The following is a 141,227-nucleotide window of genomic DNA, read 5'->3' as shown; positions in this document are numbered from 1 at the left end:
TGGTTAAGGTGCTGAGGATCTAAACACACTCTTAAATTTCCATCCTTTTTCCTTACTACCACTAATGAATTCACGAATTCTGTTGGTTGGTTAACTTTCTTTATGATACCATCTTTTTCCATTCTTGCTAATTCCTTTTTTAATGGATTTAATAAGCTAAGTGGAATTTTCCTACAGGGTTCTATTTTACCAACAGCTCCTGGTTTTAATTTAATATGATATGTATATCCAGTTAAATTCCCAGTTCCTTTAAACAAATCTTGATATCCTTTTAAAAGTTCTGGTAACTTTTCATTAGAATCAGGATTTACTGTACAAATCCTTTGTATTAGGTTTAATTTTTGCAATGAAGGTAAACCTAAAATAGCTGGAACAGTTTTATCACATGCTACAACTTGAAATTCTATTTCATCCTTGTCCCCTTTCGATGTTTCACATAATAATTTACATTTTCCAACTACATCAATTGTAGTACCATTGTAATTATTTAAAGTGACTTTTGATTTAGTCAAACATTTCTCTCTTAAATTTAATTGTTTAAATTTAGGCAATGGTAGCACATTACACTGAGCTCCAGTATCCAACTTAACAAATAAATATTTAGATATGTTTACTTTTAGTTTTTCAAACCATTCGGTTTTATTTTTAGAAAATGGATTTATATCTTCTACTGACCCTAAAATATATTCATTACCATTATTATGTAACTCATGCTCTAAATTAGTCTGTACAACATTAACATTTTTAAAAGTGCACATTTTAGAAAAGTGATTTTTCTTTTTACAGTACAAGCAAATTTTATTATAAGCAGGACAGTTGTATAACTTATGAAAAGTTCCACATTTTCTACATGGTTTTGGATTATTGTACTTATTTCCTTGATAGTTTGAAGAAGATTTAGTACTTTGTTGCTTTTGTTTTACATGAAAGTCTTTCTTACAAGGCTGACTTTTTTCCTCTGAAGGTCGAAATTTATTACGTTTGATAGCTTCTATTTTATTTTCTTCAGTTAAAGTTTTCAGCTGAAGTTCTGCTAATTCAGAAGCTTTACACATTTTAATACATTTCTCCAATGTTAACTGATCTTCCCTTAATAATCTATCTTTGAGATTTTTATTTAGAATTCCACTTACTATTCTATCCCTTATTAAACTATCTTTTAATTCTGCAAATCCACAGTTGCTACTTAATTTCTTTAAATCGGTTAAGAAATCATCAAACGATTCACCTACATGTTGTGTTCGACAGAAAAATATATGTCTATCAACACTTTCGTTTGCTTTCGGTATGCAAAAATTTTCGAAAGCTTCAATTACTTTGTCAACATCCTTCTTATCTTCTTCACTTAAATTAAAAGTATTAAATTTTTCAAGTGCTTCTTCACCAATAATATGCAATAAAATAGCTACTTTAATTTCAGGTGATTTAGTAATACCACCAGACGCTAACATATAAATTTGGAATTTTTGTTTCCATTTCTTCCAATTTTCGCTTAAATTTCCTTCGAAACTTAAGATTACTTGGTGGCTTTAATCCATCCATATTTAATTTATTTAAATAGTTTATATATACGTATTTTTAGACACTTCCAATAAAAATAAACAACTCACTTACCAACGATATAAGTTTCGATTTCACAGTAAACAACTTCCCATGATGTTTTTGTTTAGAACATCTGTACCGAGGCTGCATGGTTCTTCAAAAAAGATTTTCTTTTTTAATCAACGACGGGCTGCGCCATGTGTTGTATTTTATATGTGTTGGTTACGTGCTCAGTGATGATTACAAGATGTACACAAACATCTTTTATTCTACATTGCTCATCTACTATTCAGTTATGGTTAAAGATAATAATAGATACAGTTACAGTTACATATATAACAGTATTCATACATGTGTCCCCAATAATACTTGTGTAATTAAAAACTTGCTCAATGCTTATTATGCAAAGTATTCAGTTTAAAAGTGTACCCTTCATAAAAATCATAATTGTACACATTCATGAAACATACCTTGTAGATATCATACATTCAGGTTTCAGCCTTAGAAGGCCAGTGAGTGATGTTGTTCCATTTAGAAAGATTGATTGGAATGAGCCTGTATGTGAAAACTTCATAACAAGATAGATACTTCATTTACTGAAGAATACTACTGAATTATATAGATATTGAAACTATCAAAGTGGTAGTACAAGAATTGGATCAGAGTATGTAATCATTAATGAAGGGATACTATGTATGGCTCGACAAATCTACTCCATAGATTGATCTTTGCATAAATTCACCTTTGAAAACTGCCAAAACTATATATATATATATATATATATATAAAAAAAAAAAAAAAAAAAGGAAGAAGTCTTAATGTTATGCAATGAAAGGAATGGGTTTTTATTTCTATAGCATGCTACACTTCCTGACAATAGATAAATTAAGTACACAAAGTAATAAAATCTTGCATCTTAAAAGGAAACCAGGTACTTTTCTGGTAGTAATGAAGAAAATCTGAAGGTATTTCTAAAGGTTTTCTAAAATTGCCAGAAGAAAACTTCTAAAAAATGCTACTAAATATGTAACTAGTAAAAAAAATGTTGTCATCTTGATTCATCTAAACCCCAAGATAGCAGTCAGCCTCCTACAAGTAACCCAGATAATCCTAATAGTCAAACAGAATTTGTCACCTCAACCTACTTCAGTTTCATGTATCAAATCTCAGAGAAGGCTTGAATGTCATATTCTTTCTGGCATATAGGCATTTGAATTCTGATGAAGCAAAAGTTTCCTAGAGCAGCCGATTATAGAAAAAGATAAATACAAGATCATTAGCTAATAAGTTGCACTTTATTTTGCATACACAATCTTATGCTTTCAAATATATTTTCATTTCACAGCACGTTTGCCAAAATGGGGCCTTCCTTTATTACTTACTTAATTATTACTTAATTATCATTTATTATTTTAAAAAATTGTATTTATTACAGAATTTCAAAATTTTAGGAATCAGTTTATTAATTAAAATTACTTAATTTTTACAAAAGTAATTATTGTGATATTTCAGGTTATTATAAATCTCAGTATATCATAAATTTTAAGGTATGTATATATCTGAAACTGTTAATAAGAAATTAGGCACATTCACATTATGTAACTAAATTCATTTCATAAACTTGGTATATTTTTAATATATTAGAGGTATTTTGAACTGTGAGACAGAATTGGTTTGGTTTAGTTGATTATTGCAAAGCAAACTAGGGTTCTCTTTCTAAGGGGAGGATGCCTTCGTGGAGGACTTTGTCGGGGAAACTAGGTCATGTACATGGTACAGGTAGGGAAAACGATGAAAACAACCATGCAGCCAACCCAATTCTTCTGAAATCGAATAGGAACTGCCCGTATTCAGTGATTTTTTACCACTCAGCCACTGGTAAAATAAATTCTGCTTTATCATAATTGATGACACTTTTGTATGTCTTGCATTAAACTCGCATTTAAAATTCTTTTACCGTAAATGCAAAATTCAAGGAGGGGGAAAAACTATCTCTTTCAAAAACTTTGAGATTAATAGTTTTAGAAATTTTTATGATACCAAGAGTAATTTATTGTAAATAGTTATTCAGAATAAAAAGAGTAGTAAATTACAAAGTTATATAGAGAAGGGAATGAAATTTTAAAATAAAATGTGTTATAGATAGAACCATTGTATAGTATAGATTATCTTGTACTATAAATAAAGCAACAAGAAGAAGAAAGTTCACAAGGCTTTCAACTTTACATGTCAGTATTGAAAAACATTCTACAAAAGGATGAGAAGTTTTACACTGAATTTTGACCATGTGGTTTAATGTTTTATTAATCCTAAGCATATGCATTTCAAGTGCTATCTGCCTAGAACAAGATGCTTCTTAGCACCAAAACCATGGCAGCAGTTCAATTGAAAGCATCCTTAAATCTTCCATAGATTTAAAGATGAAATTATGTAACTTTTTCTAAAATTACTTACATGCACAGTATGTAAAATTTAAAACAATTTAATGCCTTACTTTCAGATTTATAGGCATTATTATCAAGAACTGCAAAAGAGGTTAATTTGATTGTCCTATCAATGCAAAACTGAAGTGTTATAGCAAATAAGAAAAATACTGCAAATAATATTTATTACAAAAAGAAGATAGAATTTATAAAGTATTTTTCATAAACAGCTGAAGGACACTGAAAAAAGGATCTGTCTGAATATGGGAGAAATTGCACTTGTATCTCTGGTATTTAATGAATAATAAGAGAAAAGTTAAGCATTTAGGTAGTGAAGGAATTATTTAATGTAGGAAAAACCAATTCATTAAACATTATTCTAACATTATTTTGATTAAATTTATGAAATCAGTCTGTGAAAATGATCTATTCTAGCTATAAGATATATAGCAGTCTATGTAAGATTTTATTAGAAAGACACACAAATAAAGGCCATTATTGGTTTCCGTGGTTTCTCCATGCGTAACGTAAATATGAGCCAGTTTATCTTAATAAGTCCTCCATGAAAGCATCGTTGCTCTTAAGCAGATACTCCTTGTAAACATCGCCATATTGAATTAATTTAACCTACAATTTCAGTTGCATTTCTGTAACATATAAAACGACACACCAAAAAGGAGTTTTCTGAATGAGACGAAAATCTGTAGATGGATTGAAAACGAAACTAGTATGATAGGAATTTAATTTTTTATTTAGGAAATACAGCTAAGGTAACTATAAAGCAAAATAAATAATGCAATGGCCCACCTTTAGCCCTAATGCAAGCTCTAATCCGGTTAGGCATTGACTCGTAGAGTTGGCGGATGTGCTCCTGGAGGATTCTTTGGCATATACTTTCAAACCGGCAAGTTATATCGGCGCCATCCAGGGAGGGTCGGACATGGCTCCTCAGAGCCCAAATGTCCTCAGTTGGGGAGAGATCTGGTGATCGCGCCGGCCAGGGAAGTGTTGGAGACACACGAAAACAATTAGTAGAAAGGCATGCCGTGTGCGTCCGAGCATTAGCCTGCTGAAATATAAGCCCAGAGATCCGTGAAAGGAAGGGCTAGAATCTCATCGAAGTGCTGCCGTGCTATAAGGGTGCCATACCAAACGAGGCCTGCTGTCAAATGAAATGTCACCCCATACCATAGCTCCTGGTTGTCTCGTTGACAGTATCCAGATGAGTATGCATTGCTGTTCGGAACGTCTCCAGACGTCTTCGCTAGTCGTCGGAACTCACTTCGAAGCCGGACTCATCGCTGAAAGCAATTATATTGCAGTCTGTTAGATCCCAGGTCGAATACCTCCGGCACCGCTGCAAACATGCTTAACGGTGTGCAATGACGATGGGTAACCAGCGCAATGCCTTCTGTGACTTCAGCCCCCGGTCCGAGAGTCTCATTATAACTTGTCATTGCACTGATGTTCCGGCTACACGTCGGATTAAAGCATCAGAGGCTGAGGTTGTGAGCGTGTTCGGACGATCCTTGCGTTCTGCCGTCGCTTTTGCTCGACCGTTACACTCTTGACGCTCTCTACAACCTTGGTTCACCCATTCCTGTCAACATCATAGAATGGTTGCATCGTTCGGATCCAAATATCTAGCTATCTTGCGGCCACCTTCATTCCTTAATAGTGACAACTGCTCATACTTTTGACGAACCCGTCTACGAGACGTTGGTACAGTCCACCTAGATCGACGGACCCATACTCGCATGGAAGTTATGCATTATCAGTGGAATATCTTCCGTTTTATGTACCATCCGTCCATAGCTTAGTTGGCAGAGCAGTGGAGTGTAGAGGTGTTGACGCAGCTATCCATTTCATCTGGATGCTCCGCTGGAGCTCCATAGCTTGTCAATCATTCAACACTAAATGTCAATCATTTCCATATTTCGTCGTAAGGTATAGCCATACGCAATTTCTACCTATTTGGATAACTTCTCAATGAGTCGATTTCTTTGTTATAGGCTGTATGTATACCTGTGTGTACGTACGATAGATTTCAATTTATTTGCAACAGTACTTATTTGTCAGCTGATAACATTACGCTACTGCCTATTAAAATTGCAACATCACGAAGGAGACATGCAAAAAATGTCAAATTTGCATGAACCCCAAGCACTGCATCCTGGATATAAGAACATTTAGCATTCCAGCGAATGCGCGCAAAGCATGTATGAGTGATGCTAAAGCAAAGTTTAAAGAAATTAAACATTTAGCAGTAGTAGCAATAAAAGCTCCCTGAGATAATATGTTTGTGCAAACATTGAAGACAATAAACAGGTTTTAAACTTAACCAATTTATTAACAATATAATAAAGAATAAAAACACAGAAAATAAATTTCAACAATATCAGAGTCTTAGGAAAAATATAATATAACCATCATTCATCAAATAATATTTTTACCTGGTCTCCAAAACACTGGCATTCAGTACAAACAAAAATGTCCTAAACATTAATTATGCGGCCTAAAAATGAAGTTGGCTACACATTCAATAAGTCCACGATCAATGGTTGAGAAAACATCTGAAAATTTAAATCAAGTTCTTGAAAACACTTAAAACAGGCCTAACTCCGTTTGCAGGAGGAATCGCCGCTCACGTATTTTAAATGCTGCCTTTATTGAAGAACATGGATGCCGCCCACGGCAGTCACTCACATGGTAGCGTCTGGAACCAAGGAATTTATTCCGGAACAATAATCTTGTGGACATGAACCAAGGAACCCCATTCCGGAACAACCATCCCGCGGACAGGCACCAAGGAACTTTATCCAGGAACAGCCATCCCGGAAACCGGAACCAAGGCACTTTATTCACCGGACTGCATGCATCCTTCTGGAGGGGCTGGAAACCGCCCACTCAAGTGCCAGGAAAGCAGGAACTAGAAGGGTTGAGCCAGAGCGACGTGAGATGCTTATAGCAGAAGTAGGAATGACGTCATCTCACGGCAACCAATCAGCTATCGGCACGAATAGGCTTTTCAGATGACGTAACATCACGTTTCGTTTTTGCATTTCAATTAGGTTGAAACAGTCCGTTCTCAATGCAAACAGTGGCAGCAAGAAAAAGAAGTAGAAGTAACTACTGTGTTACATTAAAATAAGAACCAAACTAAAACATCTCAAGGAGGAGAGATGATGCAGTAAAAGGTTTAAAAATAAGCTATATTTTTCAACAAATGCCCTCCACATCATCATCTCCGACCTGAAATAAAAACTGAATGCCAGTATCTTTACAAAATTCAAAACAAGAATAAATAAATCACAGTTTCATTTAATTAAAAAATTTTTAAGAAAAAATTTTCCCTTTGGGAACATCTTATCCTATTATTCAAAAATTTACCATAACAAAAAGTCCAACATGTTACAAAACAATACAAAGACATATATATGATCCCACACTCAATACTTTTACCCAGGGCCCTCGTCACTCATACAACATTCTACACTATACAGTTTTACATTTACCTAATATTCATCATAATATGACTTATAACATATTATTTTCAACTAAACAAAACTCTTAATTTAAATACACACAAAAACAAATTTCATAAGAAAATTGTTTCACAAAATCTTATCAGGTTATGCTTAGTCAGCGGTTTTGTCATGGGATCAGCCAGATTATCTTTACTTGGAACATATTTTAAATCAAAAATTCCCCTGTTCAATAGATCACGAATGAAAAATAGTTTCACATCTATATGTTTTGTACTCGAGTTTTCAATGGGTGATTTTGTAAAACATATAGCAGCCATATTATCAGCAAACAATATTGGCCTCGAAACATAGTTACTTGCAATTTTAAACTGAATGCATTCATCCAAAATGTTTTTAAACCAAACTAATTCTTTTGCTGATTCAGTCATGGAGATAAATTCAGCCTCCATAGTAGATAAACTCACTCCCCTTTCTTTAAATGTACGCCAAGATACAGGTGATTCTCCCAACAAAGCTATTTGTCTACCAATAGATACCATATCATCCCTGCTTGAAGCAAAATCCGAATCTGAATATATATTGAGCTTCAGTTCCTTGCATACCAGTTTAAGTTTTTGCTGTCTGGTATTGGAAACGTACCCTAAAAATTTAAGTAATCCTTTCCAGTGAAACTTAACAGGATTGCTTTGGAACTGAGAAAATATATTAACAGCACAAGCTATATCCGGACGAGTACGATAGCAAAGAAACGAGAGACATCCCAAAACATTTCTATAGGGATAATTCATCATTTCAGTCGTTTCTTCTTGTGTACTGGGACTTTGAGACTTTGAATATTTCACACCTTTAACTATTGGAAGGGAAGTAATTTGTATTTTAAAAGACTTAAATCGATCAACTATGTCTTCTGTATATAATTGCTGATGAATTAAAACACTATTGTTCTCATATTCAAACTCCACACCCAGAAGCTTTCTTGTTTTACCTAAAATTTTTAAATCAAAATGTGAACTCAGGACTTTTAATATCCTTTTGGCCTGAACTTCACTTTTTCCAAACACAACTATATCATCAACATAAACCAACAGAATGACAAAATCTTTAAAACGATAGACACAATTAAACCACTCAAACTTGATAAACCCTAGGTTACATAGTGTTCTATCCAACTCGTAGTACCATAATTGCCCACTCTGATGCAAACCATACAAGGCTCTATCTAAACGACACACAAAAGTTTCTTTATCTCGCTCTACAAAACCCTGAGGTTGGGACATGTAAATTTCCTCTGATAAAGGAGCGTAGAGATAGGCACTTTTTACGTCGCATTGTATATTTGCCCATCCAAGGTGTGCAACTAAAAAGGAGAAAAAGAGCCTTATTACTGAAAAGTTGACTGCAGAAGAGTAGGTTTCATCATAGGTATCGTATTTAATTTGCCGATAACCCTGAGCCACTAAACGAGCTTTAAAACGAACAATGTTTCCAAATTCGTCACGTTTAATGTTGAAAATCCACCTGCAACCTAGTGGAGTCTTGTCTTTAGGAAGTGGAACAAGATGCCATACTTTATGCTTTCGCATGTTGGCCATTTCCTCTTCCATTGCCTCTATCCATTTAAGCTTTTCTGTGGATTTCATTGCCTGGTTATAAGTGTTTGGAATTGAAACCTCTAGTCAGCTATCTCGGGTATATGACAGTGAAGGAGTGCCAGTGCGGTCGATTTCACCACTATAAGTATTGCTTCCCTTGAAATCAATACAAGGTAGGATCATATTGAATATTATGTTCAGTACAATACCTTTCTACATCATATGGTGATCGTAGTCTTTGATTAGACCCCCTCTCAAATTAATACACATCCGTACGAGTGCCGTCTGGCCTTGGAACAGGTTTACGAAGCGAAGTTACTTGTCTCAATGTAGATTGAGTGTCAGTGCCAATTGTAGAAGAAGGTACATTGGTATCGGTTCTTTCCTCTATTTCAGGAAAATAGCCAACTGGAGTGTCAGTAGATTGGAACTCTACCCTTTCTTCAGATTCCAAATCAGGAAGGGTGCCCAGTACAGCTCCACTGCCACTTTTCTGCATTCCAATTGACTCTTTAAAAGTAGCATTTAGGGTTTCTACTACCTTTTGCTCATTTTGCAACCAAATCTCGTACCCTTTTGTTCGTACACTGTACCCAATCAATCGGCCCTTCGTTGCCTTTGGATCAAGCTTAGAATTTCTTTTAGCCTTTGGAATTCCCACATAGGCAATCGTTCCAAATGCCTTAAGGTGACGTACTGATGGTTTCCGCTTCGTGTACAATTCGAATAGAGTTTTATCTTGGCCCTTATGACAAATTCTATTAAATGAATATGCAAAATACATTACTGCATCTGACCAAAATTCGGAACTCATTCCACTATCATGTAAGATTGCACGTACATTGTTGAGAGCTGTCTGATTAAATCTCTCACAAACTCCATTCTGTTCTGGAGTGTATACATCTGTAAATTCGTGCTTTACACCATTTTTATTACTATATGACCTGAATTGATCATTATCATATTCTCGCCCATTGTCAGTCCTAAAGTATTTCAACTTAAGGTTCAAAGATCTTTCCGCACGTGGTATATGCCTTTCAAATACTTCAAACACCTGACTTTTCTCCACAATGGGGTACACTACCACGTAACGAGAATATTCGTCAATAAAGGAAACGAAATAACGTTCACCATTCCTACCTGGAATGTTAATAGGTCCCCATACATCAGAAAAAACCCTTTCAAGCGGCCTCTTTACTTGAATACCTTCTAAGGGTCTATAGGAGATTCGTCTTTGCTTATTGATTTGGCAATGTTCACAAAACAAATTAGGTGAGTGCTTTAACACAGGAAGACCTCGAACTGAATGTCTCTTACTAGTCCTGACAATAGTATCATAATTTATATGACCAAACCGACCATGCCATAATTCACTATTGTTATGCTGAACTGTGGATGCCTCAAATTTTACAGATTTTCCCCCTTTTTCACTACTTTCGGGAATACATGATAGTTACTTCCTATCAACTTAGCTTTGTACAAAGTTTCATTTTCATCATCAGTAACTTTAATTTGCCCATTTTTACCATAAAATCTTGCTCCATTGATATCCACCCTAGGTCCAGATATTAAATTTCGTCTCAGTTCAGGTGAGTATAACACATCTTTAAGCAAAATAACCGTATCCCCAAATTTCATTTTAACAGTACCCTTCCCATGAATTGGAAAAGTTACCCCATCAATAGCTACTAGCATATTCTCATTTTTCACAGGAGAAAAAGTATCAAACACTTCACGATTTTTACAAAAATGATGAGATGCTGCAATATCAAAAATTAAACTATCACCGTTTTCCTCCAAATTGTTATCATTAGCTTGAGCTATAAAATGGGACTGGGCATGGGAATTATTTTTATCTTTACTCAACTTGGGTTTATTCTTACACTTAAGAGATGCTTTATTACTACTAGATACAGCTGAGGAAACAGAGGAAGCAGGTGAGGGTGATCTGGAAAAATTACCTTTCATTCTACAGTATTTTTGAATATGACCTGGACGGCCACATTTATAACACTTGAGCCCTTTAATCTTCTTAAATTCGGGTTCACAGTGAGTACTTTGGACTTCTATAGTCTTATTAGAATTTTCCTTATCTATCTCTCTTAAACCAAGACGCGTTTCCTCTGCTAGTATTTCAAGTTCAACATTTTTAAATATGAACTTTTCATCTGGCCACCTCAAAACATTCTGAACTACTTGATCAAATTTATCTGGAAGGAAACTAAGAAACTGGAAACATATATATACGTAATTCAGAAGTCAAACAACAAAAATCAGCGTTATATTCACAAAATTTTCACAGGACTAGTTTCGATGGTTTTACCGAACCATCATCTTCAGCTGCAAAACCGCAAATGAACAAGATAGGAAATAATGATTATATAAGATAAGAAAGCCTGGACAAGAATAAGCAAGTGGCGCCATCTGTTGGCGAAACCAGAACTAAAACATAATTTCTCTAAAAGCCGAAGGCAAATTTGGATTGGAATTAGGATCGTTAACTAGAACAGAAAGATTTTTATGAATGTGAAATGCCTCTAGAAAATCCAGTTCTCCAATGGAAGATGTTTTTTGAATAATTTTGGCAGCAGAAAAATTGAAAGTGTGATTTTCGGACCAACAATGTTGAGCAACAGAAGACTTCTGTGTTTCCTTTTTTCTAACATATGCCTCATGTTCTTTGACGCGAAATTTTAAGGCTCTCTTAGTTTGACCAATGTAAATTAAACCACACTGGCAAGGAATCCTATAAATACCCCAGGAATTCATATCCGGAATGGGGTCCTTGAGTATAGAAGTTGGAATTTTATTGATGGGAGAATAAACAACCCGAAAGTTAAATTTCTGCAAAATATGTGCAACTTTATAGCTAATTGATGGAAAGAAGGGAATGACAACAGAATTTTTATAATCTCCTAAAATAAGAGTGTGGCTTTTAGTGTGTTGAGATGACAATTTTTTAACTGCTTGATTAATAATGTTGGGTGGAAAGCCCCTGTCAATAGCTATTGCTTTTAAATAATTTAGTTCTTCATCAAGGGCTAGTTTGGAGGAACAAACTTGAAGAGCACGGAAAACATAGGAATAAAATTAAGCTAACTTTTGTTTAGTCGGATGACATGATTTAAAGTGTGGTGGAAGGCAAACCGATGAAGGTTTACGGTAAACCGTAGTACTGAAGTTGGATGTGTTACGTGTGACCAGAATGTCGAGAAACGGAAGAGAATTGCAAGTCTCAAGTTCAAAAGTGAACTGAATAGCAGGACCAATAGAATTCATTGTTGAAAGAACTTTATTTAAATCATCTTTATTACCTTCAAACAGAGTAAAAGTATCGTCTACGTAGCGGAACCATGCCGGGAAGTTTAAAGTTTCAAACAATTTTGATTCATAATAATGCATGTAGATATCAGCCAGGATGGGACTGAGGGGGCTTCCCATGGCTAATCCCTCAGTTTGCTTGTAATATTTATTTTGGAAAACAAAATGTGTTTGTTTCAAACAGAGTTGAGTGAGAGAAATTAGCTCATCAATTTCGATGCAAGAAATGAAATTCGCGAAGTCTGGTTTCTAGACATCTTAATGCACCCTCCACTGGGACATTGGTGAATAATGATTTTACATCAAAAGAAACCATGAGTAAATTACTAGGAGAAATGTTTTTAACCTTTTTTACAAACTCTACTGAATTTTTTATGGTGTAAATGTTATTGTCTAATAGAGTGGAAAATCTAGAAACTAAATATTTATGGCTAATGGATACGAGGCAGTACCTAAATTTGATACAATAGGGCGGAAAGGAATACCACTTTTATGAATTTTGGGAAGAGCATATAATCTGGCACAATTCGCAACAGATGGGATAAGCGAATGTTTTAAGTTGCTTGAAATGATTTGCGAAGATTTGATCGCAGTTTTTATTTTGGATAAGTCCGAAGGTGAAGGATCTTTAGGGATCGGATTATATGGTCCTTCGTTTAAGAGTTTAGTGACACCATCGATGTAAGTGTTCTTATCCATGACGACTATCTGGCCACCTTTGTCGGCCTTTGAAATGATAATACCCGGGTTAGAATGAATTTCGCGCATTGTAGCTCTTTCTCTCGCAGTTAGATTTGGTTTCAAAGGTTTATTATTGAATTTCACATTATGAGCGATAAGATGCCTAATCATTTCTTTCTGTGAATCTGAAACTTTACTGAACTTGAAAGCTTTTTCGATAGGAGCCAAAATCTTTGGAATCGAGGGTTTACAGGTTTGTGAGAAGTTAAAATTATATTTTAGAATTCTCTCTTGTTCTTCTGAAAGACTAACATTAGAAATATTAACTACTGGCTTGATGTTTACAATGGGAAGATTTTTTGAGCTACTTGAACTGGAAGACTGTAAAAGTTTTTCGAATTTAACTGCAAGGGTGTTTTTATGACGGATAACTGCATTCTCCGTTCTAGACCAAGACTTTTGTTCAAGGGCAGTGAATTTTGGATAGGATTTAGCGAGTTCCAGATGAAGCTTATAGAGTTCATGTTCAATTTTGGACAATTGTTGACGTGTATCCCTTATCACGGACCAAAGTAAGGCAAGCTTGCAATTTAACAGAATTCTTGAAACGCGACTCAAAGGTTTTTGATTAGATTTGATTTGAATAAAATTGGGGATCAATTTTTTACATTTACATTTAAGTAAAAAGTCAAGATGATTCAGGAATTTTTGCCGTTTCAGGCGTAATTTAGTGAAACGATTAACGGATGAAGGCATGATAAACAATGTAGAAAATCAAACTAAATTAACTGAGCATAAACTAATAGCATAAACATAATTAAATTAACTTAAATAATAAAGTACACACAATACAGCAGAAAAATCACTCACTGAAATGAATAGAAAACAAAACGTTTGTAAGAAAAATGCATGAAGTCAGACAAGCAAAGCACAATATCCAAATGTACAAAACATAAACATAACTTGAAAGTTGCAAAAATGTACTCACGGAAACTCCTACAATCACAAAATGGCGGCCACACCACGTGCAAAAAAGAAAGCAAAATGTAAGCCTGTTTGGGGCTTCTATAATTAAGACACAATAACACGCCGAATAAATACTAATTCAGAAGTCAAACAACAAAAATCAGCGTTATATTCACAAAATTTTCACAGGACTAGTTTCGATGGTTTTACCGAACCATCATCTTCAGCTGCAAAACCGCAAATGAACAAGATAGGAAATAATGATTATATAAGATAAGAAAGCCTGGACAAGAATAAGCAAGTGGCGCCATCTGTTGGTGAAACCAGAACTAAAACATAATTTCTCTAAAAGCCGAAGGCAAATTTGGATTGGAATTAGGATCGTTAACTAGAACAGAATTGATCCTGTTATTCAGTTCACTTTTGAACTTTAGACTTGCAATTCTCTTCCGTTTCTCGATATTCTGGTCACACGTAACACATCCAACTTCAGTACTACAGTTTACCGTAAACCTTCATCGGTTTGCCTTCCACCACACTTTAAATCATGTCATCCGACTAAACAAAAGTTAGCTTCATTTTATTCCTATGTTTTCCGTGCTCTTCAAGTTTGCTCCTCCAAACTAGCCCTTGATGAAGAACTAAATTATTTAAAAGCAATAGCTATTGACAGGGGCTTTTCACCCAACATTATTAATCAAGCAGTTAAAAAATTGTCATCTCAACACACTAAAAGCCACACTCTTATTTTAGGAGATTATAAAAATTCTGTTGTCATTCCCTTCTTTCCATCAATTAGCTATAAAGTTGCACATATTTTGTTACAGATGTTACTGGCTGCCAGATGTGTTAGCTGTATGTATTGAATTGAATGTTATTAACCCCATACCCCTTGTTAATTTAATCATACCTTCCTCTCATTACATTAATAAGTACGACGTCTGCAGCACAACGGACAGTGACCACTGTTGCTGCTTCCCATGACGCTACAACAGAAACAAGTGTACCTACAATGGACGTCATCCACGACACTGGGCACAAGAGTGCACCATATCGTGATTCAAACGAAACCTATTCTGCATACATCATGAGAACGAATGCATCCGTGTGTGGAGGCATAGAGGAGAATGAACGTTGCCAGCTTGCATTCGTGAAAGTCATACGGGCTAAGCACCTGGCGTGTTGGCATGAGATGCCATTCCACCTTCATCCTGGTCACCTCTTGTTCCCATAACCGGTAATGTGGGCAAATGTCGTTACATTTGTGATGTCCTAATGCCCGTGCCCTGTCTTCAAGGCCTGCTTGACGCTATCTTTCAGCAAGATGATGCACGAACTTAGGCTGCCCTGAAGTTCTTTGAGACGGAATGTTTCTGAGTGTTACCCTGATCAGCACATTCTCCAGGCCTCTCACTCATTGAGAACATCTTATCATGGGTTGCCTGGAGATTGCCATGCCATCACTCGCCAGAAAATAGAACTAAAGCTGCATGGAATGAAGTACCTGTATCAGCTTAGTTCAATTAGATGTTTAACCGGATTACAGATGTTACTGGCTGCCAGATGTGTCAGCTTTGTGTACTGAATTCCGCATGTTATGAACGCCAAACCCCTTGTTAATTTAACCCTATCTTGCTCTCATTATATTAATAAATACAATACATACGATAAATATGATTCTGTTATTTGCTTTGCTTCCTGGTATAGAAATTTTAATGAACAGCACCGTATTTTTTATCTTCTTATGAATCTGTACTACAATTTAATTTTTTGAATCGTCGATATTTGCATCGTTATATCAGAATCTATCTCATATTCAGGTCCAGTTCTGTTAAGTGCGCAGTGCGTGCATGCAAAAAGGCCACCAGATCCCTAGTTCGACGTATAGCGTATTTTAAGGAATAAAATCCAAACACTTGGTTATGTATGAATTTGGTGTTTCTATGCTGTTGGTATGTGTAGTGTTGCCCAGGCGGTATAATGGTTAATGACGCTGAATGCCGTAGTGAAGGGTCTGGGTTCGAATCCCAAAGAAGGCGTAGCTATTGGTAAACTTATAATATCTTCATATTATAAGCCATCATGTTGCTCTCTCTCCATGGATGTTTGTCAGCTTATAATGTGAAGCTATTATAAATTTACAATCATCCATGCTTTCTTCATGCGTGAAGCAAGCAAGCACTCAAAATACAAGGCCAGCCGAAATTCTCTCGAGAAGCTGATAGTAGAGGAATAAAATTTGAGAGACCCCCGGAACACCCGCAGGGCCAACTTCCATTAAAAACTGAGATGCAGCTTACTTGTCAACAAGACTCAGCAATACACAATGTACGTTCGGGAATGGGCGGTTGCTTACCAATTAACTTAACCTACAACTGCCTTTTCCAGTTGGGATGTTATGAATGAAACTTCTATATGATAGAATATGTGAAAAGATTTATTTCCATAAAATTAAAGAGTTTTTAAACTTAATAATCCTCAAATAATATGAAAAATGATTATTTACGGAAACATAGTGAGATATACCTAAATTTATTTACAACCTCTACTGTATTCTCGAAAATTCTTATAAATGCTGTTAGTACAGGAAGTTTTCAAAGCTAAAAATTAAGAGCAACATAAATAAATGTACTGTGGGGGGGGGAGGGAAGAATCCAAAATGATTTATATAGTTTTTTTGTGGTCAGTACAAAATCTTAATTCAGAGTGAATTAGTTTCGACGTTGTTTGACTGATTGATAAATAGCTCTTTAAAATAATATTAGCTGGTTAAGTTTCGAATTACAAAACATCACCAGCACTATGTAGACAGACTAGACAGACATTACTAGAAATGTGTATGTAGGAAGTCACTTGACATGGATTAATAGAGGAATGACGCAGTGCAGAGAGGTTTATTATAAGCAGTTACTATTTTTAGTACAGAAACTGAAAATACCTAAATTAAAATGATGAGTTAAGGGCAAAACAAATTTAAATTAGAATCTTGATTTACATAGTTTTTATTTATCAATCTCTAGATATACACTTAACAATATACAAGAAACATTAAAAAAATTAATATTCTATTTTCTGAGGTATTTTTTAAATATATATGCGGAAAATGACTTTAATATCTATAGTTCAGATTTCAGACAAAACTGTCTGCCTAAAGAGATTTGGATTTATTAAGTTATGGAAAAGTATGCTAGTGTTATATTCCTTGATGGAATAATGCTGTTAAAGAGGGCTTCAGTGGCGTAGCTAGGGTGGGGCAAGGGGGGACATCTGTCCCCGGGCGCAGCATCCAAGGGGCGCCAAATTGATGCTACGAAATTTTTTAATGAAATGTTTTCCATTCTTCGCACACAGAAAGGGGCGCAAATTCTTCAGTTGTCCCCGGGCGCTGGAAACTCTAGCTACGCCCCTGGAGGGCTTTTTGACGGAAACTGTCTTGTACTCATGTTATGCAAGGGAGAATCTATGAAAACATGCATGCAGCCAATTTCTTTCCTGAGAATTGAACTTGGACTGAGCTATCAGTGCTCAGCTGTCTTACCTGCTGGGCTGTGAAGGAAAAAAGATGCCTTCATGGATAACTTTCTACGAAGAACTGCCTCTGTTTATGTTATATATAGGGAAAACTAAGGAAGCATCCACAGAGCGAATTGCTTCACCATAATTTGGAGTTTGTCAAGCTATCAATGTTCAGCAGTCTTACCCACCAGATTCCATGGTAGGCTGTATATATTACAGATACAGTTGTTAATCACATTTATGGATTTTATGCCATCTCAGTGTGTTCCCTATGTTCCATTCCTTTCCAGTGTGTATGATTTCAAACATGAAAGCAATATTTCAATATGGAAGCAATAAAAATTGTTTAATACATAGCACTAATGCTGTTATATGAGAAAATAAAGCAGATTATACAAAATTCAAAAAAAAAAAATTCATATGGCAGTAAACTATGTAACACCACATTTCACAAGTGACAATGTATTGTTTTCAGAGGTTGTTTAAAGAATCTACCTGGTAATAACAAAAATTTTTCAATTTGTGTAAAAACTGTCACTAAATTTAGTTTGGTAATGACACAAGATTTTCAATGTATTTTGATAATATTAAAGAACTTTGTTGTTCTGCATGTGATAGGATACAAAATCAAAATGTTCATGTTATGTCTGAAGGCATGACACACACACACACACACACACACACACATATATATACAGGCAATTGTTAAATATAGACAGAATAGTTTTAATTCTAAAAAGTTTAATAGAATAGTTTTAATTCTAAAAAAAAAGTGATAATTCCTTATTAATACCATAGACTTGAGCCACAGTTATATGGCAAAACTGTTGTTAATAAATATTTTTTTACTACATTAGGTTAGAGTATTTATATTGCACAGCACATGAGGGTTATCTGCAGAAGGTGGGTACTTTTGTGGAGAACGTTCTTAAGGTGAGCTGGCTTGTATTACGTTAAACATGTCCAAAACCACAAAAACTCAAATTAGATCGAATTAGATCGGATTACAGATGTTACTGGCTGCCAGATGTGTTAGCTTTATGTACTGAATTGAATGTTATTAACCCTATACCACTTGTTAATTTAATCATATCTTCCTCTCATTACATTAATAAATGCAGCCAGCCTATTTACAAGGATTTGAAGCATCCATATTTAAGGATTTCACCACTGGTAGATGTTTGTTTATAGTATGGAAGACACAAACATCTACAGAATTCAGGTATGCTTGAGATTTCAGTCTCTATAGGGGTATACTGATAATCAGAGTTAGGTCAGATTAATTTATTAAAGCAAAGCACATGAGAATATCTGCTCAAGGAGACATATATCTTCATGGAGGACTTTCTAGAGGAAACTGGTTTGTATTTATGTTTCATATGGAAAGCTATCCAAACACTCATGCAGTCAGCCTGCTCATTGGAATTTGAACACGAGTCAAACTAACAATATTCAGCTTTCTTATTCACTTGGTCGCTGGTGGGCTACTTAGAAAAACTACAAGGAGTAGGTATGAAATGTCAAAATTTGTATTTCAGCTTTTTATCAGAATCTGTATTTTTATGTAGTACTCTTGCAGGGCAGGATATTTTTGAATAAAGACTAATGTCTCTTTTTCAATTGACCATTTTTGTTAAAATATTCTACTCAATTAAGCATTTTTTTAAATTTTAATTGATGACTATTTAATTATAGAGATATAAAATATAAAAAGAACTGCCATCTTATTCATTTAAACTTTTACTTGTATATAATAAATTATGAAAAGAAAAATAATATGATTTCTTAAACAATTCAAAATTAATTTTTAAGATGGTTTTAATATATAAATACCAAAGGAAGATCCATTAGACAAAATTATTTCTTTCACAGTTGAAAAAAAAAGTTTTTAATTTTATATTTTATTCATAGACTTCATTGTTGAATTGACAAACAAATTAATTGCATTAAACTGTCACATATCTGTAACTCGATAAAAGTTTAGCACAAATTCAGTATGTATTTTAAAGTACTTCACATTTTCCGTTTCTTTCAGATAAAAAAAAAACAGTGTTAAAAATGTGTAAGTTTATATTTAATATAGTAGATAATAAACTGAAACCATAAAAACAAAACATTCAAAAAGGTGACATATTTTTTTCTTTAAATAACGACAAATTAAAATTGTTAAATAATATAAGGCTATTTCAAAAAATACTTTATATGCGAATATACTGTTTATTAGTGCATTAATGACATCTGCTACATTCAAAACATCAGATGGCCTCCAATATTTTAAATCGAGTCCTTTATAACGGTACCAACATCATTATACTTAGAAAATAGAGCTGTTTAATTTTAACACCATTAAATGCTACAATGTATTACATGTCACAAATATAGATTACTGATTTCAAGAGAAGTTAAAATTTACTGTATTAGCATGATTGTTATTAGTGATACTTTGATCCAGTATTTATGGTGTCACATACACTGAATGTGTACTCATAATTAAACAAGTTAATAATCATTACTGAATATCCAGTAATATAATTTCATCACTGTATATAACAGGTAACAACTGCTCATGCCTAATTGAAACATTCTAAAAATTTTTTGAAACTGATCTCCATTAGCTAAAATATTTTTCAAAATATACTTCACTTGATAAAACATTCACTTCCCAGTAGCGAAAAAATTAACATACATACATATTAATAATCCTTAGAAAAAACCCTTTAGCCAGATATATATTTCATAGCAGCCATCCCTTGAATGCTTTTGTGAGGTAAACACTCAACTTGACTTGAAAAATATGTTACTTTTTAAAAAATTTTCCTTCCTCTCCTATCTTGATATATCTTCTACAACAGGGATTTTCAACCAAGGGGGCTTCACGGGGGAAGAACATGGTCAGCCTTTTATTTATATGTTAAGTATTTAGTTTTAGTTCATGAATATCAAAATCTACTTTTGTTCAAGTTTTGGCACTTATCAACATTTTCTATACTTTTGTTGTTTAATTTATAAAACAAGTTGAAACATAGTCTGAATCTAAATAAATGTATATGCATTTTTCAAGAGTTGGAGAGGGGGGAAGGATTTTCTAGCAATGGCGAAAGAGGTGAATGGGCAGAATAGGCTGTTTTATTATTTTTAATACATCTATGTTATAGTATTTATTATACTAATTAAAGCCATGCCTTTCACATACTTTTATAATTGATGAATCAAAGTAATATACTTTTAATCTTCATTCAAAAACATTCATCTAAAATGTGTACGTAGGAAGTATTTTTGTGAAAGGGAAGGCCATAAAGTACTGTACTTCCTTTGTAATCTCAGATTAGTCATGCTACTGTAACATTTATGTTCTCAAAACCTGTGTACTGTATTATCATTTTTCAGGTTACAACTTTAGTTTGACTAAAAAGAAAAATAAATTCACAAATGTTTTATTGCACAGAACTTATAAGTTCACAAAATGTTGAGTATTTACTAAAAATTAAGAAGAGTTGAAAACAGTAAAAATCATACTATGTAACCAACTCCAGAAACCACCTGTTGGTGTTTAATGATCTTTTGCACATGTTGGTTCATAAAGACTGGACAAGTTTCACAAAGGTTCAATAATATTTGCATAGGCAGTTATATTCCTGTATTAGTTAATTCTGTTTCAAAGTCATCAGACATCATGTCAGTAAGAACTGCATGTTTACAATTCAGAAATATTCAAGAAACACAATTAGGTGTTTATCATGTTTCAAAATTAGCAAAGCTTTTCAATAAAAAAGAAATATTTTAAGTAAATTGCCAAGGGTTTCTTATTTCAACAATAATGCTTACTTACACGAATAAAGAAATAGCGGTACTGTTCTGTTATCGGGATCAAGTTCAGAAATGTATGAATGCGTTTATGTGTTCATTGTATGCATAAGTACAAATATAAGTGTGCATACAAATACACATATAAGCACATACATACCAACACACATCCATACATTTCTGAATCCAGTCCCTTGATAATAGAACAGTACCAAAATAAGTGTTACTGCTTTTGCTCAGTATCCGAGGAAGCATATTCTTTGGATGTACAAATTGTAAACTTTTCTATACTTTACTTTTTATAGCTAATAATTAAAGCTTTTCCTTCAGATTTTCAATTTTTCTTTTTCGGTTATAATTAAAAACAGATTTCAATAGCAGTAAACTGAAAATAAAAGAAGTGACGTAGTGCTGTTTACAATAATGTAAAAATAAAGCAGTAATTTGAAAATACAGAACTATGGATTTTTACTTGACTCTTAATCTATACAACCTCCTCATGGTAATGGTAAAAAGCATGGAAAAAAAAAAGAGGGGAATGAGACTGTAAGCTGTCAAACTATTGGGGTTATAGAAAAGTATAGTTAGTTTTTTGCTATTGCTTGGGCCTTCAGCCCATTTTAGGATCAATATAGAGATCAAACCTCACTACTGCATCACATAACAACTAATTCGTTGGAAATTTGAATCATTAGATATGTTTTGTATTTCTAATGCAAATCACAGTACAGATATTTATAGGACATTCAGTACGATTTGAGGTACATTATGAATGCAGGTGCTACCAGGATAAAAAATATTTATCTTTTCTGCTATGCTGATGACCACTACACATTTTAAGAATAATATCAACATGGTAGTTACAGATATGACACTGTTTGACTTTTGTTTTTACGTATCAGAGATTAGCAAATAAGGCATAGTTTGAAATTATTATACACACAATGTGATTTCAAAAAATTAAATTAGTAATTATTAAAAAGACACACAAATTCTGTTCAGATGACAATTATGTTTCAAAAGCAAAACAAAGTGAGTTGCTTATTACGTGAGTAAATTATGAATTCCGAGTCTCATTTTGGGCATGCTTGATCTGTACATAAAGTATATGGCATATAATTATAAAAAAATAACTTCTAAGAAAGAGTATATTTTTAATTTGTTTTAAGAATATGTTCTGAAAATTATTCAGATTTTTGAAGTTTTCAAAAAACAACACTTTTTTTTCACTTTCATACAACATATAAATTGCTATTTCAGTGTCTATGAAGTATCAGACTTTCAATACTCAGCTACATAAATTTCTATCCATAAAAATTGTTTTCTTACTTTTTTATTAGCAACTAATAACAGATTTTATTTTAGATATAAAAAATGCACTCAGAAATATATGTTCTGCTTTACCACTCAGAAATAATACTTGAGCGAATTTTGTGGCACGGGCTATACTTTCACATTATTTTTAGTTTGTTAACTTTCTTTAGAATATGGTCACTTTTATCTGGTTGCATGTGTAGTTTCCCTTTTATTTTTTGTTTATTATCTCTGTCTTTAAAATATATTGAACTCGTATTCTCTACATTGATTATATATTCTTTATGAAAATGAATATTTAGACAAAATAATGCTTAAGACAATTAACATTATATAACATTACAGAACTAATTCTAGAATGGCTACTATGCGGAAGGCTATCAAACGCTGCATTTTTAAAGTAAATAATAAAAGCATATTTCTATCGTAGTTATATGAGAACTGAATAATATGAGATTATAGTATAGTTAGTTATACGAGAATATCTGAAATAATATTTTCACAAGTATACACATAATGTTTCAATACTTGGGTTTTCAAGGCAGAAAAAGTTATAAAATAATACACATTCAGAAATAAGTGTCAAAAGTAGCTAGTTATCTGATACATATGTAGATCATATGAGCAGGAATGTGATATATTAATACATATATAAAATCGTATAGAAAAGTAATTGCCCTGCGTTTTCGCAATAGACGCACATTACTCGACTTTTTATGCTAATTTAGCAACATAACAGAACAAAATTAGGAATCAGATACTAATCAAATATAAACACACCTTCATCCCGTTTTTCCCCATCTATTTTCCTTTTCTCCTTAGCACCTACTCCCCACATGATACAGTCAAAAGTCGTTAATCCGGACTCGTCGGGACTTCGGCGATTCCGGATTATCGATTTTTCCGGATTATAGATCATAAGTTTAAATCTCATAAGATGGCATGCAGAAATTCTAAAATTAAAAATATGAAACCGTAATTTATGAAATAAAGAACAATTATGATCTAAAGGGTATCAAAATTTACAAAAAGAAAAAGCTTAATATTTATTTGTTTACTTTATTAAACATTTCTTTCAATGTAAGTTGTTTAAGTTTTGCTTCGTTTCATGTGATAATACTTTCTCTTTAATTCTATTAGATATAATTTCTTGTTCAATTACAAAGTTCCGCTGTTCAAGTCCTATAATTGCTATGTCGAGAATACTGACAAATTTGTCAATCGAAATTTTTTCGTTTTCAATAACCTCTGTCACTTTCTTCGCTCTCGGAGGCGAATTATAATGACGAGGAACTTGTTTTAAATCATATCAAAGATGGAGCACATCGAGATGAAATACTACATTTGATAAGGAATTATAAGCCAAATAAAATAAAAACATCTGCTCTGAAGATAAGGATAGTACTGACAGATCAACTTCCAATTCATTACGCGCCCGCCGCGGCGTTCCCCCCGCCGAGCAGTGTGAAATTGATAAACAGATTTCGGATTTCAAAACATACTTTCGCTTTAGATCCTTTACATATTAACAAATATATATCGGAAATTCTATTTGATATAATCGAAAGTTTAAGCTTACTTTTATAAAATTGCTCTTGCTTAAAATTGCTAAAAATAATAAACCGGATCCAATTCGAAAATTAAGGAACAACGCAATCATCAACATTAACTGAAATAGATAATTATTTAGCTTATACGTCCATTATACATAAAACGCGCACGCGAAAACGTATTCTGCACTTGCGCACACTCATATGCGCAGTCGTAAAATGTCTTACGCGCACGCGTAAACGCCTGTGCGCATGTGTCAACGCGGCGCATGCGCAGAAAGTTTTTAGTTTTGAGGTCCGTATTATAGATCATTCCGAATTATGGGTGTCCGAATTAACGACTTTTGACTGTATTTACTTCCGTTGGCATAATGAAATGTCGCCCATATCCTTAAAGGAGCCAAGTTGGCGCAACCAAGGCTGTTCTCTGAACCTTATCCAAGATTTTTACTATCATTTTATTTAATTTCTTAAAAAACAAACATCACACAAAAATTCAATCTAGGAATTTTATCACACATTTCACGCGAAAATCCACCGAATTTTTCATATTGACTCCGTTGTCAGAAAATTATCATAAATCTAAGCGAAAAAGACATCATCAAAATGTTCGAAAACAGGAAAGTAAATCCAAAACAAAACCTTCAATTACTGGCGTAAAAATTGGTCGCCAAAAACACTCTCCGGTAGTAACTAAGGCTCCTATATACATACAATTTTTGTATAGTGACTTCAGATGTGGATAAGTTTTGCGAACACTCGTTTGTTTTACTGGCTTCGCTGAATTTTGCGATGAATGCATCACATTTATTGCCGAGTCTTCCAAATTTTTCATACTGTTAATGCATCAGCAGTGAATTATTCTCCTCTTTCCTCAAGTACACTACGGCGATAAACAACTATTCACTAAAGATTTTGCTTAAATTTCCACTCATAATAATTTAAATTGCGAAAATCTCACAATTAGCACCCAAACACACTAATCAACACCACAATTCTTCCGAAAACGCGCCGTAGTAGTCAAAAGTGGGGTACGCCGTCTTGCCAGGTGAAACTAGTCGATATTTCCGTTACGTCAAAAATTCGAAAAGTGGGGTAGGGTTTGGAAATACTAAGGCTCCTCTAATATATAGGAGCCTTAGGAAATACTCTGGGGCGGTTTAAGGCTCCTATATATTTGGAGGAGCCTTAGGAAATACTCTGGGGCGGTTTAAGGCTCCTATATATTTGGAGGAGCCTTAGTAGTAACTTATTCTGATTGGTTGAATTTGTTCAGTTCCCCGTTGACTGACTGACACAAGTATATGAGAGGAGTTTATCCCTTGTTTTTGTCCTTTTTACTGTTAAAATAAAATTGCCGTTTTTCCATACCCTTCTAGAATTAATTTTCGCCCTGTGGGCAAAAAGACTTAGTATGTGGAAAAGAAGACACATAGTCCTTGCACATAGTCCACTTTGTCTGCGGGCAGAAAGACTGAATGTTTCGATAAAGTGGTTAATATTGGCTGTTTGTTTGCTTTTTGACATTTAAACATTTCTGAATATTGACATTGCCGTCGCTAAATAAATAATTTGGATAAGCATCCCACTCACTCTTGTGTGACTTTTAATCGGAAATATATATATATATTTTAATTATTTATTGCATCCTACCGAATATTTTTTAGAAATAATATGAGTTATAAAAAACAAGTAACTGTTTGTTTATTTAATCGGATTTTGAGATTGCATAGAACTAAAGTTTTTGTAGCGTGCATCTTTTTGTGAAAATTATAGAGTTAGAAATATAAATTATATGTTATGAACTTAATATAAATTATACGTTATGAAAAATCTACTAAGGTCAATTTCAAAGAGCCATAGAGTTCGAAAAATGCTGTTTAAATCCCAGTCCACGAAAGATTATGACATTCTAAAAGATGCTTTATTAAAGATAAAAGAGAAAGGGCTGAAAGAAGGTTTGGATGTAAATGAGATTCAGGCATTAATTGAATCAAAAATTAGCTGTTATACCTCAGGAAAAAAATCTCTGTCTTACTTTAGAATATTTCTGAATCTAAACTTTATTTTGTGTGTGCTAATTGCAATAACTATATCTACTGTGATACTGAATGACAAAGAATTTTCATTAAATCGTTGCATTCTTGAAAATAACTACTTTGTAATGGAAGTAACTAGACCAGTTACAGATTGTAATATATGCAAAGGTGTTACCAGTTTTGTTATATTAGAAAATGTAACTAAAGAAGAATTTGCTAAATATGCCTATCTAGGACACCCTTTATTAGTAAAAGGTGGCTGCTCAAAGTGGAATGCATTAAATGTATTTAATTATAGTTTTTTTAAGGAGCTATATAATTCCACTGAAGGGGCTTACAGAAGTGTTGAAGAGGAATGTCAATTTTTCCCATTTCGTACAAAGTTCTTGAGTCTTCGAGAAGTTTTTAATATGCCTGAAGAAAGAGCATATATGACTTCTCCTGATGCAGAAACATGGTACATTGGCTGGTAAGCATAAATCAATGAAATTCTAAAAAACTTATATTCTTACTCATCACTTGTATTGTGTAGTGTTATTAAGTTTGGAAAAATATTAAAAAAAGAAAGTATTCATGAAGGACTTACTTTGAAAAATATGACATTTCTGTGTAATATCTATTGGGACTTAATAGAATTGCCAGTGTCTAGCAGTGTTAATTATTCAGCTAATGTCAGTATCTTATTTGTCAGCTATTAATACTTAATCCTCTAAGTGGCATGACTTCTCTTATCTGGTTATGGAAATTTTTACCTCTTTTAATACTACTTTATTCCTTTAATATACCTTCCTTACTTTATTCTTTTTTACATATAACTTTATTTCCTTCATTTTCTTTCCTCTTTTTCCTTAACTATCTATATATTACTGTAATGATCTTGAAATTTTGCAAGCAAATGATAATGTAAATAATTTCTATACAATGAATGAATATAAATATAGAAGATCGTACGTAAATCTAAAAGGAGAATAATTCTTAATGTACCAAGTGTACAGGGTATTTGTAAAAGGGGACATACAAATTTTGTTATCTGAAATCTCTATCCTAGTTGTATAACAAATTCTAAAAAAAGAATATGCATATAGTCGAAAAATACTACATGAAATCAAAGTCATTATAAATAAACTAGCAGGCTGCATCCAAAGCAAAATTTATAAGTCCTATATACCCTTGAAAAGCCAATACAGTCAAAAGTCGTTAATCCGGACTCGTCGGGACTTCGGCGATTACGGATTATCGATTTTTCCGGATTATAGATGATCAGTTTAAATCTGGTAAGATGACATGCAGAAATTATAAAATTAAAAATATGAAATCGTAATTTATGAAATAAAGAACAATTATGATCTAAAGGGTATCAAAATTTACAAAAAAAAAAAAAGCTTAATATTTATTTGTTTACTTTATCAAACATTTCAGTTAATCTTTGGATTATGGTAACTTGGTGATTTTTTGGCGAAAATTTGGCGACAAACTCTGCTACAGCAACCCTCTATTTTTCTTTTTTCGCCGCATTTTTGTCTTCACGAAGTAAATACGTGTTTCTTTTCTTTTCATTTACTCAACACTTTTTCCAACAATCTGTTAGCCGAATTACACTTATGCTAGAAATTTTATGGAACAAAACTGCTTAATCATGGTAAATATTAACTGAAAATTGGGATAAAGTGCAGAATCGCAAACTCCTTGCCGCGTTTTTCAGAATTGCACATACACAGTAACCATGTACACGTCGACTTATTTTTACTTAAAAAAACATTCCAGAATAGCACAAAAAATGGCATTGCGCACACTCTTAACTTTATCCATCTACACTGCTATTTTCTCATAAATTACAAAAATTTGCACAAAAATGCAGGAAAATTTTGTGAATCTTTAAACTCGGTAAAAAGCACATATATGAAAATACCTGATCGCGAAAAAGTATATACCCTTTCCAAGGATGAACATTTCCACGTATAATATAAATAAAATATCCAAAAACTTTTACCTAAATTATCTATTATAAACGTCACCAACGAATTTATAACGCAAACATTAAAAATGGTTACAAATACTTAGTGTCAAATATTTAAATTATTTCCATGCACGTTTACTTCCACTGAAACATATACCAAATTGCTACAAACATATAATTCAAAAAATAACTATCATTTAATTAAAATATAATTAAACCATGTACATGTCAACTTATTTTTGCTTAAAAAAACATCCCAGAATTGCACAAAAATGGCATTGCGCACACTCTTCACTATATCCATCCATGTACACTGCTTTTTTCTCATAAATTAGAAAAATTTCACGAAAATGCATGAAAATTTTGTGAATCTTTCAATGTGGTAAAAAGGACATATATGAAATTACCTGATCGTGAAAAAGTATATACCCTTTCCAAGGATGAACATTTGCACGTATAAAATAAATAAAATATCCAAAAACTTTTACCTCTAAATTATCTATTATAAACGTCACCAACCAATTTATAACGCAAACATTAAAAATGGTTGCAAATACTTAGTGTCAAATATTTAAATTATTTCCATGCACGGTTACTTCCACTGAAACGTATACCAAATTGCTACAAACATATAATTCAAAAAATAACTATAATTTAATCAAAATAAAATTAAATTAAAAAACACTACTTAAAATATAAATAAGCACATACATTAAATTAATAAAAATTAGCTTACAATCCTAATTACTTTAAACTAAATCATTGCTAATAACAATTTTCCAATAATACCATATTAATTCATTTACTCCTTACATTTAGAACAATGCATAAAAATAATATCCTCAAATAATTAAAAATACTAACTTTCCTAATCTTCTTCAGAATCTTGATTACGTGGCGGATAAACTTTTCTTATTTCCTCCGCTAAATAAAAAGCAATCGTATGTGCGCCTGTTTCAGGATTAAAATCATACTGATAGTTCACAGCAAGATGTTGAAAACCTTCATCCTCCAAACAGACATATGACATCCAGCAATCAGATATTATTATTGTACCAGGTAGAATAAATAACTTAATAAAACTTAATAAGCAATCTTTACTTCTATCTCGCACAACCTTAAAAATACACTTATTACTACCCCTTTCAATCCCACTAAATACCCATTTCGAATTCACTTTAGATAGTGCCATGGGATCCAAAAATTAATCAACACTGTTTCACACAACACAGAATAAAGCTAAATACAAAATTTCCAGATTTCCCCCATTTTCCGATTAAAGAACTGTAATTCGTCCATTAATGTCACATGACATATATCATGATCTCTCATTTCCCTCACACAAAATATTGCGTAATCGGAACTGAGTACTTCTCACATTATTCCCAAAGTCCTAGGTAGTAACCTTTATCGCCTACCAAAATGTAGCTAAACTACCTGTTACCATATTCCAAAGATTAGCCAACATTTCTTTCAATGTAAGTTGTTTAAGTTGCTTCGTTTTTTATGTGATAATACATTCTCTTTAATTCTATAAACAGACATAATTTCTTGTTCAGTTACAAAGTTCCGCTGTTCAAGTCAAAATTTTTTTGTTTTCAATAACCTCTGTGTCACTTTCTTCACTATCGGAAGCGAATTATAATGACGAGGAATTTGATTTAAATCATATCAAAGACGGAGTACATTAAGATGAAATACTACATTTAGTAAGGAATTATAAGCCAAATAAAATACAGTCAAAAGTCGTTAATTCGGACACCCATAATCCGGAATGATCTATATAATCCGGACCTCAAAGCTAAAATCTTTCTGCGCATGCGCCACGTTGACGCTTGCGCATAGGCGTTTACGCATGCGCGCAAGACCTTTACGACTGCGCATATGCGTCTGCGCAAGTGCAGAATACAAATGCGTGCGCATTTGATGTATAACGGATGGTATAAGCTAAAATTATCTAATTATCTATTTCAGTTAATGTTGATGATTGTATTGTTCCTTAATCTTCGAATTGGATCCGGCTTATTATCTTTTGCAGATTGTAAGAGCAATTTTATAAAAGTAAGCTTGACTTTTCGATTATGTCAAATAGAATTTCCGATGCTGGAGCTCCCAAAGGATCTAGAAAACGAAAGTATGTTTCGATGTCCATCAAACAAAAAACAAATTGCTACAAAAAATGGATAAAGGCATATCCTTTGTTTATCTAACCGTTCCGAAATCTGTTTATCAATTTCACGCTGCTCTGCGGGGGGGGGGGGACGTCGCGGCGCGCTACGAACTGGAAGTTGATCTGTCAGAACTATCGTTATCTTCAGGGCAGATGTTTTTATTTTATTCGGCTTATAATTCCTTACTAAATGTAGTATTTAATCTCGATGTGCTCCGTCTTTGATATGATTTAAATCAAATTCCTCATCATTATAAATATCACAAATACAAATCAAATAGTTTTCTGGTTGCAATTTTCTCATTTCGGCTATGCGTAAGCGGCTATGCTCATTATTTTATAAATTACAGTTTCATATTTTTAATTTTATAATTTCTGCATGGCATCTTACCAGATTTAAACTGATGATCTATAATCCGGAAAAATCGATAATCCGGAATCGCCGAAGTCCCGACGAGTCCGGATTAAAGACTTTTGACTGTAAAAACATCTGCCCTGAAGATAAGGATAGTGCTGACAGATCAACTTCCACTTCATTGCGCCGCAACGTCCCCCCCCACACACGCAGAGCAGCGCAAAATTGATAAACAGATTTCGGAATGGTTAGATAAACAAATCCCTTATCCTTTATCCATTTTTTGCAGCTTATTCCACTTTTTGTTTAATGGACTTCGAAACCTACTTTCGCTTTGTAGATCCTTCACATATTAGTAAATATATATCAGAAATTCTATTTGACATAATCGAAAGTTCAAGCTTACTTTTATAAAGTTGCTCTAACAGTCTGCAAAAAATAATAAGCCGGATCCAATTCGAAGATTAAGGAACAACACAATCTGCAACATTAACTGAATTAGTTAATTTTAGCTTAGCTTATACCGTCCGTTTTGACGCATGCACAGAAAGTTTGTAGCTTTGAGGTCCGGATTATACGAGGGCTATCCAGAAAGTAGATTACGTTTTGGAATAAAAAAATAAACAAAGTATAGGAAACAAATTTTATTATATACAGATGAAAGCCACACTCAAATACTACTTTTCTACATAGTCACCATACAAATTAAGGCATTTATCGTAGCGATGTATGAGCTTGGAAATTCCTTCGTCGAAAAATTCGGCCGCCTGCGCCTTCAACCACTTCGTTACCTCTTCTTGCCTTCCATCTTGCACAAAACTTGTGGTAACCAAGCTTTTCGCTGATGATTTCGTGCAACAAACTTCGCGAAATTTGTGGAAAACTCAAAGAAAGTTCCGTTATTGTGAAATTTCGATTTTCACGGACTTTAGCATCGACTTTTTCGAGAAGTTCGGCAGTCACTATGCTGGGTCTCCCACTTCGATCTTCGTCGTGAACATTGGTTCGGCCATTTTGAAATCTTATGACCCACTGACGCACTCCACCTTCAGTGATAATGTTGTCCCCATACACTTCACGAAGCTGCCGATAGATTTCTATCGGTTTACAGTTTTTTGCAGTCAGAAACCTTATTACTGAGCGCACCTCGCAGCTCGCGGGATTTTCAATTAACGCAGACATTTCAAACCGTCACAGTATCTGAACGGAGCACAGCACGAACCTCTCACTAGCACGGCTAGATGCAGACTGAGCTGCGCAACGCTCTGACCCCAAGATGGCCGCGCTAGCCCCGCCCCTAGCGGACACAGACGGAAACGTAATCTACTTCCTGGATGGCCCTCGTAGATCATTCCGGATTATGGGTGTCCGAATTAACGACTTTTGACTGTATATATAAACACTTCAGTATGAAAGAATCATTCATTCCAAGCAACAACCAATTCATAAATAATTTTTTTATTGCCGAACCAGGAAACAAAAGCTTTCGACATTTCAGGTTAATATGTATGATGCCATTATTTAAATTTAATGCAATATAACAACATTTTCTCAGTATTAATAAAATAATTAACTTGTCAATACAGTAAGACCCCGCTTAACGCTGTTTCGTTTAGCGCTGTTTCGGTTTAGCGCTCTTTTATTTCAACCCGGGGATTCCACGAAATCGCTCGCAGCATGCGGGGATTCCCCGAAATATTATGCAGTGATAGGTTTTAAATACATATCCGAAAGAGTGTACTTGTATTTCTTGTTTGGTGCGGTATTGTACAGACATATTTTTATTATTGGAAACATTTGTTGACATTATTGTAAGTAGGTATTAATTTACATATTTAATACTATATTACAGTGTCAAATATTTTGATCTTTAGTTTTGACAGGAGCTCAAAAGTAAGGCGTGGTGTTAGAGATGCTCTATCCGTTTATGAAGAACTTTTAAGAGAACAACGCAAAAGAAAAAGGCAAACAACATTAGATGCTTTTGTCATAAAAAGGCAGAACACTGAAAACGCAGAAGGCTAACTAAATATGACTGAGAATTTTATTTGTTTTTTTTAAGAATATTCGTTTTGTTATTTATATTTTGTTTTTATTTTTGCAAGAAATAATAATGTGGTATTAATTTGGGCTTTAAGAAATAAATGTTTGGTTTTATTTTTATTAAAAAAACATACTTTTTAAATTTAATACCTAACCAATTTCCTAGCCATCTTCCCCTAACCCCAATATTTACATGTAAACATAGCCTCGTTTAGCGCTGTTTCGCATTACGCTCTACTTTGATGGAATATATCCCCTGTGTTAAGCGGGGTCTTACTGTAATATACTGTGTCAGTTGTACAAACCTGAAACAAAAGAGTTGCCAACAGTAGCTATTTATTTAAAGTGCTGATATTAATGAAACATTTTCATTCGTTGATATGACGTGCAATTGTGTGCTTTCTTCAACATCCGAACATGACCTTATATGATAATAATATGTTTAATGTTTGGCAATACTATTTTTATTTTCAACAGTTTTATATTAATACTTTTTATTACCCTTTATTATTATTATTATTATTTATTTTATTTTATTATTTATTTATTATTATATTATTTTTTATTACCAAAATTCGGACTCATCGGGACTTCTGCGATTCTGGATTTGGGATTTTTCTAGATATTAGATCATCAGTTAAATCTAGTAAAATGGCATGTAGAAATTATAAAACTGAAAATATGAAATCATGATGTATGAAATAATTAAGCATTTATGATCTAAAAGGTATCAAAATTTAACCAAAAAAAAAAAAAAAAAAAAAAAAAAGCTTGTAGCTCTCTTGTTCAATTACAAAGTTCCTCTGTTCAAGTCCTGTTGTTGCTATTTTGATAATTCCGACTAACTTTTCAATCAAATTTTTTTTGTTTTCAATAACTTCTCAGTCACTTTCTTCACTATCGGTAGTGGTATTTTCTGGATTTAGAACCATACTACAGATTTGGCCATCTGTTAATTGATTGATGATTGGAGCTCTGTGGTCGCAATGAAAAACTTTGTAATATCTTCATTTATTACAGCTTCTCCACATTCTTTACAAAATCCATCAATTGGAAAATTTCACCTGTGGTTTGTGATATCAGAAAGCCTTCAAATTCGTGGCTGTCATCTTCATTATCCTCACCATGAAATGTAGTAGCTGGCCTTGAATTATGCCAAGCATTGTTTAAAGTATCTGGAGACACATCCGGCTAATCTTTGGAATATGGTAACAGGTAGTTTGGCGACATTTTGGTGAGGCAATAAAAGTTACTAGCTAGGACTTTAACAGTGTACATGGATAAAGTCAAGAGTGTGTGCAATGCCATTTTTGTGCAATTCTGGGATGTTTTTTAAGTGGAAATAAGTCGACGTGTACATGGATGATACCGTATATGTGTCATTCTTAAAAATGCGGCAAGCAGTGGGCGATTCTGCACTTTCTCCCAATTTTGCACCTAATCTTCGTCATGATTAAGCTCTTTTGTTCCATAAAAGTTCTAGCATAAGCGTAATTCGGCTAGCAGATTGTTGGAAAAAAATGTTGAGTAAAAAAAAAACATGCCTTTACTTCGTGAAAACAAAATGGCGTCCAAACAAAAACTAGCAGATTGCTGTAGCAGGGTTGGTCGCTAAAAAATCGCCAAGTTACCATAATCCAAAGATTAACCAAAGTCTGTTTTCTAACTGTTTAAGTAAGCAAATTCATTAATTACAAGGTTGCCAAACTACCTGAAAAACTGGAAAAAGTCGGGGAATTTGAAAATTGACCTGGGAAATTTAAATATTTTAGTCAAAATCTGGAAAAGTCAGAATTTGATACAGTGATCAGAAAAAAAAAAAGGCGATTTTTATATCAACGTTGGAAGTGTATGTGCAGTTCTTAAAAATGCGGCAAGCAGTTTGCGATTCTGCACTTTCTCCCAATTTCGCACCAAATCTTCGTCATGATTAAGCATTTTTATTCCATAAAAGTTCTAGTATAAGCGTAATTCGGCTAGCAGATTGTTGGATAAAATGTTGAGTTAAAAAAAAAAAAAAAAAGCCTCTACTTCGTGGAAACAAAATCGTCAAGTTACCATAATCCAAAGATTAACCACTTATCCTCCTACAATATTACGATGCTCCATGCAGCCGATTTTATGCTAAAATATTTTTTAAATTCTTGAAACGTCTTGCAAATATTCAAGAAACTTAACATGGATTTTAAAAACACGACTTTGTACTATTTGAAATTTTGAGAAATATTTCTCACTATGAGGTGAACAGTTATCTGCAATCAGAATAATTTTTGTGTCATCAGGTAAACCAGCAAAATTCAAATTTTGCCGACTCTCAGTTATGAAATGATTTTAAACCAATCATACATTAATACTTGTGTCATCCATGCTCTTTTATCTGCATGATATATAACGGAGTAATCTTTACTCCTTTAAATGCTCGTGGTCATGTATTTTTTTCTGATTACGAGAATTTTGCACTTGTGCATTCCTGCAGCATTTGCCCCTGCTAAAGTTGCTAGTCTAGCTCTGGAATCTTTGATACCAGTTGAAGCCTTTTGTGTGGAGGTTGCCAGTATATTTCATGGTACATATTGGCAGAAAAGACCAGTTTCATCAGCATTGTAAATTTGTCCTGGAGAGAACATTTCACTATTAGTTAGTTCAATGAACTCATTTGCAACTAGTTCAGCAGCTTCAGTACCAGCTGAAACATTTTCAACTGAATTTTTAATTGCGTTATACCACAGCGATTTTAAAATTTGGTTAACCAGTCTATTGAATATGTTCACTGAGTCTCATTTTTTCATGAAATATTTTGGCTTGAACCACTAGCTTTGGACTTTCAATCAGGGCTGTGGAGTCGGTAGGGAAAATGACCGACTCTGACTCTTGGAATTTTAATGACTCCGACTCCAATTCGACTCCCTCATATATATATATGTAAACATATACACATGGGTTACAGCTTATTTTTTAATATAAAAGATGTAATAGATAATACAGAAAAAAAAATGATGGCATAGCAAATTATTTATATTAATTAGCATTTATTATGAAATGGAAAAACTGGCATTAGTTATTTCTAAGAAACAGTATAGCTGCGGCAAGATTTTCTTTGTTGGAGGGCTATAGATCCGATTTGATAAACTTCAGAGCTGAGAAAATTCTTTTCACATTAACTTGAGTAGGAGGAAGAGCTGTTACTGTTAGGGCTACTTCTTTTCACTTTTCAGGATAGATTTTTTATAAGTTCTAAAAAAGGTGTCTTGCAAGAGCAATCATATTTCTCTATTTTTTCAAAGGCCGTATAGATATCTTTTTTGTATTTTTTCATTTTTATATCTAAAGGCTCTTGTATTTTATTTTTATTTGCTTTGCCTTTGCTTTTCAATATTATCCAAAAATATTTCTCAAAATCTAATTCATCAATGGAAAAGAATGATAGAGACTCAATTGCAATGTCTGCAGTTTGACTCTCCTGATTCGAATTCTGCAATTGTTCTGAGAATAATTTCATTCTTAATGGAAGTTCATAGATGACTTTCTTTGTTTTTTTAATTTGTTTGTCATCCAAGAAATTTTGGTGTTTTGGATCTCCATATATTGAACGCAGCAAGATCTCACTGCCTAGCAAACTAGTTTCTCTTTTCTTCATTGAAGAAATGATTCCTTCTGCAATAAGCCCTCCATTTCAGAAAGAACAAACATCCCATTCTCGCCTTCTGTCACTTCTTCAGATTGCAGCTTTTTTGTGGCTTTTTTTTTTTTTTTTTTTTTTTTTTGTGGACATCAAAGCATGCTTTCACTTTATAGATCCTGTTGCAGCTCCAGAATTAGAAACTCTTTTCAAATAATCAAAAGTTCAAACTTTAGTTTTCATAAAATTGCTATAATAGCACCCTACAAAAAATAATAAGCTGGATCAAATCAGAAAGTTAAGGAACAGCGCAATCTGCTATATTACCTGAAATTCTGTGGAATCAGTCAAGTATAATTTTAGTCTAGCTTCGCAGTGTCCACTATATGTGATTGGCTATGTAGCATGGTGACAAAATGGTCTGTTAAATTTTGCCTTGCTCCTATCGCAACAAACTGAGACAATTATGCCTTAATTGTATTAATTTAGTTATTTATTATACTTACGCCTAATTCTTGCACATGCTTAAAACTTAGCTGAGTCCTGACTAAATAAATTTCTTCATATACTTAGGCTTACTGAGGGCCGGTGCTAGATATTTTGCTTCCTGATGATTTGCTGTCTTATTTCGCTGCTCTGCAGGTCCTAAATTCTCCTACCAAGTGCCTCCCTAAGTTCTAAATTTTTACCATCCCTTAATTTTAGATCCCAGTGCTTTCCCTAAATTCTAAAAATTTTATCATCCCTTAATTTTGTCACTCGATGCTTCTCTATTGTCTCTCGATTCTTCTCTTCATGTCTTTCCTAAATTCTGCTGCCCAGTGCAGCCATGTGAGCTCTGGCACCAGTTATGGGTTTATGTGAATAAAATAAACAGTTATTCTTAATTCAAAAAGCAGTAAATGTAATCTTTTGGCCTATAAGTTAATCTTTTAACCTATGAGTATCATTAACAAAATCTATTTTTAGCATATGGAAAAAATTTGACCTTGTCAACATTTAGCACATTTAATTTAAATCTGTAATCATTGCCAAGCATAATGTCAACATAAAAAGTTTCCATACTCTTTGTTATTCAATTACTAATAAAAAAAAAAAAATTTTTTAGGGATCACTGCATGACTCGTCATATGTTGTTAAACATACAGTGATGAAAAAGCAAAATATAATAAATAATATGAAAGCAAAATATAGTAATAAATAATAATTCTCTAGGTTGTGGCATCAGGGATATAAAATATTAGATAATATATTTGAAATGTATGCCAAGCAGATATGCAGCTGAGCCAATTTATTGATCACACAAATTTATTCTAAAATGATTGTTTCTTCAATAAGAAGGGATTTTATTTAGTGCTGAAGTGAAATTAAGAACCAGGATTTTAAGTTTTCTTACGGGAAAAAAAAATGAAATGCACATGCCTAAAGCATAAAAAAAAAATTCCTGAAAACACTTTTGTTGGTGGGTTTAAGGCCCAGATTTTAGATCATTCCAGATATTGGACTTCCAGATCTCAGATTTTGCTATTTTCTTTTAATGGTTCTGGAGTTTACCAGGTAATGAAGTAAATAAAATCGGTTAAAATGTCATTACATTAAACAACTGGAAAATTAAGCATAACATGGGGAAAGGGAATTTTTGGTTTAAAACCACAAGAAATCTAATTAGCTGAAAAAGAAATTTTGACTATATTAAAAAAAAGTAGTATTCTTTTATAATGTGGACACCCAACTCAATGAGGACTTTCTGAACTCACAAAAAACATTTCTTGGGCTATCTATAGCTCACAGATAATATTCTGATCATAAGCAATTATAAAAAGAAGCATTTTATGTTATAAAAAAAAAAGAAAAATTCTGTGAGAAAAAATAAAGGTTAGTGTTATTGTTGCAACTTATCTCACTTGTCTGACAGTTATTTTAGATTAAATCTATGAATTTTATTGTAACCAAAAAGCTCCATTAAACAAAAAATGGAATTGCTGCAAAAAAATGAATAAATGCATGAAAAGTGACATAGAGGTGATTTGTTTCTCTAACCATTCCGAAATCTGTTTATCAATTTTACGCTGCTCTGCGAGGGGGGGGGACATCCCGCCGCCCATTGAACTGGAAGTCAGCACTATCCTCATCTTCAGGGCGGATGTTTTTATTTTATTCGGCTTATAATTCTTTACTAAATGTAGTGTTTCATCTCGATGTACTCCGATATGCTTTAAATCAATTTCCTCATCATTATAAATATCACGAATACATATCAAATAGTTTTCTGGTTGCAATTTTCTAATTTCGACTATGCATAATGTATGCTTTACGCATGCGCGTGTTGAAAGAAATGTTTAATAACGTAAACAAATAAATATTAAGCTTTTTTTTTTTTTTTTTTTTTTTGTAAATTTTGATACCCTTTGGATCATAATTGTTCTTTATTTCATAAATTACGGTTTCATATTTTTAGTTGTATAATTTCTGCATGCCATCTTACCAGATTTAAATTGATGATCTATAATCTGGTTTTGGTTCTTTTTACAATGCTCCTCATAATTTTGCTAGTTTTAACAGCACACTCATCATTCACATTTTCACATGCAATTTCCATGCTATCTTTTCTGAATTTTGTAACAATGAATAGATGAAATTATTTTTATTCAATTAATGAAGTTGTCTGCAGTGGTGTGCCTTAGAAAGATTATTGCCTTCATCAGAAACATGTTCTCAGAAAACAACAGAACTGCTGATTAAGAAGCTCATGGCAAAGGGAACAGCTATTATGATTGATGAATGGCAGACATGCTCATTTTTAAGCAGGGATCGGTAATATGTGCATCAGACTGTTAATGACGCTTCAAATTTCATTAATCTTGTAACTGGTGCACAGATGCAATCCAAAGAATCAAACAAGCAGTCTCTCTAAGTAAAATTGCAAAGAAAAAAATTTTCGTCATAATGGCAAGATCCATTCACTGAATTTTTAAAACTATTAAAGGTTGAATACCTTTTAGGGTAATAAGTTTCACACAGTATATTTAATGTTATAGGCTTTTGTAAAAAAAAGGGGGGGTTTCCCCCCAGGGCCATAAAAATCTGAAATAAGAAATTGAGTATTACTAGATAAAAATATGTAAGTTTTTTAAAACTCTTTTATAATAATCGGAATTAATCCGAAGGATATTTCAATAATACTACTCACATTTTACTTTTGCTGATCTTACATATGCTTGACATCATGCTTTTCTACCAACTTGAATTTAATTGTATTAAATAGCATTTTAATTAGTTAATTTTTAATTGCATATGCTTAATATCAGGCTTCTCTACAAACTGAATTTAATTGTACTAATTATTAAGTTTAACTAGCTAAAATTGAGTTGCACGTTCTTAATATGTTTATTAACCTAATTTTTAGCTAAATTTAACTTGCATATGCTTAAATCATGCAGTGTAATAAATATGTTTGAAATGCTAAATCTGACTTGTGTATGCTTTTATATCATGCCACAGTCTTTAACCCATTCTTGAATGATATCTTTGGAATCATCATCGCCACTGTAACATGAGCCATGTGACTGATGTTTAAATTTTTTAAATAATAAGAAATCACTTGGGGTACGGTCATATCGATTCAGTCATTGTAAGAGAAATTGATATCTTCATTGTTGAATAGCAGTCTTAGAAATTGTGCATTGTGTGCTGGAGTGCTATTGTGCAAAATCAATATTTTTCTGTTGAGTTTGCCATGGTATGTTAAAGTTGAGTTTAAAAATTAACATAATAAGCACTACTTATAGGGGTATTATGTGGCCAATAATCCATAAGCAATGGTCCTTTCCTATCCCTGAAAATGATGTCTGGTATCAATATTTTCAGTACCATTTTTTGAAGACCTTTGACATTCTCAGCTTTTTATCTAAGACTTTTCTACTGTTCCAGGTCTGATGCCCATTTCTGTAACAATCTGATAAACTGTTGCTGGTCTATTTTCCATCCATCTATTCCTTCAGTACTGATTTCTCCAGTATTCATATCCACACATTGGTCATGGATTTATCTTTGAATAATTTTCTTCCTTGTCTGAACATAACAACTCATCATTTCTAAGTCAGATAAGAAGATGCTTGTCACCATAAACTGTCGCCATAAATAGATATTCATGAAAGTTTGTTTGTGACATGCTTTCTTTTGTCAAGAACTCAGATATTGTTTGTTGTTTTCAATTAACAAACACCACTGATTGACAACATTTTAAAACCTCTTAAAAATTAAATAGCATCTGTTGTGTGTGGTTTCCTGATTATTTTTCCTAAGATGATCAATCATTGCATGATGTTCCATCATTCCACAAGTATTACATTATATTTAACTTATTGAATCCCTTCATAGCTTTCTTGATATAACCCTATTTTATAAATTTATTTTTATTAATTTTTATTTTTAGGAGCAACTGTAATCCAGATATATCATCTGTCTTGAGGCAGCATTATACAAGACCTTATTTTTTGCCTGATGATTCTGAATTAAGTGCTATTGACTGGATTTTTATGGGATATAAAGGGACAGGTGCAAGTATGCATCTGGATTATGTCCGCAGACCTTCATGGCAAGCACAGATTAAAGGGAAAAAAACATGGTATCTTCTGCCACCTCCTGAATGTGAAAGCTTGTGTGTACCAATAAATATAACAGTTTACCAAGGAGACATAATTTTAGTTGACACAAATCAGTGGTACCATACAACTGTTATAGAAGGAGATGAAATGAGTCTCACACTTGGTTCAGAATATGATTAATAGTTCCTAATCTTTCAGTGCCTTATGATATTTATTTTTCTTTTTGGATGGTATTTATGAATGAGTAGAAACTACAGTCAATTATGAACTGGGAAATGTTATAACAATAATGTTTCGAGCAAGGTAAATATGTCACAAATGCCTGAAGTTTGATTTTCTAAAATACAATTAAATTAAAGGGCCAGTCTAGCAGTTTATAAGATGCAAATTCATTTGAATTTTTTGATAATGAAGAATAATGCATACATATTACAGAGAAAACAAACTGTACTCTCCACTGTACAACTCCACTTTTTTTACAGCTCAAAAATTTGCTTTTGTTTTGTGTGTATAGGTCTTGGTCATCAGAAGACTAATGCATTCTTCCTAAAAGAGAATAATGATTTAGACAAATGACACTAATTTAATTTTTATAACAAGCATGTGTAATCTTGTTCCCAAGCATTTTTGGTACTTTCTGAAGATCTGCATTTCACACTCAAAAATCGTGAACTTGTTCATGACTTTTGAGAGCGTTCGCAAATTTGTTAGTGACTGCTTTTTTACAGAGCTGATGTACAACCATTTCAAAATGGCAACACACTCAAAATTTGATATAAGAGCAACCAATAATTAATTTTAAAAAAATCAAGAAACATTGATAATAAAATACTTACCTTTTTCCAAGAAATCTTTTTTTGTGTATGTGCTGCTGTTGTTCTCATGCACACAGCAGTTTGTTGTCACTTGATAAAAGTATCATCAAATTTCACAAACTCAGCTAACTACAACTTGCACAATGTTTTTTTTTTTTTCTTTTCACTGGTCAAAACTTTCATGTGGTGCATGCAAACCTGGGTTGTCACATTGATAATTTTTGCCAACATCGTGGGTTGTTACATAATTATTTTGGGAACAAAGAGCTTTGCCTTATGAGTACCATTTCATGACTTTTTGGGTGGTATGCAGATAAACAGAAAGTACAATTTTTTCTTTAGAATCATTGCATCCTAATCTGTTATGCACTAGTGCTTGTTAAGGCACAAAATAAGTACATAGCAATATATTGCAGGAAGTAAGTTGCCATCATTGGTTTTCCTCCTGAAATATAATGTAAGAGGATGAATATATTTCCTGACATCTTTTAAATTTATTTGTTCAATTTCAAATGTGTCATTATGATGTTCTAATTAAGTGCAAATGAGAGATTATTAGGAAATATATAATAAAAAATATAAATAATAATAATAATAATAAAACACATTAAATCTGTATGAATATACTTGAGTATTGGTGGAGGTGCAGAAAATATCAAATGCCTAGAACAGTGCTTTAGCATTTCATTTATCATTAAAATTTATTAATTATAAAATGAAACTATATTGACCTATGTTTGAATCCTATTGACGAGAAGTGACTTTGCTAAACAGCTAATATGCTAAGCATACTTTGAAAGTTCATAATGCCATATATATTTTAATATATTCAATTTATATGCATGGTTAAAAAATAGTTGTTAGAGGTAGAAAATATTTAAGTATTTAATCATAACATTGTGTAATTGTGAATATATAATAACTAACATATAGGCTATACAATTTGTTATACTAATTCATTTTGTGTAATGACTATAGAAAATTGTATTTATTATATTTTTGTGGGGGGGGGGAGTAAGGCATTAAAGATATCGAGAAGTAAAAATAAATGCACAAATTTTAAAATACATTTCTTTTTTTAAAACAAATATTAATAAAAGTAAGAGCTTTTTTAGATAGAAGTGAGAAGAGAGTTAAAATTGTCTTCAGCATTAAAGGCAGTTTCTCTCAGTGCTTTATATTATCACTCTGTATAACTTAACAATGACAGATTTTAAAGTTCAACTATTCTGCTCTAATTTAAGGTGATACAGTCAAAAGTCGTTAATTCGGACACCCATAATCTGGAATGATCTATGATCCGGACCTCAAAGCTGCAAACTTTCTGCGCATGCCTCGCATTGACGCATGCTGGTAAGACCTTTACGGCTGTGAACATGCGTGTGCGCATGCGCATAATACATTTACGCATGCGTGTTTAATGTTTAACGGACGGTATAAGCTAAGCTAAAATTATCTAATTCAGTTAATGTTGCAGATTACGTTGTTCCTTAATCTTCGAATTCGATCTGGCTTATTATTTTTTGCAGACTGTTAGAACAATTTTATAAAAGTAAACTTGAACTTTCGATTACATCAAACAGAATTTCCGATATATATTTACTAATATGTAAAGGATCTACAAAGCGAAAGTATGTTTCGAAGTCCATTAAACAAAAAGTGGAATTGCTGCAAAAAATGGATAAAGGTATAATTCTTTGTTTATCTAACCATTCCGAAATCTGTTTATCAATTTCACGCTGCTCTGCGGTGGGGGGGAACATTGCAGTGCGCAATGAATTGGAAGTTGATCTGTCAGCACTAACCTTATCTTCAAGGCAGATGTTTTTATTTTATTTGGCTTATAATTCCTTACTAAATGTAGTATTTCATCTTGATGTACTCGGTCTTTGATATGATTTAAATCAAATTCCTCGTCATTATAATTCACATTTGATAGTGAAGAAAGTGACACAGAGGTTATTGAAAACGAAAAAATTTCGATTGACAAATTAGTCGGTATTCTCGACACAGCAATTATAGGACTTGAACAGCGGAACTTTGTAACTGAACAAGAAATTATGTCTGTTTATAGAATTAAAGAGAAAGTATTATCACATAAAACGAAGCAATTTAAACAACTTACATTGAAAGAAATGTTTAATAATGTAAGCAAATAAATATTAAGCTTTTTTTTTTTTGTAAATTTTGATACCCTTTAAATCATAATTTTTCTTTATTTCGTAAATTACGGTTTCATATTTTTAATTTTATAATTTCTGCATGCCATCTTACCAGAATTAAACTGATGATCTATAATCCGGAATCGCTGAAGTCCCGACGAGTCCGGATTAACGACTTTTGACTGTAATACCATCCTCTTCTGAAAACAGACATAAATTTTAGATTTGTTAGAAAAGTATCGCTCTGAAGCTGAAAAAGTTTTTAACCTGGCATTACTAGTGCTAATTGAACGTATGCAAGTGCTTGTGCCGGACCTCTGAGGCCCGTTTATAGATTTATATTTTATACACCACGTTAAGCATTTATTAACAACATAATTTAAGACATTTCATCATTTCAGTCTTAAGGGGTAGGGTTCACAGAGCTTTAACAAACTGATCGGGCCTCAGAAGCCTGGAAAGAGTAACATCGGGTTAATTCTTGTATTCCTAACGGTTAATTTCAAAGTTCAGTAAATGAAGAATGTTTTATCAAACTATAGTAGACTGAAGATTGATCAAAGAGTAATGAGACAAATGCTTTCAGCTGAAGAACAAGAGGTGGAGTTAAGAGGAAAATTGTAATTGCTGAAATGAAAAAAAAAAAAAAAAATAATAATAATAATAATAATAATTGCCCCCACCTCCCTTCCATGAAACCTTTAACCCTGTGAGGTATGACCAAGTTAAGGTTGTTTCTCATTACAAACACCTTCCTAAAAACAGGTTAATGAGTTTTTAGAAGTAGTTGAAAATAAATGATAATTGTGGTTATACATTTAAACCTGATTAACTGAGGATAGATTAACCCAGCCCTATTTTAGAAAAAAAAAGTTTAATTTGTTTATTGTGAAATGATAGAAAATTTACAATCATGAAGCACCAATAAGCTGTGTATAGAAAATAACAAAAAGGAAAAGAAGCCTGCTTGTGATAACAGAGTGATAGCAGTTGATGTCTTAATATCTGTTTTTTTTTTTTTATTTACAACAGTCTATAATTTAATTATACATAGCCCAAAATATATAAACAATGTATAATAAAAAACAGAAAATGCTCATTTTTTATGGGAGTTTGAACTCAGTTACATTATTCCAGCACTATTGTAAATATTGTTCTTTAATGACATTTAGAATTTTGTTTCTCCATTTCTGGTAATATTTATTCTTCTATTATTTAGACTGATTATTAAACTGATGATCTATAATCCGGAAAAATCGGTAATCCGGTATCGCCGAAGTCCCGACGAGTCCGGATTAACGACTTTTAACTGTACTTCTACATGATATAGCCTAAATTTTTTTTTTTTTTTAAAAAAGGCTTTATTTTAATATTCTAAAAATGGATATGTTAAGCAGATATATTAGATATAGATCAGAATATATAAAAAAGAAGCATGTTGCTAATGCACACTTGTCTGACTTATAGTCAGCCCAAGCCCACGAAATTCCTTGTGGCAAGGAATACAAGTTTGCACCTATTATTGGCAACAGCCTTGAGCTCCTTACAGGTGACAGTGTGATTTACCTCAATTCCAACCCCAGCATTGATGGAGAGCAACCTGGGGGGTAATGGGTCCGATGATCTCCCACCCCTTTTCCCCTAACTACCAACCTCTCGAGAGGACTTTCGGCTCACCACATATTTAGAAAAAATGATGATATACACAATTGCTCACAAATGATCATAGAATAACATATGCAAATTACATATACAGTCAAAAGTCGTTAATTCGGAAACCCATAATCCGGACCTCAAAGCTACAAACTTTCTGCGCATGCTTCGCGTTGACGCATGCGCGTAAGACCTTTACGACTACGCATATGCGTGTGCGCAAGCGCATAATACGTCGACGCATGTGCGTTTAATGCATCACGGATGGTATAAGCTAAAATTATCTAATTATCTATTTCAGTTAATGTTGCAGATTGCGTTGTTACTTAATCTTCGAATTGGAATTACTATTTTTTGCAGACTGTCAGAGCAATTTTATAAAAGCAAGCTTGAACTTTCGATTATGTCAAATAGAATTTCTGATGCTGGAGCTCCCAAAGGATCTACAAAGCGAAAGTATGTTTCAATGTCTATCAAACAAAAAGTGGAATTGCTGCAAAAAATGGATAAAGGCATGAAGAAAGTGACAGAGGGGTTAGTGAAAACGAAAAAAAATTTCAATTGACAAGTTAGTCAGTATTCTCGGCACAGCAATTACAGGACTTGAACAGCAGAACTTTGTAACTGAACAAGAAATTATGTCTGTTTATATAAAATTAAAGAGAAAGTATTAGCACATAAAACAAAGCAACTTAAACAACTTACATTTAAAGAAATGTTTAATAAAGTAAACAAATAAATATTAAGCTTTTTTTTTTTTGGTAAATTTTGATACCCTTTAGATCATAATTGTTCTTTATTTCATAAATTACGGTTTCATATTTTTAATTTTAGAATTTCTGCATGCCATCTTACCAGATTTAAACTGATGATCTATAATCCGGAAAAATCGGTAATCCGGTGTCGCCGAAGCCCCGACGAGTCCGGATTAACGACTTTTAACTGTACTTCTAAATTATATAGCCTAAAAAATTAAAAAAAAAAGGCTTTATTTTAATATTCTAAAAATGGATATGTTAAGCAGATATATTAGATATAGATCAGAATATATAAAAAAGAAGCATGTTGCTAATGCTCACTTGTCTGACTTATAGTCAGCCCAAGCCCACGAAATTCCTTGCGGCAAGGAGTGCAAGTTTACACCTATTATTGGCAACAGCCTTGAGCTCCTTACAGGTGACAGTGTGATTTACCTCAGTTCCAACCCCAGCAACAGCTGAGAGCAACTTGGGGCGGGGTAATGGGTCCGATGATCTCCCACCCCTTTCCCCCTAACCACGAACCTCTCGAGAGGACTTTCGGCTCACCACATATTTAGAGTGCTCCCATGCGGCACGGACACTATACATTTACAAACGTCCATGCCTTTTCCAAGATTCGAAGCCAGGGCTCTTTGGCATGGTAGTCAGGGACGATAACCACTATACTGTTGAGCAGCGAAGAAGCATGTGGATGATGTTAATTGTATTTATTGTCTCATTACTTTTTGACCAGCATTTTATTAACAGAGAATGGGTATTTTTTTTTTTTATCATTTCAGAGTAGTTTGTATAAGATAGTGCCTTCTGTACTTCTTCAACAATACATAAAATGACTCTTGCCTTATTCAGAATTAATGCAGCATTAGCTATTTAGATGTTTTATATCCATCTTTAATCATGCAAATGTTTTATGTTCTATGAAATATGCCACCCAGAATAAGAGTTTGGAATTGATTAGTTTAATTCTTTTATACTTTGTTTCAATTTACAAATCAGTAATCCATCAGTACATTTTAAATGTTTGATAATTTTCTAGTCTTTAGTTGTACATAACTATTGTTAAAAGTGCTTTTGTTAAGAGATTTAACTCAGTATTATAGTTTCTACTAGAAGATTTAGTGCATTAGCATGGGTAATTGGACAATCTGATGGACAGTTCAAGAATGAGGACCATGAAATAATATTATAGATTTCTCTAAGATATGATTGGCTGTGATAAGATATTTTGAATACTGTTGTAGTTTATTATTTGTATACTATTATAATGGTAACTGAAAACTATGTTCTATTTGTACATGGCTAAAATCATTGTGCTGTATTTCTTAAATTAGAATTAAAAAATAAAAAATTACATGTAATAGAATTTGAATTTGCCAATGTTGTAAATCATTTGGCTAGTGCTTCATCAAGATGTTTTCCTTTACAAGTAAAAAAAAAAGGGGGGGAGCACATTATGAATAGAAAATTTATTTATTTATTTATTTTTTCTTTGCAGCTGTGTACTGTTTTAAATAAACTAAATATAATATATGTTGTTGGATTTTTTTTGTTTGTTTTCTTTTTAATAAGATACATACATACACGCAGGCATACACAAATGCGTTAATATTTCTTTTGATATTTAAATTTTTTTTCAAACAAATTATTCTTATAAAACTCTTCCTTTTGAATTCAAAGTAATAATCTTTGTAATATCTGTAATGATACCTTTTGCCGTCATCAATGGCAAGAAAGATTATTTAATGTACATGGCATTAATTATGAATTCTACTTTGACAATGCAGTTAAATTATTCAATTTCGTCATTTAGATCCCATACTTTTATTATTCGTGATATAAAACCGTAGATAAATTTTGTAAAGAAAATTATGGATCTCTTGTTCCCATTAAACTATGATACATTATTTTTCTCCTTTTAAGTTGTTAATGATTTTACGAGTTTTAAATAAAAGCTTATTTTATAAAAACTTCTATTATTATTTCTTTCATCTTTTTAGTCAGAGAGACACATTATCAATCATATTATTGAAATATAAAATTATTTTTTAAGAATGAATAATTACTTTTGTACTTCAAACAATTCTGTTACATCAAAAAATCCACTAATTTTGACAAAAAATCAAATTTTGTGAAAATCTCATATAAACTTCATTTAAAGATTTTTTTCGTTCTATTCGATGATGCAAACAGTAACATTTTGTTTGTTAGATATGTGTAAAAAAACGTTTCAAAACTAAATTGTAAATTATCTCGATCAAATTTTGAAAAACTCTCTTTCTCACCTTATATTATCATCTACAATGAGCACATGAGCAAAATTTAAGCTCGATACCTTATCAGATAGTAGTTTAAAAATGAATGGCAAAGTTTTGTTCGTAGTGACTAATACCATTATTAAGTTAAATAAAAGCTTATAAAGCAGGGTTAATTTTTAAAAAAATTCTAGAAAGTTGTTGGGTTAATAATTTTTAATCATTCTTGTTTCAAAAGAAGGCAAGAAGTTTAATTCATAAACTGTGAATTTCAAAACTTTATAACATACATTTCTAAAGGTTATTCTTAAGTCAAATAGTAAATAAAATTGAGGAATTTTCAAAAATCAGAAATTGCATTAAAAATTTGAAAGATTTTTTTTCAGCTCTGTGCTGCAAAACAAATACAGTAGAAAGTCTCTAATCCGGACGTCTATTATCCGGAATGATCTTTAATCTGGACCTCAAAGCTACAAACTTACGCATGCACGTTTGATGTGCGCCTTAGCTACGCATGCGCATAGAGCCAGTAAAGCGTTTACCCATGCGCGCTTCCGATAGTGAAGAAAGTAACGGAGAACGTTATTGGAAATGAAAAAATTTTGATTGACAAGTTAGTCGGTATTCTCGACACAGCAATTACAGGACTTGAACAGTGGAACTTTGTAACTGAACAAGAAATTATGTCTGTTTATAGACTTAAAGAGAAAGTATTAGCACGAAAAACGAAGCAACTTACATTGATAGAAATGTTTACTAAAGTAAACAAATAAATATTAAGCTTTTTTTGTAAATTTTGACACCGTTTAAATCATAATTGCTCTTTATTTCATAAATTACGGTTTCATATTTTTAATTGTATTATTTCTGCATGCCATCTTACCAGATTTAAATTGATGATCTATAAACCGTATTTATTTTGTTTGTTAAATGAAGATATCCCACCCTTCCTTGTAGTGCCTTAAGGTGAAACACGTAAATAATAATAATAAATGAAGATGCATGTGAAAAAATCATTTCAAAATTAAATTAAAAAAATTTAAATTTTGAAAAAAATTGTTTTCACCACACTTTATTATCATTCACAGTCCAAAATTTGAACTCGGTAACTTATCAGGAAGTAGTTTAAAAACTGATTAAAACTTTTGACCATAGCCACAAACACCATGAGTGAGCTAAATAAAAGCTTATAAATTTGACCTTTGTTTTGCTCCTGTCATTCATGCATATAATGTTTTGTTCTCCAGTTTACCTTCGAAAATAAACAGAATTTAAGAGCTATTGTTAACACAGGTTTCTCTGTTATAAAGTCTCATTTATATGGGAGCAGGTTTTTTTCACAGTTAAAAAATCAATGAGAATCCGACTCGGTGATGAGCATCTACAATTTGTGATAAAGATAATTTCTAGTCAGTTCTCTTCATGGTAACTTTGTCGGAACTGAAATGCCATTCCATCCAGTGCCAAGCTGTAATAAGAATAAAAGAAAGTTTACAATTATTTACATGCAAATCAACATATTTTTATTTATGTGTTCAAAGAAATATTTAACAAATAGGATAAAGACACTAGATTGTCATTATTTATTCTCATGTTTTGTCCCACTTGAAAATTTTCTCTGGTTCATGGGATTTGGCGACATAATGATGAGGAGCAAACGAGCCAGTTTGGTGTTGCCGACTATTTTCAAAATCACGCCAAGGCCATACCATATACTACTAGAATTTTACCGAGCATTTATTAAATTATGAAAGTGAAACAAAGGAATTAAAGGCCTTTTCACTGCCAGTGAAATTGGTGACATGAAATCAAGCCACTATTACGCACACACGAAAAAAAAAAAAAAAAAGGAAATTCTTGACAACCCAGTGATTATTCTCACATGGTATTAAAAACATTATGGACTAAAAAATCACCGCACCAAGTTAAACATATATTGGTAGTTAGTAATGAAGGTATTGATATGGTGATTATGGCTGATAAGATTTTTGACATGCATTCACAAACAATGAAGTATATGAAGCTCATTCAACTGAAGTTAAGAATTAGAGCACATCACCAAATATCATTCCATAATTACTGGAGAAGATATCTTCGTTGGAACTGCAGGCTGAAGAGCTCCAATTCCATCACCAACCAAATTAAAAAAATCACAGAACATAAAGAAAAAACAGATTATTGTCTAGAAGCAGAGTCAAAAGTCAGAAGCATTACAACCCGAATAGTAAACTGTGTTATTACCACTTTACGTTTGGATCCAGATATTTTCCAGAAAAATGTAAGCACCACCTACCTGGAAAACTTGCCTATGCAGCAGAATCAGAGTTACTGACCAGTTCTTCGGCATTAAATTTTTCTGCTGATGAAGCTTTAAAAAAAATTATAGTGAATTCAATCATAGACTTTTTATCATTTATTCCTGCTATCAAGGAAAAACGTCAAACTGAGTTCTGCCACAAAAAGGTAATGTTCCATCAAGATGATGCAAGACCACATGGGTCTCATTCACAGGCAGGACTCGAATGGAATCTATTGCTACACCCACCATATAGCCCCATCATCGCTCCTTAGGACTTCTACCTTTTTTCACACCTGCAGCTACATCTAGCTGTGCTATTCTCCATGCTGCACAGGATGCCTGAAATGAGGCTGATTTGTTTTTGGACTCACGGCCACCAAGTTTCTAGGGTGAAGGCTTGGAAAAATTACCAAAATGTTAGCAGAAAATCATAGATTTGGGTGGGGACTACCTGCACTAAAGGTCTTTTTTCATTTTTTTCCCTAACTGTTTAGGAATGTTTTTTGGAGAAAAACTTTCATTACAACTAGATATATTGTTGCATTTTACGGGTTCGTGGATTTGGAGTGATTGATAACAACACTTAACGAAGAATCAAAACACAATTTATTAGCCAGTTTTACTCAAGACAGCTCCAAAAACACATTTACAGTCATAAAAAAACTACGAACAAGCACGCTGAAACAATCAGCATCTTAGGCTTCAGGCTATAAGGGTGAAGACAGCTTCGTGGCTAAGCACTAAAGTACAGCTCCCGACTCGGTTCGTTTGCTCTCGGAGCTCAAGATACTCTTCACGATAAAACTCGCAATACACTGCTACTTCGTGTACAGGCAGGGTTTATACAGTCAAAAGTCGTTAATCCGGACTCATCGGGACTTCGGCGATTCCGGTTTATCGATTTTTTTCGGATTATAGATCATCAGTTTAAATCTCGTAAGATGGTATGCAGAAATTCTAAAATTAAAAATATGAAACTGTAATTTATGAAATAAAGAACAATTATGATCTAAAGGGCATCAAAATTTCCCAAAAAAAAGCTTAATATTTATTTGTGTACTTTATTAAGCATTTCTTTCAATGTAAGTTGTTTAAGTTGCTTCGTTTAATGTGATAATAATTTCTCTTTAATTCTATAAACAGACATAATTTATTGTTCAGTTACAAAGTTTCGCTGTTCAAGTCCCCTAATTGCTGTGCCGAGAATACTGACTAACTAGTCAATCGAAATTTTTTCGTTTTCACTAACCTCTCTGTCAGCTTCTTCATGTCTTTATCCATTTTTTGCAGCAATTCCACTTTTTGTTTGATGGACATCGAAACATACTTTTGTTTTGTAGATCCTTTGGGAGCTCCAGCATCAGAAATTCTATTTGACATAATCGAAAGTTCAAGTTTACTTTTATAAAATTGCTCTTACAGTCTGAAAAAGGTAATAAGCCGGATCTAGTTCGAAGATTAAGGAACAACGCAATCATCAACATTAACTGAAATAGATAATTTTAGCTTATACCATCTGTTATACATTAAACGCGCACGCGAAAACGTATTCTGCACTTGTGCGCAAGCATATGCGCAGTCGTAAAGGTCTTACGTGCACGTGTAAACGCCTATGCGCATGTGTGGATTATAGATCATTCCGGATTATGGGTGTCCGAATTAACGACTTTTGACTGTATAGCTCTTTTTTTTTTGTCTGCCTTCGTGAACATTCTGAGGCAAACCAGTAAGAATTTGTTCTAGAATGTTCTCGCTCCGTGTATGGAATATCGCCAAATGGGCGATTTCGAGCCAAATCCAACAACACTGCCTTCCTTTGGCAACCCTAAACCAACTTTGCAGAGAAGCTATCTTATCACAGCTGGGCATTTTGTAACAATATTTTAAAGTAACACAGTAGACACTACTTTATAAGAAATATATTTATTAATTCTTAAACTTTAAATGCTATTAAAGGTTATAAAAAATAAAAACTTTCATCTGTTGTGTGCTTTAAGTATTAACATACAAATTGTTTTAAATATGCAAAAAAGTTATTATTAAATAAAATATGCTCTAAAATAGAATTTCTATTATATTACAACAGATAAATAATTCATTCAACAATACATAAAATAACTTATCATTACAGTCAAAAGTCGTTAATTCGGACACCCATAATCCGGACCTCAAAGCTAAAAACTTTCTGCGCATGCGCCGCGTTGACACATGCGCATAGGCGTTTACACGTGCGTGCAAGACCTTTACGATGGCTCATATGCGTGTGCGCAAGCGCAGAATACGTTTTTGCGTGCGCGTTTAATGTATAACGGACGGTATAAGCTAAAATTATCTAATTATCTATTTCAGTTAATGTTGATTGCGTTGTCACTTAATCTTCGAAGTGGATCCGGCTTATTATTTTTTGCAGATTGTAAAAGCAATTTTATAAAACTAAACTTGAACTTTCAATTATGTCAAATAGAATTTCCTATGCTGGAGCTCCCAAAGGATCTACAAAACGAAAGTATGTTTCGATGTCCATCAAACAAAAAGTGGAATTGCTGCAAAAAATGGATAAAGACATAACGAATGTGACAGAGAGGTTAGTGAAAACGAAAAAATTTCGATTGACAAGTTAGTCGGTATTCTTGGCACAGCAATTACGGGACTTGAACAGCGGAACTTTGTAACTGAACAAGAAATTATGTCTGTTTATAGAATTAAAGAGAAAGTATTATCACATAAAACGAAGCAACTTAAACAACTTACATTAAAAGAAATGTTTAATAAAGTAAACAAATAAATATTAAGCTTTTTTTTTTTTTTTTGTAAATTTTGATACCCTTTAGATCATAATTGTTCTTTATTTCATAAATTACGGTTTCATATTTTTAATTTTAGAATTTCTGCATGCCATCTTACGAGATTTAAACTGATGATCTATAATCCGGAATCGCCGAAGTCCCGACGAGTCCAGATTAAAGACTTTTGACTGTATATGATTTCTTTTATACCGCTATAGGTAAATAATTCATTCCAAAATATGTGAAATAACTTATTATGATATGACTTATTTCATGATTACAACATAAAATGCATCTGGCATTTTAAAATGAAGAACACGAAAACACATTTATGAGCATGATACAGAAAAATATTTGAATAATAGCTGGTGATACAATAAAGTTTATTCAAAATATTTTAACAAAATAATTCGATATCCAGATAAAATAGCCATAACAGTTAATATTTGTAGTTCATATAGTAATAATTTATGAACTTATATTTTCATAAAAATATTTCAAAATTATCAGTTCATGTTGAAAGCCAAAATCAAAGTATCAAAAATCTGCATTCTTGGAAACATTCAATTCAAAATAATTTATAACCATTAACTTTTGATATATTTAACTTGACAGATTTGTTCAAAAATCTTCAGTAAATTTATCTTTGCAAAACACTATAAACAACAGAAAAAATTTGCAGATATTTGTACAGTAATTAAATACACTTGCTTGTTTATTATTTCATCAGAAAATTTATATGCATGAACCCTTCATACAGTTTTCAGTTCAATTGACAGACAAGTTTGAAATATCCAGACTATGAAATTTTGGCATTCTGACAAATCCATCACAGAAAATTTCTCATTCAGACAATCTAGTAAAACTTTAATCATGAATAGCATCACAATTTGCTGTCAAGATGCGAAAAAAAAAAAAGGGGGGGGGGAATTTAAGGGAATGAAAACATTTTCCACAGTATTTTCAAATGTGCTGAAGACTTATATCTCCTGTTTTGCAAATAGAACATTCACAATCTCTCAAATATGCTTAACATTCCTCATTTCAAATAAAGTAGCTAGTATTTTATCTACAATCTCATTATATAGAAAAATATATATTTACACTGTAATTTGCTAACAATCAGTGTATGATATATTAGTGAATTTTGGAACTGCTAATAGTTACACAGTTTATTACATATAGTTTGGAACAGTTTAAGTATGATTGTAGCAAAATTGTTCATAATAAATCACAATTCGCTTTCAGGCAAACATACAAACCTTGCACACACACAAAAAAGGGAGGGACAGTTCTACAGCTCCCGTTCTACTGGACTGACTGTTGAAATTTAACTTGTGTTTCCCATGTCTTGAAAGCACGACTTTGGATATATATTAGATTTATATATAGCATTATTCTAACATAGGTATTTTGAGACAAAATCGGCCTTTTTCTGAAATAACATACCATTTTTTTCCATATTTCGATTCTAAGACTCAAATTATGCCAAAGTGCCAAGTTTTGTAAAAATCACACGAGTAGTTTTTAAAAAATTAGTTCTTCCATGTTAATTGAATTTGGTACATATTTATTAATATCTTTTTTTTAATAAACTTATTTCATTCTTCTTTTTACATTTCAAAATTTCGGTTCATTCCAAATAAAAGTTGCCCATTTTTTACGATTTATTTTTCAAATTTGTACTTTTACATAATTTTTATAAGTTTTTCGAAAAAAATTTTAAACTATTTTTACCATCACCTTAAAGCAGATGTTTTTCTAAGCATACCTGCAAAAAAATTAGAGTTTTTTTAATTTAAAATTTCCTAAGAATACTGGTGTGAATAAGAATATATGTGAATTTACATACTGGCGAATTTTGAAATTTGTCATAAGTGATAAAAACACCAAATGTGATTTACGCACTTTGTTAAAATTATTTGAAAGAATGAACGATGCATCTTTTTTTTTCCTCCCGCTCATGCACAAAGAGAAAGGGGAAAAGAAAATAGGTTGCCATAAATTACAAATTTTGCCAAGTGAATTAATTATTCTTAGCACAAACTGAAAAAAAAATGTGCCAAAATAAATTTCTCACCAAACATTACAAAACTTAATATTTAGGTACAGTCAAAAGTCATTAATTCAGACACCCATAATCCGGACCTTAAAGCTACAAACTTTCTGCGCATTTCTGCGTCGCATTGACGCATGCGCAGAAAGTATGTTTAAAAATGCACGTTTAATGTATAACGGACGGTATAATCTAAGCTAAAATTATCTAATTCAGTTAATGTTGCAGATTGCGTTGTTCCTTAATCTTCGAATTTGATTCGGCTTATTATTTTTTGCAGACTGTTAGAGCAATTTTATAAAAGTAAGCTTGAACTTTCGATTATGTCAAATAGAATTTCTGATATATATTTACTAATGCATAAAGGATCTACAAAGCAAAAGTATGTTTTGAAGTCCATTAAACAAAAAGTGAAATTGCTGCAAAAAATGGATAAAGGCATATCCTTTGTATATCTAAACTTTAACGTTTGTTTATCTTTAACGCCGCGGCGCGCAATGAATTGGAAGTTGATCTGTCAGCACTATCCTTATCTTTAGGGCAGATGTTTTTATTTTATTTGGCTTATAATTCCTTACTAAATGTAGTATTTCGATAGCGAAGAAAGTGACAGAGGTTATTGAAAACGAAAAAATTTCAATTGACAAATTAGTCGGTATTCTCGAAACAGCAATTATAGAACTTGAACAGCGGAACTTTGTAACCGAACAAGAAATTATGTCTGTTTATAGAATTAAAGAGAACGTATTATCACATAAAAAACGAAGCAACTTAAATAACTTACATTGAAAGAAATGTTTAATAAAGTAAACAAATAAATATTCAGCTTTTTTTTTGTAAATTTTGATACCCTTTAGATCATAATTGTTCTTTATTTCATAAATTACGGTTTCATATTTTTAATTTTAGAATTTCTGCATGCCATCTTACCAGATTTAAACTGATGATCTATAATCCGGAATCGCTGAAGTCCCGACGAGTCCGGATTAACAACTTTTGACTGTATAATCTGAATCATAGAATCAAAATATGGGGAAAAAATTGGTGTTATTTCATAAAAAGTCCGATTTTGTCTCAAAATACCTATGTTAGAATAATGCTATATATAAATCTAATATATACCCTAAGTCGCACTTTCGAGACATGGCAAATGCAAGTTAAATTTTGACAATCAGTTCAGTAGAACACGAGATATATAACTGTCCCCTCCTTTTTTTTGCAACGTGTACTTACCTGCTCTTGATTATTCTCAAAACTGAAATTAACGAAATATTGTTTACAAAGCTGTATGCAACAGGAAAGGTTCACCAGTTTAGCTCTGCTCTCAATAGAGAATAATCTAACAATGGTAAAATAATTACAGGGTTGCCACTCAAACAGGGGAATGAAATTCTCTGACTTTTCCAAGTGTGTTTTAACAATTTACGGACCACTAGCGGTTCAACAGCATACGCATGTCCGACCGGCCACTCAGCCACAGATTCTTCCTAATAATAATATGCAGATGATATAGCAGATGACAATTGTTTATCGCCATGGCTACCGCTTGATAGGCTATTTTTTGATAGCATTGACAAAAAAGTGAATAATAATAGGCTATCGGTCAGTAGGCAATGGCGAAAAAATGCCGACCAATGGGCTATCGGTCGGTAGGTGTTGGCGATAAAAAGCCAATTAATAGGTGATCAGTCAGTAAAGTGTTAAGAAGATTCCAGTCTATCCACGTAGGCTGTGCTAAGAGGTAAATTAAACACAAAAATTTGACAATTATATATATATTGGGTCAGTCCATAAATTCGTGTGCATATTTTTGGTAAATTTTTAAATAATATAAAAAACACAATTTAACATTTTAATCAAATGTATATTTTCCTCCATTATCTACAATGTCTTGCCATCTTACAGGCAGCTTTTTTATGCCACTGCTGTAGAAAGACTCTGGTTTTGATGCAAAAAAATCTTGAAAGTTCATTGTGTACATCCTGTTTAGAATTTAATTTTTTCCCAGTAAAAAATTTGTTGAGGCACGAAATAAGTAAAAATCACTTGGGGCAATATCTGGGGAGTAAGCAGGATGTGGCAAAAGCTCTCAATTAAATTCACTGCTTTTTCATCATCAATGCATCAATGTTCATCATCAATGCTGCTTTTTCCAACTTTAAAATTTTAAACCATGTACCATGTACACTATCAATTTTTATCGCTACAAACTTCACAGATTCACCACATGAAAATAAAAAATGTAGCACAGCACGTTTGTACTGATTATCTATATTCATCTTCTATGATGCTGTTAAGGAATTTTGTGTGCCACGGACTGAAGACACGGAAATTTCTAAAGAAGGTAAGTGGGTATTTCCTTTGCATAGTACTTAGATGGTACAAAATGAATTTGCTTTTTATGTTATTTCATTGTTTGATTTAAAATGTAGTTTATTGAGATTATATAATTCTTGTTTGGCTCTAGTGTAGAATTGGGTGCTCCTTTGACTTTTTAAGTGAAAATAGATCGATGTGTACATGGACAAAGTCAAGGGAGTGCTCAATGCCTAGTCTGTACAATTCTCTGATGTTTTTTGAAGTGAAAATAGGTTGATATGTACATGGATAGTGCAATTCTTTGACTTGTTATTTTGATTTTGTGTAGCAGATTTTTCCGCATCGCTGCTACACAAAGTCAATAAACAAGTAAAAAAAAAAAAAAAAAAAAACTGCCCAAACTCGGTGTCCATGTACTCTACAAAATCGCCAAGAGGCACCCGTAAATATATTTTTACCATAATTAGTTTCAGGAGTATGCCAGAGAAAATTGCTAGAAATTTGAAAGTATTATTAACTAATAATAAATAAATTTAGAAGGAAGAAGCCACTTCAAATGATATGAAAAACATTAAAATAAAGTTACAAAAAACATTAAAATAAATTACTTAATGATTAAAAACTGAATTACAATAATCAACAATTATTTTCGCAAATATAATTATATTACATGGTTAATCAAGATGAAAGATTACTATTTTTTTCTTTTACAGCAAAATGACAAGTAAAGCATTTATAATAAGGAAAAAAGTTTTAAAAGATTTTGTGGTAAAATCCTAGCATACGATACGGCCTTGGCACAATTTTGAAAACTGCAGCCAACACCAAATTGACCTGTTTAATGCCCATCAATCATAATGTCGCCAAAACTCTAGTGTATATTATACTAGGATTAAACTGATTTTGTTTTATATGAGAATGGGGATATATTTTTTTTTTGTTCAACATGCACTGCACATGTGCATGTGAAACTCTCGATTCTTGAGGTTACTGGAAACTTGTTTTGCCTTTCTAAAAGACAAATCTGATTGGAGTTGCAAAAATTGGCTTTACACTAGCCATCCAAATGACGCTCATGCGATACATAATTTGCCAAGAAAGTGATCACTTCCAACGTTGATATAAAAATCGCCTTTTTTTTTTTTCTGATCACTGTATCAAATTCTGACTTTTCCAGATTTTGACTAAAATATTTAAATTCCCTAGGTCAATTTTCAAATTCCCCGACTTTTCCAGTTTTTCAGGTAGTTTGGCAACCTTGTAATTAATGAATTTGCTTACATAAACAGTTAGAAAACAGACTTTGGTTAATCTTTGGATTATGGTAACTTGGCGATTTTTTAGCGACCAACCCTGATACAGCAATCTGCTAGTTTTTGTTTGGACGCCATTTTGTTTTCACGAAGTAAAGGCATGTTTTTTTTTTACTCAACATTTTTTTCCAACAATCTGCTAGCCGAATTACGCTTATGCTAGAACTTTTATGGAACAAAAGAGCTTAATCATGATGAAGATTAGGTGCAAAATTGGGAGAAAGTGCAGAATCGCCCACTGCTTGCCGCATTTTTAAGAATGGCACATATACGGTATCATCCATGTACACGTCAACCTATTTTCACTTAAAAAAACATCCCAGAATTGCACAAAAATAGCATTGCACACACTCTTGACTTTATCCATGTACACTGCTAAAGTCCTAGCTAGTAACCTTTATCGCCTTACCAAAATGTCGCCAAATTACCTGTTACCATATTCCAAAGATTAGCCCAGACTTTTATAATCCAGGTGTTAGAATAAAGTATACTGAATAATTTGCTAGCAAACATTTCAGATTAATTATATTGCCTGTTACATTTTATGCTCTGCATGATGTTTAATAGCTTCGAATGTCATTAACTTAACAAGAATTTCAAAAATAAAATATAATAGTACCTGTCAATGAAACTTAACAAGACAGGAAGAAAATGTAATGTATGATAGCAATATCAAAGTTCATTTATTGAAAAATGTTTCATTCAATTAAAGTGTATAAAGATACTTTGATAATTAAGAAAATATTTAATCATAGTTAAAAAAAAATTTGGTTAAGGTTGGGAACAATAGTGGAGAAGGAGCCTTAACATCTGTTGCCTTCTAGTCTCATTTAGTTACACCCATTTTTTTTCCTCTAGATTAAATTTTTGTAAAATTCTAGTATACGGTGCAGCCTTGATACGATTTTGAAAATTCATCAAACAAACGCCAACATCAAAATGACCTGTTTACTACTCACCATATATGTCACATTTACTGCTCAACATAAAGTCACCAAATCTAGTATGCATCGTATACTAGGATTAAACATTTAATTTAAAACTTAATGAGAAAATGTTAAAAGATCGACTTAAATCTTTTTTAACTCAAAATTATTTATAATATTTTTTTTATCAGTAACAGTGATATACTATCAAGTTTTAGCTATATATACTCAGCTGAATCCAAATTTAAGAGATGTGATAAAATTTAGTAATTTGAGATTTTCTGTTAACTTGAGAAATATTATGAAAACATAAATATTTATAAAATACATACTATGTTAAGCATTAAGATCTAAATTAAATGAATAAGAATTTAGGAAATAAATCTAATATTAAATCTAAATTTGATTAAAAAATTTTTCTATCCAAATTTATTCATGAATCTTATAAAATGCACTAAACACAGCACTTTTTACTCCATTATGAAAATATTTTAGTTCCTTTCCAACTTATAAAAGAAGTCCCACTTTTCGAAAAAGCAGTTACTTTTAGTATATAATGTTATTCATGTTAAGAATTTTGAACAAGACTTCATATTAAGTTTAGATATTACAAACCTGAAATTTCGTTTTAAATCTTTGAATGTTCATCTATTTTCCACAGATCAGTTTAAGTGATTCATTTATTTTCAGAGTTTGTAAAACAGGTTTTCACCCTGGCATTTGAAAGGGAAAATCATTCTAAGTTTACACACAATTTAAAAGTTACAGCTAATAAAAACAATTACAGCAGCTCTGCCTGTAATAGAAAAGAGAACAAAAATTAAAATGTTTTTTTATTAGTATAATCACTCAATTCAAAAAAGAACCTAGGGAGGGAAAGAGGAGAAATTTTGGTTAATCTTTGGATTATGGTAACTTGGCGATTTTTTGGCGACCAACCCTGCTACACCAACTTGCTAGTTTTGTTTTGGACGCCATTTTGTTTTCATGAAGTTTTTTTTTTTTTTTTTTTTTTAACTCAACATTTTTTCCAACAATCTGCTAGCCGAATTACGCTTATGCAAGAACTTTTATGAAACAAAAGTGCTTAATCATGAGGATGATTAGGTGCGAAATTGGGAGAAAGTGCAGAATCGCAAACTGCTTGCGTTTTTAAGAATTGCACATACACGGTATCCATGTACACGTCGACCTATTTTGACTTAAAAAAAATCCCAGAATTGCACACAAATGGCATTGCGCACACTCTTGACTTTATCCATGTACACTGCTAAAGTTCTAGCTAGTAACCTTTATCGCCTTACCAAAATGTCGCCAAACTACTTGTTATTATATTCCAAAGATTAGCCGAAATTTTAAACCGAGACTGCCTTTTTGATATCGCTAGAAATTCGACAGAACACACATCATCAAATTTTTGCTCAATTATAATTTCCAACATATTTTTAAATTTTGGATTTCATTTTATACTTTGCAACATATATTTCAAATCTATCACTTAACTATATTAAACTGCTCAATCGATTTCAGAAGTTCTAAATCCTTAACTACTCCTTTTATTACATTGGATATATTATCCCTGCTATACTCTGTTTTGCATTCTTCTAATGGTGGATCATCGGCATCATTTGCAGCCTGTATTGCTGTCAACAGTGAAGTCAACTCTGAATTCGCATAATTAAAAAAATTGAACAAACTTTCCATAACTTCTTTCGGACAAAATGCTGCATGGGTTACATCTATACTCTCAAGATCCTTTCCTAACGCATCTAAAATATTCAGTTTTTCCTTCTCTGTAGACATTTTATTATCAAAAGAATCATCAAGTTTATCTACTGTTATTACATTTACAGTACCAAGCCCAACACATAAGGTTTTATTTTCACCGTTCTCACATCTTTTAAGCACAAGGAATCCAATGAGTTCACACTTTTTGTTGGAGTCTGAATTTCCAGTGCTTGTTAAAGAGTATGATTCTAAAAACTCTTCATTTTCTAAAATGCTGTCTAAAGATGGTTTTTTCCCCAATCTGATGTCTTGAAATAATTTTGCAAAATCACTACTCCTCTCCAATTTCATTTTCATATTAGATTTCAAGACAGCATCAGAAGCTACAGATGTGCATAATTTTTCATTGTAGGTCAACATTTTACAAGCATTAAGAATTTTCACTAAAATAGGTTTAATCTCTGAGTGACAAGTCAGAAATTCAGATTCTCTGTCACTTTTCCTTTCTGATTTCCTTTCACAATTTAGCAAAAAAGAGCTGATGGAAGGCTTCAATGAAACCAGAATATTTATTTCTTCTTCTGTTAAAATATCAACAGCATACTTTTCAGCAAAATGATCACTGATCAAAATATCAAGAAAATAAATTGAACATAAACTTTCTGGAACAATTATATATGCCGCTGCTGTCAAATTATCCAAATCGGATGAAGCAGAAGCATTTGATAAAGTGGAATCACTACATTTTTCTTCATCTGTTTTATCACGATAACATTCTTTGAGATAGGTATAGATATGCTTACATTTTGTCAAAATCCTTTGAAGATCTTTGGCACGGTTGTAAAAATCGACAATCTGCATCAAAGGTTGAATTTTTGCTTCTTTCTCAGTCTCATTCATAGAAGCCAGCTGTGAAAATTTGAAGAAGGGTAATTCCCGTTTCGAAATCCATTCCATGTCATGTTTATCTTTTGTTTCCTCGATGGCTTTAGAATAACGGCAGTTATGACACATATGTTCTTCATCTTGTCGAACATATTTTATATTAAGACACACACAATGCTGCCATGTTTTGCAGAAATCGCATTGGACCATCTTGCCCTCGTCTGCGGTACTGTTGCATACACACACCACAAGATCATCCCCTTCGAGACTTTCGGAGTTTTCGATTTCTGATAGGTTGGGAATCTTGTATTTAGGACCATCAGAAGCTGCATCTTTTTCTGGAGATACTGCTGCATTATCTGAAACTATCGATTCAGTATCTTTTGATAACGAGTCATTTTTTGATCGAGTTCTTCTCCGCCGATACCGTATTCCTGTCCAAGGAGGCCTCCTTATTCTCCTCCTGACAGGTAAAACACAGCTATTTTCTTTAGTTTCCAATTTTGCCTTTTCCAAGGTTGAATCTTTAAAACGCGTGCACATAACATGACTGGGAACTAAAGAAGCACTAGTTGATGTAGAATCAGCTTTAATTTTGATATCCTTTTTAGCATTATTATTCGTGGTGTGATCCTCTGAATCCACAGATTTGGATATAGTATTTAAAACAGAACTTAAAGATATATTTTTATCATGTTTAACATCAAAGTCCTCCAACTGAGAAGTTTTATTTGGCGGCAGATCAGTTACTCCTGGATTTTTTTTATCAATATCTATATTAGTGGCCATTTTTAAATCATCATTTGTCTCTTTATTTTGAGAATTACTTGACCAGTGGCTTGATACAGCATCAACAGCCATTCTGTAGGTTTTATTTACTTCATTAAAGTCTGCTGCTGAATTTTCATCGATTTGTGATGAGACTTGATTTGCAAACTGCTCAACTGAATTTGAGGGCAAAGACATAGAATGGCCAGCATACAATGATTCAGTACTAAGCTTAGTTACACTAAATTCAGTTATGTCAGGTTTAGCTGCATGTACATTAGCAACTTCTTTTTCATTTAATATTTTGGATTTACTATGTGATTGAATATCTTCCGATGTGCTGGATTTTGCTTCCTGGTTGATTATTTTACTTACTTCAACCTCTTCGACAATTTTATTTTCACTTGTATTTACATCACAATTCAAGTTTTCATTTCTCAAATCTTCTGAACTAATCTGAGATTTACTTTTCTTCCAAGCAGTATTTCTTTTCTTTAGCATATTAGATTTACGATTTGTTATTTTGTACTGTGATCGTAATGACCGAGATTTGTTTACCAGTCGCTCAATGATACTTGGTTTTTTAACACTCTTTTCCATTTTCTTTTCTTTATCATTGTATTTGGATGCAAAACCACTCATTACAGTATAGACCGATTCTTTCCTTCTTTGGACAATTGATTTTGAGGTTTTTTTCTCTGGATGTTTTACAACAGGGAAAGTCTCTCTTTCATCACTTAAGTTGCGGATTTGTTTAATAACAGGAGAGGTCAAATAAACTTCTGAATTCGCATATTTAGCAGGTAGAGAAACTTTTCTCCTGAAAGATCTCTGGGGAACAGGAGTGTCTATTTTTGCAGATGTTTTTAACTGCTGGCCCACATCATCTGAATTCCCATTTGAAGGAATTTCATTTTTTACCTCCAGGACTTTAACTGCTTCACTGGTAAGCGCTGTTTGAAAGTCTTTTTTAAGACCATCGACAAGTTCTTGTTTTAGACTTAATCTTCTTTTATTCTCTTTTTTAATTTCAACATATTTTGATAAAACTTCTGCAACATTTCCTACCTCAAGATTACTTTTTACATGACGTACAGACTCTTTTTGCTTTATGCTATGCCTTCTTTTATTACCCACAGTGATTTCAGTTACACTCTTACATTCCTGTACTTTGCTAGAGACATCATTCTTTCCTTTCTGCTCACCATGATAGTGTTTTAAATGCGACGTTAAAAGAGTTTCTTTGCGAAAGCTTTTAGTACAGCCATCGTAAGAGCACTTATATTGATTATGATCTTCTTGAATGACAAATTCTTTAGTAGCAACTTTAACTTCACTCTGCTCATCCGATTTTGAAACAACTGGTACCTTTTTCTTGTAAATTTCTTGAATATCTGATGTGTGAAGTTTACGCTTCATACCATCCTCTTTAAAGAAAACTAGATAATTATCATCTCCAATGCATTTCTTAATGACTGCTTCATACATTTTATTATCCTTCCATTTCGCAAGAACTCTCTGACCTTCATTGTACTGCTTGCAAATTTTCTTTCCTGATGACTTTACTTCTGATGGCTTTATATTTTCACTCAACATTGATAACCATGAATCATATCTTGAATTCCAATTTAAATAATGTACTTTAACTCTTAATTTTACTAAATCAATATCTACAATCTTAGCATCATACCAAAGCGATTTTTCTTTAACTTTCAGTGCTTCTCCAATTTTCCACTCAATACCAGGTCTATGAGGTACTGTATGAACATCTTCTGTTACAGAACTACTAGACAGCATACTTCTTCTCTTACGTTTAATACCTTTTCTAGACTGGTCATTAACCTTAGAACTGCATGCATTTTCATAGCTGATATCAGTTACATCACACGTAGCAGCAGTACTTGATTCTCTATTTTCTTTAACGTTCACATCAGCGGTATCACAAGAATCCGTAACACTTGATTTAGTATTTTCAAAATTTATACCTTCAAGGCATTCAACAAAGGTATTTAAGGCCTTTTCTGAAGCAATTACAGCACAAGTCATATCTTCTTTTGCAATCTGTGCATCAGAGAATATATAACTTTGACTTGGAGAAATAGCTTCTAAGTCAAATAATTTTCGTTTCTTAAACAATGGACTACTTCCATCCGAATCGGTTGAAATAGTACGATTTTCATCAGTTTCAGGTGAAGCAAATTCATAAGTGCTATTTTGTTTTACAGGAGTAATGCATTCTTCACTATTTTCACTGCTCACAGAATTGCACTTAAAAGAAACATCACGTGATAATTCACTCCCTTTCTCTACAGAAGGTACAATATTAGTTTCCGATACAGAACTACACTGCATATTTTTAGCAGTCTCCCCCAATATCTCACTTGGTTGAAGCTCTGCTCTGATCGAATCAACATCCTTATTAGAGGCCATCACCTTCAATTTTGTAAACACCACTACTTATTAATATTCTGTCATTATTAGACATTATAGATTTTTCAAAGCATACCAAAAAGCATTACGCAAGATCTGAAGAAAAAAAGCTACAAGTGTCAAACAATGGTTACACAAATCCCACCAAATTATATAATTATACACTAAACTACGTTATTTACCAATTTATAAACGAATACCATTATACTGATGCCACAATGAAATTAATTAATAAAACATGTATCAATACTTGAAAAATTGTTTCGTTCCCTACCTAAAATTTAATTATGACAACTATATATTGATATATATTGTTATATTATATATTGTTCAGTTATCAGACAATTTTAATCTACAAACGGGAAGTTTAAAATCCAGCAATGGCCGTTTTCATATATATCCACGCAGAACAAATGAGCTACATTAAAAAAAAAATTATTTTGCCTCGATGGTTTCTTAAAGTTTAATAAACGGAAAATAAATCAAAGCATTAAATAAACATTTACATGTGCCGCACACGTATTTTTTCTTAAATTATCAATAATCATACTTGGAATTAGATTTTATTGATTTGTGTTCTATTTCTATACTATTACTCTTATTAATAAGCAAACAGCAAACGTTACCAGACTTTCTGAATATTCTTCCCGATCTGCTAATGCTCATATAAAGGGTATCTGTAGTAGCTTTACTGTAAAGGGATCCGCAGCGAAGAAAAATTTTGTTTCCTTCAAAAGTTGAATTCTGGATAATATTTTCCCTAGTTCTTGTATTTTCTCAAATTTTACTGATTTTCAACTTTAATTCAATCAACCTTTTCAACCCAAGTATTTTCTTATAACCCTATCAATTTATGTCTTATATGCATTACTATGTCACATTTTGATACCTAATATTCAAGGTCCAAGGTCCGTACAGTGGTCCATCCAAGGTTTCACTGTACGGACCTTTGTCAATGTCTCTTAAGAACTCATATTTTATATTTTAAACTTCATCCTATGCCACGTACATCTCAAGTTTTGTTTTTAACTCAAGTTTTGATTTAATGCGCACTTTTAGTATCCCTTTACCATATTTATGTAACATTATGTGTATTCTTAAATTCTCGTTTTATTTTGAATGTTTCATATAAATGCAGGACTTATTTGACTTTCAGCTCACCTTTATGCTTAACATTTAACGCATTTAACTGCTCAACAGATGGCTCCAGGGGCTCTTCTCTCAGCGGATTCTCATCGACAACTCGCTATTTTCATCTCGTGTTTTGTAAGAACACAGACTGTTTTTAGCATAAAAGATTTTCTTTTCATACTGCGCATACACACTTATTTGTTATTAAACGCTATCGTCTTTATAGCTATACAAACGATAGGTTAAAACTCTAGTGTCAAATCTGCTCTCCGAACTATATCCACTTAGAACAACTGTATTTATTTAATTGCAGCTTTTGGAGAAGGGTATGAAGTATTAAAGAATTTCACGCAAATTAATATACTTTGATATTATTATTTCTAATATTCTAGTATTCATATTTATTCTAGTATTTTGTTTCTCACCATTTTCCGAATTACTGACGCTTTCAAATGCAAATTAATTCCAGGCATAAATATGTTAGGGAATGTTAGGTATTCTTTAAATTGTTTGTGCAAATTTTCCATCTTAATTTTAAGTTTTGGATTTATTTAGAAATTTTATATTTTCCTTAATTAATTTCAGCATTTTTACTTTCTTTATCGTTTTCTAAAAGGTGGCAACACTTACAGTGAATTTTTTTTTGTATACAATTACTTCCCTGTGTAAGGCAAAGAACGTCAATACATAGTATTTGTGTAAGGTTCTGTCTCGTTTAAAGATAATTTAAAACCAGCATGGGGGAGTGCAGCATTAATGACAGACTTAAAAAGTTTGAAGAGTTAAAGTTCCGTAGAAAAGAATCTAGGAAACTTAATCGTGAAGAAGTGGAAGAAGAAGATCGACGTCTTAAACTACCACCTAATTACGAAAAAAAAAATAAATGGGAACAGTATTTTATTGAAGAAGAAGAAAAGAAACAAGAAGCTGCAGCTAAAGGCGAAGATTATAAAAGAACTAAATTATTAAATGTTACTGCAGAGGATGCTGCTAAGTGGGAACGTTTAAAGAAAAAGAAAAACCCTGATCCTGGCTTTTCAAGTTATGAAGATGCAGCTGTTCGACAGTACGAAAGACTGACCAAGAAAATGAAACCAGATATGGCTACATATATGAAACAAAAGGAACAGATGGGGGAAGCATTCTATCCTACGAAAGATACGATCATCATTGGTTTACATCAAGATAGCAAAGAGAGCATTGATAATATGGTGGAAGATTTGGAAAAGCAGATTGACAAGCATTCTAAATTCAGTAGAAGACGACGTTATAATGACGATGCCGATATTAATTACATTAATGAACGAAACATGAAATTCAACAAAAAGTTGGAGCGATTTTACGGTCAGTACACTGCAGAAATTAAGCAAAATCTGGAGCGAGGTACTGCAATTTAATGTTTCACATCATTGTAGCAAGGTGTAAGATAACCACTAAGTATTGCATTGTATGTTAGGTACGCTATTGGGACATGTTTATTGCTTTATGTAACTAAGGTAAATATTATCACGATTTCTTGGTATTTACCACTTCGTAATAGTGTTCATAAGAATTATCTTCTAAATATTTTGTCACAAAGTGCATTTTCTTGTATTAAAAATATATGTTTTGTATTCATGATTTATTTCTGTTACATTATTGATATGAAGAATGTGAATTGATAAAATTACTCGGATAATCATTTTATGTACAGATAACTAGATATATTGTTACTGTCGTTTTGAATTATTAGAAAAAGGAGTTGGATTAAAAATTTAAACTATCACTTGAGTTTGCAGTACAAGAATGCATTTAGTAAACTGTGAAATTTATATTGTGCATGAGGAATTTATTCTATATGTATTTTTATTTTTCTAGTTGATGTAAATTTCACTTTCATCAAAAATATTAAATTATCTGAATCATTAGTTCTGCTGATTAAATACTTAAAAATTATACCTAAAATATTATAATTTAAATAATTAACTCACAATGCCTTAATATATAGAAATTATTTGAGACTAACATGTGAATGTCATTTACTTCTGTGGACTTTTAAATATTTTATATTTTTAATTAAGAATTTGTACAGTAATTTCAAGAAAGAACTTTTTGTAGAATGAAAATAAAATATCGCCCTAAATAATGTATTATAAACTCGCTTGTAATTTATTTATACAGGATTTTATAAAAATAGCATATGATGATGTCGACATACTTTATAAAATTCAGTCCTTGTACTGAGTTTTCTTATTTTTAATAAGTTGTACAATGAGACTGATATAAGACAAATAAGGTTCTCTTTCTGGCTAATATCCAGACTAATATTGGTTCTATATATATTTTTAACTGAATATTTGGCTAATATTCAGTTCAAAATACATTGATTAATTCTGAACCTGGCTTTATATGAGCAAATGAGAAATGCAATTCTAACAGTTTGCATATGTTGTTATTTGATTCACAAAGGATGAGGAAATATATTGTAGGTTCATCCAATACCTTAATTTATTGTCTCATACCACTTTACTGGAAAGCACCAAAGTTCCCGCATCTTAACTTGCTAATTTTTTTTTTGCATGTTTTCAGCAATCGCACCAGTTCGACCACTTTCTAGTTCAACAGCTCTATTATACTGAAATTTCTCAAAGTTCATTTATTATTTCAGCTCACATATTATTTTTTCTAATTTATTTCAAAGTCTTATAAGCATTTTATTTCAATATAAACTTAACTAGAAGGTATTAAAAAATTGCTTGTATGATACAGAGTGTTTGTCAGCGAGATAGCAGTAAAAATGTTGCACTCTGGTAGTTCGTCTTGGAGTTAAGGTAATTAAACTGCAACTGGGAGTGCAGTATTAATATTATTTAAATAATTATGAATTAATTTGGTAATACTTAGTTATTTGATTTTTAAATCATTAATAATTTTAATAGTAATTTTATTTTCTAAAATTTTTTTAGTATAGCAAATGGTTTATGGCAACTTGAAATCCGTCTCCGGTAATTAAATAATTATGATTTTAATAGTATTTAGACGTCTAATAGATTTTAATAGTCTAGTAAATAATATTTTGTTCTAATAAAATAATTAAATATCGAATGATCATACGGAACAACAAACAGCATATGAGCGTATGCACCACGTCTGATGACAAAGTTACGTGATCAGCACGACGATTCATATACAAAGTCATTACAGCCAAAGCAAAGTATTTACATATAGAAAGAAAACATCCCTTCCCTTTTCCCTTTCTCCCTAGCGTAGTGAAGATTTAAACTAGCAAACTAAACTGTCCTCCTACTTTATGGCGCGCATCGCCCAACTTGGCAAACGCGATTTCAGGAAGTTCGCCAAGTGCCAGTTATCTGAGTATCCCCAAAAAGAGGATTGTTATTTTGGATTTAGTTAATGTTTTTGGTATTTATTTGGAAAATACAACTGTATTTGATTAGTAGTATGGTTTCGCACTTGGGTACCCCAGTGATGAGAAAACATTATCAGCTTTTATGTAAATCACTTGTACTGAAATGAAATTAATGATGACTTTAACATTTAGTAGAATTGTGATGTTTTTTTGGCATATTTTTTACTATACGTGTAATAACTTGGAAATTTTGTTGATGGTTCTAATATTGAGACATATACAAGTGCTTGAGGTCATGATTATACATTTAAGATACACGATAAAGAACAAACTTGCATTTGAGGCAGATTTAAATATTATGTTTTATTTAGCTAAGCCAACATGAAATTTTGGGCACCATTGTGCCTGTTTTTGGAGAATTAAATCAGTAGAATTTAAAAAGATAAATTTTAAAGAGACCAAGCATTAGCAAGAGAAGCAGAACCAATGTGTTTGAGATAGAAATATCGATTCAGAATGAATTAGTTTTGATTTCAATATGATTTCATTTGCTCATTAATAAAGATTTGAAATTATTTTTGGTTGGTTGATACAGTCAAAAGTCTTTAATCCGGACTCGTTGGGACTTCGGTGGCATGCAGAAATTATAAAATTAAAAATATGAAATAAAGCGCAATTATGATCTAAAAGGTATCAAAATTTACAAAAAAAAAAAAAAAAGGTTAATATTTATTTGTTTACTTTATCAAACATTTCTTTCAACGCGTGCATGCGTAAAGCATACATTACGCATAGTCAAAATTAGAAAATTGCAACCAGAAAACTATTTGATTTGTATTTGTGATATTTATAATGACGAGGAATTTGATTTGAATCATATCAAAGACTGAGTACATCGAGATGAAATACTACATTATAAGCCCAATAAAATAAAAACATCTGCCCTGAAGATAAGGATAGTGCTGACAGATCAACTTCCAGTTCATTGCGTGCCGCAACGTCCCCCTCCCTGCACAGAGCAGCATGAAATTGATAAACAGATTTCGGAATGGTTAGAGAAACAAAGGAGCCTTTATCCATTTTTTTCAGCAATTCCACTTTTTGTTTGATGGACATTAAAACATGCTTTAACTTTGTAGATCCAGCATCGGAAATTTTATTTGACATAATCGAAAGTTCCAACTTACTTTTATAAAATTGCTCTAAAAGTGTGCAAAAAATAATAAGCCGGTTCCAATTCGAAGATTAAGGAACAACGCAATCTGCAACATTAACTAAAATAGATAATTAGATAATTTTAGCTTATACCGTCTGTTATACATTAAACGCACATGCGTAAATGTATTACGTGCATGCGCAAAAAGTTTGTAGCTTTAAGGTCCGGATTATGGGTGTCCGGATTAACGACTTTTGACTGTGTTTTGCAAAACTACTTGTATCATCACTTTTATGTGAAAATCTATAATGGCGCTATAATCGCAATTAAGAGAAGTTGATTATAAGCAATTACTATTTTTGAAACAAAAAAGAAATATACACAAATTAAAATGAAGAATTAAGGTCCTGGTGAAGTTAAAGTTAAAATTTTAATGTACATATTTTTTATGTTACTTGTACAGTCAAGTCGAGACTTCGGCAATTCCGGATTATCAGTTTTTCTGGATTATAGATCATCAATTTAAATCTGGTAAGATGGCATGCAGAAATTATAAAATTAAAAATATGAAACGATAATTTATGATCTAAAGGGTATCAAAATTCACAAAAAAAAGCTTAATATTTATTTGTTTACTTTATTAAACATTTCTTTCAACTCGCGCATGCGTAAAGCAGACGTTGCGCATAGTCGAAATTAGAAAATTGCAACCAGAAAACTATTTGATGTGTATTCGCAATAGTGACGAGGAATTTGATTTAAATCATATGAAAGACATAATTTATCGAGATGAAATACTGCATTTAGTAAGGAATTATAAGCTGAATAAAATAAAAACATCTGCTCTGAAGATAAGGATAGTGCTGATAGATCAACTTCCAGTTCATTGCGCAACGCACTCCCCCCGCAGAGCAGCATGAAATTGATAAACAGATTTCGGAATGATTAGAGAAACAAAGGATATACCTTTATTCATCTTTTGCAGCATTTTCACTTTTTGTTTGATAGACATCGAAACATACTTTTGCTTTGTAGATCCTTTGGGAGCTCCAGCATCGGAAATTCTATTTGACATAATCGAAAGTTCAAGCTTACTTTTTTAAAATTGCTCTAACAGTGGAATTGCTTAAAAAACAAAGTTTAATATTTATTTGTTTGCTTTATTAAGCATTTCTTTCAATGCACGCATGCATAAACCATACATTACGCACAGTCGAAATTAGAAAATTGCAACCAGAAAACTATTTGATGTGTATTCGTAATATTTATAATGATGAGGAAATTGATTTAAAGCATATCGGAGTACATCGAGATGAAACACTACATTTAGTAAGGAATTATAAGCTGAATAAAATAAAAATATCTGCCCTGAAGATGAGGATAGTGCTGACAGATCAGCCTACCGTTCATTGCGCGTTGCAATGTCCCCCCTTTCCCGCAGAGCAGCGTGAAATTGATAAACAGATTTCAGAATGGTTAGAGAAACAAATGACCTCTCTGTCACTTTCTTCATGTCTTTATCGATTTTTTGCAGCAATTCCACTTTTTGTTTAATGGACATCGAAACATGCTTTCGCTTTGTAGATCCTTTGGCAGCTCCAGAATTGGAAACTCTTTTTGACATATTCGAAAGTTCAAGCTTACTTTTTATAAAATTGCTCCAACAGTCTGCAAAAAATAATAAGCCGGATCCAATTAGAAGATTAAAGAACAACACAATCTCCAACATTAACTGAAATAGATAATTAGATAATTTTAGCTTAGCTTATACCGTCCGTTATACATTAAATGCGCATACGTAAATGTATTATGCGCATGCGTAAAAGTATTATGCACATTCGAAAATGCATCATGCATTTACGCATGCGCAGAAAGTTTGTAGCTTTGAGGTCCGGATCATAGATCATTCCGTATTAAAGACTTTTGACCTTATACAATAACAGTCAACTCGCACATGCTTGTTCGACATCTGTGTGTAAGTACAACCGAATTTTCTTAAAATGCAGTGTCAGAATCGGCAAGAAAAGTTTTAAAATGGGGATCAAATTAAGGCAGCAATATTGTTTTGTATAAAATGCTTCTTTTTATGAATATTTATAAGCAGTTACACCTGTCCCGTAGAAACAAGAGAAACACCCCGCCTAAGAAACAAGGATTATTAGGAGGGAGGGAATATTTTTGTGACAACTTATTAAAATGTTTCCGATTTCTGCAAAATTGTACATAATCTGTTTCAGATTGATTCTAACAGTACATAACTTTTTTTTAATGAAGTATTTAAGGAGTCATGAAGAGTTAATTTTTATTCATCAAAATGTTTAAAAAGAGGGCTCATTTAATTTCTGGTATGCATTAAATAGTGGGTCTGTTATATGATTGTGTAAATGGTTTCATAAAGTAAAATATGGAATACATTATACACACTGGAATAAATTGTCAAATATGCCTACAGTGGGACCAGGAGCATAGAGACTAGACTGTGGATAACTGGAAGGCAGTTGTCTTTGTCGGATGAATTATGATTTCTCAATCACGTTGAAGGTCATATCAGAGTATGCTGTCTTTCGGGTGATTGCTCCCCCCCATACAACAAGTCATACACAGGTTGGTGGTAGCATTATTATGCTTTGGGGGATGCTGTCATGGGTGGCTGTGGGTCCCTTAGTTGCAGTAGAACAGACCACGGAAGCTGTAGACTATCTGAACATAATTGCGGATCAGTTGCATCTTTACATGATGTCTCTTCCCAACTAGAAATGGAATCTTTGTTGCAAGGCTCGAATTCTGTTGGAGTGGTTTGAGGAGCATAAGGATGAATTCTAATTAATGTCCTGGCCACCTAACTCGCTGAATATGAACCTGTTGGAGCACATTTTGGGATGTTATAGAGGGGCAGCTCAGAGCTCAAATACCATCAATGTCGGAATATCTCGACTTTACGTGACCACTGCTTACACATTTGGTACAACTTGTCTTCAGTCATCTACCAAGAACTTGTGGCATGTATGCCAAGGCGAGCTGCAGTTGTTATGCAGGCGAAAGGTCACATAATGCATTATTGAGTAGGTGGTTATAATGTTTTGCCTCTTCATTGTATAATTAAGTAATAATATTTATTACTGGAGGAATTAAAGCATTAAGAATCAGCATGATACTGACAAATTTGCAACTTTTCAAATAATCGTAATTTGGCATGTTATTTTAACTCAAATAATATGTTTATTAACAAATAGCTTTTATTTAAAAAATAAAATATAAATTATGTGACAAACAGGCATAATAGCAAAGTTTATAGATTTTTTTGCTGGTTATGTAGAATGTATCTAAACATTAAAAACTTCGTTAAAAAATTGTTATTTGTACATGCATATATTATTTTGTTACTTGAAAAGTTCTAACACATTAAACATTTTTTTTTCCTAAATGCTTTTATAATTTGGTATCCTACTTTCTTCTTTTTCGAGTAATTTTGAAATTACATTCAAAATAATAAATGTTTAAAATGGTTACATGATATTTAATTTCATATCATCAGTAACATAATTTTTGATTTAAGATTCTTAGAAAAATTCTTAAAATACAGATACTGCTCATTAATGCGTATTTTACATGCATATGCTATTATATTATGAATTTTTAAATTTTATATTGGCATTTTTGAGCTGCAAATTTATTAGCAATGCTTTCAAAATTTGGTTTTGAATAATGTCGTTTCCAATTGTATTGTTAACAAATTATTAAAAAACAGAAGATATTTTCTAAATGATATTTCATTCATTTAAAAAATTAAAATGATCTACCCTGAATATTTGAAATGGATAAGTATAATAAATATTTGTACTATTTTGTTATCAGGACAGATTCAGAAATGTATGTATATATGGATGTGTGTGTATATCCACATACATATATCCACACATGTGCATACATACAGACATCTCTGAATCTGATCCCGATAACAGAAGAGTATCAAAATATTTTTTTCAGTTTGGTTAAAAAAGTTGGCAAACAATATTTACAAATAATGTTTTCCAAAAGTACGAATGTGCATCAAATATAAATGAGCCTTTTGTTTAAATAAAATTTATTTAAACAAAAGGCTCATTTATATTTGATGCACATTCGTACTTTTGGAAAACATTATTTGTAAATATTGTTTGCCAACTTTTTTTTATAGGAAATAAATATAAATATAAATAATTTATAGGAAATAAATATAAATATAAATAAAATTTATTTTATAGGAAACATCTACATTTCTAAAAAATGATTTTTTTAAACATTCTCCTCATTTTATGATACATTTTCCCGTATGGTTTGTTAATTTTTTCATACCGTTTTTGTACAATGAAGTTGGATGAGTATCTAACCAGTTACGCGTGAATGTTTTCACTTGATTGGTCTCAAAGTGTTTCTTTGTTCCAACATGTGAAATTTGCATTATGCTGTAAGGTGCATGATCAAGCATTTTCCAGTGCATTTCCACCAGTTTTCTGCTTGTTATACTTGCTGTGTGAGGCCTGGCGTTGTTGTGGAGGATCAACACTTGGCAGATGGGACAGCCTTGTCTTTTGCATCGATTCTGAAGCCTAACTTAATCTAAGAGATCACAGTAGTAAGTTGTATTAATGGTCTGACATCCATGTCAGAAATCCACCAGTAGGACTCCTTCCAGTTCCTAAAGACCATGGACAACACTTTCCCCACAGACAATCAAGTTTTGGCTTTCATGGGGTTTCCTTCGCTTTTTGTTCTGCACTCCATGCTTGCAGACTTTGATTGAGGGCTGTAATGATGCACTGATGTCTTGTCACAGGTAACAATTTTATGCAGAAAAGCTTCCTCTTCAAAATGAGTTTTAAGCAATTGAGAAATTCAAACTCTTCAGCCTTTTGATCATCATTCAGCAACTTTGGAACCCAACAAGTTGAAATTTTTCTGAAACTCAGCTGCTTTCTGGTTGGACACTTCCTAACACAAAGCTCTGAAATTTGAAGCACTGTGCAGCATCGATCCCTTTTGATAAGCTCACGAACACATGCAATGTTTTCATAAGTCACACTGATGTGAGGATGATGGGGATGATCTTGATTCACAACACTTTTACAGGCCTTACTTGAAGTCATTGCACCAAACCTTTACACAGGGTTCGTACGGTCCTTAAAAGTCCTTAATTTTTTCAAAAATGATTTTTGGTCTTTAAAAGTCCTTAATTTTGGCCAAAATGAATAAACGGCCCTTAATTTTGCTCATTTGACATTTCTTATCATTTCTAATGATTGCCATTCTATGTGTGAATTGCGATTTCTCATGAATATGGAATTAAAATTGCACGGCTCTTAACCAATCTGTTGGCGGATTTGCGTTGCAAACGATAAAAAAAAAAAAAAAAAAACAATTAGCTACCCGAACGAACGTATCGGTGTCTGATTGGCTATTCACCCAATCTTTCGAAACAGGTGTCATCCATAAATTTAGGCAGACTGTGACGAAAGCGTGAAGCCGGAAGTTCTTTAAGAGGCGAAAGTGATGATGAAGGTGCTCGAGGAAAAAAAAGGGGGGGATTCTGAAAATATTTGCCAAAATTAGAGCAATTCCAACCTGGAAGGCCACAACCCTTCCGACGCCAATAGGAACGAGATGCCTGGAAAGTGCATTTTCAATAAACTGTGGCTTCATCAAGCTGACTACAAAGACTGGATATTAATGGATGACAATCCTTATAAAGCTAAATGTGGTCTTTGTTTGAAACAAATTGAAATTTCTATAATGGGAGAGTCAGCGCTGAAAATTCACATGAAAATTAAGTTTCGTTTTATCATTTCAATTTGTTTTTACACGGTTTTGCTTAGCTTAATTTCTGTGTTTGTTTCAATTAAGCCATAAATTAATTTTTTATCACTTTCTACGGAGTTTATTCTCTTTTTCACATACTGTATGTATGGGATATCAGGATTTATTTCTGCAGAGGGTCTGTTATCGATTTCGCGGGAAATCTGTTGGCTCCATTTCGATTTTAGGTCGCCAAGGGCAAATTCGGTAACGTTAGCCGAGAAAAAGTGAAGTTCGGAAATACGTTTTGAAGCTTCAATAGACAATTAAGTATTTGGTTTAATCCTGTGCTGTTGATAGTAATACATTATTTTTGCTAATGGCGATACAATTATTAGTTGAAAACAACTAATTAAATTTTTTTAAATATTTTTAAAGCTAAAAACAACTAATTGAAACTAATTTTCCTGAATTAACTAGACGCAAAATTAACTTACATGAATTACTAAAAAGTTATTGGGTAGAAGTTTAACTGAAAATATACATTCCGTGTATATATATATTTATTTATATAGTACAAAGTCCGAGGTCGGGACTTCGGCGATCCCAGATTTGAGATTTTTCCGGATATTAGATCACTTTAAATCTACTAAGATGGCACGTAGAAATTATAAAATTGAAAATATGAAATCGTGATTTATGAAATAATGAAGCATTTATGATTTAAAGGGTATCAAAATTTACAAAAGAAAAGAGCTTAATATTTATATGTTTACTTTATTAAACATTTCTTTCAATGTGAGTTGTTTGATTTGTTTTCTCTGCTGATACTTTAGACTAATATTATAGACATATAATTTCTTGTTGAGTTATTAAGTTCCATTGTTCAAGTCCTGTAATTGCTGTGTCGAGAATTCCGAATAACTTGTCAATCAAAATTTTTTCTCGTTCAGTAACCTCTCTGTTACTTTCTTAACTATCGGTAGCTGTATTTTCTGGATTTAGAACCATACTACAGATTTCGCCCTCCGTTAATTGATTGATGATTGGGGCATTGTCATCGCAATGAAAAACTTCTGTTTAACTTTAAAAAAAAAAGGACCTCCTCCCAATTTATAAGTTAAAACCTAAATTCTGCCGCCTGGTGCGGCCATGGAAGGCGCTGGTTCTGGCTTTATGTGAAAAACAAATCAGTTATTCTTTATTCAAATAGCACTAAATATAATCGTTTGTCCTATAAGTATCATTAACAAAATCTATTTTCAGCATAAGGAAAGAAATTTCTGTTAAATCTCCCCTTGTCAACATTTTAGCGCATTAAACTTAAATCTGTAATCGGATAATACTCTGTTATTTGGCGTCGCTGCATGAGTCATCACTCAAGTTGTCATCCGTTGATAAACATGCGGTGATGAAAGCAAAATACAATAAATAATGATTCGCGATTTCGGCATCAAGGATATAAAATATTAGTTGGTGTAAAATTAACAAATGTTTCGGTTTGAGATTATGCCAACCAGATACGCAGCTATGGAGTCAAGTTACTAATCACACAAATTTATGCTAAAATAATTATTTCTTCAATAATGAGATATTTTATTTAGCGCCAAACTGAGATTAAGAATCGAGATTTCCGGCATGTTTTTTTATGATGAGGAAAAAAATCTAATGCGCATGCGTAAAGCATAGCTCTTTCCTCCAAAAAAGCTCTAAAAAATTGGTTGGTGGTGGCTTTGAGGTCCGGATTTTAGATCATTCCAGATATTGGATGTCCGGATCTCGGAATTTGTACTGCATATATATATATAAATACATTATATGCATATTATATGCGATACTTAATTTTACTAATGCCTTGCATGTAATGCCCCTTTTAGCTGAAAAACATCTTTCCCTTCTCAACTGCAGAGTTTCTTCTAACAGTATCATGAATTTTGTCAAGTTAAAAGAACCATCTACTTCAGGAAAAGATGTAACTGCTAATTCAACATCAATAAATGTAGAAAATAATAAAATAAATTCTTTTCTTTTCAAATCTGAAGTTACAGATGCAGAAATATTGCGGGCTTTTAAGTGCATCAAAAGCCACTACAGTCAAAAGTCGTTAATTCGGACACCCATAATCCGGAATGATCTATAATCCGGACCTCAAAGCTAAAAACTTTCTGCGCATGCGCCGCGTTGACACATGCGCATAGGCGTTTACGCGCGCGCGTTAGACCTTTACGACTGCGCATATGCGTGTGCGCAAGTGCAGAAAACGTTTTCGCGTGCGCGTTAATGTAAAACGGACGGTATAAGCTAAAATCATCTAATTATCTATTTCAGTTAATGTTGATGATTGCGTGGTTCCTTAATCGTCGAACTGGATCCGGCTTATTACTTTTTTCAGACTGTAAGAGCAATTTTATAAAAGTAAACTTGAACTTTCGATTATGTTAAATAGAATTTCCGATGCTGGAGCTCCCAAAGGATCTACAAAACGAAAGTATGTTTCGATGTCCATCAAACAAAAAGTGGAATTGCTGCAAAAAATGGATAAAGACATGAAGAAGGTGACAGAGAGGTTAGTGAAAACGAAAAAATTTCGATTGACAAGTTAGTCGGTATTCTCGGCACAGCAATTACGGGACTTGAACAGCGGAACTTTGTAACTGAACAAGAAATTATGTCTGTTTATAGAATTAAAGAGAAAGTATTAACACATAAAACGAAGCAACTTATACAACTTACATTGAAAGAAATGTTTAATAAAGTAAACAAATAAAGATTAAGCTTTTCTTTTTTTTTTTTTTTTTGTAAATTTTGATACCCTTTAGATCACAATTGTTCTTTATTTCATAAATTACGGTTTCATATTTTTAATTTTAGAATTTCTGCATGCCATCTTACGAGATTTAAACTGATGATCTATAATCCGGAAAAATCGATAATCCGGAATCGCTGAAGTCCCGACGAGTCCGGATTAACGACTTTTGACTGTATTCTTTTAAATCGTGCGATGATATTGGGCCTTTATTCACTAAAATGTTTCCGGATAGTTCCATTGCAAAATAGTTTTCATGTGGTGAAAAGAAATGTTATGTTATTTTGGGATTTGCGTCATGGACGCTAAGAGTTACGGACGTACGAGCTCTGAGCTCCGTAATGCAAACGATGGAACCACGAATACGGCGCCGCCAGCAGGCAATCACTCCATTTCTCCTCCGCCTTTACAAATTCTGACTGATATGGATACCACTACTTCAACTCCTCCTGCTCCTCCTTCTGCACTAGAGCTTTCTAAAAGTGCACTCCAGATCTACTCTCTCAAAACTCGACATACTGACTTGCTCTTCGACATACAGCGACTACAACGATCTGCGACACCGAATAAGGACCTTATGCTGAAACAACTACAGGATGAGGGTGAGAAAATTTTATTTTCTTTACATACACTCTGTACCAAACTAAACATCAACTTATTCACTTTACCTGCTACCGAAGACGAGTTTATCAAAGAACTCAAAAAATCTACAATAGCCCCTGATTCTGAATCCAAAACTCCAAAACCAAAATCACCCTCATCCTTAGACAATCAGAACTCACCTAAAGAAATTTCTAAGCAAGACTCAAAAAAACGCACCAGACCAGTCGACAGTGACGGCTTTGCAATCCCCCCCAAACACTTGATTGCAAAGAAATTGCCCAGCACTAGTGAAAATACCAAAAACATTCCAACATCAAACTCATACACAAACATTCAAAACATCACAGAAAACACTGAAAATTTAACGCAGCAGCCGGCTGACACTCCAACACCCAAAATTCAAACACCATCACCCATCTTCATTAAACCGCGTGCTGATTGGTTCTTTTTACTAAATCAGTTACGCAGACACGCACCAACTGTCCAATCCAAACAAGACATAGAATTTTTACGCCTCACCACCACTAATGAAACGGATTACAGGACAGTTGTTAGATTCCTTACAGAAAACAACATCCAATTTAAATCACATACATTAAAATCACAGACCACTCAAAGTGGTCATTAGGGGATTACCCTCAAACACTCCGATCAATGTTGTGCAGACTGCGGTCGAAGTGCTTGGTTTTAAAATCCACAAGATATCCCAACTAAAGAAATGGAAGACCAAAATGCCGATGCCTCTTTTCTACATTCAGATACATAACAGCCTCAAAGCATCTGAAATCTACTCCATCAGAGAACTCCTTGGCACAGAAGTCGCCATGGAACACTTCAAAGGGCAGAAAGGTCCCTCTCAAAGCTGGCGTTGCCAGGGATTCTTCCATTCATCGGAGGTATGCACTTTACCACAACGCTGTGTCAGATGCGCTGGTCCGCATCAGGCTGAAGATTGTACCAAGCCTTTTGAAGAACCGAACAAATGTGCTAACTGTTCCGGTAACCACGCAGCCAACTGGAGATCATGCCCAAGATTCCCAGGATCCAAAAATAGACAGCCACCAAAACCAAGTACCAAGCCCAGTCAGATCGTTGACAACACAAACAAATTTAATCTACAAAGCACTACATTCCCAACACTGCCGGCTGCACACACACCCAGTGCAAATAATACTCGCCCTGGAGTTTCCTACTCCGCTGCCCTTACGGGTATGCAACAGACTGCACCCCAACTTATTCCAAATTTTTCGGTCCCCATTGGAGTTAATTCGAACCTAAATTGTACCGAAATCCTTTTGGCTATTATCCAAATTTCTAACCAGCCTGGTATTATCCAAATTTCTAACCAGCCTGGTACCAGAGCAGACTACTTTTGGCATTCAAAAACGCCTTACCGCAGCTCAGAGTGGCTCCATCTGGTGCTGACGCGGCTTACTACATCTTTGAGAGTTATGTCACTCTCCAATTTTCTGATTCCCACAATCATTAAAATTCAATACTTTGAAACGGTTGAAAAATCTTAAACTATGCACCTAGAATGCAAATGGCATTCTTTCCAAATTCCATGAGTTTAGAGACTATGCAGAAGAGAAGGATTTTGATATCATTTTTGTCCAAGAGACCAAACTCCAGCCAGGGAGAGCTCCCAAGCTTATAAATTATGCATTGTATAAAAATGACAGACAAGCTTCAGATACACGTGATGTTTATCATGGTGGCACTTGTGTCTACATAAAAAATTCAATACCACATAGAAGAACTAATTCACACCGAGTATGAGCAAACTCGAAGCAACAATCATCGAAATTTTTATTCAAAATTCGCCTTCCCTAGTTATGATCTCTGCCTATCTCCCACCAGATGGAAATTTTCCTGTGGTAGATTTCAACAAACTGCTCAATTTTTCAAATAATCTAATCATAGCTGGTGATTTAAATTGTCACCATCAGCATTGGCGTTGTCGCAGATCAAACCCTGCTGGTCGTGGCCTCCTAAAATGGGCTCAGTGCGCCCAAATTAAAATTATTGCGCCGGATTCCCCCACTAGATATGGTTCACGGGGTGCCCCCTCATTCATTGACTTGGCACTTTTTAGAAACATCCCTTTTGGATACAAAGTGACTGTTGAAAATTGTTTATCATCAGATCACAACCCCGTGATCATCGACCTTAGCTGTACTATTTTTACTCAAAATTTTCCGGCACTCGTCTCTAGAAATTGGGACAATTTTCGTTTTAAACTTAATACTAAAATTTTACCCTCCCTCGAAATTAAATTCAGCCATGATATAGACACGGCAGTAGATCAGTTAACGAACACCTTAACTGATACTTATAAGGAAGTATCAAAACCCACCCTCAGACCCAAATTTAGTAAATTACCTCAAGAAATTAAACTCAAAATTAAAGAAAAGAATAAAGTACGGAGACTTCGGCAAAGAAATAGAAATCCTGGCTTAAAAATACAACTCCGTACTCTCCAAAATGAGATCAAGGCATCATGTGACCAGTTCTTCCAATCACAATACACGAATTACATCCAGTCCTTAACGACCAATGATAACAGTCTTTGGCGCGCATCAGCCCGCCTACGCAAACACAAATCTCACATTCCGTCCTTAGCTACGGACGCAGTGGTGGGTCACACAGACGCTGAGAAATCTGAACTAATTGCGGATTCTCTTCAAACACAATTTACACCACATAATGAAGGAATTTTTTCGAACAACGCAAGTTCTTTCCCGCAAGATGTTGAACGCTTCCTTTCCTCTCCTTTCGCGAGAGAAATACAGTACACTTCCATGAGCGAGGTAAATGAATACATTGCCAAGCTCAAACCCAAAAAAGCCCCTGGTATGGACTCTATCTCTAATCGTATGATTAAAAATTTACCCACCAGTTATCTATTTTTCTTAGTAATGCTTATAAATTTTATGATACAGCATTGATATTTTCCTCAAAGCTGGAAACGAGCACTCATTGTGCCTATTCCAAAACCAGGCCAAAGCCTTTCAAATCCTCAGAATTATAGACCTATCATCGTTATCAAAGATATACGAATTTGTGTTACTTAAACGCCTGAATGATTTTCTTCGAAATCACAACGTTCTGATTGATGAACAATTTGGATTTCGAGCAAAACACTGCACTACGCACCAGCTGCTGAGGACAGTGGAGTTCATTCACGAAGGGTTTCGTAACAATATGCTTACTGGCGCTTTATTTCTTGATATAGCCAAAGCATTCGATAGGACTTGGCATATAGGAATCATTATCAAGCTCATACAACTTGACGTTTCGGCCCATTTAATTCATATAATTAACTCGTACCTCACCAATAGATCTTTTTCTGAGCGAGTTATTTCTTTCATTTCTGCACCCCGTCCTATACAAAGCGGCGTCCCCCAAGGGTCACTTTTAGGCCCAATTTTGTTCAACATTTTCATAAATGACATACCAAAATCACGTAGTATCACTCTTGCACTTTATGCAGATGATACGGCCATCCTAGCTCAAAACAAACGCCTTGAAAACTTGGTTCACATCATTCAGAGATATCTCTCCAGCCTTGAGCACTGGCTCATCACTTAAAAAATTAAAATTAATGTTGCTAAATGTGCTGCTATGATATTCAAATGTAGCCCCCTCCCGTACCCTTCCATTAATTTAAAGTTTTTCGACGACTATGTTCCCTGGTCAAATTCTTACAAGTACCTAGGAGTTGTTCTTGATTAAAAATTACGATGGCACCTTCACATTGAAAATGTTCTCAATAAAGCAAAAGGTGCTAGAGCCCAACTTTACCCTCTCTTAGCTCGAAAGAGCCATCTGTCAATTAAAAACAAAATTCTTCTCTATACATCAATTATAAGACCTGTCTTTATGTAGGCATGTACAATCTGGGGTACTGCTGCAAAAACTCATGTGAAAAAACTTCAATCTTTTCAAAGTAAGACCTTACGTATGGCCCTTAATGCAGCCTGGTACAGTCGGTCACAAAAGTATTCGAACACCGGTACCCTATCAGAAAATGACAAGATGGCGTTTTTTTTCTCTTTCTCTCTGTGTGTCGTGTTATTCCATCCTAGGTTTTCTTCTCCCCCCATCTTGGAAAAAACTGGAAAAAATTGGTTACGATCTCTTTTTGAATGGGGAGATGCCATTTTGAGAAAAAGCTGACGACCCTATCTTGGAGAATGAACATGACCGCTCTACACACCCTTTTACTCTCTCTCTCTCTCTCTCTCTTTTTGAATTGGGAAGCCATTTTGGGAAAAAGCAGACGACCCTATCTTGGAGAATGGAAATGAACGCCTCTCCCTCTCTCTTTGAAATGGAAAGCCATTTTGGGACCCTCTATTCTTGGGGAGGGAGAAAACTGAAGTCTGCATTTCGCTGTCTCTGAATGCGGAAAGCCCTTTTGGGAAAAGCGGACCCTCTTCTTCTGATCTTGGAGAACTGGAAATGAACGCTCTACACGATCTCTCTTTGAATTCAGAAGGTATTTTGGGACCTTCTAATGTTGGAAAACTGAAATGAACGCTCTACACCTTCTCTCTCTCTCTCTCTCTCTTTCTCTGAAATGGGTAGCCATTTGAAAAGTCCCTAACTTTGGAAAAAAACAGAAATGAACGCTCTACACCATCTCTCTTTGAAAATGGGGGGGTGTCATTTTGAGACCTCCCTCCCCTAAACTTGAAAAAAAAAACTGAAATGAATGCTCTACACTTTCTCTCTTTGGACATGGGTAACCCTTTGGGGACCCTCTCCTCTTGGTAGGAAAAAAAAAGAACTGAAGTGAAGGCTCTACACAATCTCTCTTGGAATGGGATCCATATTTCGGGAAACGTGGATCACCTCATGCTGGAAAACTGAAGTGAACCACCAAGATTGGACTCTATATAATATTTTTTTTAATTGACATCATGACCCTCCTCCCATTTGTTATTAAAAAATTTGTTTTTTTTTGTTTTGGTTTTTATCCCATTTCCGATGTGATTTCAGAAATGCAATTCCATAACAGTTCAATTTCATTCGAGGTTAAATGATCTAAACAGTCTTTGACCCACCCATCCGTATGATTATTTTCTTCTCCTTCCTGTTGCACCAAATTTTGTATGTCCATATAATCATTCCATACGGGAAGGGCTGGATCCTCACAAGGCTGTCTTGAAACACTTGGAGTCTCTTTGGGATGAGTGGAGGGATCTAGGATGTCTGGACCCGGTGCGATTCTACCTCCATGATTTCTGGACCCGTTGGAACTTGTTTACCCGGCTGAAATTCTACCTCCATGATTTCTGGACCCGTTGGAACTTGTGAACCCGGCTGTGATTCTGCCTCCATGATTTCTGGACCTGTTGGAACTTGTGGACCCGGCTGACATTCTACCTCTACGATGTCGGGACTTTTTGAAGCTTGTGGACCCGTCTGACATTCTACCTCTACGATGTCGGGACAGGTTGGACGAGAAGAAGAAGAAGAAGAGGATACTGGAAGAGGTTCTGTCTGTGAGGAGTCCGAAAGAGGTTGCCTGTTTGAACAAGTCAGGGAAGAAGAAGAAGAAGAAGCTTCTGGATTCTGAAGCGGATCTTGCACGCCAGGTAGGTTCCGGTAAGTCGACCGTTTTTTAAGAGGTAATTTTTTTTCTTCCTCCTCATCTTCAATTGTGATGACTTCAATTTCATTCCGTTGCCGGGTTGATTTTGTTTCGGGAAATAACGGTTTGGTCCAGCTCCTCTTATCATCTAAGGAAGGGATGGGTAAAGGTGGCGGAGGGTTTTCTTCTTCTTTTTCTTGAAACATCATCGGCGATTGGAAAGAAATCTCCTCTTTCAATTGTTTCCAAAGCGAGTACGAGCACCGATCGACGAGAAAGAGACTCTTCTGGGTTGTGACGATGAGATATTGCGTTTTCGGGGGAACGACATAGTTTTGAAAAGGTCTTAGAATATATTTCTTATATTTCATCCTGTCGCTGACTTTAAAACTTCTTTCCTTCAGATTGGGGGACGATGATTCGTAATAGGCGAGAGGAGCGGCTGTGGTTTGAACAATATGAAATTCATCCTCAGCCGTCGTTCTCACTCCAAACGTAAAATATCGTTTCGTGAGAAAAATATTCTTCCACCGAAAACTCGTGCGCGGATCTGTATATCGCCGGTCTGTTTGAATGGGCCGTCTTAAAGCTCGATCCATCCGATTCCAAGAGAAGGGAGATTCCTCTTTCGTTTGTTGCGATTCGAATAAATTTCTGTATATATTCTGAACGAGCAGGTTGGAGGATTCGACATCTTGGTTGAAAGAAACGATCGCTTGATGAGGTGGTAAATGCGGAATAAATGTCGCACAATGACACGCCAAAAAAATTTTCAAGTTGGAGATTTGCTTTAGCGTCTTCAAATCCTCCCCGTTCGAAATCCGTTGAGTTGGAAAAACGTCTAATAGCGACATGGCTCCCAATGGAAAAGAAATGATCTCGCCCAGTACTCTCTTTTTATATATCTATATAGACACACACAGACACACATAGAGGCTCTATGACGTCCGTTTTATTTGTTTTTTTTTGTTTCTCTCTCTCTTCTTTCCAAGAAATCTTATCTCCATGACCTCTTTCTTTTCTTAAAAAGATGAATGTGTGTGGGAATGAGGAAGTGAAAGTAATAATTTAATAAACAAAAAATTATCCAACCATGACCTTCTTTTTTTTTTTTTTTTTTTTCAAAGTCAACCTTTCCAATCCAAGGACGTCCAGAGAAGCAGGGAGAGAGGAGGAGGAGGGAAGGGATGGTCACACTCTCTTTCTCTCTATAAATAAAAGGGGAGAGCCCCAAAGTCGTATTTTTGTCCAAGTGGATCATGAGGAGGGATCCCCAGCTCACTACGTGTATTCCTTTCAAATATAAATATGTTGATCTTTCCTTTTATATCATCCAAGGAGTCGTTTACCTGAAAGCCTCCGATTTTTCAAAATGTGCGGGTTATTATACCGTGGAGAGTTATCAAAAGATGCGGGACGAATTCTTGTCCGACGAAAACGTGTTGATGGCTCGTGACATTCCACCTTTGGATGCACAAATTTTGTTAATGAAACGAGCCAAATATTTTTACACGTCCCACTTTCTAACCGTCTCGCAAATGAATAGGATTATGGATCGTCCTGAGAAGACAAAAGGGATTCTCGTTCATTTTAGTGAATGGTTGCATAAATGTTTGCACGAACCTCTCTCGATCGAGAAGACTGGGAAGAATACCTATTATATTCTTCTCGAGGACTCTCCTCCTTCGTCTCATCATATAGATGCCACGACTTTTGAAAAAATCCTCGAGCAAGAAAAAATAGAATGGTGGAACAACTACCCCATCCCTCTCCCCGAGCATCAAGAGGAGTCTGTTCAGAAGAAAAAGAAAAAACCTTTCCAAAAGCCTATCCTCATCCTCCTCGATAATGATGGGGATGAGGAGAAGCCTGTTCAGATTCCTCTCAGTTTGTCAAAACCCGTCGAGGATGAAAAACCTCTCCCTTCCTCAAAACCCCTTGAGGAAGAGAGACCCCTCGAGAAGGAGAAATCTCTCCCATTGTCAAACCTCCTCGAAGATGAAAAACCTCTCCATTTATCAAGACCCCTCGAGAAGGAGGGACCTCTTCCTTTATCAAACCCGCTCGAAGATGAAAAACCTCTCCATTTATCAAGACCCCTCGAAAATGAGGGACCTCTCGATTTGTCAAAACCCCTCGAGGATAAGGGAACCAAAACTTCTCTCTCTTTCGAAGAGGAGGGACCTCTCAATTTGTCAAGACCCCTCAAGAATAAGGGAGCCGAAAATCCTCTCCCTTTCTCAAGACTTCTCGAGGAGGAGAAGGAGGAGAGACCGCTCCATGTCTCAAGACAGGACCCCCCTCTATCTCTTGAGGATCCGAGGAAAACGATTCCTATTGAAAAACCATCTATCGACGATCCCCAGAAAAGGTCTTCGGAGGAGATTAGACTTCCATGTAGAAAACGAATCTGCCACAATCATAATAATAATAATAATAATAATAATAATAATAATAATAATAATAATAATAATAATAATAATATACCCCCTTCTCAACAACAGAATCCTACAACATTTGCAGATAAATACATTCAAACCAATCCCTTTATAGTAACCCTTTTGATTGGAGAACCCGTGCATTAGCCTCGAAAAATAAAATGAGATTCTAGACTGTTTCTATGACCAGAATGTTAAGCCAATAGATAGGTCTAGCTCAGAATTTTTCTTTTTAAAAGAAAATAAATAAATAATCCAAAGACTATTCGTAAATATAAATGGTAAAGTCTTGAGTCAGCTGGAAAAAAATTTTCAGAGCTGAGAAAAATTCTACAACTCAAAAAAAAAAAAAAAACTTTTTGTTAATTTTTATCATGTCTTAGACATGATAAAAATTAACGACCCCCCTTCCCTTTTCGTCTGGGAATGTTGTCTCACTCTTTTGAAAAACAAATCGTGATTCATTCATGGAATGATTGCCATTAGAGAAAGGATGAGTCATGATCTATTTTTAGAAAGGGTGAGCCATCCTTCCCAGACAAAAAGGGAGGGTCATTAATTTTTATCATGTCTAAAGACATGATAAAAATTAACCAAAAGCTTTTTTTTTTTTTTTTTTTCCAGCTCTGAGGAATTTTTTTTCTCCCAGCCGATTCAAGACTTTACCATTTTTTTTAAGAATGATTTCTCTCTGATCTATTATTTCAAAATTCCAAGTTTCGCTTCAGAACCATCTATGCTGTTGAAGAAGTAACGTGATATATGTATTTTTTTTTTTAATGAGTTCTGTCAAGATTGAATTGTGCAGGATCGACCTTGCGAATTTCTTCTCTGTGTCTTTAAATAATAATGATACCGAACTGCTTTTTGTAGAGCGCATTGGAAAAAACCTTTTGTATGGTTAGGACAATTCATGTGTTCGATCCCATTGTATTTGAGAATCTCTTGCGTCGATCCCGAAATGCAATAAATGGATCTTTGCAACCATTTCTCTAAAAACCGCCGTTTCATTTCTCCTCGCACCCAAATCATGGAAAAAGGTTCCGTCAACATCGTTAACACCCATGGAAAATAACTGTACGGAATTTCTCCTTCGTACCACGACAAGCCGTGATAATAATCACTCGCCCACACAGCGGTTCGTTTTTCTTTCTCGGTGAGCATTTGCCATGGAAACGGGGGTTTAAAAACAAATACCCCTCGAGAAGTACCGTCTAATGTGACGTAAGCCAATTCTTTCACAATAAAGGCTCCTTGAGAATCGTAGAAACCTTCAAAGTCGAGCACGACTTCCATGTTTTTTATTTCTTTTTCTTTCCAAGGTGACCTTTATTATTATTATGATGGATGTGTATTGAGATACGCACGATATTATTCAAAAAACAAATATATATACGAATGTGACCTTTCCCAGAATTCATACGACCTGTCACGTGCAACCTTCTCTCTCTATATATATAAAAGAGGAGACGGCGAGAGAACGCTATCCATTTTTTCCTTCAGGACACACAGCGAGAGAGAGAGAATTTTGTTTTCTTTTTTTCCTCAATTGAAGGAGATGGACATTTTGAGTGCCAAACCTCTCAAAGATTCCTACATTGTTCTGGACATGGAATACTTTCACTGTTATGATCCAAAGACGGGAGATATATGTTTCATCTTGAAAGAACTGGGCTACATCACTTGCGATTTAACCTTATGCGGATCCATGATTTTTCTCCCTCCTGTCCATTACGATGACTTATCGTCCCGCAATCAAGCTGTGGTCAACCAGACTACAAATAACCGACACGGCCTGCAATGGACCGAGGGTCGTCTTTCCTACGAGCATCTTCCTACAATCCTGAAAATACTGACCGAAAATGTGCAGGTGATCTACGTCAATGGATACGATAAAGCCGAATTTTTCAGCAAGCTCTGCCAGCGATCCGTTTACGAGTTTTACATCCCAGGGAAAACCGAGTGGCGGAACAAGTCGAAATGCACGCGACACCAATATTTCCAAAAGATGATTCATTGTGCCGAGAACAAGGTGAGAAATTTTCGATACCATTTGATGGAGGGTAGTTACGTTTTCCGGAAATTACATTGTTACCCCTCCGAGAGCAAAGCTGTCGAAGACGAAGAGGAGGCGGAAGAATCTCCCCAGGAGAACTCGTGCGACGATGAGGAGGAGGAGGAGGATGAACTTTCTAATAATAATAATAAATGTCTAAGTTGGGATGCTTTAGAGACCCAAGAATATTAGTCTCAACCCTTATCTCACCTATACCTGAAAGAGGATCCTCAAGTGTACTCTTTGTGGTCCTCTTCTAAAATTTGGTCTTGGAGAGAACCCTTGAATGTTCATGAATGAAATGGTATGTAAATCCCTAGAGAAAAAAAAATAGAAAAAAAAAGTTCCTTTTTTTTGTAATATGTTGATTTCTTTCCAATCCCATTTCTTTTCCATAACTCCACCCCAATCGACGAGAAGAAGAAGAATTTTCCAAGTTACACAAGACGTAGAAATATTTCACAAGGATTTATAAATTACACGCTCCCACATGATATATGTATAGAGAGAAAAAAACCCTCTGTTCTCTAGCCAATACGTCAAGACTTCCCTAAACTAAGAGAGATCATGAGTACTGAGGAAACCTTAGCAGAGCAAGTGGAAAGACTTTCAAAGAGATTAGAAGAGTTAAGACGGGATAGATTTACAGTTCCGCCGACTAAAGAGGAAACTATCATCGATTTCAACAAACCGCTGTACTTTCATACCCTACCCCAAAGAATGAGACGAATGGACTCGCCGTTGAACAGTTCCAATGAGAAACAAAATGTCACTTATTTGAATAGCCAATTTCAACACATGAATATTTCATAAGTATTTTTTTTTGTTTTTTTTCCCTAAAGCGTAGGGAGATCGGATCAGTAGTTTTTCCCTTTTCATCGTCGAAAAAGATTGGGAGGAAAAATCTTTCTCAGCTCTCTCAGAAAAATTGTTAAGCCTTAAAAAAAAAAAAAAAAAAAAAAAAAAAAAAAAAAAAAACCCTTTTAGTCTGAAAATTGATGTCTTCAATTTTCCAAAAATTGAAGACATCAATTTTCAAATTTTCAGACTAAAAAGGGGGGTAATTTATTTTTCAGAAACTTTTCCCAGCCGACTCGATGTGAATAAAACTTTACTGTTTGTTAAGAATGTTATTTAATGGATCGATTTCAACCTATCGAGTTTCGCTTGAGTTCCGGCCGTGCTGTGGGCCCACCTGGATACAAGTTTTCCCCTTTTGGAATAGAATAAAACTTTACTGTTTTTTAAGAATGTTATTTAATGGATCGATTTCAACCTATCGAGTTTCGCTTGAGTTCCGGCCGTGCTGTGGGCCCACCTGGATACAAGTTTTCCTCTTTTGGAATAGAATTTCCGTCAAGGTAGGCTACTTTTCCTCTTTTTGCATTTTTCATGTCATTTCATTTGTATTACAATATACTGAAAACGGGCGTTCGAACTGATTTCTAGGCTATTTCTATACAAATGGAGATCGATCCAAGAAAGAAATGATGTCTTTTTTTTATTTTGTGGACTGCCAATTTGTATTGGAATATACTGAAAACGGGTGTTTGAGTCGGTTTTCAGTATATTTCAATACAAATAGAGCTCGATCCAAGAAAGAAATGATGTCTTTTTTTATTTTACGGACTGCCAATTTGTATTGGAATATATTGAAAACGGGCGTTCACGTCGGTTTTCAGTATATTTCATTACAAATACAGCTCGATCCAAGAAAGAAATGATGTCTATTTTTTATTTTGTGGACTGCCAATTTTGTATTGGAATATACTGAAAACGGGCGTTCAAGTCGGTTTTCAGTATATTTCAATACAAATAGAGCTCGATCCATGAAAAAAAATGATGTCTTTTTTTTATTTTGTGCACTGCCAATTTTGTATTGGAATATACTGAAAACGGGTGTTTGAGTCGGTTTTCAGTATATTTCAATACAAGTGAAGCTCCATCCAAGAAAAAATGATGTCTTTTTTTTATTTTGTGGACTGCCAATTTTGTATTGGAATATACTGAAAACGGGCGTTCACGTCGGTTTTCAGTATATTCCAATACAAGTGGAGCTCGATCCAAGAAAAAAAATGATGTCTTTTTTTTATTTTTTGTGGACTGCCAATTTTGTATTGGAATATACTGAAAACGGGCGTTCACATCGGTTTTCAGTATATTCCAATACAAATGGAGCTCCATCCAAGAAAAAAAATGATGTCTTTTTTTTATTTTTTGTGGACAACCAATTTTGTATTGGAATATACTGAAAACGGGCATTCACGTTGGTTTTCAGTATATTCCAATACAAGTGGAGCTCGATGCAAGAAAAAAATGATGTCTTTTTTTTTATTTTGTGGACAGCCAATTTTGTATTGGAATATACTGAAAACGGGCGTTCACGTTGGTTTTCAAGTATATTTCAATACAAATGGAGCTCCATCCAAGAAAAAAATGATGTCTTTTTTTTTATTTTGTGGACAGCCAATTTTGTATTGGAATATACTGAAAACGGGCGTTCACGTTGGTTTTCAGTATATTCCAATACAAATGGAGCTCCATCTAAGAAAAAAATGATGTCTTTTTTTTATGTTGTGGACAGCCAATTTTGTATTGGAATATACTGAAAACGGGCGTTCGAGTCGGTTTTCAGTATATTCTAATACAAATGGAGCTACATCCAAGAAAAAAATGATGTCTTTTTTTATGTTGTGGACAGCCAATTTTGTATTGGAATATACTGAAAACGGGCGTTCGAGTCCTTTTTCCGACTATTTCTATACACATTCCACTATATTAAAATGACGTCATGGTTGAGTCCAAACAGAGTCGTCCCCGGATAGAGTCGTCTCCGGACAAAGTCGTCCCCGGACAATTTTATACCGAATTTGTATAGAAATATACTTAAAATGGACTTGGAGGGGGGGCGGAGTCCAAACAAAGTCGTCCCCGGACCATCTTGATGACCAGACATATTGCCTTTTCAACAGCCCGTATTATTCTGAACAAAAACGTGGAATACTTTTATAGAAAAGAGAAGAATTGAAAGTGAAAGTCAAAAAGCAAAATGGGATCGGCTGGGAAAATTTTCTGAGAGCCGAGAAAAAATTCTGAGTCAGAAAAAGAAAGAAAAAATATATAATATATATATTATATAATATATATTATAAATACTTTTTGTTAATTTTTATCATGTCTTCTAGACATGATAAAAATTAACTCATCCCCCTTTTGTCTGGGTATGTTGTCTCACCGTTTCTAAAAATAGACCAGAACCCAGTCTTTTCTTGGAATTCTATTCTTTAAAAGGATGAGTCATGATCTATTTTTAGAAAGTGGGAGACAACATTCCCAGACAAAAGGGGGGTGAGTTAATTTTTATCATGTCTAGAAGACATGATAAAAATTAACAAAAAGTTTTTTTTTTTTTTCTTTTTTTTACATCTCAGAATTTTTTTCTGAGCTCTGAGAAATTTTTCCTAGCCGATCCCATTTCGTTTTTCGACTTTCACTTTCAACTCTTCACTTTTCTTATCCACTGTCGTTGGAATTGTGTTCACTGGAGGCTATTTCTTTTTTTGCAATCTCGCTTTTAGTTTTCTCTGAGATTCTTTAGAAATGGCTATACAAATTTCACCATCTATATAGAAATGATGTCCAAACAAAGTCGTCCCCGGACCATCTTGATGACCGAATATGTATAGAAATAGTCTGAAAATGGGCTTGAGGGCTGGTTTCTGGACGATTCCTCTACAAATTCGGCCGCATCCAGAAAAACAAAAATACATCGTTTCTTTTTGGGTGGACAGGAGATGATAAATTTCTTTTCTCTCTCTCTCCCAATATTGGAGGAGAGAGTGGCCCAAAAAAATGGGTCTTGGAAGGAATCGAATGCATTTTGAAATGCACTCATTCCTTCCAAGACCCATTTTTTTGGTCTCCTGATTCAACTCTCCAGTCTATGGAATAGGGAAAGCGGAGAACGTTTCCCCTTCCTTAAGCGACTGGAGACCATATCGCATCATCATCATCATCATCACCACCATCATCCTCTTTCTGATACTTTTCAACGAAGGCTTGATGTCTCTGGATGATTTTGGGGAGATGATGGATCCCGAATTGAGTGATGAAAAAGAGAGGACTCTTTTTCCTTTCTTGTTCGTCTTGCACAGTCTCTCGGAGGGTGATATACGTTTCCCCGTCCTTCTCAATTTTCGTCAGAGGTCTCATGAATATTTTACACATCCAAGGGAAGAGCGACTTGTTATGCAGGGATTTTGAAGCGACGAAGGCCGCTTCATTCGAAGTGAGGACAATCTGGTTCGGTTGACCCCATTCTTTGGAGTAGTTGTCCAAATCGCCTAGTCGAAGAAAATGGTGTCGATTAGGAAAAAAGACTTGGAGAACACTCGTCGTATGCGAGACGTTCGTAGGCAAGAGAGTCAAGATATCTTTGGCATTCCAGTACAGGAATCCTAGATCCACATACGCGTGCACGTAATAGTCATCGTTATATTCCAGTTTGAGCAGCATGGCTTTTGTATTTTTTTTTCCGTTCTCAAGGTGAAACACTCGTCTGATATGAACAAGAGCTCGCTGGCGATCCGTTTATATAGACTCCTCAGAGAGAGAGAGAGAGAGAGAGGGGAGGAGGAACAAGGTTGATGAATTCTAAAATAAAAAAAAATGATAAAACATGAGTGTTTGTGAAGGTCATAGAGAGATGATTATAAAGTTGTTTTATTTTTTATTTCCTCAAAAGAAAAAACCAAAAGGGTCCCATTCCATACGACATGGCCTTTGAGAAGGTGACGGGGTCATGTGTCTACAAAGTTGATAAACTCTAGAATAAAAAAAAAGCTTTCATCACGTAGCTCTCGAGAAGAAAATGACAGGGGTCTCTAGGAGAAGGTCATAAGTAGTATACAAAGGATGGTTGTTTTTTTTTTCTTTCGTTCCTCTCAATCCCATGATCTTTGAAAAGGTGACGGGGTGTCCTTTAGGAAAAAAATAGAAGGTCATAGAGAGAGAGATAGACAAAGTTGATTTTTTTTTCTAGAAGAGAACCGTCACGTCGCCCATCACGTGGTCTTCTCGTATATATAGAGAGGCGAGTGGAAGACAGACTCTATTTCCCAGAGAGAGAGACTGCTGTGCGTATCCATATTTCTACTCAAGATGATGATCCGCGTCTTATATAATGAGTTTGTGAGCATTCGCTGTTATGTGGATGACGGAAGATTGTTTTGGAACGCTACGGACATTTTGCCTCTGATTCATACTTCCAGTAAAAGAACCTGGGACATTCTCTCCGTGTTTTTCGACGAACACCACGTCTTCAGGAAAATAAAAGATCTTGAGAGTCTCGGCAGTTCTCAAGAGGGATATGTCCTCTCCAGCGAAGAAATGTTACATCTGGCCGAAAATAATCCTAAAAATAATCAGCTTCTGGCCTGGGTGTATAGCATTTTAACTCAGCCGCTGGTTCGAGTTGTACCCAATCAACCCGTTTACCGACTGCTCTATCCGGGGGAGAGATTTCCCTTCATCACCCTCTTTAATCTGGGAGTGCGCTACATACCGCCTCATCCAGGCATGACGGATTCTTCTACTTACCCTAAACAATATGCCAGCGCTTATTGCCAGACAGACCCCCCATCAAGAAAAGGTCGTCGAGACTCAAACGGATCCTCTGGTGGTCTCTTTAAATGTCACTAAAGTTATCACCTTCTAAAAAAAACCACCACCACCACCCAAAAAAAATTTGCTCCTCCTCCAAATTTTTTTTTATCTTCTCGAAAGAAAAAAAAAAGAAACTTTTCCATCTAGACTCTTTCTTTCAATCCCTCTTAAGAGAGAGAGGGAGGAGAAAAGAGAGTTCTGAGGAGGCAAAAGAAATGGGTCTGGAAGGAAACGGGTGCATTGCGAGAAAAAGTGGGTCCTCTTTTTTTTCTCGAAATGCACTCTTTTCCTTCCAGACCCATTTTTTTTGATCACTTCTTCAAACCAATCTTGGAAAGGGGGGGATACAATAAATTGTGCGTAAAGTCCATTTCGATCAAGACTGGATTTTGTTTTAGAAAAGAAAACATAATGTTATATATAGATAGCTAAATCTTTATCATGATATTCTTTAAGAATTTCTTAGCCATTTGTCAAAGAAGGGAACTATAATTGAAGAATTTATGAATTTGGGAACATGTCACCCATGGCAAATCTAAAATCTTGGAAGTGGATACTGGAAAGCCCCGCTCTGATTATAATTCTAAGTTCTAGCATGGGACATATTTTAGATCAATAAGCTAAATTATTTTTCTAGTCTCATATTCTCTCGTGACTAGGGTTTCAGATTTGGGTAGAGAGAGACACTGTTCTGAACAAAAACGTGGAATGCTTTTATAGAAAAGTGAAGAGTTGAAAGTGAAAGTCGAAAAACGAAATGAGATCGGCTGTCAAAATATTTTCAGAGCTCAGAAAAAAATTCTGAGATGTAAAAAAAAAAAAAAAAACTTTTTGTTAATTTTTATCATGTCTTCTAGACATGATAAAAATTAACTCACCCCCCTTTTGTCTGGGTATGTTGTCTCACCGTTTCTAAAAATAGACCATGACTCATCCTTTTAAAGAATAGAATTCCAAGAAAAGCCTGGGTTCTGGTCTATTTTTAGAAACGGTGAGACAACATACCCAGACAAAAGGGGGTGAGTTAATTTTTATCATGTCTAGAAGACATGATAAAAATTAACAAAAAGTATTTATAATATATATTATATAATATATATATTATATATTTTTTCTTTTTTTTTCTGACTCAGAATTTTTTCTCGGCTCTCAGAAATTTTTCCCAGCCGATCCCATTTTGCTTTTTGACTTTCACTTTCAATTCTTCTCTTTTCTATAAAAGTATTCCACGTTTTTGTTCAGAATAATACGGGCTGTTGAAAAGGCAATATGTCTGGTCATCAAGATGGTCCGGGGAGGACTTTGTTTGGACTCCGCCCCCCTTCCAAATCCATTTTAAGTATATTTCTATATAAATTCGGTATAAAATTGTCCGGGGACGACTTTGTCCGGAGACGACTCTATCCGGGGACGACTCTGTTTGAAGTCAACCATGACGTCATTTTAATATAGTGGAATGTGTATAGAAATAGTTGGAAAAAGGACTCGAACGCCCGTTTTCAGTATATTCCAATACAAAATTGGCTGTCCACAACATAAAAAAGACATCATTTTTTTCTTGGATGGAGCTCCATTTGTATTAGAATATACTGAAAACCGACTCGAACGCCCGTTTTCAGTATATTCCAATACAAAATTGGCTGTCCACAACATAAAAAAAAGACATCATTTTTTTCTTGGATGGAGCTCCATTTGTATTGGAATATACTGAAAACCAACGTGAACGCCCGTTTTCAGTATATTCCAATACAAAATTGGCTGTCCACAAAATAAAAAAAAGACATCATTTTTTTCTTGGATGGAGCTCCATTTGTATTGAAATATACTGAAAACCAACGTGAACGCCCGTTTCCAGTATATTCCAATACAAAATTGGCTGTCCACAAAATAAAAAAAAAGACATCATTTTTTTCTTGGATCGAGCTCCACTTGTATTGGAATATACTGAAAACCGATGTGAACGCCCGTTTTCAGTATATTCCAATACAAAATTGGCAGTCCACAAAAAATAAAAAAAGACATCATTTTTTTTCTTGGATCGAGCTCTATTTGTATTGAAATATACTGAAAACCGACTCAAACACCCGTTTTCAGTATATTCCAATACAAAATTGGCAGTCCACAAAATAAAAAAAAAGACATCATTTTTTTTCTTGGATCGAGCTCTATTTGTATTGAAATATACTGAAAACCGACGTGAACGCCCGTTTTCAGTATATTCCAACGAACGCCCGTTTTCAGTATACTCCAATACAAAATTGGCTGTGCACAACATAAAAAAAGACATCATTTTTTTTTCTTGGATGGAGCTCCATTTGTATTGAAATATACTGAAAACCAACGTGAACGCCCGTTTTCAGTATATTCCAATACAAAATTGGCTGTCCACAAAATAAAAAAAAGACATTATTTTTTTCTTGAATCGAGCTCTATTTGTATTGAAATATACTGAAAACCGACGTGAACGCCCGTTTTCAATATATTCCAATACAAATTGGCAGTCCATAAAATAAAAAAAAGACATCATTTCTTTCTTGGATCGAGCTCTTTTTGTATTGAAATATACTGAAAACCGACTCAAACACCCGTTTTCAGTATATTCCAATACAAATTGGCATTCCATAAAATAAAAAAAAGACATCATTTCTTTCTTGGATCGAGCTCTATTTGTATTGAAATATACTGAAAACCGACTCAAACACCCGTTTTCAGTATATTCCAATACAAATTGGCAGTCCATAAAATAAAAAAAGATATCATTTCTTTCTTGGATCGAGCCCTATTTGTATTGGAATATACTGAAAACCGAATCAAACACCCGTTTTCAGTATATTCCAATACAAATTGGCATTCCATAAAATAAAAAAAAGACATCATTTCTTTCTTGGATCGAGCTCTATTTGTATTGAAATATACTGAAAACTGACTCAAACACCCGTTTTCAGTATATTCCAATACAAATTCGCAGTCCATAAAATAAAAAAAAGACATCATTTCTTTCTTGGATCGAGCTCTATTTGTATTGGAATATACTGAAAACCGACTCAAACACCCGTTTTCAGTATATTCCAATACAAATTGGCAGTCCATAAAATAAAAAAAAGACATCATTTCTTTCTTGGATCGAGCTCTATTTGTATTGAAATATACTGAAAACCGACTCAAACACCCGTTTTCAGTATATTCCAATACAAATTGGCAGTCCACAAAATAAAAAAAAGACATCATTTCTTTCTTGGATCGAGCTCTATTTGTATTGAAATATACTGAAAACCGACTCAAACACCCGTTTTCAGTATATTCCAATACAAATTGACAGTCCACAAAATAAAAAAAAGACATCATTTCTTTCTTGGATCGAGCTCCATTTGTATAGAAATAGCCTAGAAATCAGTTCGAACGCCCGTTTTCAGTATATTGTAATACAAATGAAATGACATGAAAAATGCAAAAAGAGGAAAAGTAGCCTACCTTGACGGAAATTCTATTCCAAAAGAGGAAAACTTGTATCCAGGTGAGCCCACAGCACGGCCGGAAGTCAAGCGAAACTCGATAGGTTGAAATCGATCCATTAAATAACATTCTTAAAAAACAGTAAAGTTTTATTCTATTCCAAAAGGGGAAAACTTGTATCCAGGTGGGCCCACAGCACGGCCGGAACTCAAGCGAAACTCGATAGGTTGAAATCGATCCATTAAATAACATTCTTAACAAACAGTAAAGTTTTATTCACATCGAGTCGGCTGGGAAAAGTTTCTGAAAAATAAATTACCCCCCTTTTTAGTCTGAAAATTTGAAAATTGATGTCTTCAATTTTTGGAAAATTGAAGACATCAATTTTCAGACTAAAAGGGGGGTATTTTTTTTTTTTTTTTTTTTTTTTTTTCAGCCAGAGAAATTTTTCTCCGGCTCTCAGAAATTTTTCCGCGCTCGACTGGATGAATAAAACATCCCCGTTTCTTTAAGAATGGGCTCACTGTTAACTATTTCAGCATTCGACGTTTCGCGTCCAATAATAACTGCCGCGTGTTCAAGAATGCAGATGCACCTACTAGATTTTCTACAGAGAAGCTTGACTGGATGGAGAGAGTGGATGACTTTTTCCAAGATTCTCGACTTTGGACCGTCAAGAGGTAATGGATTTTTTTGTTTTTTTTCTTTTAAGAAAATTTATGGATAGATTCATTTCTTTTTGAATGGACCTAGAAAAATAGGACAAAGTTCTTTTCCAAGATTGGATGAGAGAGGGACCCAAAAAAAATGGGTCTCGGAAGGAATCTATTGCATTTGCACTCATTCCTTCCAAGACCCATTTTTTTTGGTCTCCTGATTCGTCTCTCTCTCTCTTCTCAGTCCATTTCCATAAATATAGGGAATTTTCCCAATTCTCTGTCGTCTTTTCGGTTTCATTGTCCCAACACTCAGTGGACATAGTCTCAGTCGATTTTGGAGCATGGGTCGTCCGTTCATTGTCCCAACATTCAGTGGACATAGTCTCAATAGATTTTGGAGCATGAGTCGTCTGTTCATTGTCCCAACACTCAGTGGACATAGTCTTAGTGGATTTTGGATCATGAGTCGTCCGTTCATTGTCCCAACACTCAGTGGATTTTGTCTTTGGATCCTCTGAAGATATTTTGGGGGTCTCATGAGATTCTTTGGAAGGTTCGTCCCAACAGGCTGCTGGATCGTAATGGGGAATATTTTCAGGTATGTCTCCCCAACCCTCCGTCTTCCTCGAGTTATTGGAGGAAGTTGACGAAGTAGAAGAGCCCATCAAGTTTAAAGGCGTATGCTCATCCGGATGTTCCATCACTTGGAAACAGGACAGATTATTCCATTTCTGGATGAGGTTATCGTACGCTTTTGGGGACGGATCCTTCTCTAACTGATCGTAGGCCTTATCAAAAGCTTGCAGAGGATTGTCTGCTTCCTCCTGAATCCTCTCCTCTTTCTCCGTTCCGTCTGGATAGACGTGATTGATATGAAAATCTCCTTCCGTAATATGCCATCGATAGTTGCGCACTTTGTTTTCGGCACAATGGAAATATTTCATCCTTTGATGATGTCGGGCACATTTTTCCCGATACTTCCAAATGATTCCATCTGGCACAAAAATTTCCGTCACGGGTTTTTGATAATCCAAGGCTTTAGCAAAGAATTTAGCTTTCTGGCATCCCACCACATAAATCGTGGAGAAGCTGTGAGTGAGCGATTGGAGAATGCGTCCTAAATGGTTGTAGGGAATATGACCCTCGTTCCAACGAAGTCCGTGCCGGTTTCTCGTCAGCCAGGCATTCGTCTTTTGGTTTTTTTCATTCAGTTGGTGGAAGGGGTGAGGAGGAGCAAACGTCAACGATCCCACGGTCAAAAAATCTTTTGTCGCATAGCCCAATTCTTTTAAAACGTAGGTAAATTCACCCTTCTTGTGGTTGTAGGACTGGAAACCCTTTAGATCGAGCACGATAAAGTTTTCTGAACACGCCATGGCGATGAATACGGTGATGTCTTCCACAAACAGGAGCAAAAAAAAAAGAATCGAAAAGGTATATATGTATAACAGGGAAGATCTAGAAAGGGAAAAAAAAATAATAAAACGTTTTAGAGTCGTCGTCTTGAAAGAGACATTTTTCTTTTCAAAGGGTTAAGAAGTTTCAAAGTTTCAAAGGTCTTTTTAAATGAAGTTATGATTAAACCATATTCATAGGACCAAAGGGACTTACCAGCTCAGTTCACGTCTTCTTCTGTTCTCTGAAGAAATCTCGCGGAGGATACACACTTTTATACTCGCGCGACATCTGTCGGGATCGCGACCCCATCTAAATGTCAGGGTCATTCCAACCTCTTAAAAGGATCGGAATGAAAGAAACACTTTGATAAAAAATATATTTATGAAAAGATATCTGAGGGTCGTGAGAATATTTTCTCTCCCCACCCCCCGCCTATTTCAAAAAAAAAATAATAAAAAGTCTCTTGGATCGCGTCAAGATTACAAAACAACTCACAGGACTTGTTTATCTCGATCTTGTCAGGGTCACCGTTTCACATAAGAAGATGGATGGACCCTGAACTTTAGACATGCTAAAAATTAACTCTACCCGCCTTTTGTCTGGGAATAGGGTCTCACCGTTTCTAAAAATAGACCAAATCCCATTCTTGGAATTCTATTCTTTAGCAAAGGAGGAGTGATGGTCTATTTTTAGAAAGTGTGAGACAACATTCCCAGACAAAAGGGGGGGGTAGAGTTAATTTTTATCATGTCTAAGACATGATAAAAATTAACAAAAAGTTTTTTTTTTTTTTTTTTTTTTTTTTTTTTTTTTTTTTTTTTTTAAGGCTTAACAATTTTTCTGAGAGAGCTGAGAAAGATTTTTCCTCCCAATCTTTTTCGACGATGAAAAGGGAAAAACTACTGATCCGATCTCCCTACGCTTTAGGGAAAAAAAACAAAAAAAAATACTTATGAAATATTCATGTGTTGAAATTGGCTATTCAAATAAGTGACATTTTGTTTCTCATTGGAACTGTTCAACGGCGAGTCCATTCGTCTCATTCTTTGGGGTAGGGTATGAAAGTACAGCGGTTTGTTGAAATCGATGATAGTTTCCTCTTTAGTCGGCGGAACTGTAAATCTATCCCGTCTTAACTCTTCTAATCTCTTTGAAAGTCTTTCCACTTGCTCTGCTAAGGTTTCCTCGGTACTCATGATCTCTCTTAGTTTAGGGAAGTCTTGACGTATTGGCTAGAGAACAGAGGGTTTTTTTCTCTCTATACATATATCATGTGGGAGCATGTAATTTATAAATCCTTGTGAAATATTTCTACGTCTTGTGTAACTTGGAAAATTCTTCTTCTTCTCGTCGATTGGGGTGGAGTTATGGAAAAGAAATGGGATTGGAAAGAAATCAACATATTAGAAAAAAAGGAACTTTTTTTTTAATTTTTTTTCTCTAGGGATTTACATACCATTTCATTCATGAACATTCAAGGGTTCTCTCCAAGACCAAATTTTAGAAGAGGACCACAAAGAGTACACTTGAGGATCCTCTTTCAGGTCTAGGTGAGATAAGGGTTGAGACCAATATTCTTGGGTCTCTAAAGCATCCCAACTTAGACATTTATTATTATTATTAGAAAGTTCATCCTCCTCCTCCTCCTCATCGTCGCACGAGTTCTCCTGGGGAGATTCTTCCGCCTCCTCTTCGTCTTCGACAGCTTTGCTCTCGGAGGGGTAACAATGTAATTTCCGGAAAACGTAACTACCCTCCATCAAATGGTATCGAAAATTTCTCACCTTGTTCTCAGCACAATGAATCATCTTTTGGAAATATTGGTGTCGCGTGCATTTCGACTTGTTCCGCCACTCGGTTTTCCCTGGGATGTAAAACTCGTAAACGGATCGCTGGCAGAGCTTGCTGAAAAATTCGGCTTTATCGTATCCATTGACGTAGATCACCTCCACATTTTCGGTCAGTATTTTCAGGATTGTAGGAAGATGCTCGTAGGAAAGACAACCCTCGGTCCATTGCAGGCCGTGTCGGTTATTTGTAGTCTGGTTGACCACAGCTTGATTGCGGGACGATAAGTCATCGTAATGGACAGGAGGGAGAAAAATCATGGATCCGCATAAGGTTAAATCGCAAGTGATGTAGCCCAGTTCTTTCAAGATGAAACATATATCTCCCGTCTTTGGATCATAACAGTGAAAGTATTCGATGTCCAGAACAATGTAGGAATCTTTGAGAGGTTTGGCACTCAAAATGTCCATCTTCTTCAATTGAGGAAAAAAAGAAAACAAAATTCTCTCTCTCTCGCTGTGTGTCCTGAAGGAAAAAATGGATAGCGTTCTCTCGCCGTCTCCTCTTTTATATATATAGAGAGAGAAGGTTGCACGTGACAGGTCGTATGAATTCTGGGAAAGGTCACATTCGTATATATATTTGTTTTTTGAATAATATCGTGCGTATCTCAATACACATCCATCATAATAATAATAAAGGTCACCTTGGAAAGAAAAAGAAATAAAAAACATGGAACTCGTGCTCGACTTTGAAGGTTTCTACGATTCTCAAGGAGCCTTTATTGTGAAAGAATTGGCTTACGTCACATTGGACGGTACTTCTCGAGGGGTATTTGTTTTTAAACCCCCGTTTCCATGGCAAATGCTCACCGAGAAAGAAAAACGAACCGCTGTGTGGGCGAGTGATTATTATCACGGCTTGTCGTGGTACGAAGGAGAAATTCCGTACAGTTATTTTCCATGGGTGTTAACGATGTTGACGGAACCTTTTTCCATGATTTGGGTGCGAGGAGAAATGAAACGGCGGTTTTTAGAGAAATGGTTGCAAAGATCCATTTATTGCATTTCGGGATCGACGCAAGAGATTCTCAAATACAATGGGATCGAACACATGAATTGTCCTAACCATACAAAAGGTTTTTTCCATTGCGCTCTACAAAAAGCAGTTCGGTATCATTATTATTTAAAGACACAGAGAAGAAATTCGCAAGGTCGATCCTGCACAATTCAATCTTGACAGAACGCATTAAAAAAAAATACATATATCACGTTACTTCTTCAACAGCATAGATGGTTCTGAAGCGAAACTTGGAATTTTGAAATAATAGATCAGAGAGAAATCATTCTTAAAAAAAAATGGTAAAGTCTCGAATCGGCTGGGAGAAAAAAAATTTCTCAGAGCTGAAAAAAAAAAAAAAAAAAAAAAAAAAAAAAAAAAAAAAACTTTTGGTTAATTTTTATCATGTCTTTAGACATGATAAAAATTAATGACCCTCCCTTTTTGTCTGGGAAGGATGGCTCACCCTTTCTAAAAATAGATCATGACTCATCCTTTCTCTAATGGCAATCATTCCATGAATGAATCACGATTTGTTTTTCAAAAGAGTGAGACAACATTCCCAGACGAAAAAGGGAAGGGGGGTCGTTAATTTTTATCATGTCTAAGACATGATAAAAATTAACAAAAAGTTTTTTTTTTTTTTTTTTTTGAGTTGTAGAATTTTTCTCAGCTCTGAAAATTTTTTTCCAGCCGACTCAAGACTTTACCATTTATATTTACGAATAGTCTTTGGATTATTTATTTATTTTCTTTTAAAAAGAAAAATTCTGAGCTAAACCTATCTATTGGCTTAACATTCTGGTCATAGAAACAGTCTAGAATCTCATTTTATTTTTCGAGGCTAATGCACGGGTTCTCCAATCAAAAGGGTTACTATAAAGGGATTGGTTTGAATGCATTTATCTGCAAATGTTGTAGGATTCTGTTGTTGAGAAGGGGGTATATTATTATTATTATTATTATTATTATTATTATTATTATTATTATTATTATTATGATTGTGGCAGATTCGTTTTCTACATGGAAGTCTAATCTCCTCCGAAGACCTTTTCTGGGGATCGTCGATAGATGGTTTTTCAGTAGGAATCGTTTCCCTCGGATCCTCAAGAAATAGAGGGGGGTCCTGTCCTGAGACATGGAGCGGTCTCTCCTCCTCCTCCTCCTCGAGAAGTCTTGAGAAAGGGAGAGGATTTTCGGTTCCCTTATTCTTGAGGGGTCTTGACAAATTGAGAGGTCCCTCCTCTTCGAAAGAGAGAGAAGTTTTGGTTCCCTTATCCTCGAGGGGTTTTGACAAATCGAGAGGTCCCTCATTTTCGAGGGGTCTTGATAAATGGAGAGGTTTTTCATCTTCGAGGGGGTTTGATAAAGGAAGAGGTCCCTCCTTCTCGAGGGGTCTTGATAAATGGAAAGGTTTTTCATCTTCGAGGAGGTTTGACAATGGGAGAGATTTCTCCTTCTCGAGGGGTCTCTCTTCCTCAAGGGGTTTTGAGGAAGGGAGAGGTTTTTCATCCTCGACGGGTTTTGACAAACTGAGAGGAATCTGAGCAGGCTTCTCCTCATCCCCATCATTATCGAGGAGGATGAGGATAGGCTTTTGGAAAGGTTTTTTCTTTTTCTTCTGAACAGGCTCCTCTTGATGCTCGGGGAGAGGGATGGGGTAGTTGTTCCACCATTCTATTTTTTCTTGCTCGAGGATTTTTTCAAAAGTCGTGGCCTCTCTATGATGAGACGAAGGAGGAGAGTCCTCGAGAAGAATATAATAGGTATTCTTCCCAGTCTTCTCGATCGAGAGAGGTTCGTGCAAACATTTATGCAACCATTCACTAAAATGAACGAGAATCCCTTTTGTCTTCTCAAGACGATCCATAATCCTATTCATTTGCGAGACGGTTAGAAAGTGGGACGGGTAAAAATATTTGGCTCGTTTCATTAACAAAATTTGTGCATCGAAAGGTGGAATATCACGAGCCATCAACACGTTTTCGTCGGACAAAAATTCGTCCCGCATCTTTTGATAACTCCCCACGGTATAATAACCCGCACATTTTGAAAAATCGGAGGCTTTCAGGTAAACGACTCCTTGGATGATATAAAAGGAAAGATCAACATATTTATAGTTGAAAGGAATACACGTAGTGAGCTGGGGATGCCTCCTCATGATCCACTTGGACAAAAATACGACTTTGGGGCTCTCCCCTTTTATTTATAGAGAGAAAAAAAAAGAAGGTCATGGTTGGATAATTTTTTGTTTATTAAATTATTACTTTCACTTCCTCATTCCCACACACATTCATCTTTTTAAGAAAAGAAAAAGAGGTCATGGAGATAAGATTTCTTGGAAAGAAGAGAGAGAGAAACAAAAAAAAAACAAATAAAACGGACGTCATAGAGCCTCTATGTGTGTCTATATAGATATATAAAAAGAGAGTACTGGGCGAGATCATTTCTTTTCCATTGGGAGCCATGTCGCTATTAGACGTTTTTCCAACTCAACGGATTTCGAACGGGGAGGATTTGAAGACGCTAAAGCAAATCTCCAACTTGAAAATTTTTTTGGCGTGTCATTGTGCGACATTTATTCCGCATTTACCACCTCATCAAGCGATCGTTTCTTTCAACCAAGATGTCGAATCCTCCAACCTGCTCGTTCAGAATATATACAGAAATTTATTCGAATCGCAACAAACGAAAGAGGAATCTTCCTTCTCTTGGAATCGGATGGATCGAGCTTTAAGACGGCCCATTCAAACAGACCGGCGATATACAGATCCGCGCACGAGTTTTCGGTGGAAGAATATTTTTCTCACGAAACGATATTTTACGTTTGGAGTGAGAACGACGGCTGAGGACGAAGTTCATATTGTTCAAACCACAGCCGCTCCTCTCGCCTATTACGAATCATCGTCCCCCAATCTGAAGGAAAGAAGTTTTAAAGTCAGCGACAGGATGAATTATAAGAAATATATTCTAAGACCTTTTCAAAACTATGTCGTTCCCCCGAAAACGCAATATCTCATCGTCACAACCCAGAAGAGTCTCTTTCTCGTCGATCGGTGCTCGTACTCGCTTTGGAAACAATTGAAAGAGGAGATTTCTTTCCAATCGCCGATGATGTTTCAAGAAAAAGAAGAAGAAAACCCTCCGCCACCTTTACCCATCCCTTCCTTAGATGATAAGAGGAGCTGGACCAAACCGTTATTTCCCGAAACAAAATCGACCCGGCAACGGAATGAAATTGAAGTCATCACAATTGAAGATGAGGAGGAAGAAAAAAAATTACCTCTTAAAAAACGGTCGACTTACCGGAACCTACCTGGCGTGCAAGATCCGCTTCAGAATCCAGAAGCTTCTTCTTCTTCTTCTTCCCCGACTTGTTCAAACAGGCAACCTCTTTCGCACTCCTCACAGACAGAACCTCTTCCAGTATCCTCTTCTTCTTCTTCTTCTCGTCCAACTGTCCCGACATCGTAGAGGTAGAATGTCAGACGGGTCCACAAGCTTCAAAAAGTCCCGACATCGTAGAGGTAGAATGTCAGCCGGGTCCACAAGTTCCAACAGGTCCAGAAATCATGGAGGCAGAATCACAGCCGGGTTCACAAGTTCCAACGGGTCCAGAAATCATGGAGGCAGAATTTCAGCCGGGTAAACAAGTTCCAACGGGTCCAGAAATCATGGAGGTAGAATCGCAGCCGGGTCCAGACATCCTAGATCCCTCCACTCATCCCAAAGAGACTCCAAGTGTTTCAAGACAGCCTTGTGAGGATCCAGCCCTTCCCGTATGGAATGATTATATGGACATACAAAATTTGGTGCAACAGGTAGGAGAAGAAAATAATCATACGGATGGGTGGGTCAAAGACTGTTTAGATCATTTAACCTCGAATGAAATTTAACTGTTATGGAATTGCATTTCTGAAATCACATCGGAAATGGGATAAAAACCAAAACAAAAAAAACAAATTTTTTAATAACAAATGGGAGGAGGGTCATGATGTCAATTAAAAAAAATATTATATAGAGTCCAATCTTGGTGGTTCACTTCAGTTTTCCAGCATGAGGTGATCCACGTTTCCCGAAATATGGATCCCATTCCAAGAGAGATTGTGTAGAGCCTTCACTTCAGTTCTTTTTTTTTCCTACCAAGAGGAGAGGGTCCCCAAAGGGTTACCCATGTCCAAAGAGAGAAAGTGTAGAGCATTCATTTCAGTTTTTTTTTCAAGTTTAGGGGAGGGAGGTCTCAAAATGACACCCCCCCATTTTCAAAGAGAGATGGTGTAGAGCGTTCATTTCTGTTTTTTTCCAAAGTTAGGGACTTTTCAAATGGCTACCCATTTCAGAGAAAGAGAGAGAGAGAGAGAGAGAAGGTGTAGAGCGTTCATTTCAGTTTTCCAACATTAGAAGGTCCCAAAATACCTTCTGAATTCAAAGAGAGATCGTGTAGAGCGTTCATTTCCAGTTCTCCAAGATCAGAAGAAGAGGGTCCGCTTTTCCCAAAAGGGCTTTCCGCATTCAGAGACAGCGAAATGCAGACTTCAGTTTTCTCCCTCCCCAAGAATAGAGGGTCCCAAAATGGCTTTCCATTTCAAAGAGAGAGGGAGAGGCGTTCATTTCCATTCTCCAAGATAGGGTCGTCTGCTTTTTCCCAAAATGGCTTCCCAATTCAAAAAGAGAGAGAGAGAGAGAGAGAGTAAAAGGGTGTGTAGAGCGGTCATGTTCATTCTCCAAGATAGGGTCGTCAGCTTTTTCTCAAAATGGCATCTCCCCATTCAAAAAGAGATCGTAACCAATTTTTTCCACTTTTTTCCAAGATGGGGGGGGGAGAAGAAAACCTAGGATGGAATAACACGACACACAGAGAGAAAGAGAAAAAAACGCCATCTTGTCATTTTCTGATAGGGTACCGGTGTTCGAATACTTTTGTGACCGACTGTCTGATTATACTGGGAGAACCATAAAATCGGAAAAGCGATGGGTTTCACAGTTAACGAGGCAATCGAAGACAGACTGGGAAAGAGAGATCCTTTTTTTTAGCTGAGAAGCAGATTGCCCTGGAAATCCGTAACTCTGACCATATAATTTCTCCATAGACTCTTTGAACGGTATTCAGGAGACATCCTCCATGAGGAAAAAAAAATCTCCCCTTCCCCTTCTAAATCGACTGGAAAGAGAATGAGGTGGAAGAGATCCATTCACGAGAGATCATACTCTTGAACGTCAGACAAATATGAAGTCGAATAGCTTAAACAAAAAATGCTTGAAATGTCATCGAGTCTCGAAAATTTAGGTCTCTCTCTCTGAAGGAAATGAGAAAATGGGAATCTGCGTTTTTCTTCCTCAACGGCTGACATTCATCTGAAGTGACACTCGAAATGTTTAAATAGATAGACGAGAATCCATTCTTAAAAAAATGACGCTGTGTCGTCAATTGGAGAATCGAGTCGGCTGGGAAAATATTTTTGAGAGCCAGGAAAAAAAATTTTCTAACTCTGAAAAAAAAAAACTTTTTGTTAATTTTTATCATGTCTTTAGACATGATAAAAATTAACTACCTTCCCCTTTTGTCTGGGAATGTTGTCTCACCGTTTCTAAAAATAGACCATCACTCATCCTTTCTAAAAAGAATAAAATTCCAAGAATGGGTTCTGGTCTATTTTTAGAAACGGAGAGACAACATTCCCAGACAAAAGGAGGGTAGAGTTAATTTTTATCATGTCTAGAAGACATGATAAAAATTAACCAAAAGTTTTTTTTTTTTTTTTTTTTTTTTTTTTTTTTTTTTTTTTAGAGTTAGAGAATTTTTTTTTCCCGGCTCTCAGAATTTTTTCCCAGCCGACTCGATTCTCCATTGACAAGACAGCGCCATTTTTTTAAGAATATACTCTCGCTTATCTATTTAAGCATTCCCAGTTTGGCTTTAGATGAGTGTCAGCCGTTGAAGAAGAAGCATCCTGTCACTTGGGAGAGACATTTTGAGGAGTCAACATGTTGTGTGGACCGTTGAGATCGATTTTTCTCTTCCCATTGTGTGGACATTGTTGAGCGTTTTGTGAAGCTTTGAAAGAATGGAGGGGTTTTGATGGAGAATATTTCTTTTTATTGAATTTTTAAAAAAAGATTTAAGATTCACATTTTATAACAGGTTTTACATGGAAAGAAGGTTTTTCTTCTAGTTTGACGACTTCTTTTTCTTGGGAGATGTTTCTATTGGAAAGACGATTCCCACATTGAAGAAGGTTCATGAGAAACTCGTACGGATCTTGGTTCTCTTCTCGAGCCGATATATCATACGGAATCCGGGACATGTTTTGCAATCGCTCCAGTTCCTCCTCGTATTTTTGCTTGCTCGCCAATTTCATGCGGGGACGAAACTGGTCCAGAATATACAATCCCTGGGGTTGAGTCACTCGAGAAAAAGCGACATATTGCTGAAATCGATTAAAAGGTCCGTGCATGTAAATCGACGGAAAGGTGGCTCCTTGGGCTTTATGAGCCGTAATCGCTTCGGCTAACATCAAAGGAAACTGTTCGCGATAAAATGCGAGTGTTTTTGTCGAACAGGTGTCAATACGAATGGAGACGCGATCGATAGGAGCTAGACTATTCGAAAATTGCAGCCAGACTCGCGTCACAACTCCGTCTTCATCCTGGTCTATTTGGTGTAGTGTTCCAATCGCTCCATTCATCCATCCTTTGGATCTGTCGAGCGTTTTAGTCAATTGATATCGCGCTCCTCTTTGTAAATGGAGGACGGATTCGAGATTCGCCATCTGAGACCGATGTAAATGTTGACTCCGTTTCATCATCCTCTTCCGCAATTTTTCGCTCTCGGAATAAATCACGTCTCGAGCCAGACACGAACAGTACGTCCCTCGGGATTGGAGACGTTTCATATTATATTTCTCTGCATCCTTGCTCGAAAAACAGAGAATAATAGCTTCGCGAGGAATTTCGTCGAAACTGCGAACGCGGGACTGGAAAAATGCCACATCGTCCGGTTCTAAAAAGTGATTTCTCGTTAAACGATCGAGTCTCTCCTCGTAATCCAGAGAGAATCGCATACATTCGACTAGTTCATAGTAGAGCGTGGATTGAGGCGTCCACCACCCTTCAGAATAAAAAATGGGCGTGTCGCGAATCGGTTGGAGCTGCTGCAAATCTCCGAATTTAATCATATGCACATTCCCAAACGGTTTATCCGGCACATGACACAATTGTCGAAGTTGCTGGTCGAGGCGCGAAAATAAATTGGATCCGATTGTGGAAACGTCATCCAAAATCACCATCCGTAAAGGAGCATACAGGGGTCTGTAAAAGTCTAAAGTCTCTTGGGTCAGAGGTCGAACAAAAGTCCCGTTCATTTGAAGACGCAGGGCATGATGCAAAGTATCTCCCGTAATGTAAACCGCTCCTTGAGCACTAAGTGGGAGTTTGAGAACCGAGCACGCTTCGCTAAAAAGAGGCGTTGGAATCAGAGTTTGGTATAAAGCTTGGATCAGGAAAGATTTACCCGTTCCGGCAGATCCTTGCACAATAATATCCAGAGGAGGGGGACGTTTCGATTCAGGTAACGCGTAATAGGTGTACAAACGGACGAGAACGTAGATCAGGAAATTGTATTGCTCTTTATTGCATTGTCGAATACATTTTTGATAGGCTTCTTCGGACCACATATCCTTATACTGCAAATTCGTATAGCTTTCCCACTGCTTGGGAGGAAGATGTTTCTTTCGCGGTCGGGAGTTCTTTTTAAGAACAGTATAACGTTCCCTTTGAAGTATTCGTTCTCGCTCTCGATTAGCTGAATTGCTTCGCCAGCGTCGTTTCTGTTCACGCATTCTTTCCCTAAGACGTTCTCTACTGGATAGGCTCATCGTGACACCACTCAAAAAGGTGAAGTGTGTGTATAGAAAATCACTTCCTTTAATTTATATACATATACTTTTTGAGGAGGGGGGATGTGAAATGACCTCGTCTCGAAACGAACCAATAGCACTTCGAGAAGACTTGGAACGAGATAGGTTTCTTAGAGAGAGAGAGGGACACAAAAAGAAATATATAAAAAATCAGAATGATTTATCCGTCGACCTCTAGGCTAAAAGTAAACAAACAAAATTTGAAAAGGTCAAGGTGAACTCACTGAATTCATCTTAGAAATCAGATAGGAAAAAAAAAATGAGGGTACCCATGTTTCCTCTTCAACAACATAGACTCATCTAAAACGAAACTCGGAATGCTTACACAAATAAACAAGAATCCATTCTTAAATAAAAAATGGGGACGTCTTGTCGATCGAGTGGGCTGGAAAAAATTTCTGTAACTCTGAAAAAAAAAAAACTTTTTGTTAATTTTTATCATGTCTTTAGACATGATAAAAATTAACTACCTTCCCCTTTTGTCTGGGAATGTTGTCTCACCGTTTCTAAAAATAGACCATCACTCATCCTTTCTAAAAAGAATAAAATTCCAAGAATGGGTTCTGGTCTATTTTTAGAAACGGAGAGACAACATTCCCAGACAAAAAGAGGGGACAGTTAATTTTTATCATGTCTATAAGACATGATAAAAATTAACCAAAAGTTTTTTTTTTTTTAACTCAGAAATTTTTTTCCCAGTCAACTTGGCTGGACAAGACATCTCCGGATTCTTTCTGGAATGGACTCTATGATCTATTTAAACATTTCGAGTTCCGAGTTTCGCTTCAGTTGAGTGTGAGCCGTTCTAGAAGAAGAAACCATCCTGTGACTGGATAGAGAGAACTATTCCTTTTTTCCACTCACCCGTTGTGTTGAACCGTTCAGATATTTGCTTTTATTAATATTTTTTTTTCCTAACCCACGCGTCTTTAAACAATGGAATAGTTTGAAAGGATCAACCCATTTTATAGATATCAACCTCATACCTTCATCTCAACGGGTCTCGAGTGGGAGGAAGGAAGGAGCAGGCGACGAGAACTAAGCATGTCTGTTTATCGAGTAGACGCATCGGGGAAAGAACGATACCCGACCGACCCCCAACATCCTCATTACGAATTATACGTCACGGATCCTGAAGGAAATCCTATCTTGGCTCGAGACAAAAACGGTCATGAGTATTACGCGGTAGATTTAAACGGAAACCAATACATTTTAGCTCCTCGACGGTATGCCCGAACGGCTTTTGGACGAGAATACTACCCGAAATTTCAAAATGGGGACGAGTATTCGCTTTATACGTCTGTTTTATTCCCTTATGCCAAAGACGAATCGGGGCATGAAATGTATCCTAAAAAGGCGGATGGAGTCGAATATTGTTTAACGGCCGGCGATCGAATTCGTTATGCTCGCGATGCTTGGGGAAACGAGTTTTATCCTCGAAGAGCGGATCAGCAAACGGAATACCTCTGTGAAGAAGTGGGCCGACGGATCCGAAACGTATCCTAAATTTTATATCTACACTTCTGGTTAAGATCTCTCTCTCTCTATCGAAAGAGTAGAAAATAATAAAGAGTGTGTTACTGCAATGGAGCATTCTGACGCGGAACCTGTTTCGTATTCCATTTGGTGTGTGAAATGCCGAACCAAGACCGATACGGTCGACGTCCACTATCGCATGTCCAAAAATCGACGGCCGATGGTCACGGGAAAATGTCAGGCGTGTGGAACCAAGAAACAACAGTTTATTACAAATGCTTCCGTTCCACCTGGAATTCAGTTCCTGGATGAGGAGGAAGAAAAAGGAAAATGTTCCGAGTAAGAAGAAACAAGTATATTCAAATCAAAAATTGGAAAAAGATGGATCTTACTATTATCTGCTCTCCTAAAGCGGGTGGTTCACCTTTACAGTTTGGCATACAGACGGATTCGCATAATCCGGTTCCAAGACTCGTGAATTTTCCTCAACCGGCAACTCCACCCTTAGATACTTCTTCTTTGAATGAGTTTTCTAGCATTCTGAAAGAATATCTAAACGTCGTGAGAGAATTGATTCTTCCCCTGCATCGAAATGTTGAAGAAAAGAGCTCTGAATGTGGAAGCAAGGACACGGATCCAAAGCCAAATTCAGAGGGTTGAAAGGGATAGGTGAAAATCCATTATTAAAAAAAAAGAAACAATGGTCATGTCATGTCTTGTCGATCGAGTCGGCTAGAAAAAATTCTCTAGATAAGATTTAAAAAAAAAAAAAAACTTTTGGTTAGTTTTTATCATGTTATAAGTCATGATAAAAATTAACTCTCTCTTCTTTTTGTCTGGGAAGGATGTGTCACCCTTTCTAAAAATAGACCATCACTCACCCTTTCTCAAGGCAATTATTCCAAGAATGAGTCATGATCTATTTTTAGAAACGGTGAGACAAGCTTCCTTGACAAAAAGGAGGGACAGTTAATTTTTATCATGTCTAGAAGACATGATAAAAATTAACCAAAAGTTATTTTTTTTTAGAGCTCTGAGAATTTTTTTTCCAGTCAACTCGATGATCCAAACAACAAGACATCCAAAATTGTTTCTAGAAGAAATTCTCGCTTCTCTATTTAAACCCCTCGCGTTTCCAACTTCAGATCCGTGTGTGCTGTGCACTCAACCTAGAATTGCGCTTCTCCTCCCTCCTGGAAAGAGCCTTTTTTTTCTGAGCTCTTAGGATTTTTTCTCAGCTTCATTTCCATTCTCCAGGTTTCTGTCTCCTCCTTTCCATTAACACTGCAAAATTTCTAAATTTCTCATCACTCGGAGCTTGGAAATCTGTCATCCAAAAAACATGACATAGCTCTGCTTTCAAGGAGTCGGTTTAGATTCGTCAGGATCATGGCTGATTTTCCATGACGGCTCTCCAACCGCAATATTAGAGTTTGAAAGGAATAAGGTAAAAAAGTTTGTCCTAGATATGCAACGAAACGTAAAAAGAGCGACGAGGATCTAAAAAAGCTACGACCCTTTCCAGAAGGGGGAGGGAGCAATGGATATTCAGGTGAGTCCACAGCATGGACTGCACGAAAATGAAACGGCTTCCGCAGATAACAGAATGTTCGAGATGTCTGTCGTCGATCAAGTCAGCTGGTAAAATTTTCTAAGAGCTGAGAAAAATGTTCGCATACCTTCACAGAAATTCTTTCCAGGAGGGAGAAGTGTGTATCCAGGTCGAATTCACAGCACAGACTGAACTGAAGTTGGAAACACGAGTGGTTTAAATAGAGAAGGGAGAGTTCCTTCTAGAAACAATTTGGATCTGTCTTGTTTGGATCATCGAGTCGGCTGGGAAAAAATTCTCAGAGCTTTGGAAAAAATTTCTGAGCGATAAAAAAAAAAAAAAAAAAAAAACTTTTGGTTAATTTTTATCATGTCTTCTAGACATGATAAAAATTAACTCTCTTCTTTTTGTCTGGGAAGGATGTCTCACCGTTTCGAAAAACAAACCGTGACTCATTCTTGGAATAATTGCCATGAGAAGGATGAGTTTTGGTTTCGTTTTCGAAACGGTGAGACATCCTTCCTTGACAAAAAGAGGGGACAGTTAATTTTTATCATGTCTATAAGACATGATAAAAACTAACAAAAAGTTTTTTTTTTCATTACTCAGAAATTTTTTCTCCCCCTCCAACCAACTCAATGGACTAGACGATGAGTTTTTAAGAATGGACGTTTTGTTATTTATGCAGATATTCCGAGTTTCGCGTCAGGTAAATGCGCGCACCTTAGACTGGATTCCCTTCAGACAGGTCTAGAGATTGGATAACCCATCAAGAATTCTTCAACAGGCTTTTGGAAAAAAGAAATCGTCAAGAAGTGAGTATTGATTTTGATATTTTCTTTTCAACCTTGGGTCAGTTTCTAGTACATTCCTATACTAATTCCATTGTATTTAAAAAAAAATAATGTCAGCACGGACTGATCTGACCCGAAACGCTTGCCCATCCAGTTGGCTGCTGGAGGGAGGGAAAAAAAAAGAAATTTGTTTTGAAGGATATGTCAATTCTTTTCTAAAAATAGATTTCTAAGAAAAGAATGAACCTTTGTTGGAAATCTATTTTTAGAAACATGTCTAGACAACATGTTGACAAGAAAAAAATTCTTTTTTTTTTCCTGAGAGTGAAATGATTTTTTTCTTTCCACCCACTTTTCTTATTCTTTGGGAGGAAGGAAGAACTTCCCTTCCCCCCGCCTTTTTTCCACTAGTATTTATATAGATCCGAGTTTTTCTGCTTACAGGGTTCATTCTCGTTCTTCCTTCTCAACCGAGCAAAACTAAAATGTCGACCGATGCCGTTGCAGTTCTACCTACCCTGGTGGAAATCACGCCCGTCTGTCATCTCGAAGTAGCTGATCAATGGGAACCGCTCTCCCGTTTCGAAGAATGGTTTCGGGACCCGGAGCGTATGGAACAAATCGTCCAAGAAACAATGTGCTATTTATCCTGTTACGATGGAAAAATCCTGCATTATTTTTCGTCCATCGAAGTTTTCAAGCACTTTGCTTTCCAATCGATGATGGAGGCAGGAACCTTTCGATTACACGCTTATCTGCGATGGGAAAATGTGATCGCCGTCGATGCTGGAAACTTTTTAAAACTGTTTTACGTTTCACCCGAGTGGGTTCATATTCTTCAAACCGGAGAAGCTTCTATCCGTCTTTATGGATGGGAAATGGAATCAGAAGCCGACGGGTATCGTATGATTCCCTATCGACTGCGAGCTCGCTCCGTGTATATTATTCACGGACCTCTTTACTACCAACTCCAATTTCATGACAAGACGGTGTTTGCCGTAGACGCCCTCTCCAGGAAGAAAATGGAGTCTTTACGAGCGTTGCATCCTGAACAGCATTTCCAATTCCCTGCTCGCGAGGAAGAGAGGAGAAGGAAAAGATCCAGAAGGAGGAGACACCTAAAGAGGTACTAAAAAGAAGTCGGAAGGTAGAAGCATATTTGTTTTTTCATTAACGAAAAAAAAAAAAAAAACCGTGGATCATTCTTTGTATATTTCTTGAAAAAAAAAAGACTAATAGTCATAATAGAGGGAGTTAGGAGGGACCCTATCTATATATAACTCTCTATATAAATCGGAAGCGTCAACAGGACGGTCCACCGAAAACAATCTACCTTATCTTTCTCAGAGCAGAGTGGAAGAAAGGCGAAGATGCGTGGACTCATTGGAAGCAAAAAAATTCGAGTGGTTTAAATAGATAAGTGAGAAAAGATTTTGAGAGGTGTTGTTTTATGGATGGAGCTGGCTGGGAAAAAAATTGGCAAAGCTCAGAGAAAAAATTTCTGAATTAAAAAAAAAAAAAAACTTTTTGTTAATTTTTATCATGTCTTATAGACATGATAAAAATTAACTCTCTCTTCTTTTTGTCTGGGAATGATGTCTCACCGTTTCGAAAAATAGACCATCACTCATCATCCTTTCTAAAATAATAGAATTTCAAGAATGGGATATGTTCTATTTTTCGAAATGGTGAGACATCATTCCCAGACAAAAAGAAGAGAGAGTTAATTTTTATCATGTCTATAAGACATGATAAAAATTAACGAAAAGTTTTTTTTTTTTTTAACTCAAAATTTTTTTCCACAGCGCTGAGAAATTTTTCCCAGTCGACTCACTCATCCAAACAAGACATCTAAAATTGTTTCTAGAAGGAGCTCTCATTTTTTTCTATTTAAGGAACTTGAGTTTCGGCTTCCCATCAGTCTGTACTCTGCATTCAACCTGGATACCCATTCTTTGGAGATAGGGGGGAAACTTTCGCAGTTTTTTTTTCCTGAAACCCTCTATGGATCAGAGAATCTCACACATATCCTCCTCCGTGGATCGAAATGGACTGACCGCCATATCTGTTTTAGATAATAATTTTGAATTTTCCACCTCCTCCACAAGATTGGACTATCTCAATATTTTTTTAAAGAAAAACAAAATTATTTTTTATGATTATTCTACAATTTTTAGGTTTTCTTTTCCCCCCACTCCTCTTTAAGAAGAATAAAAATATAAAGCACATTGAAACAGTTCCGATAAATTTTGAAACTGAAAGTCCATCACCTTGTTCTCCACGGGACTAAAATAAGTTTCCCCGGTCTGAGAATCTTCTTGGATTTGAAGAGGTTCTCTCATCACACTCTGAAGCCAGGTCGAAAAGAGGAGAGCGTCTGGACCCAAATCGTTGAGGAGTCTTTCCAGGGAATCGAAGGTGGTAAAAGGGGTATAGCGGAGAATCCGGCTAGGGCGGTCCGACGTATCAATCCAGAGATCCGTCGTTAAGGATCGGTAAGGGCGAAAAGGGGCTCGAGAGATCCATTGCTGAATAGTCCGTTGACTTTTCGAACTCATCCAAGTCCCTTGCTGGGAAAGGCAAGTCACGAGTTCCGATCCTCGAAAATAGAGCGTGCCCGACCCCAAGTAAAACGTGAGGGGAATTGTCTTGGCGAAACGGAAACGAATCGCGAGGGAAAAAGACTCTCGCCGTAACCACTCCATGGCGTTTGGTTTTCTCTCTCTTTCTCCTGAGGATGAGATGAAAAAAAAAGAAAAGACAACTTTTCTCTCAGCTTCTTTTATATATAGGAAGAGAGAGGTGAAGGAGTGTTCTCGAAAAGACTCATGGGAAATTTCCTCTTCTTCTTCTTCTTTTTGGGGTAGGTGGAAGAAACTCGTTTTTTTTTTGGCGGAGAGAATGCGTCGGATGACATCCCTAGACATTTAAAAAAAGAATAGATAGGATGGATTCTTCAAATGAGAAATGCGGGGTGGCTAAGGGATCTTATTCCATTTTTTTTACTTTTCTAAATAACATATAGAATCGGGTGGATTCCATTTATCTCCTTCTAAAAAATATAGCAACACTTGATCCTTCCCGTCCTTTTTCATTTCCTGTTGACGTGTTAGATACTTTAGAGCCTCTTCGATTTTAATTAAGTAACCCCGATAGACCATCCGATCATCAATACTCCCGATATTGCGTTCGAGAGCCATTCTATAAGCAGCTTGAGATTGGAAAGGAGAATAATTATCAAAGTAGGTATTACGGAGTAAATGTTTAGGATGTTCGACTATAAAAAATATTGTGTATAAATGCATTGATCTAATCCCGTAAATTCTAGTTTGATTAAGGGATACTGAGCCACGTCCGAGGGTTGGTAGGCGAATCGGTAGCCGGACTCTTCTTCAAATTCCTGATACGCGACTCTGAGCCATTTGAATCGAGGGTCGTCGTCTTTCTTGAAGCGTCTTTTATCCATTTGTCCATGCGGAAAATCCCATTCATCTTCATAAGCTAATTTAGCCTTGTACCGATCATAATCGTCTTGTAAATTGGGATGGAGAGTCGGATAAATATGGTTTTCAAATTCATCTTGAAGCACCGATATTTTTTCCAAATCGAAGGGTGGTTCGATACGTTTATTTTTTAAAAGCTGAATTAAATAATTTTGAAAACAGTATGGCATTTTTCGATGAATCATCACCACCTGTCCTGATGAGGTCTTTACCACTAAACCATATGAAGTAGAGTATTTGTTTCTCTGGATCATCTGAAAAAAGGAAAAAGATAGAAAAATTCCTTGATTACCTATCCACTCAATGAATACATTTATGAACAGCAAATTTCACTAATTGTTGGAGCGCTAGCATAGCCATAAATCGATGACAAGATTTCGATCGACAAGATGGACATTGCTGTGGCTGACGATGTTGAGGTTTGTAAATAACAGTCCATAAAAACTTGAGATGTACCTTTTGATGAATTTTTTCTCGAGTGGGTTCATTCGCCACGTAGAGTTTTTCAATATGAAGTCGTTCCAGATCCGCATTCAATTGCTGAATAAATTCCTTCGTATGTGTTTTCAGGTCTCTGGCTATAAACCGGACGCAGTTCGTAAGAGTATATCCATCAGAGGTGACAGCCAACACACCAACAATTTTTTGGTGGAGCTTGGTCTGTGAGGACTTCTTCTTTCTAGAGCGCTGATGAGTGGATGACGAGGGAGGAGAAGACAGTATTTCCAAAGAATGAGTTGGAGAAGGAGAAGACTTTTTCGGTACTCTAAAAACGGGTGAAAATGGTCCATAAAAAGTGGGTTCCGTATCTGGAATATCCTCAAAGGGATCTTCTTCACATGAAATGACTAAGTTATCCGTTGCCATGTGTTCGCTATCTTTTTACGAAACAGAATGAACTCCGATTTCTTTTTCAACCCTTTATATACTAAGAGAGGGGGAATAAAATAGGTAGAGGTATCGAGATATCGTTGAGAAATATTTTTAAGAACTAGGAGAAAAAATTCTTCATTAAAAAAAAAAAAAAAAAAAAAAAAAAACACTTTTTGTTAATTTTTATCATGTCTTTTAGACATGATAAAAATTAACTCTACCCTCCTTTTCGTTTTGAATGATGTCAACATGTTGTCTAGAGATGTTTGTAAACAATAGACTTCCAAGAAAAACATGATCATTCTTAGAAATCTATTTTTAGGAAAGGTGAGACATCATTCAAAACAAAAAGGAGGGTAGAGTTAATTTTTATCATGTCTAAAGACATGATAAAAATTAACAAAAAGTTTTTTTTTTTTTTTTTTTTTTCAGCCAAGAATTTTTTCTACCCGATTCGATTGACAAGACATCCCAGTTTTTTTTAAGAATGGAATTTCTGTTCTATATATTTCAACATTTCAACTGTTGCTTCAGATCCCTCTGTGCTGTTGAAAAAGCCTGCACTTCAACTCTCCTGGAAACAGTTTAAGCCATGTCTTCTCTCAAGATTCTCTTTAGATCCAGCAAAGATGTGGATTGAGTCTCGTGAAAACAGTTCATTGTTCAAGAAATTCATGGAAAGATGGGGAGGTCTTTTTAAATGTACTATTTCTTTTTATTAACTCTTTTCTTATGTTTACGACCTTGACAACTTGTTGCTTTCTCAACTTCAGGTTCTTTGGTCGGCTGTCTAAAATCAGCTCTTACCTCAGTGGACGATGCATCAAATTCCATTGTACTGAATTCTCCATTTCCCGAAAAGACTTCTTTCAACATGTGAATGGCTTCTTTGGTCAATTCTAATGTTTTATTCTTTTCATTTTCTCTACGTTGGAGGATAGCGGGAGTTAAAAAAGGATTTTGACAACAGGGTTCAAATTCTTTCGTTTTGTCTTTGCGATTATGACGATGTATTTCTATAATCTTGTCATCCGTATCATCGGGGTTTATCCATATTTCCAAATCTAACTCTTTACCTTCAGAATTTTTGGGAGATAGATGAATAAGTACAGGATCCATCGCCATGGTTAAATTATTGCTTCTTCCTTTTTTATTACTCTTCTCCCTCTTCATTTTTTTTTCAAAGTTTTTTTATATAATCCACTCTTCAAGTCCCATATTCAACGAATATATTTCTCGCTTTCTTTAAAAGCTTGCAATAGCCACTGAAATCGGTATCGTATCAAGTAGGCCAGAGCTCCAAAGTAAAATAATAGAATTAAACAGACGACATAATAATGAATCTTCAATACGTTGCCCAGTAAAGCGAAAAGAATCGTAGGACCCGCCGTTACCAGTAGTAAATGAATGGCGAACGTTTGTCTCTTCGACCATCCTTCCTCTTTGGGGCTTTCGTCTTCCTTTTCAAACCGACTCAATTTTTGGTCCGTTTGAAAATTTTTCTCGATTCGTTTGAAATGAGATGTCATTCTTGACCTCTCGAAATTTTAGGAACACTTGTTCCATGTACAATGACATAATCGTACGCTGTGTTGCCTCGCAAGACCCGTTTTGTGAACCGTAAAACCGACTGATTCTCTGGACAATAAATCGGTCGGAATTCAACAGATTGGTCGGTCATACATTCTCGTTTTCCCGTTAACCTATGCTTTTCGTCTATGTGTGTATATTCCAAAACACAGGGGGAAGATAGATCGCCCAGAACTCGATGCACGTAGGGTCCACATTCCCAGACGTGTCGTTCGGCGTCCCATCCTATTCCGGGCACGTTCCACAAATCTCGAACGCAGTAATCGACAGAACAGACCCACGGAGATGTTTGAATCATTCGATTACCTCGTCGATCTAAAGAATGGCATTGACATTGGTATCGGAACGATCCATCTTCTAACGTTTCGTAATAATCGGCTACTTCTTGAGCGGGTTGTTGGGTTCGACGATCTATTAAAACATTGAGAGAAGGATCACGGGCTTCTGGATGTTGACAGGGATGGGTGAAAGAGGAACGAGGAGCACAGAGCCATCCCGAGGCCGAAAAAATAGGAATTTCCGAGGAAGAAAGACAAGCGGTTCGGATTCCTTGGGGAATACAATAAGTACCCGGTTCGAGATGATTCCATGTTTTATCAGAAAGAGTGAGTTTTTCGTAAAACGTGGGATTTGTTTCACAGAGCTGAGAACAATCGCAATGGCTATCGGGACACTGAAAGATTTGGAAAGGGCAATACGTCTCGGTTGAAATTTCTGGTAAGGCTAATGATGATGAGGGAGGAATAGAAGGCATCCGGAGATCGGGTTTATAAAAAAGATTCAAGAGAGTCACTAGAAATACAATGCATAGAATGATCGCGCTCGGGTGTATCATTTTTCTTTCTTTCCTCCTTTATAAATTAGAACCGGTTCCGATCCCTACGAGTTCTCATTATACTGTGATTCGACACTTTTCCAAGGACAAGTCGCTTCTGCAACTGTTTTCTCAAGATGTTTACGTGTTCGTCGATCAAGGTATTTGTTATTTGTACGAGAAAACCAACGAAGAAAAAACCTATATTTCAGCTATCCGGCTCGATACGCTGAAGCGGCACGATCTTTTACATTATAAATACATGCTAAAATGGCCTCATACAATTGAAATCGTGTCGTATCCGAATCATCTCACCCATCCGATGGATATTTTAAATTACAGAGCTTGAGGTTCGGTTTTGATGAAAGGAGCCGTATTCTTCACGGCAATATCGTTTTTATTCTCCGTAGTATAACAATGAGCATCGACCTCCCAAATATTTTGAATAGCCTTGCGTTGTGTTTCATAGACGGGATCGTCGAGCGATTTGAGAGGCAATAACACGTTCGGTTGTAACCGTTGTTCGGCATTCAAACCTTGGTGAACGATCCGTTTCAACATAAACGTAAGAAACAAGCGACGTTTTCCAAAGAAAACCAGCAACTCTTCTGTATGCGTATCAATAGCCGGATGAAAAAGTGTGAAATGGCGTCCTTTTTGGGGATCCATCACGTATTGGATGACGATATGATGATACCAATCGCGTTGCCGCATTTGCGAGAGGAAGTGAAGCCGTTGCAATTGACGAAAATAACGTCGGGTTAGACGATATGAATCCATTCTGACTTACTTTTTTATCGCGCCAAGATCTTTCTTTTTTGTTGACAGGATAAACATTCACGATACAGAGCCGGCATTTCATCCAACGCGCGATCTTGTTTTAAAAAATGTCGATAATTCGGTTTGGAACAACACGCTGCTGCGTCCTTTTTCGGAATTTTTTGCTCTTTCCATAATTGGCACATCTCGTTTATGAATAAAGGCTGGATGCTCGCCATACTTTTATTCGTTTTGGGTTTATACTACTGCTACTTGTATTTCTATAATTTTTCGGTCCCGTCCCCGAACGTTCCTTCTTCTCCTCCGACGACAACGACGCGTTTCCAATATCAGATCGAGACCTCAAACGACAACGAGGTTTCGTTTCACACCTCCACGGGAAAAACATGGACGTTTCCTCTCCCACTCGAATATTATTTCGCGGAAGGACGGATTTGGGAAAAAGATGAATGTTTTGGACAGCCCGATGATACTCAGCTCCCCGCAACGGGGAAAAACCTCTACCTGTTTTTATTACGATCGCAGAGTTTTGTACCCCGCGAAAAGTCCATGATGTATTATTATTATCGATGTCGGCACGGTCGTGTTCTAGACGTGCTCATGTGTCAAGAAGAACATTCTCCTTCTACCTGCATTCCTGTCAATCCCTGCATCGATCAGCATGACGGATCGGTTTTACCTGATCCAACCAATCGACGTTTTTATTACGAATGCCAGAACGAACAACCGATTCGAATCGCCTGTCCGCCCAAGACATTTTTCTACTACGACGCTTGCACTTCGCGAAAACATTTCGTATCTTACTGTGAAGACGGTCAACATTTTCCGATTGACGAGGTGACGTATATCGAGTGTCGTGGCCATCGACCGAAAATGATTCGATGTTCGCCCGGAGAAAAATATTCGACACATTATCGGCGATGCGTGTCTGATCTCTGCGACGGATTTCCGGATAATACGCAACGACCTCTCCCCATCGTCCAAAAAGGATCTTTTCTGTACTCTCCGGGTTACGCGATTTGTGAAAACGGAATGGTTCGAGACACTATATCCTGTCCTCTTTCCTGGGATACATGGATCGGCGATGCCTTATTCCATTTACCGATGGTGTACGACGAAACGTCCCAAACATGTCAACCGCCTCTTTTCTGTGAAAATGTTCAACCGAGCTCGAAAGAAACTGTCGTTCCCACTCACGAGTATACGAAACATCTCCCGTCCTATCAATTTTCAACATCCTTGGATCGAGCTGTAGCTTACACGTGTGATCCAACCCGAAAACGTACGGTTCTAGAACCAGGCTATCGAGTGTCGGATCAATATACGGTTGAATGGGCTTGTGAGGATAAGTCGTCGAAACTCGCGATAGGCGATACGAGCGATCGATATTTTGATTGCGCTCGGAGGGAAATTCAAACGTGTCCTCCTCAAACATTTTTTGACGGAAATGAATGTCGACCGCGCATCCCCGGCGCGTTTCAGTATCGGCATCTCGATGTGTTTAAATTCGATCATTTATCGATCGTTGCGAATTGGATTCGGCCCTGGACGACTCTTGATCATGAACCTCGTGCCTCTTGTGACGAAACCAACGAAGAAGTTTATATTCCCGGCTATAATATTTGTTCTCATCCCGACTGCACGCCGTACCCATTCCTCAAACAATTGAAAACGGCTATTTATTTACCCACTTCTCCTCACATGTGTCTTTTCGAAAAGGGAAAAATTCGAAAGAAACGCGTTCGACGGCAAGGTTTGAAATTTTGGTCGCAGCGATTCGTGAAACAGGCTTCGACTTATAGTGTTCCCGAAACGTGTCGTGAAGGCCATCGCATACGATCGGGACGATTTATTCCCGATTCCGTATTATACGCCACTTGTAATTGGCGTCAACCTTTTGTCTTTTGTCCTTCTTCCTCCACAGAAGGAATTCGAGCCACTCCGTACGGGTATCACGTATGTGTACCCAAAGAAGAAGCCTATGAAGGGATTTTACCGGCTGGATTAACCCTTCGACTTGAAGTTCAAGAGCTGAGTCGTATTATACCGGAACATGGAGCGCGATATAAAATAGATGGACTAGAAGCTGTTTTTGATGCGACGCAGCATCCCGAAGGTATCCCCCTCCTCACTTCAGTCTATGAAATTTGGACCGAGCGCGACATGAAATTGTTTTTTAGAATTCTCGTCACGCATCCTCGTTCAGCTTACTGGGAAGACCGAAAATTAAAAGCCCTCCCCGATCCTGACATGACGTTGTTGTACACAGGTGAAATGACCGAAAAGCCCGTCACGACCGATGACTATCCGGTCTCGGCTGACTCGTTGATTCAAATGGAATAAAGTAGAAAAAAAATGGATCGTTATTTAGGTCAAGGCATATTGTTTTACTCTACGGTTTATATCAGCATCATCCTAGTCGCAGTCACCCTCTTAACGAACCGGCTCATCTTTTTATTTTTATTAGTCCTCACGTTTGGTCTAGCTGCTTACATGGCTTATTTGACCGTTCATAATTCCGAACATCTCAAAACGACGGGCCAATCGATTGAAGACTGGATTCGAAAGATGTATCAAAAGATAACTGGATAATCGGAGGTGACTCATGTAAATATCAAGATCGGTAAAGGAAAAAAACATGGTTTCGGTTTACACCATAGATGAATTTGGAAAAGAACGATATCCAAAAGATCCTAAAAAACCTAAACAGGAGCTGTATTATTTCGATAATGACAATCGATCTATTTTTGCCAAAGACGAGCATGGAAATGAATATTACGCTGTGGAATATCGGTGTCATGAATGTATAGCGCTTCCTCGTCGGTACGCCAAATCCAATTCCGGAGACGAATTTTATCCTAAATTAAACAATGGAGGAGAATACCCGTTAAATTCATTGGATGTAAATGTGAAAACGTATGCTGTCAATGCGAGGGGAGAAGAGATTTATCCTAAATCCAGCATTGGAAAAGAATATTATATACAGGATAGAATTCGGGAAAAGCCAGAGACGAATTACATCCGATATGCACGAGACGAAAATGGAAATGAGTATTACCCGAAAGATCATAAAAACGAGGAATTTCTCTATATCTATCTAAGTTATGCTAAAAAAGCGAATGGTGATGAATTTTATCCGAGAAAGTGGTATTATTGAAAGATCTTCAGGAGAACAGTATCCGCAGCACGGACTCATCTGAAACGAAACTTGGAAAGCTTAAATAGATAAACGAGAGTCCATTATTAAAAAATGGTATCTTGTCCATCGAGTCGGCTGGGAAAAAATTTTTCACAGCTGAAAAAAAAAAAAAAAAAAAAAAAAAAAAAAAAAAAAAAAACTTTTTGTTAATTTTTATTATGTCTTATAGACATGATAAAAATTAACTGTCCCCTCTGTTTGTCTGGGAAGGATGTCTCACCCATTCGAAAAAACAAACCAGGACTCATTCTTGGAATTCTATTCTTTAGAAAGGAGTGATGGTCTATTTTTAGAAAGTGTGAGACAACATTCCCAGACAAAAGGGGGGAGGTAGTTAATTTTTATCATGTCTAAAGACATGATAAAAATTAACAAAAAGTTTTTTTTTTTTTTTCTTTTATCTATAAATTTTTCTCAGCTCTTACAGTTTTTTCCCAGCCGAGTTGATCCAGAAAACCAGACATGTTAAAATTGTTTCTGGAAGAGACTCTTGCTTATCTATTTAAACTCCAAGTTTCACTTCAGATCACTCTGTGCTGTGAAAGAAGAAACATCTTCTTATAATTTGTAAGTACTAACTGATTTTTAGTTTATTCACTGGTTAGTTACTCTCCCTCCAAGTCATTCGTTTTTTTTCCCCTCCAAAAATCTTCAGCTTTCATTTAGAATGACGATAAAAATAAAACACAAATAGGAAAAAGATGGTCACGCATAAGTAATGCATGTAGGGTTGAAATAGGAAGGTGAATCCTGTTAACAAATAAACAATTATCGTGAAATAAATCCAATTTTTCGGGGTTCTTTCGTCTGTTCGTGATTTTTGGAGAAATGACATTCGCGTTTGGGGTCGATCGGTCATGGGCACTTTATGGATAGCATCTAAATATTCTTGCACTTTCTCGGCAAAGAAGAGGTATCGATCGCTCGCATCTTCTTCTAACACGTCCCATAGAAGATCGGGTGTGATTTCTAGAACATGGTCCGTTTCCGATTGATAAAACTGAACGTCTAATCGCCAGTCGATATCGTAAAGAGTTCGAGCGGTCAGTACTTTATTGAAATGAAACGGATCCAATATATCGAGTACGGCGGACAGAATACTTATACCCGTCAGCACATTGGAAGTAACCGAGAATCCTGTCGCGGCGATTCTGGAAAGTGTTGCGAGCGTACTTAATTGGGTCCGAACGACGGCTTGAAGGATGGCCGACTGAATGGGAAGAGACTGCATACTCAATTTGGTTAAGAGTTTAGGCATCCGTTTTTCAAGGATTTTTTGCGCGGCTTCTAATCCAATATCGATCCCTACATGAATCGCCAATTCATGAACCAAGGACCGTTTCACATGTTTCTTGGGCCAGTTTTGTACAAAGTCGGGAAGATGAGGAGGATATGGTGGTAACGTATGATTTTTTTGCAGAGTGGAAATAGATCGATAGATACTGCTTCCCAAGAAAAATTCGCCAATATCTTGCCCCGTCGTCGTCACACAATCAGACCCGTTGAAAACAAGACCGTACGCTTCACAATAAGGCTGGTTGAGTCGTAAATGACCCTCGACGAGATTGAGGCCGGCATGATGACGAGGAAGAGAAGGATGATTTGATTGAAAGAAAACTTGTTCGGGCAAGAGAGCTAATAATTTCTTGGCGAGATTTACGGCTACACATTTTCCATTTCGATATTCCGTGTCCATACTCTGCTGCGTGTTGGAATATAAACGATCGCAGGCGGGTTGGCAAGCTAAACTGAAACCCGTTCCGAGTCGAATCCATCGCGGTTCATCTTCCAGGGAACACGATTCTAAATTTTCTTGGAAAGGGAAGCAGGCAATCATGTCACATCCCGTTTGCGTAAAAACAAATTTTTCGACGACGTGACATTGTTCCGGATCGAAGGTTTTAGGAATGTAGTAATCCCGTTTGGAGTCGGCTTTTCTTATTTGGAAGGTGGTATGTTTAAAAATAAAAGCGTACCGACTTTGAAGAGCTTGTTCGTAAATATAGAGTTGAGTCGCTTCTTGAGCATACCGAATAGCGTGATCGAGATCGTAAGAAGTGACAGTATATTCATTTCTATTTTGAAACGAATCCCATTTCATCTTGGAGGAGGGCTTTGTTCCTATATATCGAAAAAATGTTCGATGTTGTTGCTTTTTTAACAACAAAAATAAAAGGATTCTTTTTTTTTATATAGTAACAAGTATAAAATGAGATTCAATTCAGTATTTACAGTTACGTATGGAACATATACAAAAACCAGTTCGAAAAAAAATTTTTTTTAATTAAAAAATAAATTGTCTCAACTATAAAATCCTATAAATTTTAGTTTTTACAGTTGCGTATGGAATAGCGATAAAAACCAGTTCTCAAAAATTTTTTTAATGAACTATCTTATCTATAAAATCTTGTCAAAATCAGTTTTTACAGTTGAGGATGGAACCTGATGAAAAAATATTTTGGAAAGGATGCTATTCGAAAAACATTTTATCATGGTTAGTAGTTCTTCTTGTAAAGGACAAAAACAAGTTCATTTCGTCTAATATTTGTGCATCTAAAGTATTTAAATCTATTCCAAAAAAATATATATATAGTCTCCCACATACCTTCAATGTATTATTGGACTGTTCACTCTTTATATTCCATTAAAGAGCCATGGAAAAAAATGTTCCGAGTCTCTAGGGGTTCATTTTGCCTTGTTCACTACTTGTAGTTTCTACATTTTCGTCTTCACACTCTAGTCTTTCGAAGGAAGCTTCTACAGGATCTTCTCCTCCCCTTTCCGATGGAGGTGGACTCTCGGGAGAAATAGGATCTTCTTCCCCCTTTTCCGATGGAGGTGGACTCTTGGGAGAAGGATAACGAACAGGTTGCAAATCGACAATCGAAGGGTCGAAATAATCACTTGAAGCTAAAGTAGGGTCCGACATATTATTTCTGTTTTTCTTCTTGATTCTAGGATCCTCTCTCACATTCTTTCTCTTTTGAGAATTATTTTCTTGTTGATTCTTTTTCGCCTGGTATTGTTCCAATTCTTTCGTCTTCCAGACTTTAATTTCGTAAAATATATTTGAAAATAGATCCTCTCCAAGATACTTTAAATACAATGCACCCCATTCGCTTACTTCATCACTGGTAGAAGGTGTAGTGTTTATTATTTCTTCTATAGTACGTCGAATCACATCCACGTAGAGAAGAGATTCCGATTGTTTGGAAACTTCGTGATATAAACAACGGACGATTCGAGCATGAACTGCTTTAAAATCTAGAGCTTCTTGTTCGTTTAAAGGTGTTTTTTCATCTCCTCCGTACTGTAGATTAAAAACATACTTTTGCAGATCCTCGCCCAGCAATCCGTCTACGGCAAATAATTTATACACTTCTATCTTAGGTATTTCCTGTCGTTTGAATAAGATGTTGGAAAGTCTTATTAGATCGGTCGATCTAGAATAGTCTTTAGATAAAACTTTCTCGATCATATTCCATTCATCTGGCGTGGAGATGGTTTTATTTTGTACCTACTGCTGTTGCACATCCATCCATAAACGCCAAATGGTATTTAAACAGTATCGATGGACGGGTACAAGAGGTTTCAAATCTTGAATCAAGGTCCACGGAAACATCATCATATTAGCTATTCTTTTTAAAACTCTCAACTGAACGGTGGTTTTAGTCGTAAACAAATTAGATTGATTAAATTCTTCCAGCACGACTTCATCCAACACGTACTTGAGACGATCCTTCAAGGGTAATGTCAAAGGCTCCAGGGTTACAGTGTTTTCCTGATCCATCTTGTCCTCAGTATGAAATGAGAAAATCGTCTCAGCTCCAGCTGTTTATATACTGTGAAACGAAAGGGGGGAGGTAGAAAGGAGAAGCAAAAGTTGGGTAGTAAAAAAAAAAAAAAAAAAAAAAAAAAAAAAAAAAACTTTTTGTTAATTTTTATCATGTCTTTAGACATGAGAAAAATTAACTCTCTCTTCTTTTTGTCTGGGAATGATGTCTCATCTTTTCGAACATATTTCTAAAAATAAATTTCCAAGAAAGAAATGAGTCATGTTCTATTTTTAGAAACATATCGAGACAACAGATTAACATCATTTGAACAAAAGGGGGGATAGTTAATTTTAATCATGTCTGAAGACATGATTAAAATTAACAAAAAGTTTTTTTTTTTTTTTTTTTTTTTAAATACAGTTTTGGAAATTTTTCCCAGTTGGTTCGATCGATAAAACCAGAAAAAGGATTTCCACTTAACTATTTAAATTACTCGAGTTTTGGTTTCAGATCAGTCTGTGCTTTGGATACCAGCCTCGAAAGAGCTTCAGTTAAAGTCTATTATATACACATTTTGGTAAGTGAACTTTATTATTTTGTTGAATTGCTTGGATATTGTTTCTTTTTCAACTCGTTGTGTTTAAGCTCTTTTCTTTCTCAAAACAATACGAGCTTGTTGTGGCAATCGATCTCGAGCTGTTGGATGCCGTCGTGAGCAATGACTTAATAGATATCGACAAGCTTTATTGGGAATTTTCTTATTTCGTATGTGGGCCCCACCTTCGGTCACAAACGTAATGGAATGGTTACCATATTTATGAAGGAATCGATTAGGACCCACACGAACGGTTCGAGATCCAAGAACGTATCCTCGACGTTTTCTCATAGGTCTTCTACGAATGGGTCTTTGTGTTCCTCTACGATTGATATTGGAAGGAGAAGAAGAAGAAGATGCAGACGATGAAAAGGAAGCCGAACGACTTCTTCTTACAGGACTTCTTCTTCTAGAATGACGTATTTCTAAACTACGACTACGATTTCTCTGACTTTTTCTTCTTCTTGGACTTGGACTTCTGCTCCTGCTTAGACTTGGACTTCTGCTCCTTCTTGGACTCGGACTGCGTTTTCTTGGACTTCTTCTTGAATTTGGACTCGAACTTCGAGAAGAAGGAGAAACGGACGGTCGAATAATGTAAGGGCTAGTGGTTACATCGGATTTGGCATACGTGTGGAGAGGAAATTGAAGTTCGAAATCGTCGGGAAGGTCGACTTGGTTTTGAATTTGTGAAGGTAGAATGTCGTCATAATAAATAACTTCGGGTGTTCCAAGAGGTGGAATTTCCTTCGAAACATCATCCTCGTTAGGATCATTCATTCTGACTTTATTTCAATCGAAACACGGATCCGACGACAGGATCTAAGTTATATCGCATAGAAGCTCGATACGCATCTTGAACCGATGTGCAAAGAATATATTCCAAAGGTCCGAATCGTTTCTTTTCTAAAATAATGGGAAGATCGACCGTCCCTGCTCGATAAAAAGGCGTGAGGGAGAGAATTTCATTCAATTGTAACACGTTCCCGTGCTGGAATTCCCTACAACAGAGATAATCGATCCATTTCTGAACGAGTTTCTTATAAGCACGAGCTTCCGCGGACGTTTTAAAACACAATTGCCAGCCTTCAATGCGATCGATATGATTCAGCATGTAATCAAAAGCTGTCCAAAAATGAAATAACAGTGACGACGTATTCTGGAAGAACGTGAGATCGATTAAAATCCATGACATGTTTTCTAAGGGAGTCGGATCGGGATTCTCGGGACTGATCCATCGATCCAGGATAGGACTAGGACCGATCGAAAGAGCTTTCTTGGACTCTTTAACTTCGGGTAGATCCGTTTTCTAAAGGAACGTCTGTTCCAAATCCATCAGCTGTTTGGTTTTTTCCATATACCTTTCTAAACTTCCCGGGAAATGAAAATAGGATAAATAGGAACACGTATGGTATCGATCGATAAAAATCATGTGGCTCGTTAAAATGACGAGGTGTTGAGCCGTTTTAATGTCGTGGTGTAAAACGGCATGCGGAAAAGGTTCAATGTAGAATAATAAATCGCACGTGTTCGTGCTCAATTCTTCCGGTTTAATCACACGCACATGAGGGGAAGACGGGTACGTAAAGGGACAAATGACAAAAATGGTGAGGTGGGATAAATGTTTGGAAATGTAATCGTTGATCACATAGGGTAATCGACTCAGGTTCCCAAACACAATTGTTTTCTTGTGTTGGAGAAGGTACTGAAACAATTCGTCTAAATGATTCATTCTTTGCTCTTCTTTTTCTTTTTCTGAAATAAATGAAAAAAAATATTTAAAAATAAAGAACCATGAATTCAGAAACGATTATGAAACAAACTGTAGCTTGCATTTCTTGGTTTTTGAATGAAACGTTCGGTCCCTCAATTGCCGATCGGTTCAACCAAGAAATTCAATGTTGGCCCGAGACGTGGAACCGGTTACGCGAATGGTTAGTTCATACGCCGATGCAGAATCCCAAAGATTGTATTTTATCGTTTGCTCAAACTCTGCCTCAGTACGAAACGTTCCAGGCCTCTTTAGAAAATTCGCTCGCTATTCACGAAGAATTTTGGAATAAAGTATTTACTAACTTGAGAGTTGCCCAGTCGCTTTTAGGAACCCCATGAATATTTCGAAGCTAGAACCGTTCGGTATCTTTGCTTTAGCGAGCGGATTACTCTATTCCATTTGCGTGTTGATTGTGCATGAGGAAGAAATTCACTTTAAATTTCATTTCACGGTCTTAACGCTCGTCATTTTTCTAGCGCTCATGGCCATCACATCTTTCAAATATTTAAAATACCGTTATCAATGTGAGAGAATGGAAGATATAATGTCCGCTTTGAAAATTCAATAATAATAATAAGAAGAAAAAAGCACTTCCATCATGAATTTTGTCGAACAGTTATACGAAATGACGTTGGATGAAATGGCCACTTATTTAAGTGAGAAAGATCCTATTTTCCGGAAATTGTTCACTGAATATGTGGAGTATGCCAATTTATTACCCGAAGAACAAACTCAAGCCGAAACGCTTTACCGACAATATTTTCCAGAATCGGAGGATACTCTCGACGCGTTTATTGACAATTGGCGACGGTTTAAATTACAGTATCGTTCCGACAATGGCCGACAGGTCGAAGAAGATGTCGAACCGGACGAGGTGGAAGTTCGTTCTCGAAAAGGTGGACCTTGTCCGGGTTTCGTCTTTGATCCGAAGGGGAAACGACTTTACAGTCCGAGAGTCCTGAAACCGTTCAAATCAGATCGCCGGCCAAATGAATTTGATGTGTTCAAGTTTCTCATGGACAAAGAACGCAATCATGAAGTGTATCACCTAAATATTGAACCGAACGCCAATGAGCTGTATTTAGATATGTCTTATGAAGATAGACGCAACATGGACACTCGAGCAGATCAAGCGCTACGGAAAATGGCAAAAATGGTGACCATCTAAAATCAAAATTGCCATTATAAAATATTGGATCTCTATAGCGAAAGACGAATCACATAAACTAAACGCGAAAAGCCAAAGAAACAAAAAATATATTATTAACATACCTGAACAGAAGCTTGTATTCAAGCACAAACTGATTTGAAGTGAAACTGGGATGGTTTAAATAAATAAGTGAAAGTTCATTATTGTAAGAAAATGGTGATGTCTGGTCAATCGAGTTGGCTGGGAAAATTTCTGAGAGCTGAGAAAAATATTTTCTAGTAGTAAAAAAAAAAAAAAAAGTATGATTCATTCTTAGAGATCTATTTTTAGAAACATGTTGACATCATTCAAAACGAAAAGGAGGGTAGAGTGAATTTTTATCATGTCTAGAAGACATGATAAAAATTAACAAAAAGTTTTTTTTTTTTTTTTTTTTTTTTCAGCTCTTGGGAAATTTTTCTAGCTGACTCTGATCATTCTTGTTCTTCCTTCTTGAGTGGGCAAGATGTCAATAAAAGCAGTTGTTGGTATATTTCTTCTTGGATTTAAGTTACGCCCGTCCATCACCTTGAACGTGTTTATGAATACGAGTGACTCATCGTTATGTATGAAAGTATTTCTCTGAAAGATTTTGGATTCATCTTGGGTAGGTCTTGTCATATTTTTTTAAATTAAATCATTACTTTTTCATAAAAATGCCTCCACCTAGCATCAGAGCTATAATATGTAACATTATATTTCCGTAAAACATCCAGTTGCGTTGATTAAAATGTTCGGCTCCTGTTTTGGGTGTCGCATCACTGTAAATAGCTGTTGCCAGGTAGCCGAAATTGAGTAACGAGACAAATACAATTCCTAATAAGATAATTACCATGATAGCCTTTGTATCCATCGTGATGTATTTTTGAATCTAGTCTTTATTCTCTTTTCGGTTACACGTAAAGTAATAAACCGACCATTAGTATATTGATCACATTGACAACCGTTGGAGCAATGAGCAACATTTTATTGTTGGCCCAGAAATCGCTCGCTGTCGTTCCTTTGGTCGTGACTTTATTCGGATCAGCAGCATCGTAAACGAAAGCCACACTGCCGTAGGAGAGACGATATACGATGAGGGCCATGATGACCAGTGTTGTCACCAGACATATTAAAATGGTTATGGCGAGAGTCGAACGAAGATTAAAACCAAACATTGTTTTATCCACTAATGATTCCTTTATTATGTGATTTCTTGATGGACTTGTCGATACCATTGAAGAAGATTGAAATGTAAAGGGATCGATTGTCCCGAATAATAGACGAGTAAATTTCGGTACATGAAACATTGGAATAGGTAAAGAAGGAAAAAACAGAGTAGATGAAATAATATCATGATGGAAACGATTCTTGATCGTTCATCAGCTTGGATTCCTTATCAGGAAGAATTTCTAAGAAGTCAATTGTTATTAACGTATCCCAAAAATATTATTTTTACAGCTCAACTCTTAGATGCGCATTTACGATATGTAACGGAACATGTTTATCCCAATTACCCCTCGGCAGAAAAATTCAACGTGGATTCTTTAAATGAGGTGGATTGGGCTCATTCCGTGATTCTGGTGAATCAAGACAGACAATTATTAATCGCTCCTGAACCGGTTAAACAGCTCGTCAACCTTGATCGGCGTTTACGGTATCATGAAGCGGCCGAAACTATATTCCATGGATTTCATTTCTTTCCTAAACTCTTCTATATATTTCAGTTTCGATGGATCGTGTTTCTGGTGTTGGTTGCGTGGTTTATCGAATGGAGAATAGACATTCAAAAAAAGAAATTCTTTTAAGAATATGGACCCAAATAAGAAGGTTTTTCCTATGATGGAGTATAAGCTTGGATCCAGGCCACAGCACTGACTGACGATTTAAATAGTTAAGTGAAAGTTTATTCTGGTTAAAAAAGGGTAACTTCTTGTCCACACCGAATTGACTAAAAAAAAAAAAAAAAAACCACTTTTTGTTAATTATTATCATGTCTTTAGACATGATAAAAATTAACTTTACTACCCCTCACCCCTTATTTTTGTTTGAATCAGGTGTCAACATGTTTCTAAAATAAATTTCCAAGAACGATATGACTCATTCTTTTGCTTAGAAATCTAGTTTTAGAAAGTGTGAGACATCATTCACAACAAAAAAGAAAAAGGGGGTAGAGTTAATTTTTATCATGTCTAAAGACATGATAAAAATTAACAAAAAGTTTTTTTTTTTTTTTAGCTCTTAGAAAATTTTTCCAACTGACATTGTCATGTTTTGTTACTAATGGACTTTCGTATTCCTAAGCTTTTTTTTTCATTGGTTATTTTTCTCCTTTTCTAGGTGTTCCGATCATTTCAAAGTCAGGCGTAGATGCAGTTGCATGATTCGCTGCGATCGCCATTAATATACTTGTCACGTATTTACTGACGGCATACATTTGCTGCGTGAAACGATTATACAAAGGATTGGGGACTTTGAGAGGTTCCTTCTTTGACAATTCGTCTTGAATCAAAAACGAAACGCAATGAAGTTCCGTGGATACGTTCGTATCGTCTGCTTGCAGAGTTTCTTGGAATACGGCAAAAGCCCGATTCAAATCGTGATCGGTGACGAGTTTCGTTAAATATGGAGCGATATATTTATCGTGAATGACTTTCCCGATCACGCCATTCAACATGTCAAAGTTGGAATTAAACGCCATCAATTTTTTTAACTGAATTTCCGAATGGACGCATGTTTTAGCGATACTGTACATTTTTAAAAATCCTTCGTAGCCTTCTGGAATTTCGGTCGTTGAATCTAGAACGTGTTTACTCATGGGCAGTTTTTCAATGACTTTCCGTAGATAAGAAACGAAATATTTTTCGCGAGCCGTTTCCAATTCTCGATTCATTTGCTGACCGGGATCTGTGTGTTTATTTTGAAGCTCTAATAATAGAGACACGTCCGTCTCTTTAATTCGTTTATGAGTAGGTTCTTCTTCCTCCTTCTCCCCCTCTTCATGGTCCATTTCCTTTTCGGATTCTTCATGAGCGCGTTTCATTTTTATTTTGATTATATGGCTCCCTTTCTTTTATTTTGATTTTCTCTCTCTTTCTCTTTAAAAGAAATGACCTTTTTCCAACGCTTTCGTGGGTTCTCCTTTAATATCGGGAAAGATGGCTGGATCTAACGTCGCCGCATATGTTTCTATATAAGGAGCTCGAGCGAACGTAACATGCCACATGCCTTCCTCATTCGGTTTCATCTGAATACCGTTCGATCGAAGAAGGTTTGGGAGGGCTTTCAACAGTAAATGGAAAGGATTGAGAATGACATGGCCTTGATAAATTTCGGGAACGCGTCGATCCTCCTCTGAAAAAAGACATACGGGATATCGATACAGGAGCGTATAGGCGTTCGCGTGTTGACTTAATTTTCCATCCAGTTCTTGCTCGATCAACTGGCAACGCGTGAGCTGGTTTTGTCGAATAATGGTTTCGTAGCACGTTTTAACATGAAAAATAGGATCTTCGTGGCAGTGACGCGTATGCACCGTAAAGGGAAGGTACTTAAAAACATATTGCATGTAGTCAAAAGGCCACGTTTCTTCGATTTGTAGATGGTGTTTCTTGGATTGGACCACGTAATAATTGAAAGGATAGGATAATTGAGTCGGGTCTAAATTTTCAAATTCGATGAACGCGACCGGCGAATAATCAAACATGTAGAAATAGGCAAACAGTTTCACATGATGGATCGGGGAATCGGGTTCGCTTTTAAAAATATTCGCGCAAGCATTATAGCCCTTATCGTTATTTTTCAAATAATAGGGATGATCGAGTCGCACCCCGATATTCCCATACCTCGGATCACACACACAACTTCCAAATTCTGCATGATAAAAAGTATGTTTTAAAGGCTGACCTGTAAAAGCATCGAAGGAACAGGGCTGCTGGAAGTAACCAGGTTTTTGGAAAGACGCGAGATACTTTTCGGAAAATACGGTCGGATCCCATACGTTGTTTTTTTCTTCTTCCTTCGAAAACGCTAATCGTTCGTGAGCGGTCATTTCTTCACACCCGAAACCTTGCAAAAGCGGTTTGTATCCAAAATCGCAAACACATTTACCTTCTTTCAAAGGATCTTTGTCTAAACTTTCTAATCGGCCGTGAGGTCCGCAAGCAATGTCTACGTCACAATTCCCCCCGCGTTCTTTTTGCGTGACGAGATGAGGGTATTTACAAAAACAGGTCGCGAATTTCAATCCTTTTTGATTCACCAGAACCCACTCTCCCGTAGCTGAAGAACAAGTAGCATGGGGAAGGAGTTTGGGAAGACATTCACCCCGAAAACATATTTGATCGTCGTCACAATCGGTTGCGTGAATGCAAGTCGAATAAAGCGTCGTCCGCTCAGGAGGGTGGTAAGAAATGGATTGCCAAGGAGGGGTTGTAGTCGTTTGTGACTCGTTTCGAAACAGGTAGATCATGATCAGGTAAAGATAAAAGACGAGAAGAAATATCCAAAGCGTCATCTTCTTTTTTTCAATAGAGGTTCACAACTTTTATTTTATCGCCTCGATCTTCATGCACCAGACCGGCATTATCTCGTTGAGCCCCTATTTGTTCAAAATATTGCAAAAGTTTATATTTGGTTTGTAGATTCTGGATCGATAATAAATACTTTCGAACACTGTAGACCATATCGTTTCGTTGAGCCTTCACCATTTTGACAGGGTCGTCCATTATTTTTTAAATTACTTGTTTACGCCAAACATTTGATTCAGTGCATCCTCCGTGGAGGTTCCTGGACCCCCCTTAATAACACTTACTTTCCTAGCGTTTGGATCCTCTATTGGGTCTTTAGGAAGTCCTCTTGTGTCCATCGGTAATTCTTTCTGTTCCGTTTTCACCTTTTCCGCGATCGAGGTGGCTATTAACTGAAGGAGGAGAGGTTGATTAAAATTGCGGCAAGGAACGATTTTGTTCAAATATTGACTGTACTGAGGATCAATATTATCTTTTCGGTGTATAATGCTGGAAAGCATATGATCGGTAATCACAAAACTGTTACCCAACAGCGATTCCGATAAACCTCGATGAATAAACATATTATGAGGGGTGAGATAGGGAAGTTGATCCATTTCTTTTTGAGCCATCTTGGCAAAAAATCGGTAACGTCGTTTGGATAATAAATGTCGACGATGGATTTTCCATAAATCCATTTCTAAATGCTTTCTTCTTATTTAAAAATGAGTAACGGGTTTGAAGTAATTGGGAATGCCGATAATTTCGGGACACTTCTCTTCCCCTTCTTCCATCTCTTCGACTACAGGGAGGGAAAGAGGAGTTTCGATATCCAGATCGGTCGAGAACAGAACAGATTCTTTAAATAAGATAAATTCGCGAACTAAACCTCCTATCTTGTACGAATTTTCTCCGAAAGTGTACCGGTTAGAAATTTGAAGGTTTAGAATACCTAGAAAAGAAGTCGTCGTACCAAACATATTTTCAATCGAACACTGAAAAGTATTTTTTAAACCCTCTCCATTAAAGATCCGAGTCTTTCGTATACACCACATATTTCTATGAATTTGAAATTTATCTTGGGCTCCTTTACAAGCAGAGCAAAACTCGGGATCGCACCGGTCCATGAAAAAACGACAATTCTCCGCAAATTTGTGTTGCGGATTCTCTTTCATGCTTTCGCCAATTTTAGTTAAAGGAGCACACAGTCGAGTCATGAACGAAGTTCCTGTTTTATTATTCTCCCCCGGTTTCAAATACCAATAACCAGCCACGAGAACATTATAGCAATTTTGTAAACCAATAATGTTTCGGATGTGAACAGTATCTTTTCGAGTTCCTTTGGAAAATTGAACTTTTTGTTGACAATGTGTCTCGTACAGCGGATCGTGATTTAAAACATCTTCCCAGTTGGGACATATTAAGTTGAGAGCACCTTGACGTTCTTTTAATTCATCGATAGCTTTCTCAAGGATGGGAGAAGAAAGAATATTCTTGATAATCAACGAATAATCCATTCTTACTCAATAGATTTCTTTTTTTCGAACAAAGTAGAATGTAGTATCTTGGTTATTAGACTACTGGCCTTAGGAGATGTTACCTCTTTAGCAGCACAAACTGATTTGAAGCGAAAATGGGATGACTTAAATAGATAAGCGAGAATTCATTCTAGAAGGAATTTTGCAATGTCTTGTTTGGTTGATGAAGTCGAGTGGAAAAAAAATTTGTGAGAGCTGGAAGAAAAATATCTGGAGAGTAAAAAAAAAAAAAAAAAAAAAAAAAAAAAAAAAAAAAAAAAACCTTTTTGTTAATTTTTATCATGTCTTTAGACATGATAA

General features: G+C 35.3%; 3 protein-coding genes across 3 annotated transcripts; 2 read left to right on the top strand and 1 right to left on the bottom strand.

Moving 5' to 3' along the window:
- Window positions 1–25,675: 25,675 nt before the first annotated feature.
- On the top strand, window positions 25,676–47,918 carry LOC118190657 (uncharacterized). Its single transcript, XM_035361416.2, has 2 exons — window positions 25,676–26,705; window positions 40,816–47,918. The coding sequence occupies exons 1-2, from the start codon at window positions 26,023–26,025 to the stop codon at window positions 41,165–41,167; spliced, it is 1,035 nt and encodes a 344-aa protein (XP_035217307.1). The 5' UTR covers window positions 25,676–26,022; the 3' UTR covers window positions 41,168–47,918.
- A 913-nt stretch (window positions 47,919–48,831) lies between these two features.
- LOC118190655 (uncharacterized) lies at window positions 48,832–66,407 on the bottom strand. Its single transcript, XM_035361415.2, has 2 exons — window positions 61,833–66,407; window positions 48,832–50,098 (listed from the first exon to the last, which is right to left on the bottom strand). The coding sequence occupies exons 1-2, from the start codon at window positions 66,138–66,140 to the stop codon at window positions 50,051–50,053; spliced, it is 4,356 nt and encodes a 1,451-aa protein (XP_035217306.2). The 5' UTR covers window positions 66,141–66,407; the 3' UTR covers window positions 48,832–50,050.
- Window positions 66,408–67,909: 1,502 nt separating this feature from the next.
- LOC118190654 (pre-mRNA-splicing factor syf2) lies at window positions 67,910–69,400 on the top strand. The gene has a single exon (XM_035361414.2). The coding sequence runs from the start codon at window positions 68,009–68,011 to the stop codon at window positions 68,666–68,668; it is 660 nt and encodes a 219-aa protein (XP_035217305.1). The 5' UTR covers window positions 67,910–68,008; the 3' UTR covers window positions 68,669–69,400.
- Window positions 69,401–141,227: the final 71,827 nt, after the last annotated feature.

The sequence above is a fragment of the Stegodyphus dumicola genome, chromosome 8 (assembly GCF_044657685.1).
Source record: "Stegodyphus dumicola isolate Sdum_Otavi_A_Nest chromosome 8, ASM4465768v1".
In the NCBI taxonomy this organism is placed as follows: Eukaryota; Metazoa; Arthropoda; class Arachnida; order Araneae; family Eresidae; genus Stegodyphus; species Stegodyphus dumicola.
This window is presented reverse-complemented; position numbering and strand designations above follow the sequence as displayed.

Bases quoted from the DNA above. Each gene is read 5' to 3' on its own strand.
- LOC118190654 (XM_035361414.2), top strand. From the start codon at position 68,009: ATGGGGGAGTGCAGCATTAATGACAGACTTAAAAAGTTTGAAGAGTTA.
- LOC118190655 (XM_035361415.2), bottom strand. From the start codon at position 66,140: ATGGCCTCTAATAAGGATGTTGATTCGATCAGAGCAGAGCTTCAACCA. The intron at 50,099-61,832 runs GTTAAGTGATAG...TTCTTATTACAG, and splicing joins CGATTGAGCAGTTTAATATA to CTTGGCACTGGATGGAATGG.
- LOC118190657 (XM_035361416.2), top strand. From the start codon at position 26,023: ATGAAAAATCTACTAAGGTCAATTTCAAAGAGCCATAGAGTTCGAAAA. The intron at 26,706-40,815 runs GTAAGCATAAAT...TTTTATTTTTAG, and splicing joins GAAACATGGTACATTGGCTG to GAGCAACTGTAATCCAGATA.